We start from the raw sequence: 104,654 nt of genomic DNA on the forward strand, positions 1-104,654 counted from the left end.
CACACACACACACACACACACACACACACACACACACACACACACACACACACACACACACACCACACACACACACGCACACACACACACACACACACCACACCACACACACACACACACACACACACACACACACACACACACACACACACCCACACACACACCACACACACACCACACACACACACACACACACACACACACACACACACCACACACACACACACACACACACACACACACACACAACACCACACACACACACACACACACACACACACACACACACACACACACACACCACACACACACACACACACACACACACACACACACACACACCACACACACACACACACACACACACACACACCACACACACACACACACACACACACACACACACACACACACACACACACACACAACACACACACACACACACACACACACACACACACACACACACACACACACACACACACACACACACACACACACACACACACACACACACACACACACACACACACACACACACACACACACACACACACACACACACACACACACACACACACACACACACACACACACACACACACCACACACACACACACACACACACACACACACACACACACACACACACACACACACACACACACACACACACACACACACACACACACACACACACACACACACACACACACACACACACACACACACACACACACACACACACACACACACACACACACACACACACACACACACACACACACACACACACACACACACACACACACACACACACACACACACACACACACACACACACACACACACACACACACACACACACACACACACACACACACACACACACACACCACACACACACACACACACACACACACACACACACACACACACACACACACACACACACACACACACACACACACACACACACACACACACACACACACACACACACACACACACACACACACACACACACACACACACACACACACACACACCACACACACACACGCACCCACACACACACACACACACACACACACACACACACACACACACACACACACACACACACACACACACACACACACACACACACACACACACACACACACACACCACACACACACACACACACACCACACACACACACGCACACACACACACGCACACACACACACACCCACACACACACACACACACACACACACACACACACACACACACACACACACACACACCACACACACACACACACACACACACACACACACACACACACACACACACACACACACACACACACACACACACACACACACACACACACACACACACACACACACACACACACACACACACACACACACACACACACACACACACACACACACACACACACACACACACACACACACACACACACACACACACACACACACACACACACACACACACACACACACACACACACACACACACACACACACACACACACACACACACACACACACACACACACACACACACACACACACACACACACACACACACACACACACACACACACACACACACACACACACACACACACACACACACACACACACACACACACACACACACACACACACACACACACACACACACACACACACACACACACACACACACACACACACACACACACACACACACACACACACACACACACACACACACACACACACACACACACACACACACACACACACACACACACACACACACACACACACACACACACACACACACACACACACACACACACACACACACACACACACACACACACACACACACACACACACACACACACACACACACACACACACACACACACACACACACACACACACACACACACACACACACACACACACACACACACACACACACACACACACACACACACACACACACACACACACACACACACACACACACACACACACACACACACACACACACACACACACACACACACACACACACACACACACACACACACACACACACACACACACACACACACACACACACACACACACACACACACACACACACACACACACACACACACACACACACACACACACACACACACACACACACACACACACACACACACACACACACACACACACACACACACACACACACACACACACACACACACACACACACACACACACACACACACACACACACACACACACACACACACACACACACACACACACACACACACACACACACACACACACACACACACACACACACACACACACACACACACACACACACACACACACACACACACACACACACACACACACACACACACACACACACACACACACACACACACACACACACACACACACACACACACACACACACACACACACACACACACACACACACACACACACACACACACACACACACACACACACACACACACACACACACACACACACACACACACACACACACACACACACACACACACACACACACACACACACACACACACACACACACACACACACACACACACACACACACACACACACACACACACACACACACACACACACACACACACACACACACACACACACACACACACACACACACACACACACACACACACACACACACACACACACACACACACACACACACACACACACACACACACACACACACACACACACACACACACACACACACACACACACACACACACACACACACACACACACACACACACACACACACACACACACACACACACACACACACACACACACACACACACACACACACACACACACACACACACACACACACACACACACACACACACACACACACACACACACACACACACACACACACACACCACACACACACACACACACACACCACACACACACACACACACACACACACACACACACACACACACACACACACACACACACACACACACACACACACACACACACACACACACACACACACACACACACACACACACACACACACACACACACACACACACACACACACACACACACACACACACACACACACACACACACACACACACACACACACACACACACACACACACACACACACACACACACACACACACACACACACACACACACACACACACACACACACACACACACACACACACACACACACACACACACACACACACACACACACACACACACACACACACACACACACACACACACACACACACACACACACACACACACACACACACACACACACCACACACACACACACACACACACACACACACACACACACACACACACACACACACACACACACACACACACACACACACACACACACACACACACACACACACACACACACACACACACACACACACACACACACACACACACACACACACACACACACACACACACACACACACACACACACACACACACACACACACACACACACACACACACACACACACACACACACACACACACACACACACACACACACACACACACACACACACACACACACACACACACACACACACACACACACACACACACACACACACACACACACACACACACACACACACACACACACACACACACACACACACACACACACACACACACACACACACACACACACACACACACACACACACACACACACACACACACACACACACACACACACACACACACACACACACACACACACACACACACACACACACACACACACACACACACACACACACACACACACACACACACACACACACACACACACACACACACACACACACACACACACACACACACACACACACACACACACACACACACACACACACACACACACACACACACACACACACACACACACACACACACACACACACACACACACACACACACACACACACACACACACACACACACACACACACACACACACACACACACACACACACACACACACACACACACACACACACACACACACACACACACACACACACACACACACACACACACACACACACACACACACACACACACACACACACACACACACACACACACACACACACACACACACACACACACACACACACACACACACACACACACACACACACACACACACACACACACACACACACACACACACACACACACACACACACACACACACACACACACACACACACACACACACACACACACACACACACACACACACACACACACACACACACACACACACACACACACACACACACACACACACACACACACACACACACACACACACACACACACACACACACACACACACACACACACACACACACACACACACACACACACACACACACACACACACACACACACACACACACACACACACACACACACACACACACACACACACACACACACACACACACACACACACACACACACACACACACACACACACACACACACACACACACACACACACACACACACACACACACACACACACACACACACACACACACACACACACACACACACACACACACACACACACACACACACACACACACACACACACACACACACACACACACACACACACACACACACACACACACACACACACACACACACACACACACACACACACACACACACACACACACACACACACACACACACACACACACACACACACACACACACACACACACACACACACACACACACACACACACACACACACACACACACACACACACACACACACACACACACACACACACACACACACACACACACACACACACACACACACACACACACACACACACACACACACACACACACACACACACACACACACACACACACACACACACACACACACACACACACACACACACACACACACACACACACACACACACACACACACACACACACACACACACACACACACACACACACACACACACACACACACACACACACACACACACACACACACACACACACACACACACACACACACACACACACACACACACACACACACACACACACACACACACACACACACACACACACACACACACACACACACACACACACACACACACACACACACACACACACACACACACACACACACACACACACACACACACACACACACACACACACACACACACACACACACACACACACACACACACACACACACACACACACACACACACACACACACACACACACACACACACACACACACACACACACACACACACACACACACACACACACACACACACACACACACACACACACACACACACACACACACACACACACACACACACACACACACACACACACACACACACACACACACACACACACACACACACACACACACACACACACACACACACACACACACACACACACACACACACACACACACACACACACACACACACACACACACACACACACACACACACACACATATGAATTTGAGCATATGAATTTAAGATTCCAACATTTTAAAAATTTAATAGGGAGTATAAGTAATTTTGCGAATACCAAATTAGTTTGTTTAGCTGGTTTTATTAATGGTATCAAGAACAAAGCGATAAATATTTGTTTTGAATTAGATTAATTTATATGGTAAAGGTTTCTTTTGGACAGTTATGCCCACAGAATTTAATTGATAAATTTACAGAACATTGCTTTTGATAATAAAGGTAATTGTATGTGCTTATTGATGATTTTTCTATTTATTTCCTTTTCCTATTTTATCCCGATAAGGATCAACCAAGAGATACTGAAGCCACGAGAAATGATAAGCATAACCTAAGAGAATTTAATTAAATTTTTTATGACAAAAGGCACCCTGAGATTTTTTCTGAATTTTTTATGTATGATTTGCTTTAATTAAATAATTAATTAAATAAATACTAATTAATATAAAAGTAATAGAAAGCAGATCATAACAATACATATATAAATATTTTTTGGTCGATTTTATTTATGGTACCACTGTACTCCGGTGTAGCAGATTGAGTTTAGAAAATAAGTGTAGCAATCCAGGGTTAAATGTTATTAAGTCTCCTAATGGCTATTGTTTTATTATTACCACTTTTTATTCATTAAAAATTTTTCCGCAGCCATAAAATAAGTTTTATGGCTGTTATAAATTCGCCGTTATTATTATTGTTGGAACACGTCTCCCGAAAGCAGATGCAGTTGCGCTGAAACTTGTGCTGTTGACAGTTTATGGGATGGCTTTTAGGGACTGCATTTACAATAGTTAAAAGAAGAGTTTTAAAGTTTTATTATTAGTGTTAGATGGATTGGTTATCAAATTTGAGTATGGACATAAAACGTTGGAAATACAAGTTGCGTGATTAAATCTATGTAGTAATATCGTAAATACTCTGGGCTAATTAGCAAAATACAAGGAAACGGTATTTACCAGCAATTTTATTGCTGGAATCGAATCTTGTTATTGTATGTATTAATAATATAGGTATGCAAAGTCCGCAGATATTGTGCTACTTTTTTTATAAACAAAATGGCGCCAGAAAATCGTGTTTTTTCAATTTTTGCTCTATAACTCCAAAGATTTTAACTTTACACCAAAAACACCCAAATAAAAATTCACCGTAATTAAATTATGCATAGAGACGTGTTTTTCCCGATTCACTTCGACGAAAACTTTCCCCGGAAAAAGGCGGGTTTTTCCAACAAAATTTTTAATGTTCAACTACAATTTTAGACAAGGAATTGTTAAACAATAATTAAATAACCTGGTAATGTAAAAGCCCTTTTCGTATAGATTATAATTCCAGAAGCCGATGGAAATTCAAAGAACAGTTTATCAACAATTGTCGCTATAATAACGACAATAATTATGATACATAAGAATAACTATGATTTTTTCATAAAAAGACACTATACGTATGTAACGTACTTTACAGAATTGAAATTGGAGTATTTAAGCGGCCTCAGGAATATTTTAAAATTATAAACAATTTTTTGGCTCATAAACAAATAGAATATCTCGGGAAATATTAAACTTAATTAAATTGTGAAAACGGTATCCGAAAAACAGCGGCAGGATGCTTCTTCTAAAAGAAAAAACGTTTAATTATGGCGAGTGGTTCCTGAGATACAACCGGTCAAATTTGACCGGAATTTACGGCAAAGATATAAACAATAGGATCGTAATTTTCAAACCGTCACCTTTTTGTTTTTGTCCTCTTTCTCCACACCAATTTTCATATCTTTAAAATACCCATAACATATATTATTATAATAAAAACTATCGATAATACGTGTGAAAATTGCCAAAAATAGCAAAATTCTAATCAAAAATTAGGTTGGAGAAAATGTAACGTTTACACGTATCCAGTAACTGGCGCCAGTCTCACTGGAATGCGAGTGCTTGACTAAGACAGCGCTGGATAGGTTCGTTTACACGTATCCAGTAACTGGCGCCGATCTCACTGGCACACTGGCCACTGAAACCACAGGTACGACAGCGCCAGCGACTGGAACACTGTGTTTACACGTGTCTACAACCACTGGCACGGGGTTAGAGGGGACGCGGACGAGTGCCACTGGCACGAAAAATAGACCAGCCTTCTATTCGAGACAGCGCTGGCAGACAGCGCTGGACTGGAACAAAAAAGCGTTTACATGATGCCAGCACTGTCGTTCCAGTGCGACTGGCGCCAGTTACTGGATACACATGTAAACGCGCCTTACCCTCAAAGATCAAAATCGGTATACGTTAAAAAAATGCATTTTCTCGGCTTCCCGTGGAGCAATTTCCTTCATTCTTTTTTTGTTCCCTAATAATTCGAGTAGAGCCATCAAACTAACGCATTATTAAATTTCAAACTTGCTTTTGTTTTGTTATAACAGATTAATTTATTTAAAAGAACAGAAAACTACATATGTTTTCCAGTTGTAGGCTATTTTTTAGATAAACTTACTACAAGTGTACTTTTTAAAGTTAAAACATAAATATTCTCATTTGAAAGCTGTATAATTATTTAAACAATTTTTATTTAAACAAATTACAATTTTGTGTTATAATAAATAAATAAATTTATTGTAACAAAACAAAGGAAAGTTTGACATTTAATAATGCGTTAGTTCGATGGCTCTACTCGAGTTACTTGGGAATAAAAAAAGAATGAAAGAAATTGCTCCATGGAAAGCCGAGAAAATGCATTTTTTTAACGTATACCGATTTTGAACTTTGAGGGTTACATTTTCTCGAACCTAATTTTTGATTGGAATTTTGCTATTTTTGGCAATTTTCACAAGTATTATCAAGAGTTTTTATTATAATAATATATGTTATGAGTATATAAGGATATGAAAATTGGTGTGGAGAAAGAGGACAAAAGTAAAAAGGTGACGGTTTAAAAATTATGATCCTATTGTTTATATCTTGGCCGTAAATTCCGGTCAAATTTGACCGGTTGTATCTCAGGAACTGCTCATCATAATTAAAAGATTTTTCTTTTAGAAGAAGCGCCCTGCCGCTGTTTTTCGAATACGGTTTTTACGATTTAATTTAGTTTAAGATTTCCCGAGATATTCTATTTGTTTATAAGCCAAAAAATTCTTTATAATTTTAAAATATTCCTGAGGCCGCTTAAATAATCCAATTTCAATTCTGTAGAGTAGATTAGATAGGTATAGTGTCTTTTTATAAAAAAATCATATTTATTCTTATCTATTTTAATTATTGTCGTTATTATAGCGACCGTAAATTTTTAATTACCAACTCAATTTTTGCTAAACTGTTCATCCAATTTTTATCGGATTCTGGAATTATAATCTATACAAAAAGGGCTTTTGCATTACCAAGTTATTTAATTATGGATTAACAATTACTTATCTAAAAGTTTAGTTGAAAATTAAAGATTTTGTTGGAAAAACCCGCTTTTTCCGGGGAAAGTTTTCGTCGAAGTAAATCGGAAAAAACACATCTCTATGCAGAATGTAATTGCGGTGAATTCTTATTTGAGTGTTTTTGGTGTAAAGTTAAAATCTTTGGAGTTATAGAGCAAGAATTTAAAAAAACACGATTTTCGGGCGCCATTTGTTTACAAAAAAAGTAGCACACTATCTGCGGACTTTGCATACCTATATTATTACTACATACAATGATAAAATTCGATTCCAGCAATAAAATTGCTGGTAAATAACTTTTCCCAAAAATGGCCCATTCTCCGATAATCAGCCCAGACTAAAAGGGTAATATCCTTATCAAATTCGAGATATAGAAAACTCATACATAACATATAAGAATAAGAATTGAAAACCATAAATCCGATCCTTTTAAAATAGGTAGAGGAGTCCGACAAGGATGTATTCTATCCCCAAGTCTTTTTAATTTCTATGGGGAATATATAATGAGAAAAGCACTCGATAAATGGAATGGCGGTATTTCTATCGCAGAAAAGAAGATCTCAAATCTCAGATATGCATATGATACAACATTAATAACTGCATCCGAAGAAGAAATGTCCAGCCTGCTGCAGCTAGTGGAAGTCGAAAGCAATAGATGTGTTCTCTAGATCAATAAACAAAAAACACTAATTATGATAGTAGATTATTCAAATTCAGTTCAGACAACAGGAGCCTTAGACCAGTTTGAAGTGGTTAACGAGTTCAATTATCTAGGATCCTACATCAGTAATACAGTATCTTGTGAAACAGAGATACGTTGGGGAATAGGCATGGCCAAAAACACTATGAGTCGATTATCGAAAATCTGGAAAGATCGCTCCTTGTCGAATAACACCAAAATAAGATTAGTACGTGCCTTAATTTTTCCCATATTTAATTACGGATCCGAAACATGGACAATGAAATGGGATGACAGAAAAAGGATTGACGCCTTTGAAATGTGGTGCTGGAGCAGAATGCTTCGGATCTCATGGACGGAACACAGAACAAATCACTCAATCATCCAAGAGCTTAATATTCAGACTCGACTTTCCTCTATTTGCCTCTCCACCGTCTTAAAATTTTTCGGCCATATTGCAAGAAGAAGTGATGATAATCTTGAGAGACATATAATTTCGGGAAACTTTAAAGGACGCAGAAGTAGAGGTCGCTCACCTACTCGATGAACGGATCAAGTACAGAATACCAGTGGAAAAACATTATCTGAATCCATGAGGGAAGCTCAGGACAGAAGCCGATGGAAAGAGATAGTTGCTCGTATTATAGGGAATCACGACACTCAGCAATGAAGAAACGACTGAGGAGAGATACATAACATATTATATTATGAAAACGCAACTATGATAGTACAACTAGACGAAAATACAAATCTTATCCCCATTAAGAGCGAAGTTAGACAAGAAGACGTAATCACCAAAACTTTTTAATCTAGCCCTAGAAGACGTCTCCAAAACTACAAATTGGTCAACAATATATTATTATATTATCAATGTTAATGGCAATAAGTAAAAACCACCTGAAGGCGCATTCTCACGGTTCGATTTTAGTTGATCAACTTTAGTGGATAAACTAAAATCGGTCAAGTTTTTGTTTGCACATTTCAAACAAAATTAAAGCAATTAGTTTTAGTAAAATAAACTAATTATCCCACACGTATTTTAATCATTTCAACACCGATTTAGACCTTGCTTCGACTCGACAAAGAATATCAGAGTCTAATTATATCAACCACTACAGAAGCTGGTTCCCCTCTTGTGTGAAGGACAGGAGATATTCACCAGGTCCTTTCACCACAGGTGAAGCGTCCTACACAAGTACAGCGGGCAAAAATGGTAAAACCCAATACCGCATAATTGCTTATAAAGAGGAGGAAGAATTCGTTATAACATGTCACAAAAAAACCAATATGTGCATGTTTTGAACACCTTTTCTGTAATGATATCGGCCTAGAAAAATAACATTTTATTTAAACATTGTTTCCTACTTTTTAAATAATTTCTCATTGTTTTTAGTAGTAAACGAAGAAAATTATATCAAATTATATTGCAATTTGTATAAATGTGTGTTATTATTTATAAAAAAAATCTATCGATAACGCTACACAAGTCTAGCTAATGCCAAAAATAATTGCATGAAAACAAAAGTAATGCTTTTTAATATTCTTAATGGTCTATTTAAATAATTATTATAATGCCTTTTTATCATGAGCTGTTATAATTAGTTACTGCACGTAAATAATTATTATACTTGTTTCTGTATATTTTTTTAACTCCTTTATCTGCAATCTATCAGTACTGACAATAAACGTCTTTGTTGATAAATGATTATTACATGTATGTACAGGATGCTCCATTAAACACTGTGTTTTATAATGTAGCTATTGCTAACTTTGCGGCATTACCTCTACTATTTACAATATTTTACTATTTACAAAAATATGTATATTACAAATTACTCAAACCTATTAATTAAGTCTCTTGGTTTGAATTTTTTTATTCTTCTTTCTTCATGTTCATGTAAGCCTTCAAACAACCGCTTGGCTAACTCGTTAGGATGTATAAGACACTCTTTCGCGATATGTTACACTATATTCACTTATCACTTCTTGCACTGTTGGAATTGCTGTCTCGTTGGATCACGTAGTTGGGTATGTAGTACGAAGCATCAAGAATCAGCCTTATCGTCTTGTTTTGAAACATCTGTATTATATTTATGTTGCTATTAGAAGCTGCTCCCCAGAGCTGGATACCGTAGGTCCAGATGGGCTTTATAATGGCTTTGTAGACCAGTAGTTTGTTTTCTAGAGAAAACTTAGAATTTCTGCCGATAATCCAGTATAGACGGCCTAGCTTTAGCCCTAACTGTTTGCGTTTAGTGAAAATATGTTTTCGCCATGTTAGTCTTCTGTCTAGGTGGATTCCCAGTATTTTACATCTTCGGCTTGAGGTAAATTGTTGTTGTTAAGTTGTACTGGTGGGCAAGTTCGTTTACGGAGTGTAAATGTTACATGTGTAGATTTTAGTTCATTTGCTTTCATGCACCATTTCGACAGCCATTTTTGTATCTTGTTAAGGCAGATTTGAAGTTGTCTTGATGCCATCATTGGGTCTTCGTGTGAAGAGAGAGCAGTATTCAGAAGATAAAGAAATAGACGAAACACTTAATGCACCCTTCCTAATGATATAGCCTATAAAAAAATTCTAGTAAGTGAAACCAGAAATATAATCATGAAAGAACTGGACATTAAAAAAGCACCAGGATATGATGTTATCACAGTAAAAGTGCTTTAGGAATCAACACCCAAATGCTTTAAATTACTAACATATATCTTCAATGCCGTTCTCAAACTAGGGTACTACCCAAAGATCCGGAAAATAGCACAAATAATAATGATCCCCAAACCAGGCAAAAAATTAGAAGAAGTTACCTCTTATCTACCTATTGGCTTGCTACCAACTATCTCCAAAATGTTCGAGAAAATATACGTCAAAAATCTAAAATCGATAACAGAAATGATGCACTTAATTCCAGACTACCAATTTGGATTCCAAAACAAACATGGCACCATCGAACAAGTACATAGGATAGTTAACAGGATTGACGATGACTTCCAATAAAAACGTTATTGTTCTGCTGCATTTTTATTGATATGTCACAAGTTTTGCGTATTGGACTCTTCTACAAAATTAAGAAGCTACTTCCATATCCCCAATTCCTGTTACTAAAATCATACCTAACCAATAGACACTTCCTTGTCAGACAAAACCAAGAATGCTCTTCTCTGAACGCCATAAAATCAGGGGTTCACAGGGCAGTGTACTCGGACCTATCCTGTATTTGTTGTACACAAGTGACCTTCCTACTACACCGATGGCTACAATAGCCACATTTGCGGACGATACAGTTTCTGTATATAAATAACACTAACGCCTTATTGCTTCGCTAGTAAAAAAAATGTCAGACTCACACCACCGTAATTTGGCTTTGGCTATTTGTCTTTTAGGTTGCATTGCCTGAACATCAGCTGTAGAAGGTAGGATTATTATCAAACAACTCGCCAGTAGAATTTGCTCTCTTAAGGACGGTCACATTTGTCAGCATAGCTGTCCATGGTATTTTTAAAGTACGTCTGTACAGCCACATGGAACTTACTACGAATACAAACACTACGGTGTTTCTTACGCCACATCGTTTACCGGTTATGTCCAGCACAAAATATGTGCACATACAGAGAATTTTTAACTGAATTTATGGAACCTAACTTATACTGGGGTCCAGACAAATAATTCCTGGACAAATAATCCCGGACAAAAAATCCCCACAAATTATCCCTGGACAAAAAATCCCAGGACAAAAAATCCCCGGACAAATATTTCCCGGACAAAAAATCCCCACAAATTTTTTTGGACAAAATATGTCCACAAAATATCCCGGACAAAAAATCCCCAAGAAATATTTGCTGCCGAATAGTTCTCTAAAAATTTTTCCCGAAATTTTAACAAATTTCTAAATCCAATTCCATGCTGAAAACTTCAAATTTTACAAGGCAAAAGAGTCTGAGTTTTTTCAAAAATCGTGGAAGATATGGGGAATGAGCTAAGGCCCCGTTTTCATGGCAGGCGCTTAACGCGAGTTTTGATAATAACTACATACATTTTACTGAAAACCGTTCACATGCTAACACGCGTTTTAGGTCATTAAGACGCGCGTCGGCATGTGAACAGTCTCAAGTAAAATGTATGTAGTTGTTTTCGCGCGTTAAGCACCTGTCATGAAAACGGGGCCTTAGCTCATTATCCATATTTTCCAGGATTTTTGAAAAAACTCACACTTTTTTTTTCCTGTATAATTTAAAGTTTTCAGCATGGAATTGGAATTAGAAATTTGTTAAAATTTCAGGAACAGTTTTAGAGAACTATTCGACAGCAAATATTTCTTGGGGATTTTTTGTCCGGGATTTTTTGCGGGGATATTTGTCCAAAAAAAATTGTGGGGATTATTTTTCCGGGATTTTTGTGGGGATTTTGTGTCCGGGGATTTTTTGTCCAGGAATAATTTGTGGGGATTTTTTGTCCGGGATTATTTGTCCGGGGATTATTTGTCCTAGCTTTCTGCCACTATAGCCCTCCATTTTCTACGATCTTGCGCTTTCGATCTTTTAACTAAGTGTACAACAGACATTTCGATCTAAAAATGGACAAAGAAAACAAAAGCTGCCAACTATTCGAGGCGGTGTCCGGACAAATAATCCCCGGACAAATAATCCCGGACAAAAAATCCCCACTAATTATCCCTGTACAAAAAATCCCGGGACAAAAAATCCCCGGACAAATAATCCCCGGACAAAAAGTCGCCACAAAAAATCCCGGACGAATAATCCCCACAAATTTTTTTGGACAAAATATCCCCACAAAAATTCCCAGAAAAAAATTCGATGAAATATTTGCTGCCAAATAGTTCTCTAAAATTTTTCCGAAATTTTAACAAATTTCGAATTTCAATTCCATGCTGAAAACTTAAAATTTTACATGACATGTGCTTTTTCAAAAATCGTGGAAGATATGGGGAATGAGCTAGGGCCCCGTTTTCATGACAGGCGCTTAACGCGAGTTTTGATAACAACTACATACATTTTACTGAAGACCGTTCACATGCTAACGCGCGTTTTAGGTCATTAAGACGCGCGTTGGCATGTGAACGGTCTCAAGTAAAATGTATGTAGTTGTTCTCGCGCGTTAAGCACCTGTCATGAAAACGGGGCCTTAGCTCATTCTCCATATTTTCCAGGATTTTGGAAAAAACTCACACTTTTTTTTCATGTATAATTTAAAGTTTTCAGCATGGAATTGGAATTAGCAATTTGTTAAAATTTCAGGAACACTTTTAGAGAACTATTCGACAGCAAATATTTCTTGGGGATTTTTTGTCCGGGAATTTTTGCGGGGATATTTGGCCCAAAAAATTTTGTGGGGATTATTTTCCCGGGATTTTTTGTGGGGATTTTGCGTCCGGGGATTATTTGTCCGGGGATTATTTGTCAGGTGATTATTTGTCCGGGGATATTTTGTCCGGGGAATTTTTGTCCAGGGATAATTTGTGGGGATTTTTTGTCCGGGATTATTTGCCTGAGGATTATTTGTCCTAGCTTTCCGCCACTATAGCCCTCCATCTTCTACGATCTTGCGCTTTCGATCTTATAACTAAGTGTACAACAGACAATTCGATCTAAAAATGGACAAAGAAAACAAAAGCTGCCAACTCTTGGAGGCGGGGTACGAACAAATAATCCCCGGACAAATAATCTCGGACAAAAAATCCCCACAAATTATCCCTGGACAAAAAATTCCCGGACAAAAAATCCCCGGACAAATAATCCCCGGACAAAAAGTCCCCACAAAAAGTCCCGGACGAATAATCCCCACAAATTTTTTTGGATAAAATATCCCCACAAAAAATCCCGTACAAAAAATTTTAAAAGATATTTGCAGCCAAATAGTTCTCTAAAATTTTTCCGAAATTTTAACAAATTTCGAATTCCAATTCCATGCTGAAAACTTAAAATTTTACATGACAAAAGAGTGTGCGTTTTTTCAAAAATCGTGAAAGATATGGGGAATGAGCTAAGGCCCCGTTTTCATGACAGGCGCTTAACGCGAGTTTTGATAACAACTACATACATTTTACTGAAGACCGTTCACATGCTAACGCGCGTTTTAGGTCATTAAGACGCGCGTTGGCATGTGAACGGTCTCAAGTAAAATGTATGTAGTTGTTCTCGCGCGTTAAGCACCTGTCATGAAAACGGGGCCTTAGCTCATTCTCCATATTTTCCAAGATTTTTGAAAAAACTCACACTTTTTTTTCATGTATAATTTAAAGTTTTCAGCATGGAATTGGAATTAGAAATTTGTTAAAATTTCAGGAACACTTTTAGAGAACTATTCGACAGCAAATATTTCTTGGGGATTTTTTGTCCGGGAATTTTTGCGGGGATATTTGGCCCAAAAAATTTTGTGGGGATTATTTTCCCGGGATTTTTTGTGGGGATTTTGCGTCCGGGGATTATTTGTCCGGGGATTATTTGTCAGGTGATTATTTGTCCGGGGATATTTTGTCCGGGGAATTTTTGTCCAGGGATAATTTGTGGGGATTTTTTGTCCGGGATTATTTGCCTGAGGATTATTTGTCCTAGCTTTCCGCCACTATAGCCCTCCATCTTCTACGATCTTGCGCTTTCGATCTTATAACTAAGTGTACAACAGACAATTCGATCTAAAAATGGACAAAGAAAACAAAAGCTGCCAACTCTTGGAGGCGGGGTACGAACAAATAATCCCCGGACAAATAATCTCGGACAAAAAATCCCCACAAATTATCCCTGGACAAAAAATTCCCGGACAAAAAATCCCCGGACAAATAATCCCCGGACAAAAAGTCCCCACAAAAAGTCCCGGACGAATAATCCCCACAAATTTTTTTGGATAAAATATCCCCACAAAAAATCCCGGACAAAAAATTTTAAAAGATATTTGCAGCCAAATAGTTCTCTAAAATTTTTCCGAAATTTTAACAAATTTCGAATTCCAATTCCATGCTGAAAACTTAAAATTTTACATGACAAAAGAGTGTGCGTTTTTTCAAAAATCGTGAAAGATATGGGGAATGAGCTAAGGCCCCGTTTTCATGACAGGCGCTTAACGCGAGTTTTGATAACAACTACATACATTTTACTGAAGACCGTTCACATGCTAACGCGCGTTTTAGGTCATTAAGACGCGCGTTGGCATGTGAACGGTCTCAAGTAAAATGTATGTAGTTGTTCTCGCGCGTTAAGCACCTGTCATGAAAACGGGGCCTTAGCTCATTCTCCATATTTTCCAAGATTTTTGAAAAAACTCACACTTTTTTTTCATGTATAATTTAAAGTTTTCAGCATGGAATTGGAATTAGAAATTTGTTAAAATTTCAGGAACACTTTTAGAGAACTATTCGACAGCAAATATTTCTTGGGGATTTTTTGTCCGGGAATTTTTGCGGGGATATTTTGCCCAAAAAATTTTGTGGGGATTATTTTTCCGGGATTTTTTGTGGGGATTTTGCGTCCGGGGATTATTTGTCCGGGGATTATTTGTCCGGGGATTATTTGTCCGGGGATATTTTGTCCGGGGATTTTTTGTCCGGGATTATTTGTCTGGGGATTATTTGTCCTAGCTTTCCGCCACTATAGCCCTCCATCTTCTACGATCTTGCGCTTTCGATCTTATAACTAAGTGTACAACAGACAATTCGATCTAAAAATGGACAAAGAAAACAAAAGCTGCCAACTCTTGGAGGCGGGGTCCGAACAAATAATCCCCGGACACATAATCTCGGACAAAAAATCCCCCCAAATTATCCCTGGACAAAAAACTCCCGGACAAAAAATCCCCGGACAAATAATCCCCGGAAAAAAGTCCCCACAAAAAGTCCCGGACGAATAATCCCCACAAATTTTTTTGGATAAAATATCCCCACAAAAAATCCCGGACAAAAAATTTTAAGAGATATTTGCTGTCAAATAGTTCTCTAAAATTTTTCCGAAATTTTAACAAATTTCGAATTCCAATTCCATGCTGAAAACTTAAAATTTTACATGACAAAAGAGTGTGCGTTTTTTCAAAAATCGTGGAAGATATGGGGAATGAGCTAAGGCCCCGTTTTCATGACAGGCGCTTAACGCGAGTTTTGATAACAACTACATACATTTTACTGAAGACCGTTCACATGCTAACGCGCGTTTTAGGTCATAAGGACGCGCGTTGGCATGTGAACGGGCTCAAGTAAAATGTATGTAGTTGTTCTCGCGCGTTAAGCACCTGTCATGAAAACGGCTCATTTTCCATATTTTCCAGGATTTTTGAAAAAACTCACACTTTTTTTTTTTCATGTATAATTTAAAGTTTTCAGCATGGAATTGGAATTAGAAATTTGTTAAAATTTCAGGAACACTTTTAGAGAACTATTCGACAGCAAATATTTCTTGGGGATTTTTTGTCCGGGAATTTTTGCGGGGATATTTTGCCCAAAAAATTTTGTGGGGATTATTTTTCCGGGATTTTTTTGTGGGGATTTTGCGTCCGGGGATTATTTGTCCGGGGATTATTTGGCCGGGGATTATTTGTCCGGGGATATTTTGCCCGGGGATACTTTGTCCGGGGATTTTTTGTCCAGGAATAATTTGTGGGGATTTTTTGTCCGGGATTATTTGTCTGGGGATTATTTGTCCTAGCTTTCCGCCACTATAGCCCTCCACCTTCTACGATCCTGCGCTTTCGATCTTATAACTAAGTGTACAACAGACAATTCGATCTAAAAATGGACAAAGAAAACAAAAGCTGCCAACTCTTCGAGGCGGAATCCGGACAAATAATCCCCGGACAAATAATCTCGGACAAAAAATCCCCACAAATTATCCCTGGACAAAAAATTCCCGGACAAAAAAATCCCCGGACAAATAATCCCCGGACAAAAAGTCCTCACAAAAAGTCACGGACGAATAATCCCCACAAATTTTTTTGGACCAAATATTCCCACAAAAAATCCCGGACAAAAATTTTAAGAGATATTTGCTGTCAAATAGTTCTCTAAAATTTTTCCGAAATTTTAACAAATTTCGAATTCCAAGTCCATGCTGAAAACTTGAAATTTTACATGACAAAAGATTGTGCGTTTTTTCAAAAATCGTGGAAGATATGGGGAATGAGCAAAGGCCCCGTTTTCATGACAGGCGCTTAACGCGAGTTTTGATAACAACTACATACATTTTACTGAAGGCCGTTCACATGCTAACGCGCGTTTTAGGTCATTAAGACGCGCGTTGTCATGTAAACGGTCTCAAGTAAAATGTATGTAGTTGTTTTCGCGCGTTAAGCACCTGTCATGAAAACGGGGCCTTAGCTCATTCTCCATATTTTCCAGGATTTTTGAAAAAATTCACAATTTTTTTTTTCATGTATAAAGTTTTCAGTATGGAATTGGAATTAGAAATTTGTCAAAATTTCAGGAACACTTTTAGAGAACTATTCGACAGCAAATATTTCTTGGGGATTTTTTGTCCGGGATTTTTTGCGGGGATTTCTGTTGTTTCTAGTAGTCGTCTCGTTGGGCGGAGGTAAATTCCTCACCAACCAGTAGAACCATATAATCCGACAGGTATTTTCCTCACTAAGTTTAAGTGTTCGTATTAATCCGGTAGGTATTTTCTTCACCAACTCACTCAGGTAATAAAATAAAAAATATAGATGTAATTTAAAAATGATTATTATGAAAGCATCCGAAATCCGAATAAAAGACATTCATTTCCTTACGTTGTAATAATAGTTTATAATATAGATAATATGCAAAACGTATAACTTATTATTTATTATTTACTATAATAAGAAACCCACTTTACAAAATCCATTATAGTCATTTGATTAGACTGATAACTTATTATAGTTATTAAGGTACCAAGGGTATTATTATTTTATTATTATAATACCCGTGATGCCTTCAACGTTTAATGTCCGACTAAATTATTCTTTATATGCAAAAAATTTGAATAAATTTTGAATTAATTAGTTTTCGAATAAGTACATTTACCAGAAATAGTCGTAACGTAATTGTGGTAACCATAGTTTTACTTAGAGTTTTATTTGTCAACTTGACAGTATTTAACTGGTTATTTAAATTTAATAGGCGCTAGGGCGTTATTTTTCTATAACACCCCCTTGGGCGTTATATCGTACTTAATTGACTTCGAAATAATGTCATTATTTGTCAAATAATAGACCAGTCGTACGTAAATTTTCTACATTTTTCTCAGCTTACTTGCAGACTGCAGTAATAAAAAAAATTCATTTTCTTCGTCTACCGAACAGACGGAGTAATCACGTGAATAAATCATAATATTTCTTCAAAACATCTTAACGCACGGCCTTGTACACAATAACTATAACACCAATACCGATTACCTTGTTATCGGTATTGTGTACAAGGCCGTGCGTTAAGGTGTTTTGAAGAAATATTGTGATTTATTCACGTGATTACTCCGTCTGTTCGGTAGACGGAGTTATAGGTGAAATCTTCAATCATGTATCTCAGTGTTTGGACACATTTGAATTATTGCATTATGTATAAATATAGCCTTTTCAAAATCTACAAAAACTTTACTAGGATTAAACTCAATTTAGAGAACTTTAAAAATTTCTGATTTTAACAAATAGAAAAGATTGTTTTAAGTTTCTGTTTTTTTTTGTGTGACAGTAAACAGTATAATAAAGAAATATAATGCCCATTAATTTGCCCATGAATAGTGAATAATTGCAAATAATATGTAGTACGGTAATTGTGCCATACATAGGTATAATATACGAGAGGGGCAAAATTATGGAATTAATTAATTTTCTCTAAAACCCCGATTTTGGAGAAAAACCCCGAAACAGGTCGATTTTTATTTTTAAATTACAATTTTTGGCCTATATTTTCATAGTAGTAACGTCATCTAACTGTGCGTGATCACGTAATCAATGATTTTTTTAAATGGGAATAGGGGTCGTGTGGTAGCTTATTTGAAAGGGTGTTATATTCCCTATTTAGTAATATAAGCATTAAAATAATTATTGATTGATTGATTGATTGGTTGATTGATTGATGACGTCACTAATATGAAATATAGATATGCCAAAAAATTGTGATTTAAAAATAAAAATCGACGTGGTTCCGGGTTTTTTGTCCAAAATCGTCCATTTTAGAGAAAATGAATATATTCCATAATTTTGCCCCTCTCTGTATAAAATTCAATGTTGCTAAAAATCTTATATTTGTTTCACATTCACAACTAAATACAGTTATCTTACTTTTGACACAGTTTATAAAGAGAAAATTTTTCTCCTTGGTTGTTTTTTGAGCACAGCTCTTCACAAATTCTTGAACCTCATAAATATTGGAAGAAAGTCGACCAGGCATCATTTTCGTCGATAATTATATTATATATTTTTTCTTATGTAACAGACATCAATCGTAGTAATTGTTTCAGGCAAATTAGCTACAAGCTCTTGGCGAATGATTTTTGGCGGTTTTTCAGTATATTCTCTTCGGCTTTACGTTAACAAGAGTTAGAAACAATTTTTCGATCTATCTTCTGCAGATCTGCTTCATGATTATGTTGTAGGCTACTTCTAGTTATTGTAAAATTTGCACCAATAGTATTCAATTTCGCACTAAAAGTTATTTTATTGTCTCCAGAACATTTCTTCACTTTCTAAAAGTTTCACCTTATAAAAAATAAAATTTTCAAATACTTTCTATTAAACATGCCATTTTTGTCAAAATTTCAAAATTCCAATTATGACTAAAAATAAAATATTATAAAATTAATTAATTAATTATTATAGGTACCTACTGTAATTTTATAGTAGATAAATAATTTCCTTGAATGCCTTTTAGTAAAATCTACCTGAAACAACCATTTCAGTTTTGGTGAGGAAAATACCTGTCGGATTATGACATACCCTTCCAAACTCAGGTATAAGATTATTTTGGTGAGGAAATTACACCCGCCGGTCTCGTTTTAGATGTGTCAGGTCGTGTCTCCGCTATGTATGTCAATATAGGTCTAGTTGCTGCTTTTTAGATTTTTGCTTTTGTGTCTTGTGTTAGGTGTTTGTTCTTTCAGATTGTGTAATTAAGAGATCCCGCCGCTTTACTGGCTTTTAAGCTTTGTTGTCGTACTTCCTCTTCAACATCTCCGTAACTGGTTATATCTATTCTCAGATATCTAAATCTTGCAGGAACTTTATTATTTTTCCATCAATTTCGATTTTACATCGTAGTGGGTGTTGTGAAAACAACAGTTATTTACATTAATTTGCTTTTATAAAAATATCTCTCTGTAAATCTGTTGGGACAATCTGTATTGTGTTTAAAATATTTAATTCTCTGAAAAACTTGAGTGTAGCGTTGTGTGTTTCATAAAATATACATCTGCATTTTTTATAGTTTCGGGGTAAAAGCAGGTAATTTTGCCAAAGAAGTGTAACATGTGTTTGGCCCTTTTCAGGGCGAATGGTGTAAACTAAACTATCAAAGATAATAGTGCAGAGATTTGAATAGAATTTCAGCAGTCTCTTTCTGCTCTCCGAGTTGAACAGTTTGTTCGCTTGTGCGTCTCTCTTCGCCGTAAAAATACTCTCTCCGCAATAATTAATAGATTAAAAAGACTCTTACTCTCTCTCGTTCGCTATTAAGAATATCATTTATCGTTAAGCCGCTTATTTGTTAAATTCGTTGTTTTTTTTGTTAATAAATGTTTTGTTCGCCGGATACCCTTATTTATCGCTAATACACAACCCTTTCTATCGTATTAATTAGCACCTTTAAAACCAGACCAAATCAAATTATTCGAACCAGTTCTCCTAAAAGTTCACTATTTTGTTTATATCGAAGGACGGGAAATACGGGTGTGGTCCTAAAATATTCACCTATGTCCAATTAGGCAAAAGGTAATAATTAAACCATTTTTGCCACGGTGGGGTGAGATTGAATAAAAACTCACACCATTTGATGGTCTACATCGACCCGGATTTTTGGTTGGTTTTCGCGTTTGTGCCGCTTTTTCGGACATTTTTGTGTGTAATACCTCTACAAGACTTGTTAGTTCGCGTCGCGATAAACTCTAAGTAAAAGAAAGTGAAGTTATTGTGTGTGGTTAGTAGCTGCCACCTGTTGCTTTATCAATTGGACTAATTTGGTGAGATTTTTCCATTTTTTAAAACTTTTATTGCTGATCCAAGGTAAACTCTGCTCAAAGACATTTTACGGTCAAAAACACTTTTGTAGACATTTAACGTAGACGCTGTATCTCTCTGTGAAACTTAGACTCTTATTCTCTCGCCGCGCTTGTTAATTGACAAAAAACTCTCCAGTGTAATTTAGATTTTGCCGCGTATCGATAGGCTCTCTCTCGCCGTGTGTTCAATCGAATTCGGGATAGAAATGGAAGACCTCAAGAAAAAAAGGACGCCTTTAAAGGCTAAAATTACAAGGATCGAAAACTGGCTCTCACAAAAGGCTAGTACGGAAAAGGATGCGCTACAATTTCAATTTCGGCAAACAGAATTAAAAACCTGTTTTTTAAAATATGAAGAAATAATGGATCAGATAGACGAGATTGATGAAGCCGGTACTGAAGCAGAAGACAGGGTAACAACTGAGCAAAAATATTTCTCTATTCTCGCGGGCCTACAGCGTAAGATGGACGAGTTATTGTTGGGCCCCCCTCCTCTCAGATCAAATAGCACTCAGCCAACTGTGGCCACTGCTAAGGTTAGGCTTCCGGAGATCACCATGCAAACGTTCTGCGGGTCATTCTCTGAGTTCAACTCGTTCTACCAGCTCTTCGAGACGCTAATAGTGAACAATGAAGAACTCAATAATGTGCAACGATTTATTTACCTTAAATCGTTCCTGCGAAATGAACCCCTCCAGTTGATCGACAACATCGAAGTTATCGACGAAAATTTCGATATAGCTGTAAAAACTCTTAAAGATCGTTACGAAAACAAATCGCGAGTGATTAGCTTACACATTCAAAAATTGTTAAAGGCTCCATCTCTAGTTAAAAGTAATTCAAAGGCGTTACGCGAATTTTTAACTCTAGCTCAGCAGACGCTGCTCGCTTTGAAAAATATGTCCGTACCAATTGAGCATTGGGATTTACTATTAATTGAAATATTTTTACAAAAATTAGATTTTTCTACACATAGGGCCTTTGAATATGATATTGGGACAAAGACCTTACCTACCCTTTCACAGTTTTTTAAATTTCTCGAGAAAAAGTGTGATATTCAGGAAAAATTAAATGTTTCAGATCATGATAAAAAGGTTAATAACAGGTCTCAATCAAAAACATCTTTCTTCTCATCAGTTGACCAACCATCACACTCTTTCTCTGATAATAATTGTACTTTTTGCAGAAGTAATGCTCATAAGGTTTATCAGTGTAATGATTTTAAATGCCTCTCTTTACAGGAAAAATTTAATTTTGTAAAAGGTAAGAAACTGTGTTTTAATTGTTTGGGTAGTAAACATTTCTCTCAAGATTGCGGCTCTACTCGATCATGTACTTTGTGTGGGGGTCATCATCACTCATCCCTCCATGGAACCTCTGAAAATGTCTCTTCTTCTAGGAACATCAATAGGCAAGCTCTCTCTCGTGAGCGCAATGCTCAAAATTCTCAAGGTGCTTCTCGTGTTGTCGCTCCCATATCTACTCAGCATTCTTTTAATAATCGCAGCCAAAATGAAGCTTCTACTAGCTCATCCAGACCTCCTTTAGATATGCAAAATTCTCCAGATTCTCAGGCAGCCACATCTCTCTCAGCTTTATCAGTTAAAACTGATGTATTGTTGGCTACCGCTTTAGTAACCGTTTATTCGAAAGACGGCAGACCCATGCATGCCAGAGCGCTCCTAGATAATGGGAGTCAACATTCGTTTATCTCTCGTGATTTGGTTGAGAAGTTAAAACTCATCCCTTATTTTAAACAGCTACAGATATCAACCATATCCGAAAACACCTCACTCTCAAACGAAATGTTAAACTTAGAATTTTTCCCCTATAATGTAAATGACAGAAGTTTTAAAACTTCTTTCGCTGTACTCGATAGTATAACTTGTAGGCTTCCTAGAGCTACTATAGATAGAAGTAAAATAAAAGTCCCACAGGATCTCACTCTCGCAGATCCCTCGTATTCTGTTCCGGGTAAAGTTGATTTGCTTCTAGCTGGTGATATCTATAGTGAATTATTGACGGATGGATTTATACGGTTAGGAAAAAATCTTCCCATTCTTCAGAATACTCACTTAGGCTATGTTATTTTTGGTACAATTAATCCTCAGGTTTTTCACCGTAATTCACATTTGGCTATCTCTCAATCAAATGTTTCTCTCTTTGTTCAATCCGAACCCGAAGAAAATCAGTTGGATAAGTTGCTTCAACAATTTTTCGAAATTGAAGAAGTTCCCCTCGTTAGTAAATTAACTCCCGATGAAGAATTAGCGGAACAAATATTTAGCAAAACTACTCTTGTGTTACCTTCAGGTCGCTTTCAAGTAAATCTTCCATTTGTCTCTGAAAACGCTAATAAAATGTTAGGTGAATCCTTTAAAATGGCCTTTAAAAGATTTATGAAATTAGAACATAGGCTCTTAAAAAACGAAAGTACATACGCTCAATATAAATCTTTCATTAATGAATATCTTCTTCTCGAACATGCGAAAATAGTGCCTCTCTCTCTAACCAACGAAAAGTTAGAAAGTAAATATTTTCTACCGCATCACTGTGTGTTTAAGGAAGAATCTTTAACAACAAAGCTTAGGGTTGTTTTTGATGGTTCGATGAAAAGCTCTAGTGGTTATTCGCTCAATGATATTTTACTCAAAGGTCCTACTCTTCAACCGGAACTTTTTGACATTTTGCTACGGTTTAGATTGTATTCCTTCGTTTTTACAACGGATATACAAAAAATGTATAGACAAGTTAGAATAAATCCTGCTCAAACCTCTCTTTTAAACATTCTCTGGCGTGACTCCCCTGAAAAAGACATTGAGTGTCTTGAATTGCAAACCGTCACGTATGGAACTAAAAGCGCTAGCTTTCAGAGTACTCGTTGTTTAATGGAACTGGCACAAACTCATCAGACTAAGTATCCTTTGGCCAGTGATGCTCTTCAAAATAGTTGTTACATTGATGACATTCTCTATGGCGCTAATGATGTACAGACTCTCCTTAAAGCTCATAAGGAAATAACTAGTTTGCTTGGAACCGCTTGTATCTCTCTCCATAAATGGTGTTCTAACTCAAACTTGTTTTTAAAAAATATCTCTTCTCTCTCTTCGAACACTTCTTATGTAATAGCTCCAGATAATGGCTCCAATAAGGTTTTAGGTTTATGTTGGAATCCTATTCTTGACACCTTCTCAATCTCTCTCCCAAATTTTACCCTAAAGGACTCATACACCAAGAGAGAAGTACTGTCAATGATTGCCCAAATATTTGATCCTCAAGGCCTAATTAACCCAGTTACAGTTGTCGCTAAATTAATTATGCAAAAAATTTGGATTTCCAAAATTAATTGGAACGATAGCATAGATGCAGATACGTTGCATGAGTGGCTAAATTTTGTTCGCAGTCTCTCTAATTTTAAGGATTTAAATATACCTCGGTGTCTCTTTTTAAGTCAAGAAATCACTAGTGTTGAGATTCACGCATTCTCGGATGCAAGTTTAAAGGCTTATGGAGCTTGCATCTACCTACGTGTGATTTATAGATCAGAACAAGTATCTTGTTCACTTTTAGCATCTAAGAGTCGTGTCGCTCCGCTAAAACCCTTGACTCTCCCAAGATTGGAACTCATGGGTGCGCTATTGTGTAGTAAGCTCACAGCAAGGATTGCTAATATTATTGAAGAAAAACTCTCTCGCTTAGACTCTATAAATATGTGGTCGGATTCAGAAATTGTTCTCGCTTGGCTTCGTTCGCATCCCTCTCGTTGGACTCAATTTGTAGCAAATAGGGTTGCACAAATTTTAGATAATTCTCCTAACGCTCATTGGAGGCACGTACGATCAAAAGAGAATCCTGCCGACATACTCTCCCGAGGAATGCTACCCGCTGAAATACTTAAATCTTCTTTGTGGTTTCATGGTCCTCAATTTTTGAATCAATCTCGGTTGGATTTGTTGAAATACAATCCAAAAGTTTATACCTCCAAGTTACCCGAAGAAAGGAAAGTAACTCTTCACATTCGAAATGATCAAATAGATTTTTTCACCTCTCTTTCTGATAGGTTCTCTAATTTTTCAAGGTTTGTAAGAACTTTAGCATTTATATTCAGGTTTGCCAATAATGCCAAATCGCCTTCTCATAAGTTATCAAATTCTCTTGAAGTAAGCGAACTTCAAAACGCTGAACTGAAGATTGTTAAGATGCTTCAGTATTCTTCTTTCTCGATTGAGATTTCTGAGATTAAAAAAGGTAAAACTCTATCCAATAAGTCTATTTTACGCTTAAACCCCTTTTTGGATGAAAATGAAATGCTGCGTGTAGGAGGTCGCCTTGGTAACTCAGACGTTACATTTGATCAAAAATATCCTCTTCTCCTTCCCTCAAAAAATCGTGTAGTACGTCTCTTTCTTCAGAGAGAACATATCAGACTTTGTCACTCTGGTCCTCAAAATACTTTATCTCAAATTCGACTTAAATATTGGCCTTTAAATGGACTACGTGAAGTTAAAAAGGTCATACACCAATGTATGGTTTGTTTTAGGTTTAATGCCAAACCCGCTATTCAGATTATGGCAGATTTACCAAAGGAACGTTTGCAATCCTCTCGAGTATTCGCTCATGTCGGATTAGATTTTGGCGGGCCCTTTCAGATCAAAGCTTCCAAACTCCGCAAAGCTCCTTTGATAAAATCTTATATTGCTCTTTTCGTTTGTCTATCGACTCGAGCTGTTCACATTGAAGTCGTGTCCGGCCTTTCTACAGAGACGTTTCTTCTCGCTCTAAAACGTTTTATTAGCCGTAGAGGCCTCCCTCAGACTATATTCAGTGACAACGCCACGAACTTTTTGGGAGCTCGTAATCAGTTGTTTGAACTTTATAAGTTTTTAAAAGAAAAAGAAAACTCTCGCTCTATTAATGATTTTTTGGCATCATCGCATATTCGCTGGAAAACCATAGTTCCTCGAGCCCCTCATCATGGTGGCATCTGGGAAAGCGCTATAAAGAGCGCAAAGCATCATATCCGTAGACTCATGGGTGATATTAAGCTCACTTTTGAAGAATTTACCACTGTTCTCACTCAAATTGAAGCTGTGCTCAACTCTCGACCGCTTTGCTCCCTCTCAAATGATCCCTCTGATCTAACCTATCTGACCCCTGGACATTTCTTGATTGGACAATCTCTTACGTCATTTCCTGAAAGGGATGTAATCCACATTCCCGAAAATAGATTAAGTTTATGGCAACATCTCTCTAAACTCCAGCAAATGTTTTGGAAAAAATGGTCAATTGACTACTTGAACAGACTCCAAAATCGCCCTAAATGGTTTCTTCCTCATAAGAACCTAGAGCCCAACGATCTCGTCTTGTTGATTGAAGATAACACTCCTCCTCTTTACTGGGCTCTAGCAAGAGTGATTGATGTCTTTCCCGGAAAGGATGGCCGAGTAAGAGTTGCATCGGTCAAAACTAAAGATGGAGTCTTCAAGCGCTCTATTAATAAATTGTGTCCTCTACCAAATGACTGTTAAAATTAAGTTAAGTTTAGTGTTTTCGCTTAAGAACATTGTAAGTTGATTTATGTTAGGTTAGGTTTATGTTAAAGCCAGTGCTTCAACGCGGGGGAGTATGTTGTGAAAACAACAGTTATTTACATTAATTTGCTTTTATAAAAATATCTCTCTGTAAATCTGTTGGGACAATCTGTATTGTGTTTAAAATATTTAATTCTCTGAAAAACTTGAGTGTAGCGTTGTGTGTTTCATAAAATATACATCTGCATTTTTTATAGTTTCGGGGTAAAAGCAGGTAATTTTGCCAAAGAAGTGTAACATGTGTTTGGCCCTTTTCAGGGCGAATGGTGTAAACTAAACTATCAAAGATAATAGTGCAGAGATTTGAATAGAATTTCAGCAGTCTCTTTCTGCTCTCCGAGTTGAACAGTTTGTTCGCTTGTGCGTCTCTCTTCGCCGTAAAAATACTCTCTCCGCAATAATTAATAGATTAAAAAGACTCTTACTCTCTCTCGTTCGCTATTAAGAATATCATTTATCGTTAAGCCGCTTATTTGTTAAATTCGTTGTTTTTTTTGTTAATAAATGTTTTGTTCGCCGGATACCCTTATTTATCGCTAATACACAACCCTTTCTATCGTATTAATTAGCACCTTTAAAACCAGACCAAATCAAATTATTCGAACCAGTTCTCCTAAAAGTTCACTATTTTGTTTATATCGAAGGACGGGAAATACGGGTGTGGTCCTAAAATATTCACCTATGTCCAATTAGGCAAAAGGTAATAATTAAACCATTTTTGCCACGGTGGGGTGAGATTGAATAAAAACTCACACCAGTGGGTATTTAGATGTTGTCACACATTTGGTTTTTTCTGCTGATATTAACATATTGTATTTCTTGGCTATTGTACTGAAGATGCTTGTTAATTTTTGGAGATTCATCTTACTGCACAAAATTCCTCTTTTTGAGCTTTTTAGTGCTTCGTTAATTCGCCTACTAAATAATGAGTGCAAAATAATACATTATCAGTCAGATTGTTTTTTTTTTTGCTTGTTTGCGACAGTGTTTGAAACATTAGGAGAATTTACAAGTTTACAAAGCACTCATTAAGAGTAATTTTTTAAATAACCCAAAATATTTCATTTAAATAATTGTTTTCCTTTGTTAGAAGATAATATTGTATTTATCATTTTGTATTATATTGTTTTTCTGAACACTAATAGGTCTGGATCCCGCGTATGAAAAGAAGTTTATTAATAGCAAGCTGAAAATTTGTTAATAGCTTAAGGGTGTCTAGTCGGATAAACTTTGATATATGGGAACACTGTAACAGGGGTCGTTTAAATTGTGGAACAGGTTAAAAATTTGGAACGGTCAGACCACGAAAACGGCACATTTATTTTGTCCACAGAACAGACTTAATCTGTCCGAACAGAGCTTAAACTCTCATGCAGCAAAAATCAGACTGCTATTTATCACCTGTCATAATTCCTGTCATTTGACATATTCTACATGTTCCACTCATTAAAACTCCCATTTGGTGATAAATAGCAATCTGATTTTTGCATGAGAGTTTAATCTCTGTTCAGAGAGTTTAAGTCTGTTCTGTCGGACAAAATACATGTGCCGTTTTCGTGGTCTGACCGTTCCAAATTTTTAACCTTTTCCACATTTAAAACTTCCCCTGTTCCAGTGTTTCCATATATCAAAGTTTGTCCGAGTAGACACCCTTAAGCTATTAACAAATTTTCAGCTTGCCATTAATCAACTTTTTTTTTCATACGCGGGATCCAGACCTATAATGACAATATACCTTTGTTAGTAGTTCTAATTAGGATAAATGTTAAGGTATAATCAGCAAAAATTAAAAATAATTGGATGGCAATTATTACTTTAATGGGATATGTTTCCTTTCCTTAAACGTTTCAAAAGTTTTCATGGGCAGAGAGAAAGATGATGGCCCGCAGAAAATGTCACCTGCTGGTGACTTTTGTCTTTTTTCAAATTTGTTTATGTAATGTAGTGAAAACTCAAGATGATGGTAGGTACTTTTTATAATATATTTTTATTATACATATATATTATGTGTAAACAACAGTACAATCCTTTACAAGGTCAACGTTTGGATAAAAATGATTTATATTTTTATTAAACGCTTTTTTTAGTTCAATCGTTTGCGTCAAATCTTTAGACGTTAATTTGACTGCCTTTTCTTCAATGAAAATGAATGAAAATTTGCAGACATATGCATTCATGGGAGCAATACACGAGTAGTCAATATATTTTTTTTTATGTTTATTAATTGTTTAAATAAAAAAATGAATTTAATTCAAAACGATGAAATTCTCTTGTTTTTACAATGAAGAAACTTTTACAGATTGTAGCTAATTATATGAACTATACATAATTTCACTTCTTACGCTAATTGTTTACGTTATCGGCTATTTTTTATGTTTGTACATCATATAATATGTTTGATACATATATTTTAATAAACATGACGATATATTTTAATGTGTGAAAAGTGTAAGATGAAAAAGTAAAAAATAAAAAAATAGGAAAAAAAAATTAAGAAATGCTTTTCTTTAATTACGAGTAACTAAATTAAAAATATTAAAAATTATCAACCAAAAAGTAAAAAATAAAAAAATCTCACAAATTCGTTAAAAAATTGAAAAAAGTCTAACACATTCGTTAAGAAAAGCGTGGGGGCGAAAACCGTTTATTCGATGAAGACGCGCCCCACGCTTTTCTTTAACGAATGTGTTAGACTTTTTTCAATTTTTTAACGAATTTGTGAGATTTTTTTATTTTTTACTTTTTGGTTGATTTTATTTTATTATTTTTAATTTTAATCATTCGTAACTAAAGAAAAGCGTTTCTTAAAATTTTTTTTTCGTATTTTTTTTTATTTTTCTTCGTTTTCTGACTTTATGTTGATATTATCAAGCTTTAACATTTGTGTTAAATTTTTACATGGAATAAAATTTTTAAATTTTTCTTAGTTCCCCTGTTCTCTATCGTTTTTATAAATATACTAGTTTTGTGAATCAACAATTTTCATTCCAAATAGTCTTCTATGGTACTATTCTAAGGTACCGTACCATCAAAAACCTTTCTACCGTATAATGGTGTAAGGAATAATTGGTGGTAAGAATAATTTATTTGTGAACAAATATCTTCCATTATTTGTACTTTCGTGTGACACTGTCTATACGTCTGTCCATGCCACTCACCTTATCTCCAATATCTTGTCGATTACTTCATTCCATGTCTCTCTTGATCTTTCTCTTTTTTGTTTTTCAATGTTTGTACTTACCGTACACTTACCACTAATATGGCATCTTTCATCCGGTGTGGATGACTCCACCAACTCAGCTGTTTCTGTTCTATAAGCTTTAATGGGTGAGTTCGTTCCTTATATCTTCAGTCATTGCTGTATCCAGTTTGCTAACCCCCTTAACTCTCCCTAAATACTGCATCTCTATAGGATGTATTTTTCACCTTGGTCAGTCCTCATCATTCAGTGCCAAAAGTCAGTACAGGTCAATTTTTTGTTCATTTTATGATACAGTTGTAGCGTTTTCGCAATAATTATGCTATTGTTTTATGCTTCTAGAGATCCTGTTTCTTCTATTATTACACCTAATAATTAAGTATGTAAAATTTTTATCTTTTGTTACTATTTTGTTAATATATTTGTTACTCCAGTTTCTACAGTGCGTTTATAAAGTAGCGCATAAATTAATTATTTCGTAAACCAGCTACTTTGAAGAAAAATCCCGAAACAGGTCTTTTTCTTCTTATATTAGGCCTCTTGGCCTGTTCTTAACCGATTTTGAGCTTCTTTTCGTAGCTGTGATGTTGACTGCCAGCTATCTTGACACCTTTTAAAGGGCCTTCATATTGGTCTCTTGCCTGTTGGCTTCGAATCCCTGGCTATACGGGCTATTCTCTCGCTGTCCATTCTCGTCACATGCTGATTCCCCTCTGGTCGTCTCTGTCTTCCCCACCGTACTATATCTTGTATGTTACAGATATCTCTTATTCTGTCGTTCGGTATTCTGTCTCTCAGTGTTTTCCCAGTTATTGACCTCAACGTTCTAATTTCTGATGCTCTCAATATCCTCTTGGTTTTTGCTGTCACATCTTGTTTCTATGGCGTACGTCATTATCGGTCTTATACATGATTTGTATATGCGTACTTTCCCTTCCAGCCTCATATCTTTGTTTCTCCAGATGACATCCATCAGACATCCTGACACGTAATTGGCTTTATTTGCTTGCTTTCTGTCGCTCTCTTTAAAATCTCCATAACTACATACTTATTTCGATTCCCAGATATTGGAATCTCGAGATTTGTTCAATTAGTTCGTTGTTAATTACTAATTTGCATTTTATGGGTTCCCTTGACACTACCAGGGATTTTGTCTTAGCTGTTGATATTTTCATGTTGTAGTTCTTCGCCACTGTATTGAAAGTTTGTGCCATTCGCTGTAGGCTATCCTCGATATCGGAAATTAAGATGGCGTCGTCAGCATAACAGAGGATTTTTATTTGATTTTCTGTCATCTTACATCCTTTTCCATTACCTTTAATGTTTTCTATGATTTTATCCATTACTAAATTAAAAAGCCATGGTCTCAAGCTATCCCCTTGTCTGATTCCCGAGTTGATTTCTACTTCCGATGTTAGTTCATTCTCGACTTTTATTCTGGTTTTGTTCTTCGTATTAATGTCTTTAATTATCCTTATCATGTTGTTGGGCTAATTTTTCTCCTTTAACAATCTTAGCACATCTTCCAATCTTACACAATCGAAGGCCTTAGTCAGATATATAAAGCACATAAATGCAGGTTTATTATATTCTAGTTCTTTCTCTTTTTCCAAAAACCTTGTTGTTTCTCACTAATTGTGTATTCTTCATTCATTTTATGGGCAAATATTTTTGTTAAAAGCTTAAGGGTTGTGCTCAGCAAGGTGATGGTATGAAACAGGTCTATTTTTATTTTTAAATTAGAATTTTTTTGCATACGTATCATACTAGTGACGTCATCAATCTGGGCGTGATGACGTAATTGATAATTTTTTTAAATGTGAATAGGGGTCATGGGATAGCTCATTTGAAAGGGTAAGGGTCAGAAAACAGAAAAAAAATGTATTTGAATCATTAATTTTGATCTTTGCTTATATGTCCAAGCTGCCAAGAAGCAGGTGGGTGGCAGCTTTAACATTGATTTTAAGCGAAAAACAATATTTGGGTGTTAAATAAATATTTTTTCTTGTTTTCTAACAACAGTAAAACGTATTTTGAGTTAAATAAATTACATACATTCTTATTTCTCACAGTAAAACGTATTTTGAATTAAATAAATTACATATATTCTTCTTTCTGTCTCAAGTAATTTAATTTAAATTTTTTTATTTTGAACGCCCTGTATAAACAATTATGTTACTCTTTATATTGCTGAATAGAGAATTGAATGCCCTTTAAAATGAGCTATCACACGACCACTATTCTTATTTAAAAAATTATCGATTACGTCATCACGCCCAGATGGATGACGTCACTAGTACGATATATTGTCAAAAAATCGAGATTTAAAAATAAAAATCGACTTGTTTAGGTGTTTTTTTTTAATTTGGTCGTTTACGGAATAATGAATTTATGCGTCACTTTATGGACGCTGTGTATATTAACTTCTTTTCTTTTTTCTTCTATCTGCATAACTTTTGTTTTGTTAATATTCATCTTCATTCCGGTTTTAGTAAGTAGTCCACATTATTCTGAAGTTCTTTTTCAGTTTTAGCCAATGGCATCAAATCGTCAGCAAATAGTCCTTGAAGATTTATATTCCCTACATTTACCTGTTTAATCCTTGTTGTAGATTTCCTAGTAATTTCGTCAATAAATACTAGATATAAAGCCTCCGTTGATTGTAAACCTGTCTGATGTTAAATTATCAATAATTACGGCATTGTTGTTCTTATTGTATATCTCTTGTATAATTCTTAGTACCTTCTTGTCCCTTCCTTTTTCACTTGTATTTTCCTTAGTTCCTGTCTTGATACTTTATAGTACCTACTAGGCTTTTTCTAGGTCAAGAGATATCAAGTATGTTTTCTTTTTTCCTTGCAGCTCATCTTGTTATTTGTTATCTGTTTTAATGGTAGGGGAGCAAAGTATGCTAAATGTGCAGTCACTCGAGCGCTTTGGAGACCTATTGGGTTGTGAAGAGTAGGTCCTAAAAGCAAAAAAAGTTAAGTAACATTTTCCATTTTAGTGGGCGCTTGCCATTTTTTAATTTAATTTTCCATTTCTAACAATCGTTTTTTCCGATTATAACGCCATCTATGCATAATTCGAAAAAATGTTTCGAATAAAAGTTACTTATTTTTTCATAAGGAATCCAAATCTGTAATAAAAAATGGGGGCTCCTATTTAAGATTTTAAAGTAACCCCCCACCCCACCTCCGTGGGGGGTCGTGTTTGGTGCCATTCGATAGATTTTTTAAAAATATTAAATATGTGTATTTTACAGTTTTTCGATCTGATCTTCATTTCGCGAAATATCGCGGGATTCGTATTTAAAATATTAAATTTACCCCCCACCCCTCTCCGTGGGAAGTCGTGTTTGGTATCATTCGATAGATTTTTAAAAAATATTAAGCACATATTTTTTAGTTTTTCGATCTGTCATTCATTTCGCGAAATATTCGCTTTTTTCTTGTGAAATTTTGGGACTCGCCCATTTCCTTACGCCCGGCTCAAATCGTCAGATTTCTTAAAAATACACTATTTTCCATGTACTTCACTTACCTTATCTTAATCTGACAATTTCGAGTTTTTTTAAGGATAGATTTTTTTTCGGGCCTCCCTTAACGAACTCCCCTGTGTTAAGAGCCAATATATGGTAGAGGTACATCTGCAGGGTACCAGGTTTCTCCCCATATGATAATCTGACGCGCTCGAGTAACTGCAAAAATCTCCGCTTGGGCTCCCCTACCATAAAGTAATATGATAACTTGTTTTTAGTCACTACATGCAAAACAAAAGTTATCTACTGTCTGTAGCCTTAAAATATTGTTTTATCTAATTATGTATTTAAAAGCAAGCGCAAACAATATAGTTTACTATTTTTTAAATAATATTTTTAATAAGGTTTTAAGGTTGGTACACATATATATCAGTCGTTATGTTTGTATTTTTCAGATGAAGCCATTACAAAATATAAGTTAACATTTTTGGACGAGATAGTGAGTATGACTTTTTTTCTGTCACACGTCATATTTTTTGCTGTGCTTATTTTTTTCACCAATCAATTTAGATCAATCACTTTAATATATTTTAAAATATAAAATATTGAGAATCATTTCTTTGGTGCAGTTTTTAATGACATTTTCGAAATTCTAAACGAAAATTCATTAAATCCATTCATTCGATTATTACCATCCAATTTTTACAGGACACATTCAAATTTTGTTCTATCCAATTTGAACCAAAGTATTGTAGAGTCAATTTTAAAGCTAAAAAATATATCTGGACTGAATAATTATTGAATAGATACCTCAAAGTTCAAATCTTCATCTAGCTAGTGCTTGAACATATTTTAAACATTTGCAAAAGTGACTTGATTGCAAAGTACAAAACAAATATCTAAAAAGTTATAACTTTTTTTTATTTTTTTAAAGTTAATAATAATTTCTAAATATTTTTTAACATTCAAGAAAATAAAAATGTGTTTAATGGTACCAAGGTATAGTACCTACAACATTAATTTACTTAAATCTTTAATCAACAATGTTATGGAAGGAATTGAAAATCCAGTAACTTCGAGTAACTTTGAAAATCGAGTTTTCGAAAAGAAATTCGATTGCAAGAACAGTAGTACAATATACTACGAGTACCTATAGTTTATTCACATAAGCTATGCACTAGATGTAAATAGTAGTTTTCAGCGATGGGTTCAACAACGAACGAGATGGCTATTTTTGGTTCAGTATTTGAATATTTTGGATAACAGTTACTTGTATAATCGCGTAAATGATTTATTATTTTAATTAATAGGATTATTTTATCTGTGTATTATTACTATCTGTGTATTCAGTAATTGTAATAATTTGATGAAAGAGACCAATTTCAAGTCAAATTCATACGCTTTGACAGTTCTCAATATTCCTATGTAAATACACTGACTAATTTAAAAATTAAAATATTTTTAAGCACATATCTGAAGGCGATAGGGATATTAATTTATCTCATTTTATTCATTCATGAAAAAGTTCATTTTATTAATAATTGTAATATTGAAAAAAAATGTATCAACAAAATTAATTTAACCAAATAATTACTTAATTTATTGCGTTACAAAATGAAGAAATTTGAATATATTTTTTGATATACATTTTTTGGTATGAATGATCATAGTTGAACTTGCGTATAAAACTTGCATTTAATTATCATTATGAAGCTCGTATTATATACGAAACTCTTTGCTACACGGGCTCGTTTCGGATCCGTTATACTCGCATCAAAATGACTATCACTAAGTGCTCGTTGCATAATGCACCTACTATTATGGACATGACATGACGCATTGATGACATTTTTAAGGAATCCAATCTGAAACAAGGAGAGCTAAAATGCGCGGCACTAGGAATGCAGTTATTATCAATTAAGTCGAAGGAAAAGAACGATGCTATTTTCAAGCACGTGTCGAAAACAGGTAAATAACAGCATAATATTTCTCAATATACAGTCGAAAAAATGAAAGAATATCCATGTTATTTATACAATATATACAAGGTGATTGATTAGTGGGGTAAAGCTTAATAGATCCGCTATAGTAATAGATAGCAATAAAAGGTGATAACAAAAATTGTAGCCAACTTTGAGCTTCACGATATAAGATTAGTTAGAACGTTACAGGGTGTTCGGTAACACAGTGGCAGACCAAACTTATGTGTTTTTAAATGGAACATCCTATATTTTATTTTATATTCGAAATTCTGTTAACTTCTCCATCAGAAAAATATAAAGGCTTTTTATGTTATACAGGGTATTTACAAAGTTATAACAAATCTTATATGAAAATCGTAACAAGTTCAACTCCATGTATAAATAATAATACGCACAACAGTAATGGTTTATTAATGCCATATTTTTTTATTTCAAATACAGGGTGAGAAAAAACGCAAATACATTATTTTCTCAGTAATTTTAAATGAAACACCCTGTATTTTATTTTTGGTAATTTCCAAGAGTGATATAAAATACAGGGGGTCCTATTTAAAATTACTGAGAAAATAATGTACTTGTGTTTTGACTCACCCTGTATTTGATATAAAGAAAATTAGCAATGTCAATAATTTTTTAAAATTTTGAAAATAAATAAAAAATATGGCATTAATAAACCATTGCTGTTTTGCTTATTTTTATTTATACAGGAAGTTGAACTTGTTACGATTTTCATATAAAAATGGTTATAACTTTGTAAATACCCTATATAATATAACAAACCTTTATATTTTTGTGATGAAGAAGTTAACAGGTTTTCGAATATAAAATAAAATATAGGGTGTTCCATTAAAAAAAAACATAAGTTTGGTCTGCCTCTGTGTTATGGGATACCCTGTATAATTCTAACTAATTTTGTAATGTGAAGCTCAAAGTTGGCTACAATTTTTGTTATTAACTTTTATTGCTATCTATTACTATAGCGGATCTATTGATCCCTCTATTCAATGACCCTGTAATTTTGTTATTTATAGAAAAAGACAGCAAATACAAAATAAGTGATTGATGTGATCGTTCATGGGTATTATTTAATTTTTCCGAATGTAGATATGTACAAGTTTTTCTTCTTCTTCTTCCTGTACTTAGCTCAAACGAGACTCGTTAATCTCTGGCACTTGGTCATAAGGCCTTTGTACCATACTTTTTTTTCCTTACACTCTAACCGTACCATACCTTGTCTTTTCCTTAGACTCAACGAAGACTTCAGAATCTCAAGTTTTCCTATTGGTAGTTGTAGGATATCTTCTGGTGCAAACCTCAGTTGACCAGTGAATTCCTGCCTTACATCACTTATAGACCAGAAATCAGGACTAATCTGTAAAAAAAAAAACGTTTATTTATGGATGTGAGAGGTGGCATTCGGATTTCTGCAGATAAAGTTTGTTGACAACTTCAATAATTATAATTGACTTATGCTCCTTCTCAAATATGCCCGGAACATTAACAAAAAAATGAAAATATTTAAAAATTTCGAAAAACATCGATTTTTTTCTGCTTTCTTTGCTTATAACTTTAAAACGGTTCGTTTTGGAACAAAGTCGTACAGAAATAAAATAAAGATAATTAAATTTTGTATGATATGTAACTGGTCAAAATTGTCTTAAGGTATTAACTTTTTTGCAATATAGCAATAAATACAAAATAAGGGGGCAAAACACGCCTGTTGTTATTCAATGTTTGTTAACCACTTTGGTGGAACTTAGAACCTTAGTAATTCGCTTAGAAAATTCTTATAACTTTCTTTAACGGTCAACCAGATTTCATTAAAATTGACGTGATAGATTTTGCATAATAAATTTGCAATATAAATGTTTTTAAAAAATTTCAAATTTAATCTTTCTGAACAAAAAGTAGACCATTTAGAAGTTGGCTATTTTTTTTAAATATAAAGAGGTACTTTACCTATCTAATACACTTTACAGAATTAAAATCGGATAATTTTAGGGGCCTTAGCAATGTTTTAAAATTATAAACATTTTTTTGGCTTATAAAAAAAACGCTTTGTTTAATAATAAAAAAATTAATTTTTAGAAATGAAAATAATTAACACCGGTATAATTTGACTTAAACTTTCAAATGCTGTCAGCAGAATTGCTATTTTGTTTTTTAATCAAAAGTTATTCACGTTCAAAAATTGCAATTTTTCGATTTTTTGAAAGTTCCACCCCGTTAATCTTGAAAACTATGCATCCTACGAAAAAACTTGTAAGAACATTTTTTGCTTAGAATTGCCCAAGAAATACAAAAAAAAATGTTTAATTTTGCGAAAAATCGATGTTATGTAATTACTCAAGTTCTTTGTTTATAACAATCTTATCGATATCCGGATCAACTGTTACCCAAAAAATTCGTGTTCTACGGATCAAAATACATAAAAAAAAACTTGGGTAAGTCCATCTAAATAAAGGAGCCCGAGCACCCCCTCCTGGACACAGCACTAATTTGTTTATAAGCCAAAAAACTATTTATAATTTTAAAACATTGCTGAGGCTGCTTAAATAATCCGGTTTCAATTATTTAAAGTGCATTAGATAGGTCTGGTGCTTCTTTATATGTAAAAAATTGACAAATCTTTGCATGTTCTAGTTTTTCTTGTGCAAGATTTAAAAAAAAATTAATTTTTTAAAAAAGTTTAGATTGCAGAATTTATTATGCAAAATCTAGTAAGTAAATTTTAATGAAATTTGGTGGACGGTTTTAGAACATTACAAAAATTTTCTAAGCGAATTAAGAAGGTTCCAAGTGTAACCTAAGTGATGGAAAAACATTGAATAAAGACATGCTTGTTTTGTCCCCTTACTTTATATTTATTGCTATTTTGCAGCAAGGGTGTTAAATAAAGACATTTTTAGCCAATCGTATCTGATATAAAATTTAATTATCTTTGTTTTATTTCTATACGACTTTGTTCCAAAATGAATCGTTTTAAAGTTATAAGCAAAGAAAATAGAAAAAAAAAAACGAAATTTTTTGAAATTTTTAAACATTTTATTTTTTTTTATTAACGTTCCGGGCATATTTGAGAAGGAGCATAAGTCAATTATTATTAACGAAGTTATTACTTAACTTTTCCCGCAAAAATCCGAATGCCACCTCTCACATCCACCTAAAAACAGATCCTTACTTGTCTATTAGTACACTGCAATGAAAATTAACTTCTCAACTCGGTCAACGATTTCGTTTCACCACGATTCTGCTCGCAAAGGCCAATTTCACCATTTTACACCGACTTCTCACTTAAAAAAAACTGGACTGTACTCTCCAGATATTCATTACACAGTGACCATTTTTCCTTTCCTCAAAATCAGACTCAACACTCTCATCCCCACCATCTACCTTTTTCCGCCAATGACAAACATCCTCTCTACCCACTACATCCATATTTTCATTTCTTAAGAACCAATTTATTTTGTATACAACTTTTCCATTTTGTTAAATTCTAGGAGATACCAAATTACTTTCATTGTTTCAAAATGCTAAACAAAAAGCCTTAAACGAATGTCCTATTGTCGATTCCAGAGAGAAATATAATGTACTTTCCAATCTTCCCGCACCATTGTTTGAGTCCGTTCCGAGACCCATTAGCAAACCACCTTAACGATTTCACTTTCCGCGAAAACACTGTTTACTAACTAAATGATAATATTTACAATTTTTGGTCATATACAGGGCGATGAAAATCTATGATCTCGTGGTCTCTGATATAAATTTATTTTCTAAAATTTTCCCATAAAAATTATACAACAATATGTATATTCAAATTCTGAATTCAAGTTTACTTTCATATAATAGATATTATCATGTCACTTACAACCTTCCATTTCAGTAAATATAGCTTTTATATTATAAAATGAAGTGTTTAAATAATTTTTTCTTTTAAAATACACAATAATTAGTACCCGTACTTATTAGTAAGTAATAATTTTTCAATTTCAATTCTCTATAATATGATTTGGCATTGCATTTGAAAAGGAAACAATAAATATTCATGTAGTGATCGAAATTTTTACTTATGCGAGGATTGTTGCATGTCGGTGTTTTGGCCGTCGGGATTTTGGCTGTCGGGATTTTGGCTGTCGGGATTTTGGGCGCCACCGGGGTCCAACATGGGTCTCTGAGACAAAATTCTCCGAAAATTGCATAATTAGTTGACACTGAAGACTCAAATTTCAACACTAAAAACAGGCATCTAAATCAGGCAGCTACTGATGGGGGCGAAGATTCATAACAAACGATTTGTCACGGAAGTTTAAAAATAGATTTATCTTTTTCTGTTTTAGATAATACAAGCTGTTATTTTACTGGAGCTAGAAGGCCAGCGGTAAATAAAGCATTTGAGTGGCCCGACAAAACTAATCTAGGTTTTAGGAATTTTATCAAGGATTTGCCAAACAACGATGGTAAACCAATATACGCTATGCCTATGATCGTAGTTGTAAAGAGCAATGGAGAAGATTTGATTTGGAAGGATGTACCTTATAACTCCAAATGCAAACCTATATGTGAGAGGATGTCGGATACGGAAATGGATCCTGGTGAGTTTATTTTTTTTTTTTAATATTAGCCCAGTCGGGATAGCATTTGACCTTGCATTACGAGCTGCCTTAAATTTTACTTTTTTAATTTTAGGGGGGTCAATAGTAGTATAAATTTAAAATCTTGATTGAATTTCACCGTTGCGTGAGCCGCCATCTTGATTTTAAACGAGAACGGTTTTTGCTCAATATCTCCGCCATTTTCAACTTTTCTACAAAAAGTCTACACCCTGAAATTGTTAAAAATTCGATTTTCTATAATTTCGTTTATTATAATTTTTTTCGTGCGATCGATATTTTCCGAGTTATGGGGGGAAATTTTGACAGTTAGAACATAATTGTTGAATTTTTGAATTATCTCGGTTATTATTAGTTTTACAATAGATATGTGTCTATTCAAAAATGAAGACAATTAAATTTTGTACAGTTTTGATTTCTTTAATTTTTTTGATAAAATCAATATTTAAGGTAGTACGTATGCGGTAAAAGTGCGAGCGTAAGACCTGATTGATTTTATAGCAATGGTTTTTGTTCAATATCTCCGTCATGTTCAACTTTTCGACGAAAAGTGTAAGGACTGAAATTGTTGCAATTACGATTTACTACAATTTTTCGAGATAACCAGTGGCGGGTCTACGAGAGGGGGAATGCGGAAATTCCCCCCAACAGGGTCCAAAATTTAAAAAAAAATTGTTGAAATATTAAAATATATTAGCTGACATGAAACTTAAAATATCGACAGACAAATTAAACCAATAAAACCAGCTGGTTAATAAAATTAAGTGAACTTGATGCATATACATAAGTTATTATTTATGTCTTTTATATACTTAGTTTGGTTGGTGTTTCCTTGGAAGTTTTAAAAATTGTATAAAATTTAATTTTCTTTATTTTGTTTATGTAAAATTATGTCGTAAAGTTAATAATAAATGAGACAATTCAAAAATTATGCCTCCCCTCCGCTTCCACTATTTCCCCCCTTAACTCGGAGAATATTGATGGCATAAAAAACATTGTGCAAAAGAAATTGTAGGAAATTGCATTTCCATCAATTTTAGTTCCTACCGTTTTTGTCGAAAAGTTGAAAATGGCGGAGATATTAAGCAACAACGGTTCTCCTTTAAAATCAATATGGCGGTTAATACAACCGCAGAATTCAGTCGAGATTATAAATTTACACTTCAATTGATCTCCCCTAAAGGATAGAATTATAAAATTTGGAGCAGCTTGGAGCAAGCAAGCAAGCAATTTGATTCAACCCGACCTGTGGGAGATGTCCACCCTATCGAAAAAGTACATTCGGGTGTAACAATTCATTGGGGCGAGGTGTTTTGACCCGAGTAAAAACAGGGATCACCCTACCTCGCTCCAATGCCCCAGGCCATCACTCCCCCCCCCCCCCATAGCACGCTGATGCGCAATGGGGCAGCTCGGAAACAAGATTCAATTCAATAAATATGCTCCCCCACCACTTTTTACTCACACTTAAATAGGAAAATATCAACCGCATGAAAAACACTGTTGAAAAGAAATTATAGGAAATCATATCTAGAACAATTATTATAGTTGAAAATGGCGTAGATATTGAACAAAATCAATTGCTATAAAATCAATCCGGTCTTATCTGGTCTTATGCTATAAAAAAATGAGGGAGATCAAAATTGTGTAGAATTTAATTCTCGCTATTCTTGTATAGGGACATTTGTATCGTACAACTAATAATAAACGAAATAATTCAATAAGTATGCTCTAACTGTCACTATTTTTGGCCATAACTTGGAAAATATCGACAGCATGAAAAAATTGTAATAATAGAAATTATAGAAAATCACATTTTCAACAATTTTGGTTCTTATATTTTGTTCAAGAAAAGTTGAAAATGCGGGTTTGTGTGGGGTACTTTACACTAGTATCTATCCCCCTTAAAGATTAGAAAAATAATATTTGGGGCAGCTCCTAATGCAAGGTTAGGCCTGTTATTCGTCTAACCCGACTGGACTATATAGGACATACAGAAATATATATTTTTCTATGGGTGCTATACAATGTGCAACTTCTCTCACTACTTCCATACATTTAAAACAAACAATTTCTCAGGCAATGAGAGAAGTCGGCCATTGCAGTGAGAGATATTTTTTCTCACCGGTTCACCGCCGGTTTATATAAATATGATCTCCATTTCCATGGTAACATGCACAATACAAACACAATTATTTTTGGATAGAAAGAGACTGTTTGACTTTTACACACTTCTATATAAATTAAAACTGTAAATAAATTTATTAAAATCAGCTAAGCACTTTCAGCATTTTTAATGCCATCATCAGAGCTATCCTATAAAAAGACTAAGTTGAAGAATCTTATTCATAAAAAATTTTAAAGTGAAACTTATGTCTTATTACAATTATTTTTGTCAAACAAAATGTATTCAAACTTGTCAAAACTTATCAAAAATTACCTTTTAAGACTGTTCAACTGTGAATTATAATTTTATATAAGTAAAGTATATAGATATTAGGAATATTAAATACATCATATGTGTATATATGTATTATATTTATTAATTTAGGCATATAATATACCTAAAAGCACCTAAATTATTTAATTTTGAAGTTGGAACTCTTAGCATCCATAGAAAAAGTACAGTGTACAACATGAGAGAAAATGACATAATAGTTCTCTCTCGCTTGATTTGCGAGAGAAAACTTCTGCGCTCGTGAGAAGTATCTCTTTTTTCTCTCTTGTTCTACAATATACTATTCCTCTTTCAGGTCCGCAACCACCACCAAATCCTGATAATATAACATTTACTGAAAGTTTGGTAAGTTTTATATTTTGACAACTATGTCTATAGTTACAAGTAATTTTGGACTTCATAAGTCCTAGGTTTTCACCCAATTTGACAGAAATTATAATCAGAAGTCGATATTTGAACACTTCGTGAAAGTTTGCGTCGATTGATATATTATTTTACTAATTTTGAGTCACAAAATCGAAAATTTCGTGAATACATATTGTCGCATGTAGGGCTTGTGTCCTAATAAGCAAGCACGCTGTTGTTCAACAAATATATCAACACGTTAATAGTTACGCACAGACTCGCAACCACGTTACTCGTCAATAGGGCTTTTCATTCACAGTCATTTGTTTCGAGCTTCTGTCATGTGTCACATCATATTAATATATCTACGTCATACGTTATTGGCAAATACCAATGATACAAATCAAAGAGGTATGACGTAGATATATTAATATTATGTGACACATGACAGAAGCTCAAAACAAATTACAATCGATGAAAAGCCCTATACGGAATAACCACACATGATCTCGCAATCACGGAACCAATATATCAGCGATTAGACACACACGCAGACTAGTGATGTTGATTATAGTAACTTTCAAGTATTCGTTACAAATCGTTACTTTTGTATAAAGTAATCATTTACAGTATTCGTCACTTTGATTACTATGATTACTTTTGTATTTGAGTACCGATAATCATATTGAGAATCGTATTTGTCAGTAGGTTGTATAGGTATTCCGATATAACCACTACCTGCACCGATATGTTTAAGGGATAAAAATGATTTGATTACTTTTGGTACTTTTGTATTTGAGTACCGGTAACCATATCGAGAATCGTATTTCTCAGTAGGTAGGTGGAACTGATTGCATATTCGTGTTCAGTGACCCTAATAACAAAATCTGACCGTATACTGATTTTGATATGTTTATGCACTTTTGGATGCATTTTATACATTTTGAAATGCAATTATGCATTTCTACCCATTTTTATATTGTAGCCCTTTTCTTGACTTCATCCTGAATACAATGCAAAAATTGCAAGTCTCTAGGTGCTCTATTTAAAGATCTATTTATTTCGGTGTTTTAGTGCTAAATGCCCTGGTCTAATTCTAATAAAACCAATGTAATACATACAAAATTAAATTTGTTGATCATACTGTAGAAACATTATCATTTCCACATTTTTCCGGCCAGTCTAGGAAGTAATCGAGTGTACGGGTTGTAGATACAATAGTAGTTATTCGCTCTGATACGATTGGTACGAAGTAATCAGAGTAATCAAAGTAGATACAATAGTCGTTACTCCAGTGGTGGCTCGTGACCTCAGTATGCGGGTAGGCGACATGTATCCACAAATTCTATTTTTTCTAACTTCAGCATTATATAACTTATTAGATAAAGAAATATGTCCAACTAAAGCACTGTCAATAGTTTGACTATTTTTTTCTAACCGTTTTAAACCTAAGCAATTTTTTAGATGTTCTTTCGAAAATTCATATTTTTTGACACCAGCTGATAAATTTTTCAAATCTGAATATCCCTGACTTATCCAAACATTATTTTGCTTAAAATTTGAGAGCAACAGAAAAGGCCAACAAAAAGTGAATTTTTAAAATAACTTCCGCTTAACCATTTATGTACCATATTGTTTTAAACGATCTCGAAAATGGTCGATTGTCTTTCTTCGTATCTGTTGATAAAATTTTTAAATTTGGTAAAGGCCGACCCATTGAAATAATTTCTAATCTTTCTTGATTATGGCGCCTTGAAAAAGGCGTCTCAATCAAACTGCATATTATATCGTGTAAAATATTCATTTTATTTTAATATTGGCGGTTTCACCAACGACAAATAGTAGTTTATTCGATGAATAAAAATATTCGGCCAATAGAACTAACACACCTACGTTTCACCAACGTCAAATATGACTTATTTTATTTGTTTCAAATAAAGAGTTACTCTTCGAATAAATTGACAAGTTAACCTCGCTTTAAATGTAACAAAGAACATTCGTCATTTAACTTTAAATAATTATCAAAATTGTATTGAAACACAATAAACATAAAATATAATCGACTGCTAAATTGTATTTCACCAATAACTAAGTATTCACAGATTTATTTGTTGTTGGTGAAATTATTACTAACATAAATTAGAATTCCCTTCAATAGACCAATCTTAAATTTGCCTGTTTATTATTCACTTTTCATAAACAAATTTAAATTGTCCTACCTATTTTTATTGAATACTTAACCTACTAACAGCCCAAATCAAAAAACAATTTAAAATGGTTTCACAACACACAAGAGAATCAACTGAGATGTGAGCGATTTTGTTATGCTGAAGGCCTGTAGGCTACAAAATCTGGTGCCTAACTTCCTAAAAATTCGTGGAAATTATGGCCCAGTACCGCCAGAACTTAAGGGGTTTAGCTGGCGTAAAGAGCGAGATGGCACATTAATTCTGTTGCATCGTTGTTCTATTCTAGGCGACCTTTAAAGGCCCATTTATACATATTAGGGCCGTGTCCGTTCCTTGTTATGACAGGGCCCGGTCCAAAAAAATAAACAATATGTACTCTTATGAGTATATTTTATACATTGGCGCTTTCCGGACGGGGCCCGTCCGGGCCCGGTCTGAAATTAATCCCAGCCGATATTTTTGCTGTCGGCACTGGCGATGCACGAAAATGACACGGATCGCAGGGACTTGTATAAATACGATTTTATTGTTTTGTGAACGCGACTGCTGGAAAACAGACAAGCAATAGATATTGTGAGGTGAGATCTTCTATCCAAGCCGAAATATTTTCAACTATCTTTTACACAGAGATATGTAATAACGTTTTCCTCTCTTATTCGGCCCAAAACGCACACTGCCACAACCCGGTTGTATATAAATATTGCATTAAAAATACCCGGACTCGGCACTGACCCGGAACGGACACGGCCCGGGTATGTATAAATGGGCCTTAAAAGTGCCTTACCAATGAATATAGAATCTTAATACTACTACTACAAGGGGCGTACAATAATTACAATTTCGGAGAGAAATTAAAAAGTAGTTTTTTTTATTGTAGGTATTGTGTCAAAATTTAACAATTTTGAAATGAAATAAGTAATTTATATTAATAATTTATATTATTGTACATTTGGAGAGGTTAGGCGGCGCCTACCTTGCCTACCCCGACGGGCCGCCCCTGCGTTACTCGCTCTGATATGATTGGTACAAAGTAACGAAGTAATCACAATAGTCGTTACTTGCTCTAATACGATTGGTACGAAGTAATCAGAGTAATCAAAGTAATCAAAGTAGATAAAATAGTCGTTACTCGCTCTAATACGATTGGTACGAAGCATGCTAATATAAATAACAAGATAATATATTGCACATCCTGAAGTCGTGACGTAACTGGAGACCGGCAAGTTCGTAATGGTTCGTAATCATTCGTAATATCCGAGTAGTTTGAGTTGTTCCCGGTTGTAAGCTAAGTGTATTTTATATTTTAATATTGACAGTTATTTTAACAGGAATCTCGACAATAAATTTTTTTCGAATACATTGAAGTTTAATGTTATATTGCTAAGTAAATAATTTCATCACATAATGCATATAAATCCCATTTAACTTTAACAAGAATTCAAATTCAACTTCCGGTCTCCAGTTACGTCATCATGCTCGAACTCGAACATATTTGAGCTACGGGAAGATACCATCTCGGTATTTATAGTATCATGGTACGAAGTAACGAAGTATTCAGAGTAATCAAAATAATCAAAGTAGATACAATAGTCGTTACTCGCTCTGATACGATTAGTACGAAGTAATCAGAGTAATCAAAGTAGATACAATAGTCGTTACTCGCTCTAATACGATTGGTACGAAGTAATTAGAGTAATCAAAGTAATTAAAGTAGATACAATAGTCGTTACTCGCTCTGATACGATTGGTACAAAGTAATTAGTGTAATCAAAGTAACGATTTGTCTCTCTGTATAGTAATCGATACTTTCGGTATTCGTAAGTAACGAGTACTTTGTAACGAATAGTTACTTTTTCAACATCACTAACACAGACCCATGTAACTATTCGAACCCCGACTGGTAGTCGCTCGACACTAGAAGTAATCCTTCAATACATGACCGCTGAGTGACAGGCTGCGACTCAATACGTCGCAACACAGCGGCCGCTCTCAGCTCAATCCGTTGGGAAAATCATCTTTTGTCAGATGTCGCTATATTGTCTATTTGTAAACTATTTCTTATTATTTGCTTACTCGAAAACTTAAAAGTTAAAGATAGCAAGCTTAGAAGACGAAGGGACACAAAACTTCTATAGAAACAGACTAACAGAAAAGCTAAACAGCCATAACCTAGAGACAAAAATGGATATAGGAGAAACCTGGAAAACTATTAGAAAAAGTATCCTAAAAGCAGCAGGTAAAGGAAAAGTCAACAGAAATAAGCGGGAATACAAAAATCCACGGTACGATGAAAGGGTGAAAGCACTAGCAAATCAAAAGAAATAAGCTATCCTAACATACAAAAGAGTGAAGACACTGGAGGCACGAGACGACTACGCGACAATCAGGAATAGAGTAAACCAAGAAATAGATAACATCAAAAAAGAACACTGGGAGAAATTTACCAAAGATATGGAATACGACCTCTATGGATCCCAGAAAAAGGTGTGGAAGATGATAAGGAGACAAAAAACAGAAATGAATGAATTTGTATGGATAGATAACATTACGGAGACACAATGGACTGAGCATTTCACGAAATTATATGGAAAAGGAGAAGAAGAGAACAGAGAAATAAACATTAATGAAACCCACGATAGAGTACTAATATCAGAAGAAGAGCTACAAGAACGATTAAAAAAATTAAAAAATAGAAAAGCACCTGGTCCTGATAAGATAAATAATGAACTGCTAAAATATGTAGGAGGAACACTACTCAAATGGCTCCTAAAATTATTTGTCGATATAATAAATATCGGAGTAGTTCAGCGGAATGGAAGGAAAGTCTCCTGCTACTGATACTAAAAAAGGGAGACTCGAAAAATCCTGAAAATTATAGAGGCATTAGTCTGATGGAGAGCACATTAAAATTGTTGACGGTAGTCATAAAAGATAAAATCGAGGAAAAAGCGAACATGGGAGATGAACAACAAGGCTTCCGGAAGAAGCGCAGCACAATAGATGCAATTTTTATTATTAGGCAAATATGTAGTATAAAAGTCTATTCAGTATGGAAAACTAGCATATATGTGCTTTGTAGATTTAACAAGTGCTTTTGACAGGGTGAGGCGAAATGGTATCTTAAATTTATTACAAGCTGAACAAATATAATAATAAGGCTAATTAATGAAATTAACTAGTACAACAAGACCAGAGTTATAATGTCAACAGGAAAAACGTAACGCATAGGATTAAAAGGAGGAATCCGCCAAGGAGACTCGCTCAGCCCATTGTTATTCAATATGGTGATGAATCAAATAATTCATGAAGTAATAAAACGACATGGATACCACATGGGAGCGCTTAAAATTACGATATTATGCTATGCCGATGATGCAGTACTAATTGCTGATAACGAGGATGACCTGCAAAGGCAGCTCCACACTTTCAATATCATAGCAAATAAACTTAATATGAGAATATCATTAGAAAAAACTAAATGTATAGTCATAAGTAAAGAGCCGCGTAGATGCAAGTTAGAAATATACAGCAAAATTGTAGAACAAGTAATCAAATTCAATTACCTAGGAGTAGAGATCACTAGTGAAAGGAATATAAGAACAGAGACCACAACACAAGAACAAAAGCGGCAAGAGTAAGTGGTTGTCTCCGAGAAACCATATGGACGAACAAATATCTGACCAAGGAAAGCAAAATAAAGGTATACAAGACAACAGTAAGACCTATCTTAACAAATGCAGCGGGGACAAGGACCGATACAAGAAAGACGAAACAAAAAATCAACAATATCGAAATGAAAGTATTAAGATCAGTAGCGGGCATATCATTAAGAGACAGACAAAGCAACAGAAGTATACGAGAACGATGCTAAATTCAGAATATTAACAGGTGGATAAAAACAAGAAAGAAAGTCTGGAACGAACATGTAAACCGAATGGAACCAGATAGGTTAGCGAACATCTGTAAAAACAACAAGCCATATAGCAGAAGACCCGTTGGAAGGCCGCCGAAAAGGTGGAAAGACAATGTACAGTCAACAACAACTGAAACAGAATAAGAGGCAAACAAACAGGAGTAATCCTAGTCGCACGAAGAAAAAGAAGAAAAAGGAGGCAGATATATTTGGTTTGGATTCAGAGCACACCACAGATTGTTCTGATGATACCAAGAGGTTGAAACATGCATAAAAAGATGGTGGTAGTATCTGAAACAAATTAAAATTTAACTGTCTTTACTTACCGTCGTTCTACATAACTCACGAATTGAGTACCAGGAATCAAAATTCGTTGGTCTTTACCTAGATAAATTGACGTGTTTTGAGATTGTAACATGGTTCCTTCACCCTTACCATTGAACAGAAATAAATAACAGTGGAGATATGCTGTAATGCCGTTTTCGTTTTGGCAATGTCTTTGCGTTTGTTTTTTGTGTTAGCGTATTCCTTAAGCCCTCACCTTTCGTTTACTGTCTTACATGTAGTAATCGGACCAATAACAACGGAGATATGCTGTAATGCCGTTTTAGCAAGGTCTTTGCGTTTTTTTTTGTGTTATCATATTCGTGACCCCCTCCCCTTTCACACGTCAGGATTCGACGAGCAGTTGCGCCTCCACCACAAAAAGCGTCAAAAACGAGCAGAATGGACCTCAGTCAGCGATTTCTTATGGGATTTTACATGGAAAAATAGCTAGAAATCTCCTAGCCCTTTTAATCCTACTAAATTAATATTATGTTTAAAATCTATATTTTAATCAGATGTATATTTTGGATTGACATTGAACTGTAGTGACCCGATAGACGTGTTGTTGTGAGTTAACAATTATAATATAAATAAGACGAAAACCACACAGAGGATTTATTATTATATTTGAGGAGCAACAGTGGCCTAACCTACATCCCACACTTTTACGAAAACACGTTTAAGGTAACTGCACGATATTACGGCCTAGTACACAATTACGGTCCATTACATTTAAAGTCGTAAAATAAGATACATTTTGAAAAGGCGGAATACTCACATACTATGTTCAAATCTATGATGCTTTTGAAAGCAGTAATTCAAATTCCCGCCATTTTTCATGCGGCTGCTGGCACCTTCACTTGTCATGAATACCCAGTATGCACAGAATCGTTGAATAAGCACCACGTGTTATTGTTTATGTTTAAAGAGTGATCCGAATCATCATAGAGTTCTCAATAGGAGTTGGTAAGATTTTATAAGAAATATCTATATTTCCAATAACCAATATGCATTTATTTATTTCATTTTAATCCTTTCGTAAGATAATTTTTAATATTTAATTAAAAAATTACATTTTAATGACGCACGGAATTATGTTCTCATTCTCTATGTCATGTACATTCCGTTCTACGGACAGAATAATTAAGGAATAAAAGGTTCAACCGTTATTACTTGTTTGTAACGCTTTATTAACCGAATTGGTCAACATTTTGTTTATAAGGGAACATTGAAACTTAAAAGTTTGCTTGAGATAATTACGTACTAATATTCTGTCAACTACTTTCTTATTATTTGAATTCTAAACTGTGTTATATCTCAAAAATTAACCGAACTCATACCGCTCATTTACCAGACAAACGTGACATTTCAAAATATCTGATTTTTGTATTATTCGTTAAATAAATCCGCCGTATTTCATTCTATATACTGAAAAAACGTGGTATTTTTACCATTAAAGTAAACTGAGATTTGGAGGGACAGAGACAGAAATGATGTGACAACTCATCGTGTAGCGTTGTTTCTTTTGGACACCTCGTTATTTTCGATAGTGTGACATATTACTTGTGATCTGTTTGGCGTAGGGTAAAGTTCTCTCTGTTTTCACAAACAACGTGACATCACGACTATACCACCCTGTTATTGCAAAGGTAAGCTACAATCAAATGTCTAAATTTATTTCTAAAATGTAACAAAAGATATTTGACCCGTTAATCCAGAAAAAATTCAGTAACATGTGAAGTAGTCTTATCATTGATATCACGTTATTGTTGTAAAAATATTCTTTTTCATAGGTAATATCATAAGAAGAACCAGTGTTGATGATAAACTGGATAGTTTTGTTTTGATTTTTTGTTGTTGTGCACTTTTTCCAGAAAAATTATATTATCTCACAGTCTACTATGTCATTATATCACGTTATACATACTAATAAAATTTCACAATGAGCATTATTTTTGCAGATGAGATCGCGGACTAACAAAATATTCAAGTTAGCATTAGAAAATACATAATAGTGCTGTTGCTGGATCGTCAGATCATAAGGTTGTTAATATGTACTAAACAATAATTCTGATTTTGATAATGTTTTTGGTAAATGAGAATTTTATGAATTTTATTATTTGCTATTGATATAAATATTTTGTAAATAATTAATGTAGTTAATCCCAGAAAACCTTACCGCTGCGAGTCGACAAGTAGCAGCAATTCATTACGTAGATCATTAAGTAGTTCTACAAAGAATATCTCGTTATTCCACGAAGGTAAATACTTTATTTGTAAAGTTATACAACAACCGCAATCAAGATGTACTAGAAATAAACAAACCAAGACACGTACAAGGAGCACTCCCGAAGTACCGAATCATGATTTACAATGTATAAACTTTGTAAATCATTGTTTGGGATTTACAATGTATATACATTGTAAATCATGATTCAGAAGTGCTTCTTGTATCAGTTAACGTAACTTGGTTTGTTTATTTCTAGTACATCTTGAGTGTGAATATAGTATAGTTTGTTATTAATTTTTTGTTATATTGCAGAACAATATGCATTAAGTAGACTTTTGTTACTGTTTTTACTGATCTACATATTTTTTTTATTTTGTACATGGTGATGATTCTGTCAATGACCCCAATTATGAACTAGAAGAGCCAGAACGTAAGACTGAAAGTTTTGATGATGATATTGAAAACTGCTGTGACAACATTCTATATTCGACAAAGTACACAGAAATTCCTCCTTCTATATCGATTAGTATTGACACTTCAGACAAAGATACTTACCAAGATAAAATGCTACAGGACAACTTAAAAAATGTACATTCAACTAATGTAGAGGAATCGATGAAACAGGAACGAGAAAGGAAAAGAAGATAATAAAACAGAAAAGTGAATAAAAGGAAAATGTTGCGAAAATGTTAAGAAATAGTGGAAAAGCATACCAATCTCCAAAATTCAGTAACATTTTTCTGGAACACTCTATAAGTCACCATGCAAAAATACCTGCACGTTTAAATGTCAATTAAATCACAAAAAATCAACGGCAACAACTTTTAGCACAATACTGGGCTCTGGGGGATATTGAAAAACAATAATTATTATTGTCTATACTTAGCGAAAAACGTCGAAACAGTTGTCCCAAAACATCGTTATGTCAATGTTGACTCTCATGGATGTGTTGTTCCAAAGCGTAAAAATAATAATGCCTATTTTTAACTGTGTCTGGTGTGAAAACCAGAGTATGCAAAACCTTTTTTAAAAACACATTCAGCATTGACAACTATCCAATCGAAACAGCTTTGGAAAAAAATAATAAAAATACTAATAAGTTTGTTCTAGCATCAGTTTCAAACGGTTTGAAACCATCAGCGAATAGTCGACCAGCGCGAGTAGACTGTATTATGTTCTCTCACTGTCCAACTGTTTGCTGACGGTTTCTGACTAGTTTGACTGTTTGCTAGAACAAACCTATTATTTCTTCCATGAAGGTTTGTGCCAAGGAAATCGTATAAGTTAGATGAAAACATAAAGAATGGAGTTCGAGAGTTCATAAAAGCAATACCGAAAGTTGATTTAATTACTTAATACTCATAATACTATTATCTACTTAATTGTTCATTTACAGCATTTTTTTACTTCTGGTGTTCACAGAATATTCATGAATGATCTTTATCACAATTTATTTTAAAATATTTTATAACTTTCAATAAACATAAATATGAATAAGAACCATGTGTTTATTTATTTAAGTTACCTAAAACCAGAAAATTTTATTATCTACAATGTTACAAGTTAATTTATTGCATTACTTTCTTTCTATATTTTCAGAAAGAATGTGATATATATGTTAAATTTTTTTGGATTACATGTGCTATTGATTATGTACTAAAGGAACTACAACGTTAACGGGGTTTTATTATTTCATATGGTCAATGAATCTCTATATATGAAAAAACCGCGGAGTGCTACCATTTAAAGGGGTGCGTTTTTGAGAAGTGGGTGAATTAGTCCCTGGGCACAGGTTACATTAGGGTGAGTTCTATGCACTTTTGGTACAAACACGTCTACATAAAAATAGATAGTTCCTGGATAAATTTCCTATATAAATATAACTTTTTAAAGTCAAAGATACTTTCTTTTACAAAAATATATTCAAAAGAAAAAGCACGAAAGAAACCCAAAAGAAAGAAATTTTGTTTTTTGTCCCATAACTTTTGTCCACGGGGATATAAGTGTGGACATTGCTTTACAGAAAAAAAACTTACATATTTTCTCTTTAAAATGATGTTTGGTAGAGGTCATTAGGATTTACAGTTTTCGAAATATGATTTTTCAAAATTTGCCACTCACAGTAATTTTGGGCAATTTTCCTTGTTATTTCGCAATTATTGCTCTGTATCTTTTTTCTACGTAACTTTAGGCATATGCATTGGTACATATAAGAGGAATAGAAATCAATTACCTTTAAAATGTTCTGCTGTATAATGCTGTACTACTTCTTTTAAAGAGGTTATCTTTTTCAAGATTTTATACTTTTAACGAGTTTTTATATTTTTTACGATTATTTTTTAAATTTCCAATTATAACTTGTTTTTTCTACATTTAGGTATATATTATGTAATAAAAAAGAAAGCTTATTCTGTTTACTTTAAAATGGTGTATTATAAAAAATTCTAGGATTATTTTTAAATAAGATATGCTTTTTCAAAATGTAATAAGTACTTGCAACGATTTTTGATTTTAGGATTATTTTTAAAATTTCTCATTATAACTTTTTATGTGATTGTGTATTATGATTGAATCTTATTTTTTATAGGTAATACTTTGGATCCACTTGACTCGGCCGGGCAAACTTCAAAATATGGATTAATTCCAATATTTGCTGTCAAAGCTCCTGCACCACAAGCTTTGCTTGAGAAAATAGCATGTAAATGTACCAAGAGATGTACAAAAAATTGCGGTTGTAGGAAGATAGGAATTAGTTGTTCAATATTCTGCAAAGGGTGCATGTGCATGGGTACCAATTGTGGGAACTCTAAGATAACTGAGGTGTCAGAGGAAGATATTGAAGCTAATGCTAACGAAGAGATGGACTTTGATTTTGAAAAATTTTTAAATGTCAACGTTTAAATAATTTTAACTAAAGTGATGTTTTCTAAGACTAATGTTTATGTAATTTTTGTAAAAGAAATAATTTTAAATAATACAGGTAAAAATATATCAAAGATTCACTCAGTTTCCATTTTTTAAATATAGATGATACACCATTTTAAAGAACAGAAAGTAAGCCCTCTTTGTTGAGCAATACCTATATACCTAGTATATTCATGAAAAAGAAGAAAAAAGTTATAATAAGAAATTTAAAAAATAATCCTAAAACCAAAAATCGTTGCAAGTACTTATTACATTTTGAAAAATAATATCTTATTAAAAAATAATCCCTAAAATTTTTTGTAATACACCATTTTAAAATAAACAAAATAATCTTTTTTTATTATATCATATAATATATACCTAAATGTAGAAGAAAAAAAGTTATAATGGCAAATTTCAAAAATAATCGTAAAAAATGTAAAAAATAATATTTTATTATATTAGGTATTATATAATATATAATACATTTATAATATAATATTATATTATATGTACTATATATAATATAATATTATATAATATATAAAATATTATTTTATTTTTATATTATATTTTAAAAAATCGTTAAAAGTATAAAACCTTGAAAAACCATAATCTCTTTAAAAAAAAGTCGTACAACGTTACACAGTAAACCATTTTAAAGGTATGTTATTGATTTTTATTCCTATTACATGTACCATTGCATATACCTAAAGTTACGTAGAAAACAGTTACAGAACAATATTTGCGAAATAACAAGGAAAATTGCCCAAAATTGCTGAGAGGAGAAATTTGAAATATCGTATTTCGAAAACGATAAATCCTAATTACCTCTACTAAACAGAATTTTAAAGAACAAATATGTAGGTTTTTTTTCTGTAAAGCAATGTCTATACCTATATCCTCGTGGACAAAACTTATGGTACAAAAAACAAAATTTCTTTCTTTTGGGTTTCTTTGTGCATTTTCCTTTGAATATATTTTTGTAAAAAAAAGTATCATTGATTTAAAAAGTGATATTTAGATAGGAAATTTAACTAGGAACGATATTTATGGTGACATGTTTGTACCAAAAGTGCATAGAACTCACCCTAATGTAATCTGTGCCCAGGGACTAATTCACCCATTTCTCAAAAACGCACCCCTTTAAATGGTAGCACTCCGCAATTTTTTTATATATAGAGATTCATTGACTATATGAAATAATAAAACCCCGTTAACATTGTAATTCCTTTTAGCTATCTTATTTTGAATATAATCAATAGCCTATTAATATGCCGGAATATGGTACAATTACCTTATTATGTTAAAGTTATCCCTTTTTAACTATTTTCAGATGTATTTTCAGATCAAGCAATTGTTGCTTAAGCATCTGAAAATACTTAAGTAATGCATAACTTTATTGTAATAAAAGCGTTTTGGTAAAATTGTGGGATGTGGGTTAGGCTACCGTTGCTCTGAGCGCCTCATTTATATTGTACGTAGTATTGTAACATGCCTTGGGGCAGGTTGATCATTGTTATTGTTTACAATTGTTTTCCTCTACACCGTTAAATAAAAGTATAATGTTATCAGATGAGAGTCGTATTTACTTTACAACTAATTAATTAAAGACTAAAAGGCACCGCACCTAACCACCAACATATTTATTTACCATAGGATGCATATTTTAGATCCTTCATGTCTATGCATTTATTGCCCTTTTTCCTTGCAAATTATAGAAGGATATTGTAAAATGAAAGTGAGAATTAATTTCCGACTTATGAAATCTTTTAGATTTTTGTTTTTAAATATTATTTATTTAGAAATGGAGTCTCTTAAGTTTCGCATATATCTTTTGTTAGATTTCGCTATAGCGTCTATTTGCAAATTATATCATATTCATTTGCTTTCCAGACAGCTAGATTTGGTTTGGATTCGGGGCCATAGGCTGTTCTGATCATACCAAGACGTTGAAACGTAATATGTAAATAGATGGTGATGGTCTCTGAAACCAAGTTAAATCTTAATTGTCTTTATTTACAATTATTTCCTTCAAAACTTTTGTTGGCCTCTGAGTAGCGACTAATTTAATCATATTCCGTCAATAGTGAATGGTCGTTACTGGAAGTATGAGGTTATTGTTTTGTTTTAAAACCGTTTATTTCTTAGAATTATTATTTTTTAGGCAAAAGGCAAAAAATCAATAGAATCAATATGTAGAAGTTCAAATATTATAGAAACTAGAGGATCACCCTTGTATATTAAAAATGAAAAACAAATGAATGAATTACATGAGATATTGAAATTCAATGGTAAGTATTATTAAATTCACCACGGGTCATATTTAGACATTTTCGAACTGCCAAATACAGATAAAGATATTGTTAGGGAAGCCCAAGAGGGGATTTTTGCCGTTACTCGAGCGCGTCAGATTATCACATGGGGAGAAACCTTGTACCCTGTAAATGTACCTCTCCATATATTGGCCCTTAATACAGGGGAGTTCGTTAAGGGGGGGGGGGGGAGGATATCTATCCTTAGAAAAACTCGAAATTGTCAGATTAACACAGGGTAAGTTAAGTACATGCAAAACAGTGTACATTTCACAAATCTGACGATTTGAGCGGGGCGTAAGGAAATGGGCGAGTCACAAAGTTTTCCAAGAAAAAAGCGAAATTTCGTGAAATGAACGACGGATCGAGAAATTAAAAAATGCATGCTTAATATATTTCAAAAATCTATCGAATGATACCAAACACGACCCCCCACAGGGAGGGGTGGGAGGTAAATTAAAAATTTTAATTACGAACCTAGCGATATTTCGCGAAATAAACATCAGATCAAAAAACTGGAAAATACAAGTATTCAATATTTTTGAAAAATCTATCTAACGGCACCAAACACCACCCCACACAAAGGTGTGTGGTGGCTTACTTTAAAATCTTAAATAGGAGCCCCCATTTTTTATGGCAGATTTGCATTACTTACGTAAAAATAAGTAACTTTTATTCAAGACATTTTTTCAAATTATGGATAGATAGCGCTATAATCGAAAAAAACGATTATCATAAATGGAAAATTAAGTTGAAAATGGAAAGTCCCCACTAAAATGGAAAACTTAACTTTTTTTGATTTTAGGACCTAATCGTTACAACCCAATAGGTCCCCACAACGCTCGAGTGACTGTATATTTAGCATACGTTCCTCCCCTACTAGTATATTAGTAACACTTGTAACAAAATATATCATGTAGGCTAACAATGGGGCTACCCACTGACCCAACTATCATGGACAACCGTTCGAGATGGAAACGAGTTGTGCAGTCAGCGACGACAGCCGAGACCTACCCCGGGTTGTAGTGCTACGAGAAAAAGAAGAATAATCTCTCTCTCTTCAATCCTGACCCCCCGGAGGGAGTGTAGTGGTCGACGTGATGTCGTGTATTGTCCTTTGTCCGTCTCCAAAGATCTCTGTCTCTGGTCATTTCTGTAGGATTGTAAATATTTTACCCTATATTTTAAATTCCCCTGTATATCATTTTTCTTAATTATTAATACGAGAACGGGATAAGAGTGACTAAAATCACGAGATAAAAAGACGTACCTATTGAAATTGCCAGGTCTACTTTTATAAAAATGAAAAAATTATTTTGTAATCGTGATATTAGTATTCATCTACGAACTATAATGTTAAAATGCTATGTATTCAGTACTTTGCTCTACCTACGGTGTTGAGTCATGGACTCTTAAACAGAGGAATATTAAAAATCTTGAAAGCTTTGAGATGTGGTGCTACCGCCGTATACTAAGAATAAGTTGGGTGGATAAAATTACAAATGAAGAAGTAATACGCAGAATAAATAACGAGCCAGAAGTTCTACTGAATATAAAACTAGTTCAGAGAAATAAGGAAAAAAAATATCGTGTTGGTGATACATCCCCCTCCAAAATGAAACCAAATTTTTCGAGTAATATGGTCATCTATAATAATAACCTATATGTTTCCTGCAGCCGATTTTGATGATATACATAGTTATAAACAAATGAAGATCAAAAAACGGTAAATTTTCGCTTTTTTCGTCTCTTACTAAAAAATTGGGCATTTTAAACAAATTTGAGAGTAATAAACTCATAAACCGTATAAAAAACTTCAACATGGCGTTCGCTGAATATGTCTATCCTTATTGGTTACTTAGAAAATTGCCAAATAAATCATAAATTTTGAGTTTTTATAAATATTCATAACTTATGTAAAAATTAACTTAGAACCTTCTTATTACATGGAATACTGAGACTTATGGTGCTTAAATTACACCCTAAATTCCAAAGCAATTGGTCAAATAGTTTAAAAGTTATTTAATTTGTTTATCCAAAATTAATTTTTTTTTGCAACACTGTAAGTCAGAAAATGATGAAGTTACAGTAATATTTTGGATAGTTTATGAAAGAAGAAAATTTACAGTATTAATTTAATTTAAAAAAAATGACAAAAAATAATTATAGATATTGCAAAATAATTTTGCAAAAACATGTGAATTTAAAAAATGGGGGGGATAACTTTGTCCCTAAATGTCCTAGAACAGTTGTTTTTCTTTCTAAATGTGTATAAAAATTCAGTCTTTCTAAATGTGAAAAAATAATTTTTCTACGGGTAACGGTTAAAAAGTTATTCTAATTGTTTATAAGTAAGCAAAAAATGGACATGTTTTTGCAAAATAATTTTACACTGTTTAAAACTATTTTTTGTCATTTATTTTTAATTAAGGTAATAGTATAAATGTTCTTCTTTCATAAACTGTCCGAAGTATTATTGTAACCTCATAATTTTCTTACTTATAGTGTTGCAAAAAAAATGAATTTGGGAAAAATAAATTAAATAACTTTTAAACTATTTGACCAATTGCTTTGTAATTTAAAATATAATTTAAGTATAAGAAGTCTCGGCATTCCTCGTAATAAGAAGATTCTAAGTTACTTTTTACCTAAGTTACGAATATTTATAAAAACTCAATATTTATGATTTATTTTGCAATTTTCTAAGCAACCAATAAGGTTGGACATATTCAGCGAATGCCATATTGAAGTTTTTTATACGATTTATGAGTTTCTTACTCTCAAATTTGTTTAAAGTGCTTAACTTTTTGGTAATAGACGAAAAAAGCGATAATTTAGCGTTTTTGATCTTCATTTGTTTATAACTATGTATATCATCAAAATCGGCTGCAGGAAACATATAGGTTAATATAGATAGGTTAATATAGATGTCCATAATACTCAAAAAATTTGGTTTCGGCCTGGAGGGGGATGTGTCATGAGAAAAACCTTATTTCTCTGGACTAAAAAGAGAAAACTTGAATACTTAGGCCACCTGATGAGGGGACAAAAGTACACATTTCTACAAAAGAGAATGCAAGGAAAAATCCAAGGACGAAAAAATCCAGGCCGTAGAAGAATGTCCTGGATGAGAAATTTGAGAGAGTGGTTTGGCTGTATGGTATGTTAAATAGTAAATGGTTAAGTTCAGTTCGTTACCACTATAAACAGCCCGGATTAACATCGTAAATATGTTATATAGTATTTTTACTACAAAAACGTTATTACGTAGGTCAAAATTTTTGACGTAAGAGAACTGTCAAAACATTAGAATGTGACTTTTCATTATTGCCGTGTTTATAATAAACATAGCAATAATGAAAAGTCACATTCTAATGTTTTGACAGTTCTCTTACGTCAAAAATTTTGGCCTACGTAATAACGTTTTTGTAGTAAAAAAACTATAATTGTGTCGTCGGAAAGCGAAAAAGGTAACGCACAACTTGGAAGAACCTATAGTTTCCTAACTTCGCGTCTGGTGAAGGAACTGAGTTGGAACAAGCAGATATATTATAATTGGGTCACCAGAAGGCGAAAAAGTTAACACAGGCTTGGAAGAACCTATAGTTTTCTAATTTCGTTTCTAGTGAAGCTACGCAGTTGAAACAAGCAGATACATTACAATTGTGTCACAGGAAAAGGAAAAAGGTAACGCATGACTTGGAAGTACTAGTTCAGAGAAATAAGGAAAAAAATAGCCTGTTGGTGACAAAACCCCCTCCAGGCCGAAACCAAATTTTTTGAGTAATATGGACATCTATAATAATAACCTATATATTTCCTGCAGCCGATTTTGATGATATACATAGTTATAAACAAATGAAGATCAAAAAACGGTAAATTTTCGCTTTTTTCGTCTATTACTAAGAAAATAGGCATTTTAAACAAATTTGAGAGTAATAACCTCATAAACGGTATAAAAAACTTCAATATGGCGTGTGCTTAATATGTCTATCCTTATTGGTTGTTTAGGAAATTGCAAAATAAATCATAAATTTTGAATTTTTATAAATATTTATAACTTATGTAAAAATTAACTTAGAACCTTCTTATTAAACGGAATGCTGAGACTTATGGTGCTTCATTCATACCCTAAATTTCGAAGAAATTGGTCAAATAGTTTAAAAGTTATTTAATTTGTTTATCCCAAATTTATTTTTTTTGCAACACTGTAAGTCAGAAAATGATGATACTTTGGATAGTTTATGGAAGAAGGAAATTTACAGTATTAATTTAATTAAAAAAAAATTACAAAAAATAATTATAAATATTGCAAAATTATTTTGCAAAAACATGCGAATTAAATAAATGGGGGGGGGGCTAACTTTGTTCCTAATTGCCCTAGGACAGCTGTTTTTCTTTCTAAATGTGTATAAAAATTCTGTCTTTCTAAATATGAAAAAATAATTTTTCTACAGGTAACGGTTAAAAAGTTATTCTAATTGTTTATAAGTAAGCAAAAAATCGACATGTTTTTTCAAAATAATTTTACACTGTTTAAAATTATTTTTTGTCATTTATTTTTAATAATGGTAATAGTATAAATGTTCTTCTTTCATAAACTGTCCGAAGTATGATTGTAGCCTCATAATTTTCTGACTTGTAGTGTTGCAAAAGAAATTAATTTGGGAAAAACAAATTAAATAACTTTTAAACTATTGGACCAATTGCTTTGAAATTTAAAATATAATTTAAGTACAAGAAGTATCAGCATTCCGTGTAATAAAAAGGTTCTAAGTTAATTTTTACATAAGTTATGAATATTTTTTAAAACTCAAAATTTATTATTTATTTTGCAATTTTCTAAGCAACCAATAAGGATGGACATATTCAGCGAACGCCATATTGAAGTTTTTTAAACGATTTATGAGTTTCTTACACTCAAATTTGTTTAAAGTTCTTAACTTTTTGGTAATAGACGAAAAAAGCGAAAACTTAGCGTTTTTTGATCTTCATTTGTTTATAACTATGTATATCATCAAAATCGGCTGCAGGAAACAGATAGGTTAATAATATAGATGTCCATACTACTCAAAAAATTTGGTTTCGGCCTGGAGGGGGATGTGTCACGAGAAAAATCTTATTTCTCTGGACTATACCTATAGTTCTCTAATTTTGTTTCTGGTTGTAGGAACAAGCAGATATATTATGGTAGGGGAGCAAAGTATGCTAAATGTACAGTCACTCGAGCGCTTTGGGGACCTATTGGGTTGTGATTATTAGGTCCTAAAACCAAAAAAAGTTAAGTAAAATTTTCCATTTTAGTGGGGACTTCCCATTTTTTAATTTAATTTTCCATTTCCAACAAGCTTTTTTCCGATTATAGCGCCATCTATCCATAATTCAAAAAAATGTTTCAAATAAAAGTTGTTTATTTTTATACAAACAATCCAAATCTGCAATAAGAAACGGGGGCTACTATTTAAGATTTTAAAGTAACCCCCCACCTCACCTCCGTGGGGGGTCGTGTTTTTAACCATTCGATAGATTTTTCAAAAATATTGGTAAAGTGTATTTTGCAGTTTTTCGATCTGATGTTTATTTTGCGAAAGATCGCGGGATTTGTATTTAAAATTTTAAATTTACCCCCCACCCCTCTCCGTGGTGGGTCAAGTTTGGTATTTTTCGATAGATTTTTGAAAAATATTGAACACGTAGTTTTTAGTTTTTCAATCTGTCGTTCATTTCGCGAAATATTCGCTTTTTTTTGTGAAACTTTTTGATTCACCCATTTCCGTACGCCCCGCTCAAATCGTCATATTTTTGAAATATAGACTCTTTTGCATGTACTTAACTTACCTTATGTTAATCTGACAATTTCGAGTATTTTTAAAGATAGATTTTTTTTTTCGGGTCCCCCTGAACGAACTCCCCTGTGTTAAGAGCCAATATATGGTGGAGGTACATCTGCAGGGTACCACGTTTCTCTCCATATGATAATCTGACGCGCTCGAGTAACTGCAAAAATACCCGCTTGGGCTCCCCTACCATTATAATTGTGTTGCCGGGAAGCGAAAAAGGTAGTTCCCGAAATGTTCCCAAACTGTGGCTTATTCCACATAAAATAGTTAATTGCATAAGATGACACAAGAAAATAGTTTCAGAACAATACCAAAATAAGATGTAGTAGAAGTACAGGACAGAGACATGATTATCTACAATTACTAAACGTTCGTAAGTTTCCTCTGGATCGTCAAAATGAAAAAATTTAACGAACAATAACCGCGCCAAGAACGCGCGGCTCTCACACGGCGCGGATATCTGTCTCCGCCTTTAGAATCTATCGTGATGTTGGATCCCTGCGCCGCCGGCTGAACAAACCGAGCTTCCATCTAAAAAAATATACATAGATTCTATTTTTTCATTTTATTGATAACTTGATAAAGGATGCCGGCTTTTCTCAAAAACTAAAATTTATCTAAATAATTTTAATTTATTAGTCCAGGAACCGAAGCTTTTCACCTCGCAATTTTTACAGAATGGATCGATTTGCTTAAAAATTTGAGAATAAATAGTGGATAGTCCAAGGATCAAAATCTATATGATGCTGAAAGGCGCTTTTACCATAGGGGTGGTTGCCACCCCATGTCGGGGGTGGAAATTTTTTATTATATTTTTACCGCAAAAGTTGATAAAAACATTTATTCTAAGCAAACAATGCCCTATACATTTTTTTGATAAAATTAATAGTTTTCGATTTATTCGCTATCGAAAGAGTTAGTTTTATATCGAAAAAATCAATGTTTTTCGATATACATATTCATTTACAATTCACTCCATTTTTGCCGTAGAAAATTTTTTTTCAAACCAAGTTCTTGGAAATGAAATAACCTATTATTTCATATTTAAACATTTTTTCGTATCTCTAATGCCAATCTTTCTATTCTGAAGAAAATGGCATTTTTACCAAACTACAAAAATTCGTTATTCGCTTTTAACTCCAGTTTTTTTTAAAACTAATCATTCTAAGCCAGTCAAACTCATAGAATCTATTAATAATACCTAAATAAAGAAGAACAAATAAGGCCAATGACTAAAGACACCGCTAACTTACATTATTGTGTTTCCAATTGGATTTCTCCTTTTTTTTCAAAAAATATATTGATTTTTTAACCTCACAATAAAACACTGAAAAACGTTTGTTTTTCTATACTTCCACAAAATTTATTACAACTATCTTATTACTACAGCTGTTTCGGCAAAGTGCCTTTCTCAAGTGATATATTTTACAATGTGTTTGCCTTTTTAAGTCTTTAACTGAAGAGGTTGAGGAGTGCTGTTTGTCTCGAGTTGGTCATTCAGAATTATATCTGTATTTTTCAATTTATTAATTTCCATTGATTCTAAAAGTGATAGCTTAAGGCCTTTATTTTGAATATGTAGAATTTGAAACTCTTCATTGAAAGAATGATTATGATCTAGAAGGTGAAGTGCGTATGTAGAAGTGTCTGTTTTTCTATTGTTGAAAGCCCTTTTGTGTTCTGCTATCCGTTTGTCAAAAGTTCTGCCAGTTTGACCGATGTAAGTTTTCGGACAGTCACCACAAGTTAGTTTGTACACACCACTCTGTAGTTGCTTTCTCTTTCGGCTTTTATTGTTTTTAATATGTTTTCTTAAGTTGTTGTTAGTTCTGAAAGCTGGTGTTATTCCTTTCTTTTTTATGTATCTGGATTTTTTAACCGTAACTTTTTTATTTTTTTATCCTAGAAAGTTTGGTAAGAAAGAATTTTGTAGGTTTTTATAAGATCTATAAGTCTATTAATATTAAATCTTTTTAAAATCCTTATTTGCAAAACGAGGTGACTTTGAAAGGGTTGGTAAAGGAGGTTTTTGCATATTATTACAAGTTTTAATTGTCAATAGCTCACTCAATTCTTGCTGTAGAAAAAATTTTTTCACACCGGTTGCTTGGGAATTAAGCAGCCTATCTTATTTAAACTTTTTTTCGTATCTCTGATGAAAATCTTTTTATTCTGAAGAAAAAGCCTTTTTTTCCAAACTACAAAAATTCGTTATTCTCCTTTAACTCCATTTTTTTTAAAACTGATCATTATCAGCCGGTCAAACTTCCAGGACCTATTAACAGTACATAAATAAAGAAGACCAAATAAGGTTAATGACTAATTTTAATTAGGGTGGTGATTAGGATGTTGCTTCAGATCACTTTTTCGCTGAAAAACAAGCGGGGCTGACATTCTTTTCATTATAAGTCACTTAATTTTTAAGATGAAGATTTTTTTAATTCTGGAGATAGATATTTTTAAATACTTTAAATTAGTTTGAACAAGTTATCCTCGAAACATGCATAGTTTTCCCGTCTTTTGATTTTAAAACTACAATATTTAGCATTTGACGAAGAAGAACCAACATATAATAAAGTATAGCTCGATTAATATTGGTCTTAAAAAAAAACAAAAAAAAAGGTTTTGTTTATTTTTTTAAAAGATACATTTTTTTTAAGTAAAGTTGTTTTGATAAAACAAAAAATTTGGAGTTATTAGCAGAAAACTTATTAAAAACATTGATGTTTTCGATATAAAACTAACACTTTTGATAGCGAATAAATCGAAAACTATTAATTTTATCAAAAAAATGTATAGAACGTTTTTTGCCTGGAATGAACGTTTTTACCAACTTTTGCGCTGAAAATGTAATAAAAAATTTCCACCCCCGAGATGGGGTGGCAACCATCCCCATGGTAAAAGCGCCTTTGGGCATCACATAGATTTTGATCCTTGGACTATCCACTACTTATTCTCAAATTTTCAAACAAATCGATCCATTCTGTAAAAATTGCGAGGTTTTGTCCTATTTTAAGCTTCATTACTTGGACTATATTATAATATACTACTACGACTATCGGTTTACAGCCTTTACTGACGCCTTCCGACTCCCAACTGCCATTCTTCTCTGGTTAAACATAGACGTGGATGGATTTCTCTTTCCTCTAGTCCTTTTTCAATTGTCACCCTCCAGCGTCTTTTTGACATTTCTCTTTTCTTTCTCCCTTGTGATGTCCACGTCAAACTATGTTCAGGGATCCTGTCATCTGGCATTCTCTATACATGGCCTTACCATATTAGTTGTTTTGTTTTTATGTCATCAATTATTGTATGCGTGACCTCCATCATTTGTCGTATTCTCTCATTTGGTGTCCGATCTCTTCTTGATTTATATGCTGCTCAGGCTGCTCTTCTCCAGAAGTCCATTTCTGTTTTGATTGTCTCTGAGTATATAATGTGTTTTAGATGATCGAATGCGTTATTATCTTCCAATCACGAAAATAGATAAAAAATCTCCACACATGTGGGACGATGGAACACCAGTAACTTGGTTCCCAAATCCGATCAACAAAAAAAATGGGAATTTGTGTGTATGGGTAAAATATAAACCAGCAAAAAACGCTACTGAGTGGGAAGATGCTAACTGCTGGCAATTCAAACCTGTAATGTGTGTTCCGAAAGGTACATCACTTTCCAAAGTGGAAACTACAACCGAAGCTGAGATTTCTACAAATGCCTCTACAGAACCTTCAACATCAGTGGACCAAAATTCAGTATGTTTCCTAATTAATCTAATCATAGACCTATATTCTTTCATTATCACCCATTCCTATTTGAGAAGCATATACTAGGCGCTCAGAGCAACAGTGGCCTAATCCCAAAAACGATGTTTTGAGATAAATGCAATCATTGCATTGGTTTCTTCATTATGCTTACGGGATGGTGCTACAAATTATGTAGCGCTATTTAGCCGAATATAGATGTAGGTTGTGTAGACCCTTGTTAATCCGAAGATTTAGTGTTGTTGCTTTTGTTGATATATTAATCTAAAAATGCTCAATTTGTGGCTTGGGCCACTGTTGCTCTAAGCGCATCAACATAAAAACACATACATACATGCACACAATATCTAATACTACTTTATCAATCTTCTTCAAATATCTTTAATTCTCCAAATAACTCCTTAACCTTTAGCTACCCGCGCATCAAGTTATAACATAACTACACGCGTGGCGTACTTTGTACGCCACAAGAAAATACACTTAAAAACAGCGGATTTGTTTAATTTTTTTGAAAAAAATACACTTTTAGTTGTTTGTTATAAACCTTATTCGGCATCAGTGAATACTTGGAGTTCCTTTTCAGTAAGCCAATTGGGATTTATAACTGGAATCATGGAATAACTGGATTCCATGATAAATAAAATTACTAATAAAAAATTTTTTTAAATGTGATTTTTTACAGGAGAAAAAGTATTGTTTACAAAGAAAAATATATTTTTTGCCATAATGACTAAAAAACAATTAAAATATGTACTTATATTACGACTTATAGTAATATAATCCTGGGGTATATTGTCCACCACCGGAAACAACAAATAATAAAATGTAAATTACGCTCTTTCCAGAACGCCGATTATAACGAAACTAAAACCAAATTGTAAAGCACATTCCAGTGATAGGTTAGAAAAATAAGCAAGGTCAAAAATTAAATTTTTAAATATATTTCCAGTAGAATTCTTATATCTGGCGTACAAAGTACGCCAGCGCGTGTAGTTAAAGGTTAATTTCGACTTTTCTTTTGTCATTTCACTGATTTACCTAAACATTCTCATCAAATATCTACAATATGCAATCGTTGTTATGTTCTTACAGTACTGACTGTGGGATATACAGAGTCCCACAGTCAGTACTGTATATGTATGTTCGTTTCTCCCCAGCCATCTCATATAATTTCTTAGATAGTATGAAGCAAAATAAACAGTACTGAAATCAATATTAAAATGTTTATGATTATTTGCTAAATTTGAAGTAAAAAGCCCCACAAAATAGTAACTTTGACAGAGTTTGTATTTTGAAGCTCTTTTGCGGCGCGTTTTACTTCAAATTTAGCAAATATTATGGAAACATATTTTAAAACAAAACTGGAATTTTATTTTCCATCAAAATGCAAATACATTTTCGCGCCACGTAATATTCATATCAGCTCTTTTGTAGCTGGAATATTGTATGCGCCACTCATTTTTACAGCGTTTAGCGGTTTTTTATTCTTGTATCGGGAGTTACATATTTATAAATTAAATGTATGAAGTTTACTGTAAAGTTTCTCGATTCCACGTTAAGCGTTATAAATGGTCGCATTTCTGGCATTATCTCTTAAATGATCTAGTGTCCATCGAATGTACACTAGATTTTTTTCTATTCGAAATACATTGAAAAAAATATATTGGGATGGCCGGTAAATGAACTGGGATTGCCTTATCAAATTTAGCGTCATAAGTACTACAACTACATAAACCACTTCGGCGATAATGGTCAAATGGATTATACTTTAGAGCTCGATAACTTCGAAATGGCTTAACCGATTTTAATCAATAAACATGGGTTTGACAGGTACTGACAAGTATTATCTCATGTATCTAAGGTTAAATATGATAACTGAAGTCATTACAGTGAGTATTGAGCTTGAAAAACTGTTTTTCCATAGAAAATGGATTTGATCACACTCATAAAGCCTATAACTTAAAAATTCGAATTTTCCCAGATATGAGGTATACACCGTTAAACGCGTCTAGAGTTATCCTACAAACGCTGGGTTATTGGCGCAATTCGTAGGTTGAAATTTTGAGTAGTTGTCGAAAAACCAAAATTTTCAAAGTTTAGTTTTTAAGTTTTTCGGCTATATTGAGCCGTGTATGTCTTATCCTAACCGCTCAGGAACCAATTGGAAGCTTTACTCAACGCTATTGATTTCTTGTATTTGCGGTTTTCCTCTCTTTCCTTGAAAACAAGATATATGCCCCAAAGGTTATGCCATTTTGTAACTATCCAGTATTATAGCTGGCTTATGTGTGGTCGAAAGTCACAAACCATACCGGTTCTGAATCGGCGTAACTTTTCCACAAACATACAGACATACCCACATAAAAATATTTTCAATAAAATTTCTTAGCTCGGTAAGTTTTGAATGGTATAACCTATTTTGAAAATTAAACATGCGTTGGAAAGGTAATGATGAGTACTCTCAGAAGCCGCAAAGGTTGGAATTAAATTTCGAAATCTTTGAGTGTTTTGGGAACGAGAACGAAAAATACACCCTAAATGGGAAGGGTCGTAAAATCCACACCCTTGGACTAAAATTGATGGTTGACATATGGATGGACGAGTCTTTTCCTATACTTTACGATGCCACTTGGCCCAATTTTCAATTCGGTCAGATTTAGAAAATCGAAAATTTCGTGTATATATAGTGATGCCTGTACGGGAGTTGTGCCACCGGCGAGAAATGCGGTTCTCTGGGATAGCTACTTAGTATACAGACATGATATAGCCTTGCGAACATTATTCACGACGACGTTTCCGATAAAACTTAATATACTCTTTTTACTGTTAAAGATCCCCTCTGACACTAAAAAATCTTTACTTCTAGTCCGCAATTCCTAAATGGCAGACGGTGAATCTTTCTGACACCTTCAGCACTCCCCATATGTACGCATCTGGTGGCGTTAGTTCCGGTGAGTCATGATCTCCCAAGACTTCCTGGCCGTGTGATAGATGGCTCAGTCCTGCTGAAACCAATGCTGATTTTAAGCTTGGACCATTTTCGCCACCTTTTCGGTATGACCGAAAATAATAATCCACGATAAAAAAAAATTCTGCCAAACTGAGAACCATTGTAAAGCACCTAACAATATCACGACATTCACATACGTAATACCCACATTCAAAACCACTCAGTACGTTTCGGCGCCCGATACATACAAAGAGGCGTACGAATTACAGTACTGTTCATTTTACCGCATACCGTATATTTATTAGTTTTATAATACAACACTAAATGTAAATGTTTTTGACAGTCCCCGCCTGTTCCAAATCCTTCTGATGGAGATACTAGTGGATCAGGAAGTGTGTCATCAGGCGGTTCCGGTTCATCAGGGGAAGCTAAAACAGAGAATGGACCACCAGAAAGTACTGCTGGTGGAGATGATAGCACATCAGGAAGCGTATCAGAAAGTGGTTCTGGTTCATCAGATGGAAGCGTATCAGCCGGTGCTTCTGGTTTATCAGAAGGAGATCTAACACCGGATGTACCGACAGAAACTCCTCCCAGTGGAGATGCTGGTATATCAGGAAGCGTATCTGCAGGTGATTCTGGTTCATCAGATGGAAGTGTATCAGCAAGTGCGTCTGGTTTATCAGGGGGAGCTATAACGCCGAATGTGCCAACAGAAACTCCTTCTGGTGGAGACGCTGTTATATCAGGAAGCGTATCAGCAGGTGCTTCTGGTTCATCAGAAGGAGATCTGACACCGGATGTACCAACAGAAACTCCTCCTAGTGGAGATACTGGTATATCAGGAAGCGCATCTGAAGGTGGTTCTGGTTCATCAGATGGAAGCGTATCAGCAGGTGCTTCTGGTTCATTAGAGGGAGCTATAACACCTAATGTGCCACCAGAAACTCCTCCTGGTGGAGATACTGGTATATCAGGCAGCGTATCAGCAGGTGGTTCAGGTTCATCAGACGGAGCTGTAGCAGCCAATGTACCACCAGAAGCTCCTCCTGCTGGAGATGCTGGTATAACAGGAAGCATATCAGCAGGTGCTTCTGGTTCATCAGAAGGAGAACTAACACCGAATGTACCAACAGAAACTCCTCCTAGTGGAGATGCTGGTATTTCAGGAAGCGTATCATCAGATGGTTTAGGTTCATCACATGGAAGCGTATCAGCAGGTGGTTTAGGTTCATCAGACGGAGGTATAACACCCAGTGTACCACCAGGAGCGCCACAAGGTGGTTCAGGTTCATCAGAAGGAAGCATATCAGCGGGTGGGTCTGGATCATCAGAAGGAGCTATAACACCGAATATGCCACCGGAAACTCCTCCTGGTGGAGATGCTGGTATATCAGGTAGCGTATCAGCAGGTGGATCAGGTATATCAGAGGGAGCTGTAACACCCAATGTACCACCAGAAGCTCCTCCTAGTGGAGATGCTGGTATATCAGGAAGCATATCAGCAGATGGTTCAGGTTCATCAGATGGAAGCATATCAGTGAGTGGTCCTGGTTCTTCAGAGGGAGCTGTAACACCGAATGTGCCACCAGAAACTCCTCCTGGTGGAGACGCCGGTATATCAGGTGGCGTATCAGCAGGTGGTTCAGGTTCATTAGAAGGAGCTATAACACCCAATGAGCCAACAGAAGCTCCTCCTGGTGGAGATGCTGGTATATCAGGAAGCGTATCAAAAGGTGGTTCAGGTTCATCAGATGGAAGCATATCAGCGAGTGGTTCTGGTTTTTCAGAGGGAGCTATAACACCGAATGTGCCACCAGAAACTCCTCCTGGTCGAGACGCTGGTATATCAGGTGGCGTATCAGCAGGTGGTTCAGGTTCATTAGAAGGAGCTATAACACCCAATGAGCCAACAGAAGCTCCTTCTGGTGGAGATGCTGGTATATCAGGAAGCATATCCATAGGTGGTTCAAGTTCATCAGATGGAAGCATATCATCGGCTGGTTCTGGTTCATCAGAGGGAGCTATAACACCCAATGTGTCACCAAAGTCTCCTCCGAGTGGAGGTGGTAGTATATCAGGAAGCGTATCAGCTGGTGGTTCTCACTCAACTAAGGGAAAACTAACTAGTTCTGGTATGTATATAGTGTTTAAATAGTCACCTCATTTTGTTTAACTCATAACATATTTTTAGGGTCTTATAAAACAGCCGGTGTAGATCCGAGAGGTAACTCAAAGCGATGCAAATGCAAAAATAAGAATAACAAAAACACATAATCTTATAGAATTAAAACTATTATATTATCTTTATCCTTCAAAAGTAAAACTGATCTGATTTGATTCTTTTATTTTATTGTATTTCCTTTTTAATCCAGTAAATTAAGAAATCTGAAGAGAACATCTTCTGATACCGGTATACAATGTGATCTTAGATATAGTATCATGTCCAGTCACATTTAATGATCTTAATTATTATTAAGAATTTTAACATAAACCAAAACCACAACTAACAAAAATTAGAAATTGTTACACTATAAAAAAAGTCCAGGCTAGGCTAAAAATGAACTACTGAAAATATTTCTGGCAAGAATTAGTGCACGCTTTTTCCAGTTTTCATTGTTGAACAATAATTTCAACAATTGTTAACAGAAGATATAGAAATTCGATAATATCATCCAAAACATATCCATTAATGGACTTATCCTCCCATCAAAACCCGCTTGCTTTATGAATCAGAGTGACTATAGTAGACTGCATAGAACTTCAAGAAAATTTAAAATAAACGAGGACTTAGTGAAAGCCCAAAAAACCAAAACGTTTTTTTTTTTTTTTGTTTTTTTTTTATTTAGAAATAACCGCATTAACCACGAAGGTCATCAGCGGGGTAACGAGAATACAATTAATAAGTTTACAAAAGTATGAAATTGTCTACAATTAAATCTTACTTGCTAGGTTACATTTATTAAGGAATTGGAAAAGAGGTTTACAGTCGGTTTGCAGGTTAAGAATGTCTTTCATATTGTTTGAATAACCAGAAATAGATTGTTTATAAGCGGCAAATTCATCACATTCTGTTAGCACATGTTTTACTGATACTGGTATATTACACCTTCTGCATTTTGGTGCTTCGGTATGGGTAATGAGATGCTCATGAGTAAGTTTACAGTGTCCTAACCGAAGACGAGATAAGATGACTTGGTTCGATCTGTTGATTGTATGTGGATTCCATGGACCAGTATCTTCCTTAACGTCTCTTAACTTGCTCGTAGATGTTTTCCACTTTTCATTCCATAAATTGAGAGTCATTGATTTTAGTAATTGTTTTGTATCTGCGGCTGGAATTGATTGTTCTGTTAATAATGGTAATTGCGCAGCTGTGTAAGCCCAACGATCAGCGTTTTCATTTCCCTCGATTCCAGAATGAGAGGGAACCCATAGAAAAGCTATTTTTGAGTCTGTTTGATGCAGACTGTGCAATATTTCTTGGATTAATATGACTATAGGATTTTTCGTGAAGGTTTGTTGTATGAGTCTCAGTGAATTGAGTGAGTCCGATATTATTAAGGAGTGTTTGGTTTGTGAATTGGAAATGTGCTTTAACGCTTGTAATATGGCATAAAGTTCACCATTTAAGATACTGTAGGAGCTGGGAAGCTTAAAAAAATATTTGGTTTCATTGTTTATGTATACTGCTGCTCCTACGCCTTGGGAAGACTTAGACGAATCAGTGAATAAGTGGGTGTAATTTTTATATTTTGCGACTATTTGTTTATAATTTTGATAGATAAGACGTGGATTGGTATCGTATTTATTATATTTCGTCAATTGGGTGTTTACATGTGGGGTTTTGATAATCCATGGAGGAATGCTGTGTTCATTCATTAACCACGTTCTGGGGAAATTTTGGAGATTTAACGTTGATATATACCGGTCAATTCTAACATAAAAGGATGGTGGAGAGGTGCTATGTTGAAAAGTTGATTTGAAACGATTACAGAACGTGTTTTTGTGAGCAGGAATTGATGGTATTGATGCTATTCTGGAGGCATAGGATAAACTAAGAATTTGTCGTCTGAAAGATAGAGCTGGTTCGCCCAGTTCGCAGTATAGGCTTTCTACAGGCGTTGTCCTGTAAGCCCCTAGAATTATTCTTAATGCGGTGTTGTGTATAGTATCTAAGCATTTTAATATTGAAGGGCGAGAAGATGTGTATGCAATACATCCATAATCAATTTTCGATCGAATAAGGCTTCTGTATATTTTTAGCAGCATTAGACCATCAGATCCCCAAGACTTGTTTGCTAAGCATCTTAATAAATTTAAACCCTTTTGGCAAGAAAGAGTTAGTGTTTTAATATGATTTTTCCACGACAGACGTTCGTCGAATATCATGCCCAGAAAATTTATGTGTGGAGTATAGCTTAGTTTCTGGTTGTATAGGAATATTGATGGTCGTTGCTGCTCTGGTATGTTTCTTTTTGAGAATAATATGCAATTTGTTTTGTTTGGGGAGAAATTGTACCCAGACATTATAGACCAACGTTCGAACGACGTTATGCATTGCTGAAGGCTTTGAGCCATGGTGCTAAGACATCTTCCCTTGATAAACACGATCATGTCATCTGCGTAAAGTCTGGCTACAACTGGTTTCTTTAAATCTTTTAAGACATCATTCATAGCAATTAAAAATAAAGTTGGGCTGAGAATTGATCCTTGTGGTGTGCCGTTTAATTGTTTCTTGGTTGATGATATTGTTCCAGAAATTCGGACTTGGAATTCTCTTCGAGATAAAAAATTGTGTACGAAATTTATTATATTGCCTTTCAATCCCCACTGATGTAGTTTTTTTAGGATGATTTTATGGCATGTAGAATCAAAGGCTTTATTAATGTCAAAATAAATTGCTAGACATTTATCTTTAGTAGCAAATGCTTCGTGAATATGACTTTCTAGGTCAATAATGTTATCAAGTGTGCTTCTAGATGGTCGAAATCCGGATTGTTCGGGAATTAATAATTTGTGAGTTTCCAAAAACCATATTAGTCTCTTATTGATTATTTTTTCTAGCAATTTACTCATGGAGCAAGTTAGGGAGATTGGCGTGTAAGATTCAGGCAAGAGTGAAGATTTGTTAGATTTAAGTATGGGGATGATTGTTGCTTTCTTCCAGATTAAGGGGAAGTCACTATTATTCCACATGTGATTAAAGATATTAAGTAGGATTTGTTTCGCCGTTTCTGGAAGATTTTTTAGAAAAATAGGAGGGATGTCATCGGGACCAGAAGAACTGTCTTTTAGTGATGAGAGAGATTCCTCCATTTCTTCTTTCGTCAGTGGCTTGTTTAGAGAATCAAGGTTTTCCAGCTCTTTGAATTCCGTAGGGAGAGCAATGTTATCATTGGTTATATTTCTGTTTATGAAAAGCTTATGATAATAGTCTGCGAATGCTTCACCTATTTCTTTTGTTTGGTTTATTCGTTTGCCGTCATAATCTAATGCTTTAATGACATGGTAAGTTTTGTTTCCATAAATACCTTGTATCTTCCTCCATGCCGATGATATTGTAGTGTTTCTGTTTATGCTTCCTACGAACTTCTTCCATGACTCTTTTTTACTTTTGTTGGTAATATATCTTGCTTTTGCCCTATGTTTTTTGTATTCAATTATACTTGTTGCGGTTTTCTCCCTCCTACATCTATTTAGAGCAGATTTGCTGTTTTGTATTGCTTCGGCACATTCGTCATTCCACCAAGGCACAGGTTTAAATTTCTTGATATGTTTTGTTTTTCCTATTGAAAATTCAGCGGCTTTTATGATTATTTCGTTAAGTTGAGTTACTGCTGTATTTACGTCCTTCCACTCATTAATTTTGTATATGTTATTCTCAATGATTTTTGAGAAAGAGCTCCAGTCGGCTTTCTTTATTTTCCATTTCTGATGGATACTATCTCCGTTTGATATTTTGTCTTTTATACTTGAATTCGTTAATTTTATGGGAAAGTGGTCACTGCCTAGTAAGTCATCCATAACTCTCCATTCAAGGTAAGGACTAATAGTTGGGCTACATAATGAAAGATCGATGCAAGAAGAATTGCCAGTGGCTATATTGAATCTAGTATTGCTGCCATCATTCAGTAGACTTATGTTCATGGTGTTGAATATGTTTGATAGAATTCGTCCCCTTCTGTCTGTTTTTTGAGAACCCCAGGAGTAATTGTGGGCATTAAAATCTCCTAGAAGAATGAAAGGAGTTGGAAGTTGATTAACTAGAGATTCCAATTCATCCTCAATTAAATAATGGTCAGGAGGAATGTATATGTTGCAGATGGTGTAATTTAGTTGTGCTTTAATTTTTACGGCTATCGCTTCTAGGTTTGTATTTATTCTAAGTTGTGTTGCTTGTAGATTCTTTGAGACGTAAATGGCTACGCCGCCACTCGCAACTTGTACATTTCGGTTTTTAACGAATTCATTGTATCCCCTCATTTTGTGGACATTTTCGTCTCGGAAGTGAGTTTCTTGTAGACACAATATGTCCAGAGAATGGAGAGCTATGATATGCTGTAGCATATTTAAACGGGTATAGTACCCATTTAAGTTCCACTGGAGTAATGACTCGAATGTATTTATTGGGTATCTTGAGATGGATTTGAGATATCCGATTGGGTATCACTTAAATCTTGGGATTGCTTTAGTAATTTGTTTTTTAGCCTTGTGACACGAGTTTTTAGCTTCTTAGTGTTTGCGTGAGGATGAAGTTCTTCTAACATATCTATTAGTTTTGGAATATCTTCTGTGAAGTCTTCAGCAATGCTAAGAACATCCTTCGATCCGTATGTATTTTCTAGGAGTTGTTTAAGCTGATGGCTGTTAATTATGAAGGGAGGAGAATGGGAGTCGATATAGTTTATAATGGATTCAGTAAGTTCTATTTCTTGATCTGATGTATTAGATTTGGGTTTTTTGTTTTTCTGAAGGACTGTTTGGGGAAGAGAGAAGGTAGAAGTATTGGGTGGCATTTGTTCTTCTGGGGTGGCTGGAGACATATCTTCAGCTGTTCGTTTTGTTGCGGATGAAGTTGTTGAATTAGTAGTTTTGTCCGAGGTTGGGTTATTTTCAGATTGAGCAGTGTGATCTGGAGTTGTTAGCAGATTGGATGTGATTAAAGTAGTATTGGCGACTTTTGCACAATTTTCTACTACTGAGGAACTTTCGGGTAGAGTATTATTTATGGTGTTGGAATTTAAGTCATTAGGAGATGTTTCATCAGGTTGAGATATTGACGAGATTGGAACATTATGTGTGGGTTGTGATGATTGTTGGGAATGTTGGTTAATATTGCCCGAAGGGCATTGGGATGCAACATGACCCGATAATTTGCAGGTGAAGCAGCGTTGACTGTCTAGGGCTAAAAAGATATGATATGATAGATTCTCATGTGTTATTTCTAAGAATTCGGGTATGGTAATATCTGGGGAAGGAGCGATATACACCTGTCTTCTGAAGCTGAGTATGTGTTGGTATTCTGGATTTGATGCACCTATTCTAAGAAAGTTTATTGGAGAAACTAATTTTAGTCCAATATTTTCCAGTAAGGTTACAAGAGTTTCGTGTGGGATCGTTGGGCTTACATTCGATAATACTAGTCTGTCTGCTGGTGAAATTAGACGTCTTGCTTTGATGACTTCATTATTGACAACAATTTGACCATGATTAGTTAAAAATTCATCAACCAGTGATTTATTGGCTAGATAAACACATATTCTGTTGTGTGAAATTCTGCTACAGAAAATAATGTTTATTGGTTTTACCAGAGGTCCCAATTGGAGAAGATAATCTTGAAGTTTTGCTCCCTGAATGGAGCCGAAGATAAGTGCCTGGTCCTTGTTAGGATACTTGTAGATATTTTTTGAGACAGTGCTTGCATAAGATGCGTTGGAGGTATTCATATTATTTAAATTATTATCTGGGTGAGTGTTGGTGGATGAAGATTGATTTGTAAATGTTGGTTGTGACATTTTATTTAAAATATTCAAATTTGCTAAGTTATTTTGTTAAATATAATTATTGTCCAAAACATTTTTCCCAGGCCGACCCTGCCTTTTGTTGTTAAAAATTCTTTATTTCGCTAGGCGAGTTTTTACTAGCTAATTACTTTTCAGTCGTATGGATCTGATATCTAACCTCAATCAGCCTAACAAAAATCGTCTGGATGCAGTTAATATTAAAAATTTACTCACAGTTGCTGTTCTTGGTATTTTATGTCACTGCACTAGTAAAACTTAGCTATTAAAAGGCTTTTATTTAGCGGTAATTTGTTTAAATCGACCGTAAATTATAAAACGTGTGTTTACAAACAGGTCTCACAAACAAGTCCAACCAAAACGTTATTGACCCAAAACGGGGAAAATTCAACATGCATTTATGTCAGTTGAAAAAAAAACTCTTAAACCATTTGGAGAGAAAAAAGAAAACCATTGATGACACAAAGTTAATGATGGTTGGCTTAGTGAGAAAACCTCGTATCTCATTTTTTTTTTTCGAAAATGACATTTTGGTGGTTTTAGTTTGAAAACCTTGCATCTCACGATTTACAACTGTTAGAAAAAATCCAAATACACCAGACTATTTTCCACAGCCGAAAAAAGAAACCACGTATATCAATAATTGCTCTCTTGATTTAGTGTGAATACCACGTATATTTATAACCAAGAATTTGGTACTTAATTTGGGGAGTTTGTTTGAGAGATTCGACTTGGGGAAATGTTTTTTGTGAACATTAAGAGGTAGTCCGGCATATAGAAACATTTTATGAACCTTAAATCAAAAGATTTGTAAGTAAATAAATAAATAAATAAATAAATACCGTAAGATGGGGTTACTTTGATCAAAATTAATCTTTCATCGCACCTAGCAATCATAAAGTTATGATTTGCTTTTTGAAAAAAATATATTTAAATCGGTTTTTACTTAGCTATTACACTATATAAAAATATTCTCAAAAAATAAAATATTTTAATAGAAAAAAAAAGATAAATGCCTGATCAAAGTTACACTTCAAGTGGGGTTACTTTGATCACACATACAATTTACCTGATATTTATATTGTAACCCCTAAAATTCAAAAACAAAATATTAGAAAAAGTGATGTTATGTTTGCTGATAATTATAAACAAAAATAGGTGAAAATTCAAGGCTAGGTATTAAATATATACAAAAATTTAACATTTCTTCAAAGCTTTAATTAAACACGAAAATTTTTACACAGAAAACTAATCAAAGACAGAATTTGCAAAAGTATGTCGACCTCTGTGTATTATAGGCTGACTCAATTTTAAAATGATATTATGTAAGGGTACTTCACAAATATCATTAACATGTGGAAAAATAAAAGTAGTATTTTTTTCACCATATGGCCTCATACAATTTATAAGATATGACTGTTTTGCTTTATCTGCTTCCAATATTTGAGCTACAAATTTTTTAATTTTCTCAGTTTTTAACTGTTTGTCATAAATAAACTGCACCACAACGAAACAATCTTTTTCGAGATTATTAACACTAGGTTTTATAAAAGGAGAGTTTTTTATTGGTCCCATACCAGAACATTCACCAATATCATTTGATATATTTGAACTTTCGTTCTTTCCATGATGTTTTGTACTACCAGTCTCTTTCTCATCAGAAATGAATTCATCAGTTTCAGATTCTAGTTTGTCATGATCGGACTCTTGTGCGTCGTGAATGCTAGAATTTTCACTATCACTGCTCTCAATTGTGGCTATGCTCTTACCCGGATCAACATTTAATCGTTTCTTTCTTAGCGGTTTGGACGTATTGTTGTCGTTATTGCCAAACCTTTTTTCTTTTAGAAAATTCGTTAGAACACTTTCTACATTTTGCACAATTTCAGCGTCGTTTTCATTTGAAGGTAATTTATTTAATACTTCACATTTATTAAGGGGATATATACCTGTAGCAGCAAAACTGTTTATTAAATTTCGCCGTACCGCAGATTCTTCTTTATCACCTGGACGTGGCTCACTTGACCTGTGTTTGGATGGTTGAAACTTTGATTTATCCATCTGATCTAAACACTGTCTTAAAAGGATAGGAAAACGATCTTTAGGCACAGTAGTTAGACGTAAATTTTGTAGTTTCCAAGTTGTTAGTGTAGCACGCCATGCGCTCTTCATGGGTCTAAAAAATCCGACATCTAGGGGTTGGCACAGATGAGTCGAATTTGGCACTAAGCAAACGAAACTGATGTTGTTCTCATTGCATGTTTTTATTACATCCCCATCTAGGTGTGAAGAAAGGTTATCTCCTAAGAGTACTTTTCTGCCTTGTAATCTTTTGGCATGCGGTAAAAAGGAAGTCATAAACCAGTCGCGAAAAGTGACTGTATCTATCCAACCGCTAAATGTTCTATTGTATCTACTGCCTCTCGAACAACATGGTTGATCGCAACAAGGTGCTCCAACAGGACCATTTTCTTTCCACGTGTCGTAAAGATGGGTACTTTTATAGATAATGTAAGGAGGTAACAGTATTCCACTAGCAGAACCGCAAATCATTATACTAGTTGCCGTCTTGGAATGATTACATATTTTTTCGGGGTATTTTACCCCTCGTCTGTATATTCCCCATTTCTTTCCTGGGTCGTCAGATACATTGGACTCATCATAATTAAATATGTTTTCAGGTGGTACATCCTTTAAAGTATCTGATAAGTTTGCAAAATAAGCCTCAATCGTTTCTCTGGAAATTTTATTTCGTACTTGTTTAATGTTTGTGGATAAACGTTGGCCAAATGAATTTTTGTGTCGTATTAATAGACTAAGGGCCCAATCTTTTCCCGGCATGTTATTGACAAACTTATTGACCACCCTTCCTTGACGTTCCAAATAACATTTGGCCATCATTCTTATATCGAGTAAAGTTTGCGGAAAACCCCAATCTGCACACTTAGCCGCTGCTGCTAAAATAGCTTTTTCTTCAACATGACTGAAAACCGGCTGAGCTCCTGGATTTTTAATATGTGCCCCTTTGAATTTGTTACGAAGTGTTCCAAACGGAATTTTATACGTTGCTGAAGCTCCTCTTAAGGTAAGACTTCCAGTAACGAAGTCATTAAGTGCTCGTTCTACCGTTTCTTCATCGTAATTTTTGTAAGGCCTACTGCCAAGACGTTTTGTGTACGTACGCACCATATTTCTGAAAAAGAAAATGTACACTAGTAGACTATTTTATACGCTGGGGTTACTTTGATCACTGATTAAAGAAGCCCCACCTCTCCGATCAAAGTTACCCCGCGACACAATATTAAAAATAAGAACATGGTAAAATACAGTACGTTAAAATTTGAGGTTAAACCTACATCATGAAAGTACCTATATTAACATAACGAAATGATTTTGTTACCTAAATAACATGCCTATAGCTTACCATAGAAGTAATTTTGGTGCTAAAATATGCACAAATTATTGTTTCTTACAATAATACTTACATGTATGTATATTTGCCAGAGAACACGTGAAACACGACTCACAATGGTTAACAATAACATTCCACTGTTGCCACGTATAAAAATTACAGAGAAATATTCGATCAGTTTCGATTGAAATGAAATACATTTTAGGCGGGAAGTTATGATTAAAGTAGCCCCCGGGGATTAAAGTAGCCCCATCTTACGGTAATAGCTTTATTGTCCAACAGGTATCCATTTATAGGACAATTTTACATTAATTATAAACTATAAACTATAAAAGAAAAAAAGAAAAGATAATTACCAAGTGAAATAAGAATTCAAATGAGACTTAGCCATTCTGTCGAGTTGACTTACACTACAGTTGAATATATCACAATAGTTTACCAAACAATTATAATTTTCACACATAACAAATATGGGGGAGTTTAATATCAGGTTTGTTCTGCCTTGTGTAGTTCTGAACGTGGAAACATTTCTAACAGGATAAGAAGGTACATTAAAATTTATTTGTTTGAGAATATCAGGGCAGTCGATTGAATTATGCAGCAATTTAAATAAAAATATTAGTGAAGCACAATTACGTCTCATTTCTAATGAAACCATATCTAAACTATCACACAACTCACTATTTCTTATACCTCTCTCTGGATATATGCCGTTAATCTTAAATGATAAATATTTCAAAAATTTACGCTGCACCTTTTCAATCAACTGCACATGTGAATTATAAAATGGAGACCAAATTATAGACGCATATTCTAATTTACAACGTACATAAGAGAAATATAGTAATTGGACAGTTTTATGTTAGTAATATTTCGGCTATTTCTGACTATAAATCCATATGATTTAAGTGCTTCAGAAACTTTTAAAGATAAAATATTATGTTCAGTAAATGAAAGTTTACAGTCGAAAATTATGCCAAGATCTTTAATTTTATTCACATGTTCCAGTTCGCTACCATCAATAGTATAAACATAGTTTATACCATTATGTTTCCTTGAGTAAGGTATCAACCTAGTATTTGGAGTTGTGAAATAAGCTACGAAAAATGAAAACCTCGTAAATAATCATAAACATAACCTCATTTTAGATGAAAAACACGTATATCAGGATATGCGAGGTTATCATAGTTACTTGGGCAAAGGCTCTAGACACTGCAAGGATATTTACGTGTTCTTCATAGTTAATATTTGTATTTCCAATTTAATTGCAACATTTAACACTTTTAGCTCTAGGCCAATATCAGATATTTGTCTCAATGTGCTCGAATTAAAAATATGTAACGGTAGTTTTTGTTTTTAGGTTATATTATGCAGAAAATCAGTTTTGTGCCTCTAGTGTTAAATTGCAATTTAATGAGATACAAGGTTTTCACAGTAAGCCGTCGTTATGTGATTAGGTTCTTCCATATGTTTCATTATACTCCAGAGAGAATTCATTTTACGGAATCAAAAGCCTTCGCTTATCTACGAAACAGAGCAACATGGGCATATTATGTTTCCTCTCTCTTCTATTACCAGTCTGGTGTTCAATATCTGCTCACGAGTTCATTTTTCTGGTACGAGTCCGCATTGTTCTTCGGCTGTCCCTGAAAGTAAAAACTTCTATATTCGATCTTGGTTATGTAGTAATTAATTTATGAATATTAATGATTTAGGATATTAAATGTATGTATGGTATTCTTTCTAGTATGTGCTTTCCAGATTGAACGAAGTCCTCTAGTTTCAAAACCCGACAAATCCACTTTTTATGAATATTGAGTTATTCATGTCAACAGATTTGTAATCTTGCCCTCTACAAGTTTATACTGAATTTCCGATGCAAAACCTTCAAATCTAATCTTAATTTGCATTTGAAATATTGGGTTGGTTTCAAAATCCAGCAAATCCAAGCACTGTTAGAATCAGATGCCAGCAAATCCGACTCAACCAATCACAGTCAGGTAAGAAAGTGACGTCATTGCATGGCTGCCACAAAAGATTTCTATTTTAAGACGTGGAAATTCTATTAAGACTCTAATTCTAATTCTATTAAGATTCTAAGATAATAAAAAAGTCTACTACACACAATAAGGAATCAAAACGTTCAAGAGTACCTAGAAAGACTAACACCAACGGAATCAACAGATTATTCTCTATGGCGTGCTACACGGAAAATGAAAAGACCAATACAACAAATACCTCCGCTTAGAGACTCTGCGGGAACATGGGCCAGAAGTAATAATGAAAAGCAAAGGCCTTTGCTGAACACCTAAGCAACGTCTTTAAACCTTACAACATGGACCAAAACAACGAAGATAATAATGAAATCTTAAATTTTCTTGATATACTTTTTCAAATGGATCTCCCAATCAAAAAATTTAATACTAAAGAAATCCGAATGGTAATCATGAATGAAATCAATCCAAAAGACTCCTGGATATGACCTCGTCATCTCACACAGAACACCAAAGAGCTTCGCATAACTTACAAGCCCACTTAAACAAAATATAAAAATGGTTAAAAAAATGGAAACTAAAGCTAATGAAACAAAATCGACCCACATGACATTTACCATGCGAAGAGAGAGCTGTCCACCAGTATACATAAACAACAAACAATTAGTACAAGTAGATACAACGAAATACCTGGGCATACATCTAGATAAAAGATTAACATGGAGAAAACACATCTTCACCAAAAGAAAGCAACTTGGACTCAAACTTCAACAAATGTATTGGATTCTGGGCAGACATTCAAGACTGTCAATTAAAAATTAATTAGTGGTATACAAAGCCATACTTAAACCCATATGGACCTATGGCATAGACCTATGGGGCTCAGCCAACAACTCTAACTTGGAAATCATACAACGTTTTCAAAATAAGACATTAAGAAAGAACCATAGTAAACGCTCCATGGTACGTCCCCAACGCATTAATAGAGAGAGACCTGAAAGTTCCCAGCATCAAAGAAGAAATCAGCAAATACAGTGAAAAGTATGAAGAAAGACTTAGTACACATCCAAATGATTACGCGAGTGAATTATTAAACACGGAGGGTGAAGTTCGCAGACTTAAGCGTTATAAACCAACTGACTTACCAAATAGATTTTGGATAAATTAGAACTATTTTAAGTGTTACTTTATTTTACTAGTAGTACTATCTATACATTTGTTAATAATTTAGAAAGGAAAGTTTTCATTGCAATTCTTACCTACATGTCATAGCCTAAGAAAGTCATAACTTTAACTGATTGTTCATAACGGAACAGATTGTTAAATAAATTGGAGTAATAAAAAAATTAAGACGTGAAAAAAGCAAAGCTGTAACTATTAGAGGGGAACAGTCTTATAAACATGATCTAGATGAATATAAGTCTGTATTTAAAAAAGGAAAATCCGTTAAAAGTATGTTCCAATCTACAGTTAAAGGTGGTGTACGTCCTAAAAAAGAAAAGCTTGAGGACGTAAAGAGCATATTGGAAAAACATTGGTGAGAAAATTGGCAAAAACTTCAAACTATAAAATACTTAGCTGACATGTATTTTCAAAAAATATGATAATGTTGAAGACATAATATGTTGAAGATACCTATTATTATCTATACTCCCCTTCTGATAGCCTCATATGTTATATAGAGGTCACCGTATCTGATGAAAGGAACAGTATTATCTATTCACCTATTTTCAACGAGCAACGTTTGCTCGTTGCTTATAATATAAATTCGACATAATCCTGAAGTCATTATTATACGATTATATAGTCCGTCTAGAAAGTATCCGGAAAAAAAAACAGAATTATAATTTTACGGTATTTATTTCTATCACTTGAAGTATAAAATTTTAACAAATAATTCATCTCATTTACTTATACAACCTCCATTTAAATCTAAACACTTAACTAAACATCTAGGTAAACCCGAAACTAGGTCAAGGCCATAATTCTCGGTAATGGTGTTCCAGGCCTGTAAAACTGACCGAATCAAACCTTCTCTATCTTGTGGCGCTGCTCGTTCCACTTCAATCTTCATCAGTCCTCATATGTTTTCAATGGGACTAAGATCTGGAGATGCTGCTGGCCACGGAATTGTTGCCAATTTGTGTTCTTGCATCCAAGTTTGAGTATAAGCAGAAGTATGTCATTTTGCATTATCTTGCTAAAAACGCCACCCCTCTGGATGTAAAACATGAGCCGTTTCAAGAAGAAAACCATTTAGGATGTCACAATATTTCGCACTATCAACAGTACCATATACAGAGAGGTGTAGCACCACGCTGAGATATTGCTTCCCAAACCATTATTTTAGTGGGAAATTTGGAAATTTGAGCGGTAACATTTTCTCTTGATAGGACTTTTAGATGTGTTGCACCAAGCTGGAAACAACTTTCATCAGATCCCAGGCAACCAAGTGACGTCATATAACGTTGAGGAAACGTCAGTTTTTGGTTGAATATAACACGTGTTTGAACATTACGTCATATAGACGTCTTTTGTAGGTGATTTTAAATACGTAAGATTAATGACGTTAAAATTACGTTTAAAAAACGTTTTAATTTCAGACAGCCGAAGTCTGACGTCACAAAATTGGGAGGAGCTTGCTTGTTTGTACTGACTCTAAACAATTTCGTTTATGTATAGATAACGCTAAATGTTCATAAGAAATTTCTCATTTATTGTTTACGTGATTTTTGTCTTGTGTAATAAAATAAAACTTTTCATTTAGATATTTAGTTGAAGAAACGTGTAAATTAAGAGATTTTTATGTGTTTTTGCTCAGTGAGTTAGTTTAATGCAGTAATTCTTCTTGACAACTATGAACTATTTGAGGTTATGTTTATTTGTTTTTAATTAAGCGTTAAATGAAGATATTAAGACAGCGTTAAATTAAGATATTACTATGCTGGATAATTTGTTAATAAATTATTTATTAGTTTCATATATATGTTTTTTCAGTTTTGACACAGTAATTAGGTATATAACTAGTGAAAATTCTATAATGTGAGGGCTGGTACAATCAGGTAGAATCAATGATGCTTCAAGCCTAGCGCACAAGCGATCTTAAACAAGTGGTAGTACTTTCGACACATGGGACGTAGGCCTATAGGTTTTATGTTATGTACCTATTTTTTATACTATTTTGAAACATCTGAAAGAGGTCACTTTTTGAAAGTATTAAAGACGTGGTTTTACCGACGTGAAAAAAACGTAGATACGATTACGTTTTAAGATCGTCACAATTATGACGTCAAATCGATGAGACAAGTACACGTGATTTTCAACGTCAGTACTACGTCATAGAAACACGTCAATTGGTCATTTTTATGACGTGTTATCTACGTTATAAAAACGTCGTTTGGTTGCCTGGGATATAAAGGCATTATTAAAATTATCGTCTTGAAAACGTTGACAAAAATTTATTCTTCGTTGCCTTTGTAGAGGCGTCATTGTAGGGATTTTTTTATATTCCTTGATATGTAGCCTTGCTTTTTCAGTGACATGCGGACAGTTTCTGGGCACACTTTTATTCTTGGTTGATTTCCAAATCTGTTCGCTAAATTTAAATTGTTTCCGCGAATCTTACGCGATCCACTCGAAACTGGTCTATGTTTCATATCTATGCCATTTTTTATTCCCTTTATTGTCTCGTACACTGCACTTTTTCCGAGTTCAGTCAATTCCACTAATTTTTTAACGTTTCGGACACCCTTCCTATACAAATATTCTACCACTTTTCTTTTTTCTATTTGCGACATTATTTCACAAATCTTAAGTCTGTTTACAAACAACAATATTTGACAGATGGTGTTGTCATGCGATTTTGTCCATAACCTACAATCGGCACAACCTACTTGATGCATTACTTTTATCTTAAAATGTTACAAAAAGGAAATCTCGTCCTATTGGGGGTAAAACTCACTAAGTGCACTTTTTTGAGAATTTGACATTTTCATCAATTTGAACTAAATACGGTACTGCCCAGCCCTGGAGAAGTCACCTGGGGCTCTAACCCTTCTAATTACTAAGAAAGTTTATGGTACAATTCACTAGGTGCATTATTGTGAATTTCGATTTCAGAACAAAACTCATTAAAACGTATTATTGCACTTAGTGAATTTTTCCTTCCAATCTGGAGTGCAATATTGTGAATTTCGGTTTCAGGGTAAAACTCATTGAAACTTATTATTGCACTTAATGAATTTTTCCTTACAATCTGTAATGCCGAATCGGTACTTAGTGATCTTTTAAACAATACATTAGATAACATAATCTATTTTGCTATTAAGCAGGCGACTTTTGTGGCTGTCATAAATGACAAAAGAATTGCATTTATTTTCGAAGAATGAAACTTATTGTTCATTTTTTAAATAATAGACTGTTATTTCTGATAGTTCGTTTGTTGTAAGTCAGCGAAATTTTATGGAGACAAATTCATTAACTTCTCAATATCCAATGATTGTGTTTAAGGAAAGACTCATCAAGTACAAAGTGTAGTTAGTGAGTTTTACCTCTAATAGGATATCAATATCCAATAATTGTGTTCATGGAAAAACTCATCAAGTACAAAAATTTATCTAATATTGATTGTATCATAGTTCCTGTGACGAAATATGGCTTCAAATATCTGTTTTTATTTATTTTTTAAAGTTGCATTACAGAAATTCCAATATTCGAGTCAGGTGAATTTAAAAAACAATTTGTACTTTTAAATCGATTTTTCTCAACTTTCTGAAAAGTGTAGTTCGTGAGTTTTACCTCTAATAGGACGTTTTACCTCTAACAGATTCTGTTAAAATTAGGAAAAATATAATATTCCGGATACTTTCTAGACGGACTATACTAATACCTAGTACCTATATATAAAACAAAATATTGACAAATAGCCAGCAAAAATCTGATCTAACCCCGTATTGTTGATTCGAATATACACTTAGTCACGTACATTACGTAGAGACATGTCCCAATGCTCAATGTCTTGCATTAGATGATTGTATCAAATTAGAGGGTTGCATTGCCCCCGTGCTATTTGCCCCTGTATTTGCAGGAGAACGCTAGAACAAACAAAATTGATTGGAACCTCAATGTCATCGTCGGTAAATATACACTTGGAATCTGCTTGGGCTGATACTGATTTAGTATTTGTGGATTGAACATAGGGTGATATTAAGATAAGCGATTGGGGTTATTGTGGAATTGTTTACTTGTTTACTCGAGAACTTTGATGCGATGAAGGAAACTACAAGACGTGATTGGTTACCCATGATTATTGTACTGTACGGAGTGTTTTTTAACCCTTTATTAGACAATATTCTATTTTAGACAATTTTCTTTTGTGTTAAGACCGCATTTATAGTACGCCCTGTAGGTTAGAATCATTGAATTCATATTTGTTTTCAGTGATTGTTGAGTCTCGCAAATCTATCGCTCTGGAGTGTGTGGGTACGACGTAATTCGTTTTCTCAAAATGCTAAATATTGTGTATTTTTCGTTTTTCATTATTGGATCGATCGTCTGATATTGTGTTTTTTATCTCTCTCATGAATTTGACGTAGGCCTCGTAAGTACCGTAAATTGTTGGACATCTGGGATTTTAAAGCACCGTATGTAGCGCACAGCTGGCACAGCTGAATGTGGCTGCATTTTTATGTTTGTGCATCACAGTGTTGTTTTCTATATATTTCTTTCATAATTTCAATCAATGTTAAATATACCTACAAGAATAATAGAATAATAACATTTACTTCTCCGTCATTATACTAGGTATAATGATAAATGAGGGGTCAAATTAAAGCCTATAATCCAAGGATAGTACTAAAGGTATGAAATTAGACCTAGGTTGTCTGTCCGTCTGTCTGTCTGACCGCGAATATAACTCCTCCGTTACTATACCAGGTAGAATGACAAATGAGGTGTCACATGAAAGCTAATAATCCAAGGATGGTACTGAAGTTGGGAAATTTGACATAGGTTGTCTGTCCGCCTGTCCGTCCGACCGCGAATATAACTCCTCCGTTACTATACCAGGTAGAATGACAAATGAGGTGTCAAATGAAAGCTTATAATACAAGGATGGTACTAAAGGTGAGAAATTTGACATAGGCTGTCTGTCCGCCTGTCCGTCCAACCACGAATATAACTCATCCGTCACTATAGCAGGTAGAATGACAAATGAGGTGTCAACTGAAAGTTTATAATCCAAGGAGAGTAGTAAAGGTGAGAAATTAGACTTAGGTTGTCTGTCCGTCTGACTGTCTGTCCGCGAATATAACTCCTCCGTCACTATACCAAGTCGGACGGACAGGCGGACAGACAGCCTATGTCAAACTTCTCATCTTTAGTACCATCCTTGGATTATAAGCTTTCATTTGACACCTCATTTGTCATTCTACCTGGTACAGTGACGAAGGAATCATATACGCGGTCGGACAGACAGACGGACAGACAGCCTAGGTTAAATTTCTCACCTTCAGTACCATCCTTGGATAAGCTTTCATTTGACACCTCATTTGTCATTCTACCTGGTATAATGACGAAGGAGTTGAGTTTGCAAACAGACAGACAAGACGGACGGACGGACAGACGGACGTGGAGAATTAAATGTTATCACATTTTTTCAAAATTGGTGAAAACAACAACATAATAAACTTTACTTAATTGGTGTTTCAAAATTACTTACTTTTAACAAATTAGGTACACAATATTACAAGGTTTCTAGCAAGTTAGACGTCACAATGGTTTAAAATAATCAAGTAAAAACCTATATATACATAACATATTAGAACATACCTAAAATAAACAAAAATGATACATTTCACACACAAACATAATATCACAAAAAATTGTAACGTGATACTATGAAAAAATAGAGGATACGGCAATGGTGTTACATGTGACGGTCGGCGCGGGTCGGATTCAATGCCAATATCTACACAGATATATAAGGGTGCTTTAAAATCCAAGATGTCTAAAACAAGTTTAATGGTTTTTCGAGACTAAAGTCTGAAATTTTGTTGATAAATGGTACTCATTAAGCTCAGATTACTGTCGCTACCGACTTTGAGACTGTAAAAAATGTTTATCTTATAACGATAAGAGCTGTGAGAATGTTGAGCGGAGCCAGATGGTTAGAGCTGACTTAAGGATTTTTGATGGGAACCTAGAGGAAACTGCTTACAGAAAATGAGTGGGTTCTTATTGGCTGACATAGAATTTGAGGTTTGTCAGAGATCGATTTTATTCTTTTCTATTGGTGAAGATTTTGATTAATTGGTTTCCAAGTCTGTTGGTTGGTGGTAGAATTATTCTTGGGAGGATTGAACGATTTCTAGAGAGGGCGTTGAATTTTAGAAGATTGGAGTTTGGGGAGATCGAGTTAGTTAGTTCCAGTTGGGCTGTTATTAGGGGTGAGAGCTATCGACAAGAAGATCTTGCCGGTGCCTCGAGCAGCCAATATTTGGTTACTGGCAAAATTAGTAGTGAAGTTCCAGTTAAGGTTGTGCAATTTTATTGCATAAGTTCTTGTGTTTGGTTAGTGTTTGTTTGAGTATGGCTTAAGCAATCTGTAGGCCACTGCGTTCAGCTGTTTCTACGCAAACGCGATATTTTCGTACCCCTATTGGTACCATCTTTCTTGACATGTATGCAGAAGTAGAAGTTTTGTTTTAAAGCATGAAGTTGCTTTTATATTTTGTATAATTTTGAATCCGGTTAATGAACTAGATAACAAATTATTTTTTAAATATTTTGTTCGAGTAAGTGCTAATTTGTTTTTGAGAATGCTGAATGCATATAATGCTAAATTTTTCTATAAAAATTTTTCTATGGACTATGGTTTTATCAATTATGTACTGTTGCTGTATCAATCATATAGAAAGTGACTTTAGTGAAGTGAAAGCGCACCTTGGACTTAACAACCACCAAGAAAAAACAGGACAATGATTGTACAAGGTATTATTTTTTGTTATGTAGGACTTTTCTTTAGTCACGATATATTTGTTTTCACGCTATATTTTTTTCACGTAAAAGTAGTTTACATATTTTGTATTTAACTATGTTTTTGTTTTGTTTTGATTTAGCTACCTTTCTTTTAATATTTCTAATTTTTGTATATTTTTGGTTCCCATAAGGTAACCAGTGGCGCTCAATATTTTATTTCTTTTTGTCTGACATTCTTACTTTGATTTTCCTATTTTTTTTATTTCTATGCTAATAAGGGTATATTAATAACATCCCTTTTAAAATCCAACCGATATCTCTTCCGATTCTATGTAGTGTAGTAGGTAAAAAAATAAACATTGTGATTTGATTTGAGATTGAAATTGAAGCAAAAAGAAAGGTTATGTTGTCAGTGAACTGTAAATCCGTATTGACAGTTCGTTTGTTTTGTGATAGTTTTGTGCTTCGAAGCTTTCAGGCCGAAATTACTGGGGTGTACCTAGATCCTTGTCTGTAGAGCGGCGTTATCGAAATGCCTCCCACTTTTTCAGGTAAATATTTTCATACATGAAATGCCTCCCAGGTACACCTCGCGTCAAAAAAAACTGGTACAACTCTTATAACCGAAAATCCTGTTTTTCAAGTTGTGTAAGTTGATCTTGTCACAAATGTCATTTTAATTTCTAGGGCAACGTTGCCAGTTCAACGAAAACATTATATCAAACTGGGTAAGAACGGGGCTATGAGACAGACCGCATTTTTTAATATACTAAACAAACTAAAACAATTGTAATTTTCCGTCATCTCAATTAAGTATCCATACATTGATTCGTGTTTTATTATAATTTATGAAAATATTTCAATTAAAAAATAATGATAGATAATAGAGAGTTATTGCCACCGACAAATGAAGGATCCTTTATTACAGGATACGTTAATAAATTACAAATACAGGACGGGTTTAAAAGAGTGGTATTGCAAACGCAGTTAAGGAATCTTTTATTTTGACAAATGACATGAAATATTTTTGTAAATATAAAAATAACCTATAAAATTCCATTTGTTGATAAAAATTAAAATAAGATTATTGAAAAGTGTAAAACGTTAAATTTAATTATTTTGTCATTTAAAGATGTTTAGAGAACAACATAATATATCCCATAATACTCATCCTTCAATAATATGGAAGTGCAATTGGAAATACTATTTTAGGAGTTTTTAAATACTTTTGCATTATGGGTTTATAAAATGGAGAATTTCTGGAGAATATATTGTTAGGGAATAGTGGATATCCAGTCCTCAACTAAAACTACCTAATGACACCATTGCAGAATTTTCAGACAGAAGTTTTGTTTTATAATCAATAACAAATCCCTTCAAGAATTGTTATTGAAAGAACATTTGGTATTTTGAAGAGATTTCCCATTTTAACATAATATGTAATGAGATGCAAGTTACCTTTTGTTCAAAGAATAATATCAGCTTGTTCAGTTTTACATAATATTGCAGTAGATAATTGAGAAAACGTTGAAATACTGGCAAATGAGTGTACTGTTGATATTGATGTAGAAGCTGTGGCAGTGCATTTTCAACCAGGAGCTAATATAAATAATCTAATGCAACTAAATTGTGTGTGTGTGTGTGTGTGTGTGTGTGTGTGTGTGTGTGTTTAAAAATATTGTTCGACATTTAAAGCTAGGCTTAAACTAATTTTATTTTTATTGGACTGCAGTTTGTTAATAAATATATAAATAAATATAAATATTACACTGGTGACAGATTTTAAGTATTTTATGATCATTAGCAGGTTTTAAATAATAAATTTATAAATATATACATGCTATTGCGCACCTTGAAAACCATAGGGCAGTAATTGCAAAAATCATAATATTGAGTTGTGACCATTTTAAGTTTTTGTAAAGTTAATTTTATTTACTGTAATTCCAAAAATTAAGCTGCAAAACTGGTATTTGGCACAATTGTCTTTAATTTTACATATTTTTATATGAATTAAAAAGCACGTAAAATTTCCCCCAGGAAATAGGTATTTTAGCACATACGGCCATATGGTTTTAAAAAATATATCAATTTTCGCACATGATACAGTAAAAATTCATATAAAATAAGAGTTTTTTTTATTGATTGTACTTATTTATTACAAATTTTTAGTGTTAACACTTAATCAAAGTCTTGCATATTATAATCTGTCGCTTATATAATGTCTGTCGGTTATAATTCGCTTTTCTTTTGGGATAAACCCATCTGCAGTACGACGTTGTATATCAATTTGTTATAGTCTTGTCGCTATTTCCAGTGTTGCAATCAAATCTCTATGCAGCATCTCTCTGCAGTTTTGTTGCATTCAAAGGATGTTTCCTTAGTAGATCTTGCTTTCATTTTACGAGCGTGGGTCACATTTTGCACATATTGCCATATAGATCTGGGGTTTTGTTCCAATTTTAGAACCGTAGAGCATCAACTACTGCAGATAATGCCTGATGGTATAAAAAGAAGAATCGATTTTTGACAAAAGCCATAGAGATTTATCTTTCTGGTGCCGAACTTAAAATTTTTTGCAGACGCTGCTATATAGCATTAAAAAATAGATTTTTTTTTCTATTAGACTGCATTCAAAGGTCATTTCATGAAAAAATTGCAGATATTGCCATATGGTTTTCAAGGTGCGTGGTGTTTAATCTTTTATCGTTTAAAATATGTTCATTAAGATCCATTATGGCCCTCTCTTTTCACCTCTGGATAACTAGTTATCAGGAAGTTTATCTGACAGATTAGATACTAATAGATATCTGACAGGAAAAAACTTCCCGTTAACTAGTTATCCAGATCTGAAAAGACAGATATTAAGCATACTGTTATATAAACTTCCCAATAATTATGTATCTGGAAATGAAAAGACCTCTAATATCTAATCTGTCAGATAAACTTCCAGATAGACAAAAATATAATAGAATATAATAGCTTTAGGTTGTCTTTTATTATTTTTTTTTGGTAGTTTTTAAATAAACAAATACTGATAGCACGAAATGGATCACGAACAAGGCGGTTCTAGGAGGAAGGAATAAGGAATTGGAGATTGTGTTTACCATTAAACGCAAAAAACTGCAGTATCTGGAACATATATGAGAAATACACATGCTGCAGTATATGACTGCTGCAGTACATATTACAAGGTACCGTCAAAGGTAAGCGAAGACTCAGTATAGAGGGAGACTATCAATGGAAATGTTTCGAATCGCAGCTAGCAAGGTTATGATTGCTAATATGATTTCTAACATTCGAAACGAATAGGAACCAAAAGAAGAAGATGGCATGAAAATGAAAGTGTATTAATATGTACTTTTGATTAAAAACTTAATAGATTCTAATTTATAAAAGATTAAATTTTCAAAAATAAATACTTGAACTTTTGTTTTATTTTGTTAACCTGTTGTTATATACCTATCTGTTGAATTGAACTCTATTTTGAACCTAGAATTTTAACAAGTCCGAACGTTCATTAAAATTTATTAAAATTACCTCTTATATCTATAATAAATATTTATTTCTATACACAAATGTAAAATATATTGAGTTTAATAAATGAGTTAATAATATTCTATGTCCGATTTTTGTAATTAGTAACACTTTAAAATTATTTAAATAATATTCATTTTTGCAACTTTTTGTAATAACTCAAGCTTCAATAAAATGTTCTTTTTTATATTCGTTTGGGTCAAAACATCAATAATCTATATCTGAGAATATTACTTAGGAGTTCTTTTTAATAAATAAAACCCAACATACAACTTTAATGATGAAAGTTTAATCAAATATCAATCCCACAATACATAAATTATCAATCCAAACAAAGAAGCCACAAGATAAATTCAAAATAAATACAAGTGAAGTTAGACCTTTCTTCACATTTTTGACACGTTATGTCAAAATAAAGTAACTTTTATTAAAAGAACGGTGTCCTCTAATGTTCCTTAAATACAGGCGGCCTGTATTTTATTAAAGGACAAAAATAAAAGACGCAATACTGCGCATGCTTATATGTCAAAATAAAGGATCTTTTATTACAGGCCGACTTAAAAGACGTTGGCAATAGAGAGATATCGAAACTCGGAGTTAAAAGTTCCTTTATTACAGGATCTTTTAATAAAGGACAAATACAGGACATGTGCAATGAGAGTTATCGAAACCACTCGAAACGCAGCTTTAAGAAATCTTTTATTTTGACAAATGACATTAAATAATTTTGTAAATGTAAAAATAACGTAAATAACCTATAAAATTCTATTTGTTACCTCCTTTAATAAGATCTTATAAATAAAAGATAAAAATTAAAATAAGATCGTTGAATTTAATTATTTTGTCATTTAAAGAACAACATAACCCATAATACTCATTGTACAACATGGAAGTGAAAAAATTAGAGATACTATATTAGTTGTTAAATACTTTTGCATACATATATGAAATGGAGAATTTATGAACAATGTATTTGCTAGGGTATATCCAGTGCTCAACCACCTAATGACACCATTGCAAAATCTTCAGACAGCAGTTGAAGTGCTATATAACTATTAATCACAAATTGCTTCAAGAATTATTGTTGTTGAAAGAACATCTGGTATTTTGAAGAGAAGATTTTAAATATTAATATGTGAAATAAGATGCAAGTTACCTTTTATTCAAAGAATAATACGAGCTTCTTCAGTTTTACATGTACTAACAAATATGAAGGTGCTGCGATTTAATCCAACAAGCTGTGGCAGTACATTTTCAACCAGGAGCAAATCTAGTGCAACTGCAACTAAATTTTGTGTGTTTGTTTGTGTTAAAATTATTCTCAATTTAAGGCAAGTTTAAATGGTTAATGTTGATAATTTTATTTTTATTGGACTGCAGTTTGCTAATAAGTTAAAAATAAATAGGTATAGTAATATAGTATATATAGTTTAATATTGGTGTCTGATTTTAAGTATTTTATTATTAGCAGTTTTTTAATAAATTTATAAATACATATTGGTGTTTGATTTTATGTATCCGTTAAAATATGTTATCACTTTCCGTTAAAAGGACTTCCACAACTAGCAAAAATATATGAACAAACAAATTGTTTTAACAGGTTTTGGAGAACCGTTGATACACAGATGCGTTGCAGAGCACATATAGGAAATTAAACAGATTGTGGATGAGTGGAATGCCCTATACAAAGCTCGAATGCCACAAAAGCGACTAAAATCCAGGAAAAGCTTCCTTGGAACAGTGCAGGATGAGTATTTTCCTCTTCCCTAGGTTCAATGGACCGGCCAATCTCTAGACCTAGACTTTAAAACAAAGGAAACTATGAATAGGATAAGAACAGGGGTCGCTCCAGTAAAATCAAACATTCTAAAATGGGGGCAAATAGACCAAGATGATGTGAACTGTGACTGGAGAAATACAGAATATGGAACATCGTCTTACATGCAGCAACTATCCTTGTACCCTCGAAGATTTGTGGCTCGGCAACAAAGATGGAACAGACATAGCCCAAACCCAAAACTGGGCTGAAATTCTATGTCCGGACATGATAAAGTAAAGTAAGTGTTTTAAAGGACAAAAATAATAGAGGAATTAGCTTTATGGTGGATGAATTATTTTGACAGTATATTTAAATAAACAAAAGCAGATGGCACGAAAATGAAAGTGTAATATTTTTGGTTCAAAACGTTATAGATTCTAATACATAAAGAATTAAAATTTCAAAAATAAATACTTAAACCGCTTAAACCTTTGATTTATTGTATGAACCCGTTTATATTTTAATACCATTTATGTTATATATCTGTTAAATTGAACTCAACCTTTGAATGCAGAATGTTAACTGTTAACAAATCCTAAACTTTTCCACAATGTCTCAAGTACCATGTATGATGATATATTTGTGCATTCAAATTACCTAATTGAAATTAGGTAGGTATATCTTATATTATATCTGTACTAAAAATATTTATTTCTATACAAAAATGTCTGGAGTTGTTGTAAAGAAATTCTATGTCTGATTATTGTAATTATTAAACACTTTAAAATTATTTACAAAAATTATAGGTATGTATTTAAATTCCTGTTTACAAACTTTTTGTAATAACTCAATGCTCTTAAATACTGAGAATAAACTTTTGTCCCTTTCTTTATGAGTTCTTTTTAATAAACAAAACTTCAACTTAGATCAAAAATATCCAAAGATGTGGGATGTGATAAAAAGATAAAAACATAAATATAAATGAAGTTAGACGCCTTTCTTTTCTTGTTTCTTCTTTTTTTGACAAATTTTTCACATTTTTGACACGTTACTCAAAATAAAGGATCCTTTATTAAAAGATTTTTGTCCTTTATTTTTCCTTAAATACAGGCGGCCTGTATTTTATTACAGGACAAAAATAAAGGACGTGATACTGCGCTTGCGTATATGTCAAAATAAAGGATCTTTTATTAAAGGACGATGTTAAATAGGGTTTCGATATCTCTCTAATAACTCTCTAATAAATCTTGACATGATTTTAAATTAGTATGTTTAATGTCAAATCGAGAGGTCTGATTGGTTTCTCGTAAATTGTAGGACAAAACTGCATTAAGTTGTGTAGAATAAATAAAACACACTGGAAAAATTAAAAATTTAATTTGAAATTAATACAAAATGAATAACTTTTACAGTGAAAAAGTGTGGAATTTAAATATGTATTACAATTCGAAATATACATTTTAAACGTTATTTTTTTGTATTTAGATTTAGTGCAATTCCGTTATCTGTGATGGCAACAACGAAGTGATTCACGAACAATAATTGTCAGTCTGAACACAGGTATACATTGGGAAAAAAGTGTACCAGTTTTATATGACGCGAAGTGTACAATCGAAATGCCCCCGTTTCGAAATGCCCCGTAATTTCGGCTTATATTTTGTCTATTTAATCTCTGTATAATGACACAATGTTGCCAAATCATAATTTAAATAGGTACTATCTATTTTGATTTTTTTAATTCTTAAGGTACTAGTACACTTTAGAATACCAAAAATAATCATTTTCTTCAAGAATTTTTTTCTCAGAACCTTTATCAAAAATGAACACAAAACTTTTTACATATTAATATCTAACTCTTAGATAGTAAAATATATCTTTTTTCATTTATGCATGTACACTAATATTGTAGAGGGCGCAAAAGTCGAGGCCTCGAAAAATTATGGCGGACAGTTAATCTCAGAATTGGGATATCTGAACCAAAAAAATCATACTGCATTTGAAAAAGCAAGGTTTCTTACGTGACAATTTACCACAATTTGACCAAAAAATAAAAAATAAATATTTTTTAACCATGAAACACTGAAGAAAAACGGGCGATTTTTTCAGAAAAATTTTTCAAATTTCCCTATAATCTTTTTTTTGCGGAATTTTTCACTAACGGTGGTTAATTATCACGTAGGAAACCTTCCTTTTTCAAATGCCTTACGATTTTTTTGTTTCAGAGATCCCAATCCTGAGATTAACTGTCCGCCATCGGAACAATTTTTTTGAGGTATCGACATTGGCGCCCTCTACAATATTAGTGTACGTGCTTAAATAAAAATGATACATTTTTTGTATTCTCTAAGAGTTGGACGTTAATATGTAAAAAGTTTTATGTTCATTTTTAATAAAGGTTCTGAGAAAAAAATCTTGAAAAAATGCTTATTTTTGGTCATCTAAAGTGTACTCGTACCTTTGTAATCAATGCATAATTACGTATCTGAAAATTCGACATTTCCTCCACATCTTTATGCTGAGGACTCTTCATCTTTACAGAGAACCACAAACCCATGGGAAAGTTTTCATTCCAAGTATAATTCTTCTTTCTACTGCCCTTATCCTAACATTAATAATTTTATTGATATAATTTTACAATTTCAAATAAATACCTACATTAAAATGAATTATGTTTCGTCACCAAAAAAAAATTGTTGCGGAAAATACAGCAAAAACAAACAACCTAAATGAAAAAAATTTAGAATTAAGAGAATGTAAAATAAATAGATTAGAATTTGTCAAAGTAATATCATATAAATTTAGGTAAAATATTTTGTAATTTTATATTTCTATATATATGTTACAGTTCAAGTTGATTCTCAGTTAGAGTTGACTCCAACTAGTTGGAGTCAACTCCAACTGAAACGAGCAGTAAAAGTTGATTTTAAAAATTTAAATCAACTTTTACTAGTTGGAGTTGACTCTTCCTGGATCGATTCAGTAAATGTTGATTATACGAGAATCTCAAGTGCATTTTTGATGAGTGTGCGTTTCTTTGTTTTGACCGTTTCAACTACTTATTAGTATAGTCTGTAACGTCGCCCCTGTTGGGTAAATTATTCTGATTCGATTTTTTGCACAAACTTACTCAAAGAAATACATCCGTATAACAATCCTTATAACAAATACACAGGGTGTCACGCGGTACCGCGGTCGAAAAATTGTTTAACCAATTTTTGTTAACCAAATTCACAAAAATAATTTTTATCTACTCTATCTCATATTATGTCAAGCAGCGGTTCTCAATCTGTGGTACATGTACCACCGGTGGTACATATCATTATTTGCGGTGGTACACAAAACACACAAAAACTTAAAATAGTAGTACATAGTAAATCTTGATTATACAATCTAAAAATATAGAAATATAATAAAAGAAACTTTAGGACTCAAAAAGATTGAGAACCGCTGATGTAAAGGTTTTATTGTGTGAAAATTGTAAATATAGATAGCAGTACATGAAGGGTTTAAGGGCACCCAAAGTCCCATTTAACGACAATGTTAACATTATGTCACATAGCTCTGCAACCAAAGCACTTAGAGACCTAATTTTTGTTTTATTTTGAAACTAAATGTATTGTTTAGTCCCGCGTAGATTTTTGTAAAGTTTAAGTGAAAGAAACATTTATTTTAAATTTTTTTAAAATACTCTTACAAAAAAAAACCAAAAAAGTTTGGATTTTATTTTTTATTTTACTTGTTTTTATACGTTTTTCAATAAAACTTTACGCGGGACTAGACATTATCTATCTACAACCACTGTAAAAAGTTGGACCTTGTATCATCTAAGAATCCAGAGATATCTGACATCAAAAGTTAAAAACCTAGTATTCGGGAAATCGCACAAACATAAAACACTCTAATAGGTTATAAAGCTACTGGTACACGGTAGGTTGAGTGCAGACGTTCAGAAAATAAATAGTTTCGTAACCATGGATATTTTGTACTATAATGTGTTATATATCGTTGAAAAGAGAAGATGTCAGAGAATAATTTTCAATCATAACGCAAAAAACTTAAAAAAAATAAATTTTCAGACTTTGGGTGCCCTTTAAGTGTGTCTGAAGTAACAATCTATTTTGTATGAATATAATTGCGAAACACTAAAGAATTTTACTTTTTGACATAAATTGTATTAATAATAAGATAAATTTTGTTCAATATTTTTAATAATTAAAGTAAATAATTTTAATTTCACTCAAATAAATAATCGATTGCTGCCATTGACCACTTACATTCAATATCGGTTAATTTGATTAATAATCGCGGCAGGTAAAGTAACATTCTTCTTTCAATACTTTTGTCATTATTTCATTAATAAGATATTATTTTTAATTATCAACAATGAGCGCTAAGCGTGTATTGAGTCGGCTGTCAATGTGAGTGCGAGTGAGATTCACCATTGAACGGCCGGAATGGTGCATCTCTTTAGCACTCACCATTGACGGCCGCCTAATACGCACTTAGCGCTCATTGTTAATAATTATAGATAAAGCTTAGTAATAAAATAGTGACAAAAAATTTCTGCTGGATCTTGTAGAGGGGGCTATAAACTTTGATTTGGTCACTTTCTGACTTTCATAATAATGGATTTTAACCGAGTTATTAAGCCTTGAAAATGGCTATTTTCGTATTTTTCAAATTTTAAATCGCGTATAACTCGACAACAATCAATTTTAGAGAAAAATCACAAAATACCTTTTTTTGCTCAGAATAACCCAAATAAACTAAAAAATTACTCGAAGTGAAAAAATTATTTTTGTGAATTTGTCTAAAAAAATTGTTTAAACAATGTATCGATCAAGGTAAAGTCGGGTCCATAAATATTTCGCCCGTCGGCAAATTCAAACAGATAACATTTGTATTGTTTTGAAATTCGAGTAACCGATGTCCCTTTTGTTAAGGCACACGCCGGTATTTTTACAACCGGGTTACTCATTGTAAATCAATCAGTTTAAACACTTGAAAATGTATACTTGGGCATTAGTACAGTTAAAATTGTTACACGATTATATTTAGATGAAATATTAAGCAATAGAATTGAAACTTTTTTCTACTTTTAAGGACAAAAAAGCAAGTTCATTAGCGGAACGTGAATTCAAAATTATTCTGCAGATTATATTTGAAGCAATATTTGATTAAAACATCTCATTTTTGGTGGTAAAAATATATTAAATACATATATTAATTTGTCTGGACTAAAGGTGGTAAAAGATGGTCTGGAGTTATATTTTTGTTTGAATTTGCCGACGGGCGATAGATAGATGGTGTCAACTTTACTGCCTGGCACCCAGTAGATTTGTTATAAGGACCTCTTGTTTAGTAAGTTTGTGCAAATAATTCGAATCGGAGTAATTTACCTAACGGGGGCGACGATACAGCCTAGACTAATTTGAACATATTCAGTAACATTTAATTTCTAGAATCGGCTGTTTGTGTGAATCAGAATCAACTTTTACTAAATGGCATTGGGAAGAGTATACTTTTCCTAGTTGGAGTCTACTTTTACTAGTAAATGTTGAATATAAATCTTCATTTTATATTTATAATCAACTTTTACTGAAACCAGCCGTTAGAGTTGACTCCAACTAGTTGGAGTCAACTCCAACTGGATAATCAACTTGAACTGTTACATATACATTTTGTAATATTTTCCCAATAAGTTTCTTGTGATGTTATTTTAATAAATCTATAAAATACTTTTTAGTGCTTCTTTAATTCGCCTACTAAATAATGAGTGCAAAATAATACACTGTCAGTCAAATTGTTTTTTTGCTGGCATTTCATCAATGTTACAAACTTCTTTAAAAGCGCCAAAATTTAAAAATAACCTTTAGAAATACTATAAAAGTATTGTGAGAAAGTCTACTAATGAAAAATTATTCATATTAAGTGACCCCCCCTCCCCCCCAAAACCAAAGAGTAATGGTTATTGACTAATTTTGAAAGATTATATAATGATTATATATATATAATAAAACGCCAGGCGACGAGTTCCAACCTGGGCACCTGGTACCAGGCATCAGATAACTTGGAAACCATCGCGGTCATGAAATTCGTGCTCGGATATCCCCAAAATGCTTTAGTAATGGCTATTGACTAATTCTGAATGACTATACATAAACCTCCAGGCGACGAGTACCGTCCTGGGTACCAGATACCTCGGAGATTATCGCCGTCATGAAATTCGTGCTCAACGACCTCCAAAACCCCCGAGTAATGGTTATTGACGATTTTTAATGAATATAATATAAAACTCCAGGTGACGACTTCCACCCTTGGCGACCAGGTACATCAGAGACCATCTCCGTCATGAAATTCTTGTTCAGCGACACCCAAAGTACGCGAGTATAAAAATTGAACTCATTTCCGTAAATATTTTCCAAAATAGTTCCAACTTTTTCATTTTCCATATTTTCGAGATGTATTTCGAAAATGCATTTTTCTTATCACAAAATGCAATTCTCATCTCCCACAGATTAATTTAGTTCAAAAAATTTGCTGACACCCTCTCGAATCGAATGCAAAAATTTTGACGATTCATCTTGCTGCACAAAATTCATACGTTTTGAGCTTTTTAGTGCTTCTTTAATTCGCCTACTACATAATGAGTGCAAAATAATTCACTGTCAGTCAAATTGCTTTTTTGCTGGCATTTCATCAATGTTACAAACTTCTTTAAAAGCGCCAAAATTTAAAAATAACCTTTAGATATACTAATATACTATAAAAGTATTGTGAGAAAGTCTACTAATGAAAAATTATTCATATTTAGTGACGCCCCCCCCCCCCCAAACCAAAGAGTAATGGTTATTAACTAAT

General features: G+C 34.2%; 2 protein-coding genes across 5 annotated transcripts; both read left to right on the top strand.

Annotated features, from left to right (window-relative positions):
• The first annotated feature begins 23,201 nt into the window (after positions 1 to 23,201).
• Positions 23,202 to 28,877, top strand: LOC126886313 (uncharacterized). Its single transcript, XM_050653187.1, has 3 exons — positions 23,202 to 24,629; positions 24,756 to 25,319; positions 28,845 to 28,877. The coding sequence occupies exons 1-3, from the start codon at positions 23,202 to 23,204 to the stop codon at positions 28,875 to 28,877; spliced, it is 2,025 nt and encodes a 674-aa protein (XP_050509144.1).
• A 1,536-nt stretch (positions 28,878 to 30,413) lies between these two features.
• On the top strand, positions 30,414 to 73,433 carry LOC126886777 (uncharacterized transmembrane protein DDB_G0289901-like). 4 transcript variants are annotated; one of them, XM_050653807.1, is made up of 10 exons: positions 30,429 to 30,549; positions 35,722 to 35,765; positions 37,123 to 37,234; positions 41,586 to 41,840; positions 44,612 to 44,661; positions 58,392 to 58,518; positions 67,827 to 68,134; positions 71,437 to 72,829; positions 72,962 to 73,228; positions 73,288 to 73,433. In XM_050653807.1, exons 1-10 carry the CDS (start codon positions 30,462 to 30,464, stop codon positions 73,368 to 73,370), a joined length of 2,727 nt encoding a protein of 908 aa, XP_050509764.1. In that variant the 5' UTR covers positions 30,429 to 30,461; the 3' UTR covers positions 73,371 to 73,433. The 4 variants fall into 4 exon arrangements, with proteins under 4 accessions (XP_050509763.1, XP_050509764.1, XP_050509766.1 ...); XM_050653809.1 differs by having other exon boundaries at positions 73,058 to 73,228; XM_050653808.1 differs by having other exon boundaries at positions 71,437 to 72,718; positions 72,947 to 73,228.
• The last annotated feature ends 31,221 nt before the right edge of the window (positions 73,434 to 104,654 follow it).

The sequence above is a fragment of the Diabrotica virgifera genome, chromosome 6, assembly GCF_917563875.1.
Source record: "Diabrotica virgifera virgifera chromosome 6, PGI_DIABVI_V3a".
NCBI classification, from domain to species: domain Eukaryota; kingdom Metazoa; phylum Arthropoda; class Insecta; order Coleoptera; family Chrysomelidae; genus Diabrotica; species Diabrotica virgifera.

Bases quoted from the DNA above. Each gene is read 5' to 3' on its own strand.
- LOC126886313 (XM_050653187.1), top strand. From the start codon at position 23,202: ATGGAAGACCTCAAGAAAAAAAGGACGCCTTTAAAGGCTAAAATTACA. The intron at 24,630-24,755 runs GTAACCGTTTAT...TATTTTAAACAG, and splicing joins TATTGTTGGCTACCGCTTTA to CTACAGATATCAACCATATC. The intron at 25,320-28,844 runs GTAAATCTTCCA...GGCCCTTTTCAG, and splicing joins TACCTTCAGGTCGCTTTCAA to GGCGAATGGTGTAAACTAAA.
- LOC126886777 (XM_050653806.1), top strand. From the start codon at position 30,462: ATGATGGCCCGCAGAAAATGTCACCTGCTGGTGACTTTTGTCTTTTTT. The intron at 30,550-35,721 runs GTAGGTACTTTT...TGTATTTTTCAG, and splicing joins AGTGAAAACTCAAGATGATG to ATGAAGCCATTACAAAATAT. The intron at 73,229-73,287 runs GTATGTATATAG...ACATATTTTTAG, and splicing joins GGGAAAACTAACTAGTTCTG to GGTCTTATAAAACAGCCGGT.